This window comes from Maylandia zebra, linkage group LG12 (assembly GCF_041146795.1).
Source record: "Maylandia zebra isolate NMK-2024a linkage group LG12, Mzebra_GT3a, whole genome shotgun sequence".
NCBI classification, from domain to species: Eukaryota; Metazoa; Chordata; class Actinopteri; order Cichliformes; family Cichlidae; genus Maylandia; species Maylandia zebra.
In genome coordinates this window covers 25,903,382-26,046,850 of record NC_135178.1, presented here as the reverse complement: position 1 = coordinate 26,046,850, position 143,469 = coordinate 25,903,382, and the positions used below count along the sequence as shown (strand labels likewise).

Sequence of the window (143,469 nt, the reverse complement as noted above, 5' to 3'; positions counted from 1 at the left end):
GTGTGAGGATCTGCACAGTCTAATATCAATTATTTTCACGTATAAGCAAGCATCTAAGCATTAACATACACAAGTTAAGAAAGGCAGTTTCAGGTGAACATTTGCTCAGGTTTTATCGTGTCAAATGAATAGCTGGAAGTTGCCGTGGAAGTTTCCAATTTTGATTAGGGGGTCGGGTACAAACTACTTCTACACAAAGCAAAACAACATCATGGGCTGTGGTGCCCATGAGGTCTCGCTGCGACAGTAATGTCGAGCAAAGTGGAGTTTCCTTGAGCGGAGGAATCCCCCCAGCGCAGTGACCTGGTTTCTGTCTTTCTCACACATTTCACACAAACACCCACACCCACACATACAACACTACCTAACAGTGCAGCTGTTTAGATTTGCATGTAATCACTTCCCAGTTGAAATTGTAATTGCCTTAAAAATTCGAGTTGTCAGAATTATTTCAGTTTTCTTTTTATATTTACACACTTGTAGATCTAGAATATATTTTTAATGATAAGTTTAATAGGCTTGAATTTTTTTAACTGAAGACTCCAAGGTTGTAGATGTTAGATTTTTTTTAAATTACTATTACTGAGAACAACTGTATAGAAATAATGTCATAATTAGCTGTAACTCACAAGTTACTGTGTCTGAATTACATGTTTTGGTCGTTAGTCCGACTCTGCATGCATGTTGGCGCATGTGATAACAAATTTCAGTCTAAAGCACATAACTGTGTGTGTGTGTGTCATTTAATACATTCATGTAGTCTTGTTGCACTTCAGCTCAGTGTAAGGTCCTCCTTGGCTGTATTGTTGCCATATTCTGTGTGCACGTCATGTGCCTCAATCACTGTGCGTCACATCAGAGCAAACAAAGCGCAGCAGGACAGACAAGTGAAGTATTACTGTTAATGGATAGCTTTTATTGCACTAAGTGTTAATCTAGGACACCAACCCCAAATGTTTGAAACCCAGGCTAAAATACTAATGCTGGTTTTGGGTAAATGAAAGGCCTATGGAGGTTGGAACTTAGGCCAAACTACTTGTTTCATATGAGATGCTAGCATTCACTAAATTTGTTCAGATGATCTGGCAAACATTACTTTTATATTTCCTCTTAAAGGCCCGATTTTTCATTTCACATGAACCAATATCAGCTACAGCTGCTGAAGTCAGATTCAGCATATAGACAGAAAGAGAGCGATTGAGAGACAAATGAGTCAAGTGGCTTTATTGTCTTTTCAACCATGCGCAGTGGTACAGTACACAGTGAAGCAAGACAATGTTCCAAATATGGTGGTCTTGGAAGAAATACATATGGTGCGACATATAACATATAACAAACAATCAACAGTGGACTACATAAAGTGCGAGTGTGCAAAGATTGCAGTTTTTGTATATGTATTTGGGGGTTGGGTAAAATTCATGCTATAACTTACAAAGTTAAAGTTCAATTTAGTTTAGATAATAGTTGCTCTCCATTGTTTCTCTTGCACAGTGTAATGGGTTTCTCTCATTCAGTTCAGCTCAACTCATTTTTATAGCACTAAATCACAACACCAGCCATTCCAAGGTGCTTTATATTGTTAGGTAAAGATCCTACAATAACTCATGTTCTGATCATGAAGTATTAAAGTCTTATTGGAGATTATGTATTTTCAGGATTTCAGGAATTTCAGGAGCAGGACCACACCTCCAAACATGGAGTGATTTATTACTGTTACTGAAGGTCCGCGGCTCCGAACCGTAGTAAAGGAACCTCTGACTAATACGGTGGGTTCCGTGTCGGGCTCGTAGCCGAAAAATAGCTTTACTTTGTTGTGTGGGTCAATTTTGCTTGCGAGAGACAGAGAGAGGCGTTGAAAGGCTGCTCCAACGGAACTTATTGTTTCGAATGAAAACACGAACACAGCATACAGTCGAGTCTTAATAGCGTACTTACACCTGGGCTCGTCAGGCACTCTTCTTGGCTGCAGTGGTTATTATTATATTTACATGCTTCCAGCTCCCGTTTCTGCTCGGTGACAGCTCCGACTTTTCCACTCGCCTTTTTCTCCCTCCTCGCGCTCACAGACACATAAAGGTCGTGTCCAAATTCATGGGCTGCATCCTCCTGAGGACCCGGCCTTCGCGGTCTACGTGGGCCGGGTCCTCAGAAGATCGGGTAGGCCGGAAGTAAACGGCCGTGAAATTGGATGGTCTAGCCTTCTGATTAGCGTCACCGCTGTCTCGGTGGAGTTTAATAAACTCAGCCGTCTGCTCCTTGCTTTCTAAAATATAACAGGACACTGGAGTAAACTCTCGGCCATCTCACACTTCTGTTTAATCAGTTTTCTGTTTGACGTTTAGTCAGCTGTGTAAAAACCAAGGAGGAACCCACCCGGGGGATTAATAAAGTCTTATTTTATCTAATCTAATAACTTTAATCTCAGCCAAACCGATTTACTCACGAACAAACAAAACACTGAAAAAAGCCCAACAATAACATTTTTAGGTTGTCTAAGTGACTTATATATTACGTTTGTCACGGCCGGGCGGGTTACACACAGTAATTCGGCGTGCCCGTGTGGCGTGCTGGCTAGACCCAAGCGCGGCGAAGGCTAGCGGTGGGTTTGGAGCAGGCACGCAGTTATTCTAGTAACGATCAGTGCACGAAGCGTGGCTTCGGAACGGTCGTTACCGACAGAGAGCGAGCGGAGCCGGGAAGAGAAAAAGGATTGAAGGGATAATCACTCACGGTTGCTGAATCAGGCGGAGACTGACGTCGGCAGAGTTTCGGAGCTCCTGACACGAAGAGAATGATGTCTGAGTGGCGAACAGGTGGGTGGCGTCTCTCTTTTAACCCCGGCCCCGTGATCAGCTGATCACAGCTGATCACCGGCTGACAACGTTTAACCCGAGCAGCGAAAGTCCGCGGTGATCTGAAAATGATGTGCCGGGAGTTGTGCCATTCTCGGCCGCATCAGTAACCCTCGAGCTCCCGGCTAGCTATCGAGCTGGTGGGTAGCAGACGTCTCCGAAAACGTCGAAGCACTTTAGCAAAGATGCGATATCTTGATAAACCGAGCAGATATTTGATGTTTACACAGCTACTTTCTCGCCTGAAAATATGTTAAAAGTTTATTTTGTGACCCAGAAAGATTAATAAGAGTAATTTTAAAACTTAGTAGCGGCCGCCATTAGCCGGAAACTGGAGCTTGGCTGGGCCGCGCTATGAATTCTGGGATATGGTGGGCCACGAAAGACACACCCGACCCATCCTTCAAATTCGGAAAAAGGAGCACGCATTTGTCGGCTGCATTCGGAGGGGTCTACGAATTTGGACAGCCTTCGGCGCGTCGCTGTGACGTAATCGGTCTACAAATGCGGCCTCAGGAGAATGCAGCCCATGAATTTGGACACGACAAAAGAGTGTGGCAGTCCATTCTCCCAGCAGCATGGACTACACTGCCCATGAGGCTACATTCTTTAGAGCTATACCTGTAGCATTCTGCCTATTAGCTTAGCACAACAACAACAACAACAACAAGGCCTCTCTCATCCAGGAAACACAGAGAGAGAGAGCGTCACCCTGTAACCATGGCAACCGTAACCGTGCCACCTGGAACGACAGAACGTAGCTGTCAAACAAAACCAAAACAGTCCTGACCTGCGACAATATGAAACAGGAAAGTATCCATTTATTTCAACAAAGTAACTGTATTCTAAATACCACCTTTTTAAATGGTAACTGTAACGGAATACAGTTACTCATATTTTGTATTTTAAATACGTAACGGCGGTACATGTATTCCGTTACTCCCCAACACTGTATTTAGTACATGGGGATCTGCCAGGCCCAGGAGCCGTCGCCAGTCCCCTTCGAGGCCTTCCCCAAACCGCAGCTCAATTCATGTCAAAGCATTTACTTTTACCTACTAAAACGCTGTCAAACCGAAAATGAGGACGTGGGCCCAGCTAGTGAAATGGTTAAGCCTACGCTTAATGAGTTTCAGTTGCCAAGATTTTAGTGACATATTGTCCAGACAGTGGTAAAGGGCCAACTGATATAATAGATCATCACTGGCTTGACCCCTCTAATGGAGTATGATGACCTCTGACCTGCTTTTCCACACAAGACATAGCCCTTGTCAACTCCGCTCACAAATCAGCTTTCACTTAATTGCATCACCTCTGAAGAAAAAGTAAAATCTGGCAATGGATCAGTGCCTCCGACCATGTCAGCCTCTTCCGTCTGCAGTCACTGTTTTTGCCAGAATGGAGGATGAATGTGGTGTCTGATGATTATCTAACTGACAGGAAACACTTTTGTCTCTGGGGTTATCTGGCAGCCTACAGAGAAGATGACGTGAGCAGTAGAGGACAGAAAGGCCAATTCACTGGCACTACTTATAACTCTCACTAGGTTCCTGTAGACACATGCACACAGACACGTACACAGAATAATTTTTTCTTGTTATTCTGATTTTGGAAAATCCATCCAAAGTCAAAACTTCCAATGAACTCGTCAGATTGTTGCAGAAAACTGCTACCATTGAGAAGAGTCGTGCATTTTCTTACTAATAAACTAGGGCTGACATTATCTGCACACATGCTGCTGAATTTTATCTCTAATCCTGCAGGTGAAACTGGAAAACATCACCATCCATCACGAGACAGGATGGCGGTTTGGACATTCCCTCCAATCCTGATCTTCCTGCTCCTCCATTCGCTAAAAGCATTTTTAAAGTTTTTTTTTCCCTTCCTGCTCTTTTGTCCCTCTCCAGTCGCATTCTTCTAGTCATCTATCTTTATGTCGCTTTAGATTCCAGACATCAAATTTCACAGGAGTATTGAGTAATAGGATCCTACAGTGTATACAGAAGCCACTGCGGTGGTCTTGCACATGTTACAGTTGTCTGTATTCACTGTTTACTTTTTAAATCCATGTGAGCTGAGTTTGGTAAGCAAAAGATAGTGTGGGAGCTGAGATAAATATTTTTCACTTCAGCCAGATCACACAAAACTCCTGTATTGGTCTATCTCAGTAGCTAGAAACAGAATAAAACTTCATCACTGTGCACCTGAGCACCTTTTATTTCATATTTTATATGTATAGGCTTACATTTCTTCAGGAATAAAATCTGAGAAATAGGACTTATGAGGTTGCGGTAGAAATTGGCTTTCTGTTGAAGTGCTTCTTTGTTTCAACACATCTACGTCATGTAAGTTGTCACACACATGCAAGATGTTGTTTGTGTGTTGTGTGCAGGTGTTTCTGAGGGGCTTTTATGATGGCCTGTTTGTGATTTGCTGTTGAGCACACAACCACACACCGCTCATGTTTGCGACATGTTTACTGCGGTAATTGTGGTCTTTCTGTTTGCATGTGTGCTGGACAGTCGGGCTTGCAAAACCACAGGGGCACCTTTTGTTTGTGGGCAGAAGCAAGGTTTGTCTGGAACTGTTAGTCTGGTGGTTTATTAAAACATCATGTAGGATTACAGTGTTGTACTCTCCGTGGTTCTCATGCACACGTTGGGAGGTAGGCTGAGTTTCTGGGGTCTGTCTCTTCCCACACAAGCTTGCAGGTGGCTCTGGTGTCAACCAGAAACAGCACCCACATGGACTCAGCGCTAGACAACGCAACCTGTAGGGTGGGCCTGTGTTCAGAAGGATACTTCAGCTCGACGACTGATTAAACCTCTCTTCTTGGCAAGCATCTGTTCTGCTGAAATGTACTTGAGAAAGCATTGAATCCCTGCCAGAGGGAGTTGAGCTGTTTTTGGCCTTTACTTGATGAGATGTGCAAAGACAGCTTTGCTACACCAGATTAATCAAATCTCAATAATTTTCTTTTCGAATTCATCCTCTTGTAATCTCATTGTCACCCACAGGCTAGCATGGATTCACCTCTACGCTGATGTATCTGTCTGAAACATGTGAATAGCATCATTGTCAGCTGCTCCTCTGAGTTAATGAAATGAAGTTTTAAGACTGCTAGAGGAGATTTGCTGACTTTAAAGAGATGCTCTTTTTTACACATAGTACTGTGGCAGGTGGAAGGGCTCACTAATCCTATTAACACAAATTCTTCATCTAATCATCTGAGACAGAAGGTGATAGTAGGATACAAAGAAACAAGGGAGGAAAAAAAAAAGCTTTGTATGGGAGACACGCATGCTTTTGCTTTCAATGAAAGTTGTAACCAGAGCTTGTCTGCATGACAAGGTAAGGGAGATGGGATCAATCTAAATGAGTATTGAGTACGCCATGTATTTTTCTTTTTTTCATGTAGTTCTACTCCCTGCAAGAGAAAGTAGTAGAAGAGATCTTCCTTTGAACGATATCACATTTAGAGGTGTATGTCAGGTAATGCCAGTACTATTTCTTCACATGATGTTACAGGCCAGAGCTTTCCAGAGAGTACAGACTATAAACAAGTGTGGGTTGTGTAAGGTCTGCATGGCTCTATTAAAAAGGTTAGAGCAGGACATAACCCTGAGTGCACAAGCGCTTAAAATAAAGATTTAGCTGTGTGGACGGCTGAGGGCACTTTTTACACTGCAGCTTAGATGTTCAGTTTGCCACGAGAGCTGCATTTTCCCTGCTGGTGTTGTTTGTGAGTGCAGGAATTTGCAGGTTAAATCTGAAGCCAAGCTGTGTATGTCTGCCATGTGGTCACATGTCTGCATGCAAGCTCGTGTTCATCTCTCAGTTCAAGCCTAATTCTTTTGCTGTCAGTAAGTCTGAGTTTATGCAAAAAATAACAAATAAAATTTAAAAAAAATATGTCTTTTGGTGCAGAGCTGCACCCCATCCGGGAGGGGCTTAGAGTAGAGCAGCTGCTGCTCCACATCGAAAGGAGCCAGCTGAGGTGGTTCGGGCATCTGGCAAGGATGCCCCCTGGGCGCCTCCTGGGCGAGGTGTTCCAGGCATGTCCCACCGGGAGGAGGCCCCGGGGCAGACCCAGGACACGCTGGAGAGATTATATCTCTCGGCTGGCCTGGGAACGCCTTGGTATTCCCCCGGACAAGCTGGAGGAGATGGCTGGGGAGAGGGAGGTCTGGACCTCTTTGCTTAGGCTGCTACCCCCGCGACCCGACCTCGGATAAGCGGATGAAGATGGATGGATGGATGGATGGTGCAGAGCTGGTAAATTTTTTTCGTGTGTGTGTGTGTGTGTGTGTGTGTGCGTGTGCGCGTGTGTGTGTGTGTGTGTGTGTGTGTGTGTGTGCGCGTGCGTGCGTGCGTGCGTGTGAGACCCATATACTCGAGTTGTCTGATTTGGTTTCAGGGACTAGCTGATGTTTTTGAGACCTGCTGCTGTAACTGACAATTCAGTCTTCACACACACCCGCAGACAAACTGTTCGCAGGGACTCAGATATAGACAGATGGTTCACACACACACCCTCCACCGAATCTCCATTCACATGCATGTTCTCCGTTTTGCACAAACTGTATGTCTAACCGATACAGTGAACTTAAATCCACAGTTCATATTGACAGACAGGAGTGGCTCTTGTCACAAATTGAAGGGTTTAAATCCAAAATTGTAATGTTTCTGTATCAGTCAGTGCTTCAGAAATGAGTGTCCTTTATTCCCACCATCTTCCACTTTCATTAGCTTTAAGTCTTTCAGTCTGAATCAAACTGATCTCCACCCTGCGAGCACACCTATTCTGTGAGTCAAAGACAGATACCTACTCATAGGAGTATTTGCAAATGACATGCAAATCATATCTTAACATTGCAGCAACACAAAACCAAACTTTTAATGGGAAAGGATGCAGACAGACAGTCATACAGTTAATAAGTAATAACTGCCAGGTCCCTAGCCTATTATTTGAGAAACTGCAGCCACTCAAGCTGACATTTACCCAAACAGCTTCCCTCATGAGTTATAGCACTTGCAGTCATAACTTAAGGTTTCTATTACCATCTGCAGATTACAAGATGTTCTGTCCTGGTACAAAGTTAAACAAGGTTAGCAGAGCAGAATTCAATTCCAAATTTTGACATTACCGATTCCATTCATGTCTTAGAGCATGACTTCTGCTGCGTAACCACAATCACATGAGATTATTTCAAGACCAACGTGGAGATGATTATACTCTGGCTGCTTTAGACATCTCCTGATTTAGAAACATTGACAGCCAGAAATGGAAATAGTTCAATGTGGCCTGCTACAAATAGAAGGCGTATTCACTTTAAAAAGGAACTGGGGCTCCAAAAATAAACCTTTCCAGTCCTGGTAAGGATAAATCCCCCAAGAAAAGCAGATGGATATAAACAAAGAGACATCTTAGGGGATATTTGCTGTGCTGTCATCCACTTAAAGTCGCACACAGTCCTTCTCTGGCTGCCCTACATTTGCCCTGACAGGTAATCTACTATTCAGGTGAAAGGTGGCTCCAGTAGAATCTGGTTCTCTCTGGTCAGTTCTGAGCCAAAGTAGGATCTAATCTTAACCTGTTGCTGGAAAAAGAACAAATGAGTGATCTCGCTGCTAATAATGGTAACACCACCAACATGTACCTGTGTTTGGATGTGTGATTGTGATGTAAGACTGCAGTCAATAAGGTGGGATTTCTGTTTCAGTTTCCAGTGAGAAGCTGCAGAAATTCAGTTACAGCACATGCTCAAATCACATCGAATCAGCAGCGTCTGACCTTATGGCCACTGTACTTCAATCATCCATTTGGTCAAATCAAATGTGATTTAATTTATTCTACATAAATTCCCCAGCTGCTACTGTATTTCTAGATACATGTCAAGTGAATTGAGTTGTTTTTGGTGGTAGCAAGGAAACAATCAGGGTGATCAAAAAGCATAAAAAAAAACAAAACGTTCCCACGCTGGGTTCTAGGGTTTAAAGGACGTATGACAGACATCAGTTGCTTCTGTGCAGAACGTCCCAGTGTTCTTATGGAAAACTGAGTTCACTTTATCCAGTGCACTTCTGCTTTTTAATGTTTTGCTTTAAATGAACAAAAAGTAATAATTCAGGACAAGGAAGAAGAAAAACCAATGCATGCCTCTCTAAATTTGTGCAGAATTGCAGATGAAACTGATTTCAAAGCACTTTTTGTCACTATCTTTACTCTGCTCTTTCATTTCCTCTTGCTTTTTCGTTTTATCTTTGCTTCTTTTTCTCCCGTCAGCCTCTTTTCTTTCTATTTCTGCGATATATACATGTGCATTGTTCACCTTCAGTCGGGCGTATGAGAGGCCTGTTGCTAGTGTCTCTCCTGCATCCTGCTGTTAATCCACTTCCCTCTAAAACATATCCTTTCCCCTTCCACTGATATACTCATACACATGCATGCTTAAACTTCTGCTAATGCACAAAACACACAGAAAGATTATACCCACACACACCCGGGAGACCTGAGTCACTTATCCAAACTTCCTACACATCCAGAATGTGTTTGTGCGTAGGCCTATACATGTGCTCTACGTAGGCGTGCTTTTATAATGGATATATTGTAATATTTTCATTTTCTATCTTGTCTTCTAGTTGTTGGGTTTTTTTTTTATTGGACTTTTTTTAGATATAGTGTGAGTAATAGCTCTACCTGCATTTAGTAGTATCAATTTAGAATCTGCTCTCCTGACGGTTTCGATCAGCATATTTCTGCCAAAAAAAAGAAAGAAAGAAACTATTAACACTGCAAAATGACTCACTATTCGCTCTCGTATTGCATGCTCCGGATGTGTACAAATGCAAGGCATTGCTCGACAGTCTTATTCTAATTTATCAACCTGTTTTGTGGCAAATGTTTATTTTGAGCGGCACACATGCTCACATCTTGGGATCCACAGATCTAGGTCAAACTGAGTGCTTGTATCAAATCGAGTCGAGCTTCAACATGGAAGCAGGTCAGTCGAGCAGTTATATATTGGACCGGATATCTTAACCTACATTTTTTGTTGTGTGTTAATGGTGGGAAAAGTTTGATAAAGCCTGCCAGTGAATTCTGGGATGTCACAACGGTTTATTCTTACATTGAGAAGCTCAGGGGTATATACTATGAAATTCTTTCTTACACAAAATATGTTTCATATTCCTTAATATTGCTTAAAAATGTGCAAACTTCACAAACAAGTTCTTTAGATTAACAGATTAGAAAACTATGCGAGCATCATTTGAAAAGGTAACGAATTAATCTTGCACGAGATTAATTTTAATGAAAGTAATAAAAGCACCAACTATATGTGAAATGTGCAAAGCACGTTGCTAATTTCCATCCACAGCCTTCCCTTCTCCTGCACTCACTCCCCCAACTACTGTCTATACACATAATAAAAATGTTCATGGACAATTAGTATGTTTAAAAGACAGCAGTTTCAGTAGAAGGGTAATTAAGACCAGAGCGAAGAACTCCTTTTTTAAAACCAGCTCAAACTCAAAGCAAAGTGGAATACTAAGAATTCTATGTCTGCCCTATAATACAGAAACACTGTAATTAGAGAGACGTTGGGCTTTTAGATGCTTTAGATGAATTGTCTTTTGAGATAGTTCAAAGGCAAGCCACAGCAGCTGCACTGAGCATTCAAGGCTATTAGATATGAGCCTGAAGGTGCAGTTGTTGTTTGTATGTAACAGATCCTGTTAGACAGCATGTCAGAAAGAAAAGAGTGCATGTTTTCTTAAAGTTATTTCAAAAACCTCCTATAACATTCAACTGAAGATTTGCAGTATATACCAGGATTGCAATGTGTCAGCGACAGAAATTATACTCTATTATCGCTTTATATTCCTATATATTTGCTTATAAACAGCATATAAAAAGCACTATATGGGCAAAAGTACTGAGTCACTTGTACATTACACCTACAGGAGCTGCTCAGTCATGGAAACCCATGCTATGAAGCTCCCAGAGCGCAGTTTCTACGCTGATCTTAATGGCAGAGGAGGTTTGAAGCTCTGCAGTGACTGAATCATCAGAGCGTTGGCAACTTTTGCGCACTATGCGCCTCTCCGCTGCGCTCTTTGACTTTATGTGGTCTGACACTTGGTGGCTAAGTCGTTGTGGTTCATAAACACTTCCACTTTGCAGCAATACCACTTACAGTTGATTGTGCATTATGTAGGAGGCAAGAAATTTCACAAACTGACTTCTTACACTGGTGGCATCCTATTACAGTACCACGCTTAGATTCAGTGCGCTCTTTAGAACGACCTATTCTTTTGCAAACATTTAAAAAGGCAGAATGCATGGCTAGGTGCTTGATTTTACACACCCGTGGCCATGGAACTGAAAACAACTGAAATCAAAGATTAAAGGGTGGCTCAATACTTTTGTCCAAAAAGGCTGTGTGTTTAAGAATTCTAAAAAAAAAAAGATCTAAACCACAAGTATTGAACTCCAGACCTCGAGGGCCGGTTTCCTGCAGGTTTTAGATGTGTCCTTGATCCATCACAGCTGATTTAAATGGCTAAATGGCCTCCTCAACATGTCTTAAAGTTCTCCGTTTGATTCAGGTGTGTTGACCCACGGTGAGATCAAAAACCTGCAGGACTCTGGCCCTCGAGGCCTGGAGTTTGACACCCCTGATCTAAACTTTGTTTTTATACAAGAGTTCTATCTTTGACCTTACTTCTTTGCTAACGAGATCATGCACAGGCATGCGTACATCCTCCATGGCCATTATCTTTATTGACTGTATACGTGCAGAAGCAACATGTGTGCAACTGTTGCTTCTAGCATGCCTCAGATCCACACTTTCTGTGTTTCTCTGTTCCTTTAGAGAGAAAAGAAGCAGAGAAATGTGTCATAGTGAAAGTTCTGTTGTTCAAACGGGAAAATCTTGTTGCTGCTTGAGCAGTTCTGAAAACAGTCCCCTCTCACAACAGTAGCATTTGCAAATCCAGACTGATCAGCTGTTTCTATATATAGATCTGAGCTCCATCGAGCTGGATAACCGCAGAGAGCTGTGAGAGAAACTGCAATTACAGAAAAATACTCTGATAACATGACATTTGTGTGGAGCAGTGAGACTTGGAGCAGTACAGAGTAAAGGTTACACAAGGCCTCACTATTTCTCAGTAATTGTCATGATACAATTGAGACACTGACTAATATGACTCCTCATCATAGTAATTTGCATGTGAGTAATATTCTTACAGAAAGCCCTAGAGCACTCTGACTTTCTTTCATGTGAAATCAGATTTGTGACCTTATGATTTGTTTAACTTCTGGGCTGAGAGTGAAAGTGCTGGTGGGGAGCAGTCACTGTTAAGGCTTTTTTTTTTAAAAAAAAAACAAAACTAGTTCTTGGGTACAGTTCAGCAGGCACCGGTATAATGGCTGGCTTGAACCTGTCAGTGGCCAGCAGGAGTTGCAAGCAAGGGTAAATAAAAAATTAGAAATTAATATATACTTCATTTTTGCATGCATGCTATTGGATACAGTAAATTGTGTCGTTTCCCAGAAAGCTCAGTTCCTAATCTGAAACACCTTCTTCCATATCAACCATTGGTAAGACAATTAAATATAGCGAGACAGAAAGCGAGGTACCTCTTTATTTAAAAGCACAAAGTAGTGTTTAAAACTCTTCTCTTTAAGTGTTATTTAGGCAGTGATGTATTTTTATTACAAATTTAATACTGTCTGTGTTATGCCATCTTGATATTAACCAAGAGTTCAAGGTTGTACCACTTGGGCTTAATTACTAATACAAATTGTACCACAGAGATGAGGTCAAGGAAAATATTAATTACACAGCTGTCTTTCTCTTGAGAACCAAAGTCAACCACAAGCGATGGATTAATGTAAAGCTAAATCGTTTCTTGTTTGATAAGCTGCTTGCTATGTCATGTTAATGACTGACTCTGAAAAAAGGACATCTGAAGCAATATCATTCATGTGACTGGATGAATCTAAATGAGAAGAGTGACTGGCATCCTCAATGACTCCTTCAGATTTAGTATTGTGACATCAGATGTTCCTTCAAACAAACTGTCACCTGCAGGTGCTATAAAGCCATAGCAGAAGTTCAGAAAGGGAATTTACTTTTGCTTATCCATGTGTGATACTGTATCTTGCCAGATTTTTATTTAAGGCCCCAGTCACACACAATATAGCTAAACTGGGGGGGGGGGGGGGGGGGGGGGGGGGGGGGTAGATTAAGACACCTTGTGCAATAAATTTGCTAAATAAGCTTGTTGCCTCAGAAATGTTTGTTTTGAAGACAGGGACCAGGTCTGTAACCACTCACAGTTAGTTGCCATCTTCAGAGTGACTTTGGTGCATTGAGACTGCAATAAAACGACAATAAGATGGAGTCTGTTATTGTATGGGGTCAAGTTCGCAATTACATGCAATCTGTTTGTGATAATACGGCAATTACCTGTGATAAGAAAATAAAATTGTGAATCTGTTGCCATCTGTTGCAGATCTGTTGCACACAGAAATGGACATTAAAAACAATGTAAATTCCTCCATAATCAGCTGCTGCAGGATGGCAGTTCAACTGTAAAATCTCATCACTGCTTTGTAATCTTGTTTTTGTATAACCAGAATACAACCTGCTGGCAATCGGTTAATTCCAGTCTGAGAGTAATTGCAGTGACTCAGAGTTAGATCGCAGTTGAGGATCTTGCATGTTTAGCCTCTTGACCACCAGTTGTTTGCTGCAATTAATGCAATAGTTCATTAAATGTAAAAAGATTTCCAAGCTGCAAAAGTACTCAAGTCTGACTGAGCCATCAGTGACTGCTTTCAACCAGAAGTCACTATGGGAAATGTGTATTCACTAACCAGTTAGCAGGTACTTGCTAGACTTTGCTGGTAGCCCCTGCAAAATTGGTTGCTGAAGTGACTCAGGCTTAGAGAACAGTCGGTGACCGCTTTGTTGCTGGAGAAAAGTTTATATTTCCCAACCAGTTGGCGACGCTTTTTCTGAGTTTTACTTGGAGAGTAATCGGTGAGTGCTAGCAGACAACATAGCATTTTCAATCCCAAAAGGTTGATTCTGTTCATCTGGACGTAGCATCTTATCTGGATTATCTGGAAGGGACTTCTTCAGTCTCAGCTGACTGCAGGTTGGAAAATGCTACGTCTAGATGAACAGAATCCACCTTTTGGGATTTATTTACCTGGATGATTGAGCATGCATCAAGACATAGCATCTTCAATTTAACAGGCAACTGCAGAAATCTGCTAGCAACAAGTACAAAGAGATTTTTGGTGCAGCACTCTCTTTCCCTAGAGAGCAGAGGTTACCAGCAGGTCACTGACTGCTCTGATTACTCTAAACTTGTCTTAAAAATAAATAAAAGTTGTGAAATATAGAATAGGAACATAAAAATGATGTTTTGCTGACTTCATAACAACAGAGGTGTTATGTGTTTGCCTATTACTAAGACAGCACCTTGTGTTTTCTCTGCTTGTATTAAGCGTTCGGGTGAAAAACACAACAATTCAACTGATTCCAAAATACCCACTCTAAGCTGTAGCCAAGTTTACTCACTTGCAGCCACGACACCTCATTCATGACATCACTGGCCTTTTGCTGAAACACAATGAAGACTTTGTGAAGCCTAAGCTATTTGTGTCACAGAGGCTAAAAAAAGAGCTGCTGACATCTAAAAATAGAGAGTGCAAACCATAAACAATAGGACTAGGATTCCTGTTATTACAGAGCTTATTCTCCCTGAGAATTGCTAAGATTACAGGAGTTAGGAACAAGGGGAGACGGCGAGGCATTACTGGTGCTGACGTGGTACTTGCTGTCATAATGATTGTGCAGAAAACGAGACTCGGAAACAAACCAGGTCTGACCTTTACTTCATCGGGAAATCCAGCAACAACTGTGGTGCAAATTTTCTTTTGGAAGCAGCTCAGTTAGGTGGGGGAAATCTTTCTAAACGCAGTCAAACAAGTGCAATATGAGACAGAGCCACCCATCCCACGCCAGAATTTTAACATGAGCCTAATACAAGTGTAATCAAAAAGACCCTTCTATTTATAGACTCTGGGAATTTCTACTCAGTAGCTCAAACTGCACCTTTGTATGTGTCTTGCTCTTATCACTGTGTTTTCTGTGAGAAAGAATTATTGTTCTGTGTGATGCCTTTCATCATTCAACCAATCTCAGTTCATATTGGTCTTTCTTTTAACTGTGTATCTCTTTCTCTCACCACTAATGTGCATACTCCCAAACCACAGGTCTTTGTTATCAGCCTTCTGACCATCGCAACAATACTGTCTTTTGAAGATTAAAGACTAAATTAATACTTTTTAGCAACTGCGCTGCAATAATCCCTTTCAATCCTGTGTTTTTCCCTCTTTTTCTCCCTGTATTCCAGTCCTTGTTTAATGAGTTCAAAGGAGCCAGCATATGGGCACTCAGATCGGGGATTGTCACCCCACACACACACACACACACACACATACACACACACACACATACACACACACAATGACAAACACACAAGCCAGGATTAAAATGCAAAGGGTGGAACAATCATTGTGGTAGCATTATTACTCATTAAAGCATATTTCTAGAAGGATTTTGGGGTTTCTATGCATCCAGGGGGATTTGGGAGGGGTAATGCTCTTCAGATTGATTAGCAGCCTCCAGATGTTCTCAGCATTGTCTGACAAACGACAAAACAATCAGAAGGCCTCTTTATACTGTGACTGTATGCATATGAGAAATAATAAATATTATCTAATGTGCTTTAATAAACTCCCTGTGTTTTTGCATGCTTTGACAAAGATTTACAGATTTGGACCGAAAGCAAGAAAAGATGCCAGGACAGGTTAGGACAGGTGGAAGGTTGAAAATAAAGGAGGGCAAGGAAATCTCTGAAGTGGAAAAAGTGGTATGGGGTGGTCTGTTGACTTTTTAATGCCAGCAGGTTTAAATCACACGACCGATTTAAGATCACCAAGGAGGAAGGCTAACAGTATCTGTTTCAAGCTGTGTCGAATACGTCAGCTTCAAACTATGTATTTTAATCCTAATTGTGCAGGTATGTGGATATTATTGATGCCCTAAAAATAGAACAAACTAACCATGCTTGTGTTGTCTGTGCATCCCAGAGGTGGGACCAAGTCATTGTTTTGCAAGTCTCAAGTAAGTCTTAAGTCTTTATCCTCAAGTCTCAAGTCAAGTCTCAAGTAATGTCAGGCAAGTCAGAGTGGAGTCTCAAGTCACTGGTGTAAAAGTCCAAGTAAAGTCACAAGTCTGAAATTTTGAATTTCAAGTCCTTTCGAGTCTTAAAAAAAAAAAAAAAAACGAAAAAAAGCATGTTGCAGTTATGCTAAATGTAAATATTAGACCATGTAATTTTTAAATCTGTGTTTTTCTCAACACATGACAAAATAGTGAACTTAGAAAATATACACAAATTGTGAAATTGCACCTCTATAAAATGCAGCTCAATTAAACCTAGCTCCAAGAATAATTTTCACCGACAGTTCTGAGATAAGCTGCATGTTATTCTTGGATGCGGTTGTAGGACTGGCTTTAAAATCGCATGACAAAAATATCATACACTAAAAAAAAACTGCATCACCAACGTAGCCTGGACAACATTTGCTAGTTAGATGAATATCTCATCGTAGCATATTTATATGCATATTTATAATTATACGGTTCTTGGAGTGAGTGCATACACTCATGAAGTTTAGTAACTTCCGGTCACTGCTGTAATCGCACTGGACAATTAGTGATACAAAACAACTGTTTTATCCTGTGAATAAAAGTATATGTTTTTGTCAATGTACCATAATAACAGAGGCGAAAAGCAATATTGTGTCAGGACAATTCACTATTTATGCACAATAAACAAAGGAGCATAGCGCGACAATTTCTGTTCAGCGCCAGACTTGCTTGTAACCTATATCACCAATTATGTTAAGAAAAATGACGTATTACCTACTAAAAAACACTGACCTTAGTGTAAATGCTTGGAGCAGACTAACCTGTGAGCTGGAGTGTTCTGGGACGTTATATTTTGTCTTTGAATGGCTGGAATCCAGTCGCCTCTTTGTTACTTCGGAAACATGGCTCGAACAATTTCTCTTCAACAACGTAATCCGATAACAACCGATCTCTTTACCCGTCGGCTTCCCGTGGCTGTCATGTGACCGGCTATTGCAGTTAATAATACAACAGCTTCTTGACATTTTTGTGTTTCTTTTTATCGCTGTATAACTGATTTTAATTGAAAGCCTGCGTGCGCTAGTACCTCTTGCCACGAGTTCCCAGAATCCTTTGCGGTTTACCCCTGAATGACGTCACATTTTCAATCTCTATATAATATGCATGTTAAATTTTATATTTGGGGTGAAATATCAAGTCTTTTCAAGTAAACCGGTTCAAGTCCAATTCAAGTCCCAAGTCATTGGTGTAAAAGTCCAAGTCAAGTCACAAGTCTTAGAACATTTTTTCAAGTCAAGTCTAAAGTCATAAAATTAATGACTCGAGTCTGACTCGAGTCCAAGTCATGTGACTCGAGTCCACACCTCTGGTGCATCCATCCGTCCACCCGTCTGTCAGTGACAAAGGGGGGGACTAGAGCCTATTCCAGCTGTCATAGGGCAAAAAACATAAACAAAAGAACCTTAAATTAAAAAAACAAACAAACACTAATCCATTTTATGAAGATGATTTTTAAATGTGTGTCTAAACAGACTAAAAACTATATTAGCAGCACATTCAAGTGTTTTGACATGAGCAGATTATGGTTGGATAATATTTTAGCAGATCTCCACTGCATGATAACAATTTATGACTGATTTTTAAACAGCAAATTATCACACTGGCGTGAGTTCCCTGAGTGCGTTGTCATCAGCACTAATCCACCCAACCCACATCAAACAGTTTCCTTCGCCTCTCTCTTTTTTATCTCGCAGTATCTTTTGTGTTCTTGTCCCTCCTTTTCTCCTGTTTTGCAATATTCAGAATTTACAGCCTTTATTTCTTTCTTCCTCCTAATTTTCCTGCTTATGCATCCTAAGTCATGTAGCCTACGGGTAAGAACCTGTGTGCACGCCAAAAGAAAAGGAAAAAAAGAGAGTGAGACTAGACCAGGTGTGACATTTTGAAGAACAAAGGTTGTCATTAGCTCCTTTGTAACACGCAGAGGAGCTCAGCAGCTGTGCGGCAATGAATATTTGCAGCAAAGCACAGCCATAGTAAATCTCACCCAGGCATAAACAGTGATAAAAGTATGTTGTAAAGCAGAGTGAGCAAACTTTGCACAGGTCAGTTTCAGATTTCTGTCAGGGCTGTGAATCACCATGCATGCTGTTTTTACTGTGTGTTAATTGTTGACATAGATGCTACTAGGCAATGTACAAAAATCAAAGAGTGTTCCTTTAGAAAGTCCATCAAGCACAAAGTGTTGCAGGCACAAAGGATTACATGTCGCTCAAAGTAATAAATTGTATATATGAAGTAAAAATGGGTCACTGTGCCAAGCAGCATATGGGTCATCCTTTGTCGGGCAGAGCCACACAGATCACTGTGCTGCACGCTAAAAAGGCCTTTCTTTTTAAGCTTGTCAGCTGGTCACATCTCACATCTCGTTAACTCTCACCCAACAGGTGAGGGCACAGCTGCAAAGTGTACACACATCTGTCACAGCAAAATAGTGGTCAGGCAGAGAAAAAGAGCGTGGCAGTATGGAAAGGAATCATAAGTGACACAGCTGTCCTCATAACGAATTAGAATATTTTAAAGAAATGTTAGTTATTGTGATTAGTGTGCTAACATGCAAGTATTTTTACATGCAGCATTGGTGATTTTACGTGACCTCTTCACAATGGGCAAAAACAGACTTAAAGTGACAGTAATTTGAAAGATTTCTGCCTGATTCATAAAATGGGTTAGAAAGAAAAATGATCAAAGTTACATATTTAGAAATGAACTTTATTTGGAGAAAATAAGCAAGCTTTAAATTGAAATGGTCTTCTTGTTTTGTGTTTGATTTTTGACAATGGCCCCTTTTCTTGTGTCCCTTTGAAATCCATGTTTAGCTCAAATATCAAAATATGTCGATTTTTCAGCCGGGAGAATGTGCAAATCTTCAAAGTTGGTCTTCATTACAGTAAGGATTACTGTTGTTTCTCACTTTTTCCTTTTCCGTAAGTATTTTAACATTTTTCATAGTGCTTTGTGACACTTTCACTTTTTTATGTATTTTTTTTAACTAATGTGGTTTCTTGCATTGCAACTTTCACTGTAACGACAGTGACATTACTTCCATTTACACCCTTTTGACACCTTGTCATTAAGGCATATAAAGCACAATGGAAAGAAGATAAAAGAAAAACTGTGAAAGTTCACACACACACACACACACACACACACACACACACACACACACACACACACACACACACACACACACAGACTTTACAATGGTGACATCTCTCCTCAAACCCAACCAGCAGCATCTGTGGGGTTTCCACTGTTGAGGCTGGTCTAATTGTACTTCTTCCTGTTTCCCCTTGATTAATGGTTCTCTATTAGACCGCGCAAGCAACCACAGCTGAACATGTAGGTCATGGATCAAAACAAGAGAGATAGCCACCTGCTGGAGCAGTTTCGTGCCACTGTCCGTCTTTGCATTTTCTATAGGGTGGGAGTATGGCTAAGGGAACGTGTTGACAAGGGTATCAGACATCAGGAAATTCAGTTAAGGTTGTCTTTGTTCTAGTGGTGGAAAACAAGCCACCAGATGTTTCAGTTTAGTATGATAAAGACTAGCTGGTCATTAACAAAAACCATTTAGGAAATATCGCATGGGTTTAAAAATTTGTAAGGAGAAGAATTAACAGTGTATTATCCTTTTATGGTTAATCCAGGAGGTGTAAACAGCACACAATCAGACACTCCTTTAACACGTTGCAGACTCAGTGGCAGTCATTGTGTATTACAGTATATATTCAGCTTGTTTTTACAAAAGCCTGCTTTCATTAGAGATTGCAGACACACTACACACATCTGTGTTAATAAGTACCTCCAACCACACCTTTTGCATTACAGTTGAAGTGACACCTTTTTAACAAAGCCCACCCTGTAAATGCAGGAAGTGGGTGTAACCAAGGAGATGGATGTCTAGAGAATGAGAGGCCGTTCACCGGGAGCCCCTGCGGTGAGCTGATAAAGAGAAGGGCAGCTTCCACCTTGCTAATACAAATGACTAAATGTAAGCCGCTGGGTATATGTAAATAAATAGCTTGAGTGTTAAACTGTTTTACATAATTCAATTTACAAGTCTGGTTCTCTGGGTAGCTGCAGCATGAAACATATTCTTCTTGTTTGTGTGCACCTAAGTGGAGGAATCAGTAAACAGAGAAAGTATTTAAAGTGTCCCAGAGAAGTGCTTGTGCACAGGCAACAAGTCAAGAATTGCAAAAACAAATTGGGGAAATAGAAACTCATTTCACAGTCGTTTCAATCTAAAAGTGGAAGCAAACAGAGCGCTATGACATATATTTCACAATCAAAACTCTGCACCATAAATTTATCCTCCTTTATAAATAATAAAAGATAGATTATTATCTGATTGTTTTTCTGATATGTTCCATATTTTAAATTCTGAACCAACCATACGACCAGAAGGCAAGACTAACCATTTGCATCGCTGTGTGCTCTCATCAGGACTGTGAACAATACTGAAGGTGAGGATGAGTCAACTGCCTGAATAAGAATCTGCTCCGACAGTGGAGATGCATTTAACATGCTTTCACCGACAATACTTTCTCTGCAAAGAGATGAACTCATCGCAAACATTTTTACAAAGGTTATATGGCAGAATTGAGCTATTTCAAAACTCTTGCTCTTCCCTGTACAAGAGAGCAAAAAACCAATCCAGCTATGACTGATCAAAGTTACAGAAGGTCACATGACTTTTCAAAATATTTATCTCCATTGTCTAACTGTGGCTATGTTACCTCATTAACCCTCAAGGGTATCTGTTAACAAAGATAATGAGCTACTTATCGGATGGTTGGTTTGGGGTTTAATTGCCTGGTCAGTTTTATTCAAACAAGACAGCCTGAAGACACCCAGCGGGCTGGCTGTACAACAAAGTCTTCTATAATGCAGGGCAAGCTGCTATGAAGCTCATTACTGTGAGTGGGAGCACAGAGATGGGAGCGCACACACCCACACACAGAGACTACACACTGTGCCTGTAATACACACAAATATTTTAGTCCTCATAGTTAAGGAGATTTACTGGAAGAGCGATTTCATCGTGAACAAGAGAAATGTTGTGGGAATTATTGTAAACGGTGACACTCTGCGAGCTGTTGGTGCTAAAAGCGCAGCCCAAGCCTCTTTTCTCCTGCATTATTAATAAATTCACAGAAAGAGCCAGAGAGTGAGTCACAACACTTTGTGTCCTGACACTTTATCCAGTCTGTTACACAGCTGGTACTGTAGTTAGCTGGTAGGAATCTTCTTAAGAAAAACATGTCAGCGAAACTGAAAATCTGACCGTATTATTCCGATATGTTTCCAAACCCTCAAGTGTTCATTTAAGCTCAGTGTACAAATTAAATGTATGATTCCCACCCACAAGCTTTTTGATTATGAAGGAATCTCCACAGGAATGTTATGCTAAACTCGGCGCTGCAGACGTCAGACGTTTGGGTTCAACACGCATACCGCTGATTCCAATCATTTTGCACCGCACACATGACCAGAGAGAGGGAAAGAGAGAGAGAACGAAAGCAAGAGCAAGAGCGAGAGAGCACCGAGGGAATCCCCAGGGGCCTTCTCTTCTGTCGCTGCGCCCTAAATGCTTACAGCAACAGCTGCAGACACAAGTGTGTGATGTTGGGAAAACCTGCTACTAAACATCAAACCTCCCAAAAGCCCATTAGCTCAGCATTTCAGCAAGGTACAGAGAACTCCCTCTGTACTTCAATAGAGCTTGTGTCGGGCTTTTTTTTTTTCTTTCTTATTTTGCACTTTTGAAGATTTAAATTCCAAACTCTGTTTGATGGCCTTGATCAAACCTGCATGAGATGCTCCAGTGGAGACATTTGAACTGCTTTGAAGACGTTGTCCATGTAAACTTTTTGAGAATTTCTGCATTTCCCCTTAAACTGTCCCGAGTCTTTAGTGAAAGAAACATTTGGCTCAGTTGCCCATATGTTTGTAGCTGGCATTCATCGTTTACTTTAAGCTACTGCGAGCGTTAATCTCCATACATTCATTATCTCGTCTGCTTTGGTTGAGCACGAGATTACAGCTCAAAAAAACAATGGGCTAGCTCAGCTGGTATTACAGCCCAGCCTTGTTAGTAAACGGGATGATTTGGGAAGACAAAAGAATATCTGGAGGATAAAGCATTGTCTATCTAATACAAAGGCACTGGTTCCCTAATGATGTGATTCTTGAATACAGCTGATTTTTATCAAAGTTAAAGATACTTGAAAAAAAAAGTTGTCTGTAAAAACAAAATAAACACAAAACTAATTCTGTTCTTCTGTCTCGTCTATCGTGACATGATCTGTTGCTTCCTTATGGTTATTTATATACGGTGGCTCCCCCCGTAAGAAGGCATCTAATGATTGTAATCCCTCAGTGTCTGATTAGTACGTACCTTAATCTCTTCTGCTACGTATGAATGTGGTATATTCCTTGGTGAAATGTGCAAAAATATATTCAGGGCAATAATAGGGAGCGAATGGGGAATAATAAGTGCAAGTAAGAAAATGAGAAAAAGGAAAAGGATAAATACCAGCTGCGGCATAGAAATGAAATAAAATTGGGAATGTAAAATAGACAGAGGCTATGACAAAGAGGAAGAAAAATGGAGTGCAGAAATAATGAGTTTGAAATGTGCTTGTAAAGGCCTTTATACAGTAGGAAGGTGATGTATGATAAGATTTGCGGCACGAGTGCTGCAGATGCAGATTAATCTTTATTTACCTTTACGTTTTTTTAGGGACAAAATTGAATTGGGTGAAATGAGACAATAATTAAGACAAAGGAGGTACAAAGGGTATGTAAAATAAATGAGTAAAACAAACTCTTCTGGATTGACATAAAGCCCAAAAAGGACAAAACACCCAAACCCTCTGTCAGCGTTGATTATTTAGATCTGCTCATATTTATGCATTATAAAGCTGATCCTTCTAAACACTCTCTTTTCTCATTATCAAACTCATAAATACATTCTCTCTCTCTCACACGCACACACACACACACACACACACACACACACACACACACACACAAACACAGACACGTAAATCCTCAGGGGCTCTGTCAGCTCTTGAGTGAAAAACATCCTAAGGGGATTTTAGACACAGATCCTGCGATTGTGCACGTATGTGTCAATATGTAAACATGTGTATCTGGATGCACTGTTTTTGTTTTCAGGGATGTGCTGTATTCTGACATGTGGCCTTTGATGTGGCGCTCGTGTTGTTGACCTCCACATGGTTACGCTGTGCCCTTTCAGGGACTGAATTAATTAAAGGAGAGTTTGACTATGCAGAGCAGCGCAGGAGGATTATACCTAAGCCTATCTGTAAAAAAAAGAAAAAGAAAAAGGAAGAAAAAGAAAAAAACTACAATAATAGCCATGTGCAATGTTTACAACATGTTTTCTCTGAAGTGTGGCATGTGCCAGATGCACCAGAATCTCAAATTAAAGAGTCCTGTGAAAAAGAGAGTTTTCGGATGGCTGTTCGCACAGTTTTCTGTGCAGTCCTGTTTCCTGCTTCCACAGGAATGATGCAGGTAATTGCATTTGATAAGTAGCAGGGTACCACAATTTAAATACACTTGATTAATTGATCATCAGCCAGTTTAAGCACCTCTATAAAAGTGTAGGCTTTGATATTTCTCGTTCTGAGTCATTCCAGTATGTGTTAACACAATGCCACAATCTTCCCAGGAGTTGATGTCCCAGCAAATCTATTCCAAGGTCAGACTGTGCAATGCTCAAGAACCTGCAGAAAAATCCAGGACCTACATATCAAACTTTGCAGGCCTCATGTCAAATGTTAAAGTTTGTTATAGTACAAAGAGACATAACTGGACAAATATGCATTGTTTAGAAGGGTTGCTAGGAGAAAACCTTTTCAAAAAAGAATGTGGCTGCATGGCTTAGGCTTGCAAAGTTGCATCTGAACAAACCACAAGACTTCTGAAACAAGGTTCTTTGGCAGATGAGACTGAAATTGGTCATAATGCACAGCACCACAAAAAACGAGCACAGCATCTCAGCACAAGCGCTTCAGAGCAACTGACAGGCACAGTGGTGGAGACATGAGGATCTGGCCTTGTTTTGCAGTAATGGACCTGGGCACCTTGTAGCCATTGAGTTGACCAGGAACTCCTCTGTATACCTAAATCAATTGTGAACAGTGTTGGTCAAGTTACTTGAAAAAAGTAATCAGTAATTAATTACTGATTACTCCCCCCAAAAAGTAATCCCGTTACTTTACTGATTACTTATTTTCAAAAGTAATTAATTACTTAGTTACTTAGTTACTTAGTTACTTTTTAAAAACACGATTTACAACCTGAAGAGGTGATAAAGTGATAGATCTTTCAGCCCAATTCTACTTTTTCTACATAATCCATCATACAAAATGTAATCAAATGGAAAAGTCTCTTTTTTTAACTTGTTTTATCAGTTTTAATCTTTTAACTTTATGCATCAAGCAAAACATTTAATTATATGCAACATTCTCTGACTTGAATAAATTAGTTTAACATTTAAACCTATTTTCTACACATTCCAGCACATAAAATAAAATATTTTTTGTGTTTTCACTCACTCTTTCAAACAGATGCAAGTAAAACACAGCAGAAAATAAATAAAGTCAAAGACTCAGCGGTCCTTTTGCTCTATTTTCACCTGTAAAGCAGGAGCAGGGTAGGCGGAGGGTTACCCTGGTGTAGGTGTGCTGCGGTCAGTTGAAGAATCCGCGCGAGTGTCTCTGTGAGTTTCCCATCACGTCGTAGCTACTCGGTGCTTGCTCGGAAGTTTAGGGGTTTTTTTCGCTGTAAAAAGAAGTTTTCTTCCCACGCACGATGGACGCTAATGTTTTTGTCACTTTTTATGGAATCAAACTCAAAGTAAGGTCAGTACTTCCACACTTTAAACGCTGCACGCTCATACTCTCTCCCGCACTCCATATATTATCCATTGTTGATCTGCACACAGCTGCTGTCACCAACGTCGCACTTGCTTACGTCACTGTCATGAGACATTCTCGCAAAAAAAATCACGGTTTTAGTAACGCAGTAACGCAGCGTTCCTACGGGAAAGTAACGGTAATCTAATTACTGATTTTGCAATAGTAATCCCTTACTTTACTCGTTACTTGAAAAAAGTAATCAGATTACAGTAACGCGTTACAAGTAACGCGTTACTGCCCATCTCTGATTGTGAACCAGCTAAAGTTTGTCTGAAATTGGGTCATGCAACAGGACTACGATCCCAAACACAACAGCAAATCGACAAGAGAATAGCTGAAGAAGAAAATAGGTTCTTGTTCCAGACCTCAACCTGATTGAAATGCAGAGAATTATGCATAAACAAATGCTTTCAAACCTCAATGAACTAACGCTATAGATAAGAATGGGCTCAACAATGATGTGAGGGACTAATAAAATCATACAGAAAAGTATTACTTATTATTGCCTTTAAAAGTGCTTTTAAATTATTCTAAAAGAAAATCACTGAAAAAAGTGGGAAGTTTCTCTGAGAATGGATTTTCAGTGATGGAGGAGATGAAATATTGAGCTTAGCCTAACAGCACCTCTGAAGCATATTAACTATCTTGTTATATTTTGCTTAAAACCATAATAACCATAACTGGGTTCTTGACCTTTCATAGACGTGTTCCCTGACTTTTTGGCTGTTCTGCAGAAAGCAGTAACTGGCAGGAGTGGCTGCGTCCTGAGCTCACCTACAGTAATCCTCTCATGTGACCCAGATTGCCTTACCCTACACTGGGCCGTAGTCAGAGACACTGCAGTGCCTACACTCCAGACATTGCTGATACTATGCAGCACAGCACTCCAAGCATACAAAGACAGCCTTGTGCTGATGCAACAAAAGGCAACAGAGAAAATCAAACACATCTGTACAAGGAACACCCCCACTGGAGGCCAGAGGCAGATCCACTCCCCCCCGCCCCACTCAGTGTGCGTACTAACGTTGTTTTTGTCTGCGTGGGACTTCTATTGCACATATCTTTCTACAGTGCTGGACCCGGTGTCCCTGTGTGAGCTCCAAAGAGGGATTGGTTGTTCTCTCTGCACAATCAGCTGGTGAAGGTATTGATTAGCAGTGGAACAGGATAAACTTTGCTCAGCTTCAGCTGCACGTTATGGCCCTTTCTGCGTCAGAGAGCATTAACTCTGGACTCAGAACTGTTGTCATTGCAGTCTTGTCTGCAACGATTCCCCACCGCAGCACTACCACCCCAAAAACAAAACACACACACAGACACGCAAGCCAGTGAGAAAAAATATCCTACGTTGTTTGCATTCAAGGTTTTCACAATTCCACCGACTCTGTTCTCCTCTTCTTACTCCTCCTCCTGTTTTGTACTGATCTGAGTTTCTGCTATTGATGTCATACATTATGGAACCACAAGACCAGGGACAGAATATGAGAGTCATGTTATTCAGGTTCACAGATACTGAGCTGTCCCAGTAGTATCGACTCTGTGGCTCAGTATGACGGCAAGATGAGGCAGCATCAAGTGGGCCTTAGTGAAAACAAATGACAAGAGGAGTGCAGTGGGTGGTTTATAGAGGAGTGAAGTACAAGTAGTACAAGATGTTGTTTTGATGTACTCTGTGATGTTTAAAAGAATTATACATGCAATCAGCAACAGCCAACATATTTTCACAGCAAAGTAAGGAGATCTAGAGTATTAATTGCTTTTCTTTCTTTGCAGACTCATTGTTTTTGTCTTTGCATTCAGTCTCCATATAAGCATATGTTATGCGTAGTACTATTCAGTTGATTTTCCTTTATGGTCGTCAAAAACTTCTTTTATAACACATTTGTTTCCTCTGAGGAAAATCACAGGAAATAGCAAGAAGCAACACTGCCTTTATTCATAGCCCGGGTGCTCAAATAGGGACACAATATTTTGGATGCCGATGAGTCATTGGAATTTTACATGTGACTCTTACATGTGTTTGTCCTCTTTGGAGTTTTATATTTATGTTAAAAAAAATCCCATTTCATTCACAAATCTCCACTGTTTGAAACAACGTTGAGTTGATTGAGTTTCCAGAAAGGAAGTGGACAACGCTATGGAGTAAAAGGGAGTCATGTGACTCCAGAGGTGTTGGGGTTTTTTCTCATAAGTTGTTCATGAAGCAAAGTATTAGTGCAACTTCCACAGCCCTGATACAAATACAGGTTCCCTTTAAGTAAGATCTAGTGAGCTTTGTCTAGACACTTTATGCACTTCTATAAGTTGCTTTAAATTATACTCCATACTCCATTATGGTACATCTCATAAACTTGCAATGCAGTTCAATCACTATTTACGTAATTATTAGTTGAAAACCTTTTTTTCCAAGGCTGGGCATGCTCAGCATGCTCTCTTTTTTTGCAGCACAGTGGTGTGGTGGTTAGCATTACTGCCTCCTGGGTTTGAATCCACAGGTCAGGTAGGGCCTTTTGCATGTTTCATGTGTCTGCATAGGTTTTTGGTTTTTTTTCCAGGTTTTCAACCTGGTTTTCTCCCAAAGTCACGCAAAGACGCGCACCTTTACTTTAACTGGCGATTCTTACTCTATCCCCCCCGACCCCCAACCAACCATGAATTGGATAAGCTGAAGAAGATGGATGGATGGATGGAAAATATTTCTTACCACAGTTAATTTTTTTCTTTTTTTCTGACCTAGATCTGGAACAGTTTGATAGGTTTTTATTTTTGCCCCACATTCTATTTTTAGGCCTAGTGAAAGATTGAACACGATCAACCGAACAAAGAAACCAACCCAGCAAGTTCTTCACGAGATAATCATATATTTCCCAATCCTGTGATGTAGCATATAAATGGTAATAGTTATGATGCAGATAAAAAGCTACAAATTGCAGCTGGAAAAGAAACAAACATGAAAACGTTATGGCTTTGATTTACTTGGTTCGGTAGGTTTTGGGCACAAAAATAATAATATTTAAGGAAAGATCATCTTATTGTCACAGTTACAATAATAAACTGTGGATAAATGCATATTACAAGGTGCAATCAAACGTTTGTTCAACTCTGCCTATAAAAGTGAACAATATATCTGATTTAAATCTCCCCTTCAAGACTGTCTCCTTGTCAACCTTTGGGCTGCTTACAATCTTTTGAGCGCTTCATGGAAGCAACACTCACATACGCGTTGGATGTTCAATCTGGTAAGAAGGTGTCAGGTGATGAAAAATCGTCACAGGGTGTTCAAAAACATATTGGTTGCTTTTACAATGTGTTAAATTAGTGGCATGATGGGACGAGCCACAGCTTTGACATAAGCATTAGTTTAATCAGGAGAGAAAATTTCATTATTAAGAGTGGCTGCTCCCTTCACCGAATGCAACACCTTCATGGTTGGACTCTCTAAAATCTACAACATTTTAATACTAAATTTGACAATTGCATTCTCTGGAAGGTTGAAGTCTATGGTGAGAACATCAACTTCCAGGATTTTGAGCTCAGAAACAGCAACTTTATCAGGAACAATGTGATAACAGAGCTGATGAACACTGGAACTGTAATTTAGAGTTTGAATGTTTCTATAAAGATAATATTTTTTGTGCTGGTGAACACTGCTTTTTATGAGTGCAGGCACACATTCAACACTCAGACATTAATCATTTAGATTATGTAGATCAAGTAGCAGATAAAATATAAAACATTATTTCAGGATGACTACGGTCATAGTTATCATTAAAAACACAAGCAGTTGCTCATTCTATGAACAGCTGATTTTTTTCCACACATGTTGCAGATGCATTTTTCCCTCCCTTTACACAGTTTTATTTCCACGTCAGAGGATGTCATGAATCTTTTATGGTGTAGCTGCCAATTTCAAATCTTTAGAATTCACACTGAGCTTATGGATTATTATTGTTACAGCAGAGCAACAGGCCAAAAGGCAAACAACACGTGTGCATCTAAACCCAGTGCATGCAATGCTCTCTCTGTGCTTCTCCCTCTCTTTCTTCCATCTGATATGAGAATAGACACACCAGGGAAGTTGTTACGTGCAACAATGGAACAGCGTTGGCCAGTGCAGATGCCATGTGACAGTTCAGATTTCCTTGCTGTGCTCTTATAAGAGAGCAAGCACAGGCAGGGATTATATGCAGTGTGATGTATCCCCGTGCTTTCACAAAGTTATACAACCCTGAGCATCAGGGAATCAGAACTAGTGCAATTAGTTGATGTCTTTCGCTATTTAAGGTATAAATCTCCACATGACTATTAGCTAGAATCCAACATGGCTTTGCTGTAATGCACATATATCAGGGTTTGCATTGTTCCCATGTGACAATCGAGACCTTGGTATTCTTATATAAGGGTTAACCTGCTCTTATATATTGTGGAAGGTTTGGTTCAATGACCTTTAGATAAAGTGCCCTGAAAGGTGCACAGCTGTCACACTTGCTCCAGAGCTGTCTTGAGAGTTCATTTCTTCACTGTTGTGCAACCACAGCACTGTGGCTAGGAAAAGTTCTTGGGGTTTCAACTTTTTGAAACATCAAACTTAACCAGACAGCCTTTGAAAGAAGAAAAAAGTACCTTTCCTGGATATTTTCAACTCTACACTTTATCAGTGCAGCATGCCCTATTTAATATTATTTAATAAACCACGCTACATAAAGTGCATACACCACCAACGAGCACTAGGACAAACTGGAAGCAAGAATGTCTCCAGCCTTTTGTCATTTAGGTCACCTAATGATGTTTTTAAAGTTGAATTAATTAGAAATTCAGCAAGCTATTACTCTTTGAATGCCACTTGTTACCTAAGGTGAAAAACTGTTTCACTGATGCATACAGTTGCCTCTTATCGATACTACTGGGATGCACTTTCAGCACTCTCTAAATATATAAAGTGGTGTGACTGATGTGACAGGTAGTAAAACGTTTGCCATTATGCATATGTTTACACTTTATGTCATCCGCAGGAGGGCTGATAAACAGTGAGTCACACAGAAAACACATTCCATTATGATGACTTTGTTTCACATTTGAGTAATCCTGTCATACTCAAAAGAATTTCCCTACAGATGATTATGATCTCCGTGTGCTCATTTCCATTCTGTACACAAGGCGATGTGTGTAAACCATGTTTCAGCAATATAAATGCTGCAGACGCTATCCTGGAGACAAGCATTTGTTTTCCCCTTGGAGATATGCAAACCTTAGATAAAGAGCATAGTATCCTATTCAGACGTGAAAGTATGACATCATCTTCTGCTGGCAGTATCTATAATCTTCCTAACAAACACGTTAAGAGGAGATACAGAGTGTACAGGTCTTGCTGAGGAGATAGGTAGTACAGTACAGCAGTCACAGACAGCATCTGACATCTGACTTCTACTTGCATAAACCCTCACAGCTTGTCATGTCCTCATATGAATCAGCCATTATCTCACAACCACCACAGTATTCTTAGACAAGAGCCTATTCACCATGCATCTTAGAGCTGCCTTGTTGTTAAGAAAAGGCCAGGCACCCACAGTCTGTACGCACTCTCAGCCTGTCTTGTACAGGAGAGGAGATTAAGTTGTCTATGTGTATTGTGCTCATATCAGATGAAAATTGCTGGTGTGCATATATCAGCAGGGCAGCTCACCTTGACCATAGCATTTATATGCCATATATTTTGCGTGGGTGCTTTATGTCTCAGCAGTTCAATGTAAAAACAAGACTTCTGAGTAACTGGGGGTAAAGATATGAAATTAAATGCATTAAAGATAGGATAATGTAGGCATTGCTCTATGGTCATTTTTTTTTTTTAAGTGGCATATATCTTTCTCTCTGCAACGTATGTTGTTGAGTTCAGAGAGCTAAGACAATGCTCCTCCTGTCTCTGGCAGTCAAACTGCCCTTTACTCACTGGTAGGGCTCAGGAGGAGGTTAACGATTCCTGTGTTTTGCTCTGCATCCATCACCAACTGTACAAAAACCACCAGAAACCAGATCCTTTTTCAGGCAGCTGTCGCGTGCAGCTGGTAACCCGAGACTGAGTTATCCAAGAGGCTTTTTATTCCACACATGTGGCACTACCTGTCCATTTGGAGATGGATTTGAAGATTTTATGTGTATGGGGCAGCTGCTGTGGCTTGAAAGCCTGATAAGAAGGAAAAAGGAGCAGGCAGAAACTGTAAAAGTATCCCCGCTTAGATCTCAAACTCATATCTCCATTCATATAGTATATCTATTTATCCTTCTGGTGATTTGCCGCATGTGTCTGGACATGTCAGGAAAAGAAAGAATGCCTTAAGTGTAAATCTGTCACCCCATATGTGTCTGTGTTTATGAAACTTTACCACTGACTGCTGCTCCTGCTCCACAGTAGGCCCTCAAGAGACACTACACATCGGGCTGAGTGAGCTGACGGATGGTCGGAGAGGGGGGTCAATTAAGATAGCTGCACGGTGTTCAAAATTAGCAGGAATTGGTTAGTTTGACTACTTGATTATGTGGAATTATAATGCCATATAAAAACTTCATGTTTATGTGACTCACGTAAGGCCTTCTGCTCCTTCACCTCTCTGAGGTGCCAGACTCGCTGCAGAGGTAGTTTTTGCACATGTATGATTCAGAAGCGTCTCTCAGGTTTCCTGGAAAGAGCTTCTCATCTCAGCAAGACAGAAGATTCTGTGTTGAACGCCGTGGATTCTGTTATAGAAGCTTGTTACATGTCGCTAACATGAAGCATCTTTCCTCTATTAGAGAGCAGCATCTACAGAAAAATAACTTGGAAGAATTTCATTTGACAGCAACACGTTGTGTGTTTTGTTAATTCGCCAGAAGAGCAAGACACAAAGTACTCAGAAAGTAAGAGCCACTTCTTAGAGAGAATGTAACCATATCCTCTGTGAGCCAGTGCTGGGCAGCCAGTTTGTTTCAGTTTACAGGAACGAACGCTGCTGCTTTAGGGGGTTTTGCTGTTGCTTTCTTTTTCCTGGAGGAACTTTAACATTGCATTTACCATCTCTATTTACTCAAAGTAAATGTCCAGTGTGGGAGAGCATGCTCATTAGGTTAGATAACCCGCATTAGCTGAGGGGAGTATAAACACATATAAGGCAATATGATTGGCTGCAGGACAGCTGTGTGAATTTGTGAATTTACGCAATAACAATGTGGTTTTGACTTCCCTTCTCTTTTTCTCTGTCAAATACTCAATCTGCAGCTGGTTGTATGTATCTTTATGTACTCAGCTGGACTTGGCTTCCTTTCTTCCTCAGCCCATTTTACAGGCTGGGTCTCCAGCAGCCACTTCAAACAAGCAGCATACCAGTGAGGAGGGAAATCCATGGGACTGAGAAAAAAAAAAAACAACTTTTGTGATTACAAAAGTGAGATTTTGTATATTTATCTGTTAAATCATTTTTGCCACCCAGTCGGTCACTTGCCTGTCTCATTAGTTAAATCACTCTTAGACTATTTTTTTACTCATTCAACTAATTTAACCCCCCTTAAACCTGAGCGTTTGCTTAGGATGCAACAGAATGAAGAATTAAATCTAATATGTAGAAAAGCCAAAAGTAATGTTGCCATAAGGGGAAGCATCACATCAGAGACAATATTTGAGTCATTCATGAATCGGTTTGCCCATTTGTGGATAATAAGTGTGGCTTTTGGACCAATTTACACACTTTAGACAAACTTCTTTTTTGATCCTTCTTTTAAGAAGGATCAAAAAACTGCTGGAAATACTGCACCCCAACAGATGCACATTGACGCTCAGTCAACCCATTTATTCTGTGTTTGGCTGTTGCAAGCACATTTGCCGTCTTTTCACAAAGCTGCCCAGTGAAGGAGCGCTGGATGTAGGTAAGTTCTGCTCTGCTGAGAAAGGGGATGTCTGGCTCACATTAGATGGTGCTTGGGTTCACATCAAAGTGGCGTTGCATTAGCCAGAGTAATAAAAATCCCACTTCAGTGAGTTGTCTGGTTTTAATGTGTTTGTATTAGGAAGTTATGTTTTTTGGCTAAAACTGAGGGAAGTTTAAAAATAACAGCTAATATGCTGCGTCTTAAAGTCTTTCCTGTTCAAAGGAGGACCTTAATGTATGATGATGTTCTATCAACAGTGACCAAAGGTGTTTAGGGTGTTATAGCTGCACTTTTGGTGTGATTAATGTATCATTTGATAAATGATAACTTTTAGTCCTTTGTTGTCTTTACGTTCAGTGAAGACCAAAAGCATGCACTAATCTGATGCAATAGCGATTCAATGACAACGTTCAGACAAAAACCTTGTATGCTACCCGTGTGGACATGACACCAGATCACTAAAGTTAATTCAACTCACTCATCTCTGCAACAAAAGCTAAAACTCGCTGACACATGATCAAAGAACTTGTTCTTCTTAGGAGCCTTTTTTGTCTTCCAGACTTCAAAGCCCTCGAACATCTTACACTTTTCTGCTTTACAAAGAAAAAAATACAGAAAGAAGAAGAAAAAAGCACTTGCTGTGTGACTCCTCCCTAGAACAGACACAAGGGTGAAACCTGGCAAACAGAACAGTTGCTAATAATACCTCAGACTATGCACTTAAAACAGCTTTCTTTCTTTCTTTCTTTCTTTCTTTTTTTCTTTCTTTCATTCCCTCTCTCCTGTGCATTTTGAGCAGGTGAAAGTTTAGTGAGTCAGCTTGGACTTTCCAGCCTCTCCTCTGAACTCTCTAGAAGTCACCTCACGGTGCCTTTCCTGTTATCTTCTAAAAAAAACCACTCACATGCACAATCTACAAGGGAACCGCTATTTCACATCTCACCTTCTCCTTTCTCATCACTGCTCAATTTTTACCCTGAAAACCCATCTAAAGGTTAAAAGAAAACTGGAATACCCCCTTGGCTGAGGATTAGGGTGCCTCTCGGGCAGCTTCATGTCTCAGAGGAGTGCGAGGCTGATCTTTCACCTTTTCTCTTCACTCTCCCAGTTTTGGCTGTGGGGCTAAGGAGTTAGGGTGGACAAGTTAAGTGTACTGTTACTTGGGTGTGACAGTGTGCCAATGTGGAATCTAGTTTCACAGCCTAACCTGAACCCTATCTGAGAAATACTGAGTCTTTCTTAGATATGGCAGAGTAAACAAAACACTCTGTGCCCGGTCATTCCATCTCTTGGGGTTAAGTGCATGGAGGTCAGTTCTTGGAACTTTTGTGTACCTTTGGACACACAGAGAACCAAAGCAGATTCAAGAAGCATTACACTACACACCTGCTCAATGGTTATCAAAAATTTAAAGCAAATATATTTGACAATGTTTAGCATTTTGGTCAGATGTAAACTTATGCTCTTGCACTTCATACTGTGGCTGCAGGGTGTGGTCTCTGGGCTCAGTCGCAGGATGGAGAGGTGAAGCGGTGTTTTTTTTAGAGAGGAGTGCCGGATGAGGGAAGGTGGCACTCCTGTCAGACATGACTAATTAACTAATTAACCTCTCCAGTAGGTGTGAGGTCAAACACGAGTGGAACAAGAAGCCCAGCAGTGAGCTTAGCACAGAGCTCTCCACAGCTGGACATAAAGAAGTGGAGCACAAGAGTGGCACTTGCTGTGTGACTCCTCTCTGTGGCAAATAAAAATAGGAGGACTCACAGTGGCAGAGGCAACTGCTACCAATACAAATACATTTTGTTGTATATATTCCTAATTCTAATTGTGCAGAACTGTTAACCAAAATGTAACCGTTGCTTTTTACATTCAAGTGACTGCTGTGGTTTATCACCAAGTTTGTGTCCAAGTGCTCGGCAAAGCAAAATGCCTTTTTGTATGTTTTGCAAATTCTTCTTAGATTATATTCCTGCTACATTTCTTAAGACTAATGTTGACTCAAGGCACTGTTAAATGTACTGACTCATGAACTTTGTGGTCATGCATCAGTGTTTTCTTGTTTGACTGAACCACAGCACTCTATGAAGTTTGCCTACTCCATCTCATTTTCTGATGCCAACTACAACTTAATGCTATCCGAAAAGAGGTAAGACTTTGAGGATTCAGTGTGATTTAGGGATTTTGCCCACAAACAAAACGTGAAGACATGCAATAACAAGCGAACATAAGGAACACAGATTTTAATAGACATTTCTAAATACTTTGATCTATACATATTAACAAATCACGTCTGTTTATTTCTTTAGAGTCACATAATCAAGTAGTCTTTAAGTGCTTAGAACAAGCATTGCTCAAACATACATCATGTGATGGGTTTTTATGTATATAACCAAGTAAAATATGAGCTCATAGCATTTTGGAAAGTGGCTTTCCTGTGACTCATGAAAAACACGGATGTTAGACGGCTTAATCACCCCGATTTTATCCAACTGTCAGCCTAAACTATGGGCGCAATAATGGAAGTCGGAAGGCTCTAAAGACAAGTTGTCGCTCCAAGTGTGGATACTCATTCTCTTGGTGCAAATATATATAGGCCCCTAATTAAGTTGTTAGGTTAAAAAATGGTTTTAGGAGGTGCAGACAGATAGTCTGAAGACTGGTCGACAGCAAACAACAGGACTCGACAGGTAGATACAGGTACAATGTCAGATAGCAAGCCAGACAGATTGTTATCAGCCATGCAGTAGTGTGCATTGTTGCAAGTGCAAACAGATGAGAGAGAAGAGCAACACAACACGCATGCATCCATTCTGCATCCAGATGTGTCTGCATAGACAACAGCAGGAGTGTGCAGTTTATTTGTTGTGAACAAGTGAGTGCATGTGTGTGTATTTCTGCAGTACTTTTCCAGTCTAGTTTTCAGACTTTTTGGGGGGTAAAGGTGCATCACTGATGGCCTCAGCAGATGGTGTAGTGTAAAGTATAAGATAGCAAAAGCTTGTCATTGCTTAAACTCTAAGCAATGACAAGTTTATGAGCAAGCTTATGCACCATTAGGTTATGCTCCAATATATATATATATCTATATATTTAGTTTTGTTTAAAAAAAAAAAAAAGGGGTAAAAAGAAAAATCACATTTTAATACATGCATGGAAACATCAACAAATGTAAACCAACAATGTGGTCAGCACCCAGCTATTTATTTAATCTTTTTTTTTTTTTAGCACTGATGAGGATTTCTTTGAGTTTTAAAATGATCTTGAACAAGTTCTTCAGACTTTCTGAACATCTTTCAAAGTTTTTCTTTGAACATTGGCTGCCTTTTCACTCATTTTCAGTCCAGTCCTTGTACCTGACCATTTCAGGTGTGTGAGCGTTTTTTGTCTCTTAAGTAACTTAACACCGACCTTTGAATCATTCAAGCATAAAAAAGGCATGTAAGTCATTGATGAACCAGTAATTTATGTCTACAGAAAAAAAATTAAAATGTACCTGCAGGCATTTTGTTACTAGTAGCCCCATTTCTTTGCACGAAACTATGGAAAATGCCAAAGATAACACAATTTGACAGGCAAACAAAAGCCCCCCAAGAGCTACTAGCTGAAAACTTGGGATATCTTGACATGTTGTGCAGATGAACAGTATCTGAAATTGAAATCCTTAATATATAGGTGGAAAATGCAGCTCACACAAGACTTGAGAAATGTTCAGAGAACAGGCTTCTAGTATGCCGAAGCTTCATCAGAGATGGTCTCAGAGCAAGGGTTTCATAAGAAGCCATTCTTAAGGAAGAAAAGACTGAGGTACACCAAATTGCACAAGAACTGGACTGAAAATCAGTGGACACAGGGTCATATGATAAATCTATATATGAAACTTTTGATTTAAATTGTTGTCAGTATGTATGAAGGTGGTCAGGAGACAGCTCCAGCAAGCCATCTGTAAAACATGGCAGAGGCTCTGTCATGGTTTGGAGATGCATGTGAGCCAGTGGTGTTTGGGATCTTGCCAAAACTGTATTATTACTAAATTATGAACACAGAAAAGTACCGCCAGATTTTGAGCCATATATCATCCAATACCATCTGATAAGCATCTGATTGGCAATGCATTAATTTTTAAGAATGACACGGATCCCAAACCCACTACCAATGGAGTAAAAGAATACTTGAAAAAACACACAGGTGAACACCATCAATCAGAAGATTCAATAACCAGGTCCTCTGAAGCTCAGACATCAAAGTTACTGAAGTAGTGTGGGATCATCTTGACAGAGAACAGAACATGTCCTTCAAGAAGTCTGGAGAACGAGTCCCGAAGACTGTAAAATTACAATTTCCTTTGGGGTCAACCTTCAGGATCAATAAAGTTTTTTTGAATTTAATTTAATTTAATTTAATTTAATTTAATTTAATTTAATTTAATTTAATTTAATAAAACATGCACCCTTGAGTTCAGGTTGTGTTAAAGATGGTGTTCACACCATATATATTGAGTTCCAAGCTCTATAGATAATTGTACAAACTCTGCTTTTGCCTTATATAATGTATTTCCATATATTTTTGAACACGTGTCAGTTAATCACTGCACCAATGTCCCATTATCTTGCAATATCAAAGAAGGTTTCTTGGACTTTTACACAACACTATAGCTCTAGTTCTGTGAAGTTGCTATATTTAATTTGTCTTTTTTAAAATATTGGACTTCCTTGCTTCAGCTAAGTGCATCAAGCTGCTAACTTTAATACATGCTGTGTCCTGTTTACTTAGTAATTACTTACTGAATAGGTTCTGATAATATCTGCCAAATATGCAGAAGGTCCCATGAAGCTTCCTAAAAGCAGAGGATGAGATTAATCTCTGCTTGCTAATGTGCTTTCTGAGAATTACCAGCATCAGATACAACCAGTAACAAAATAATGGGTCATTGCAAATTTTGCTTTCCGCAAGATCTGAACTTTTTCAAAGTGCAATCCATGGTACAGTGCATCTGTTGTCAAACAGTTTTCAATGAGGTCTTCTTAAGACTGCAGCGTAGCACAAAGTATGCGTATTACATGACATGGTGGTAACAACGTGTATTTGTCATTCAGTTCTGGTGTCTATCAAGCTAATATCAGTTAAACTGTACCTCTCACTACAACTGCAGTCTGACCTATGACCTCAGTGATATCTTACTCTAACTTCCTTTTAGTTATTTCCTTGTTGTTTTCTACACCCCTGACAAGAAAACACCTTCAAAGAACACATTCAGTGCTATTCTTTAAATTAGATTCTCAAGCCAGCATTGCCCTGATCTCTTTACACACAGCCATGTGGGGTCAAACATTTTGAAATTTCATAAAAAGACACATTGTCGTATGTTTGCCTTTCTTGTCAAAATTACGCTTTGAGACAAACGACTTTTTCACTGCAGCGAATAACAATGTGCGTAATAAACAAAGACCAGACAAAGGCTTCGTAATTGAATCAACCGTCACTCTCTTTTCTGGAGCATCCCTCGGCCTAATTAAGGATTGCTCACTGGTTGTCATGGGAGACAATGACAACCTGAATAGAGCTGTCACTCTGGATCAGACTGGCATGTTGCCTTGGCAACGAGGGTCAGAGGGTTTGCAGTTCATGTGGAGGATGTAAGATCGGAGGAGGAGGAGGAGAGGAGGAGCAGGAGGAGGACAGAAGTGTAGAGGCTGTAAAGAGAATCTATAGCCAAGAATCTGCTGGGGGTCAGTCTTGCATTAGTATTTCACAAAAGCAGTTTTAAAAAGCACTGAAACAGACTCTCTGAAGGTCAGTGTTGCATTAGGGATGTTTCAAAATGCTATTTGCTAAGTGTTATATACTATGTGTCTGATGGGACTTCATGTCATTTAACCTTTATCTGTGATTTATCTCCATTACAGGGATTTTGCAAACATATGACTCAATGCTCTTTAAGGCTTTTAACCATCTGATCTGTGTACTTTTCACAACGTCTCATGCTTAAGACTGGATCACGCCAGAATGATTTGCATGTGTCTCCATAAGCCGAGTTACTGTGTAAATATCATGTTGTTGTGAAGCTCTGAATGACTCCTCTGTGTCAACAAACTGTGGCTCTGTCCTGGAGATGCCATTGTGTTTTAATAAATCAACATGGATGAAAACATGTCTATAAATGGCTCTTTAGGGGGTGAAAGTCTGTCTCCCTCCCCTCCTTCGTATCAGTCCACTCAGAATGCTCTTTTTATTTGCCGAGACATTCGGGTGAAGCGTGCCACTCTTTATGTCTTGGCAAGAATCCACACCCATCAATTTCAAAAGCTCTTTATTTTTCCTACCACACACACACACACACACACACACACACACACACACACACACACACACACACACACACACACACACACACACACATACACACACACGACAGAAAAGTGGCCCCTCCATTCTTCATAGCAGCCCTGTATTTTTGAAAAGGCCTGGCTCAGATATCCTATAGGCATGAGTAACAGCTGTCCCCATAGCTGGCCCCCACTCAGCACCAAGTGGGGACCCAAAACGCTCTGTGTCTTTCAGTGTCTCCATCCCACTGTCTAGCCCTTCGCCTGGCTGACACTGGCTACTTTCACTGTCTCTCTTTTAGATCCTGTTCATCTCTCTCTGTTTACTTTTCTCTCTCTTTCTGCTCCGTCTTTCCCTCTAATTATATTGCATTCTAATTTTTCATTTAGGAAAAAAAAAGTGCTTCCTTTTGCTTTTGGAGGGAGACGCCACGAAAAAGAAAATGATACAGGAGATGGGACAAAGAAGAGGGCTGGCCCATTCATTTAATGTAAGGCCGCAGACTGGACCACACGTCCCCTTGACACACTCATGCACACAAACACACACTTCACCCCACCCCAGTCAGCCTCTAATCTGCCCTGTTCCACCCTGAGGGCCCGAGGCTGGGGCAGCTGCTACTGATGGAGCCAGAGAGCCAGCTGTCCTCACACACACACACACTTCTCCAACTCATTCATTTGGGACAAAGGAGCCAGGATAGGGGTGAGTGTGTATGTGTGTGGGGGGCTCATGATATTGGAGTGTGCCATGGTCATGAGGAGGGGGGCCCTTCACAGTCAGTAAAGTGGTTTTTATGTTCACTTTGTGTCTCAGCAACAGTTGGCAGCACGTGTGTCAATGACACGCCTCTCTCCTTTATTGTCCATGAAGTCAGAGGGTTTGGGGTGACCTGGGCCAAACACAGTGGCACACTTATACAGAGATCTATGTGCTCAAATAGAGGACAGTAAGGAAGTCAGGTAACCTTTCAAAAACACAACCAGTCAAGAGCAGAAAAAACAAAAACAGATATACTGTTTGCACTGCCTATTTCTGGAATTTCATCATCTTGCAACATCTCCTCCAGATCAACGCCAGTAAAACCAAGGAACTGGTGGTAGACTTCCGCAGGCACAAGCATTCTCCACTGCAACCACTGAACATCCAGGGTATGGACATTGAGGCTGTGGACAGCTACAGGTACCTTGGTGTTCATCTGAACAACAGACTGGACTGGACTCATAACTCAGACGCCCTCTACAGGAAAGGGCAGAGCAGGCTGTACCTGCTGCGGAGACTCAGGTCGTTTGGGGTGGAGGGCCCACTCCTGAAGACCTTCTATGACTCTGTGGTGGCTTCTGCTATCTTTTATGGTGTGGTCTGCTGGGGCGGCAGCATCTCTGCTGGGGACAGGAAGAGACTGAACAGGGTGATCCGAAGGGCCAGCTCTGTTCTAGGATGCCCTCTGGACCCAGTGGAGGTGGTGAGTGACAGGAGAACGGCGGCTAAGCTGTCATCCCTGTTGGACAACGTCTCCCACCCCATGCAGCAGACTGTGACAGCACTGAGCAGCTCCTTCAGTGGGAGACTGCGGCACCCACGGTGTGGGACGGAGAGATTTCGCAGGTCTTTCCTCCCCACTGCTGTCAGACTCCACAACAAAGACTTTAACTGAACAAACACACACATCCACACATGTGCAATAACACTAAGTGCAATAATCTTTTCTGGCATCGTTGTATTTTTACTCAGTTGTATATAGCATTCGTATTCTATTTTTATCTTATTGTATATTTTTATTCTATTTTATTCTGCTGTATATAGTATATTATTTTATTCTATTCTGTACAGCTGTGTACTGTATTTATTCTTATTGTATTCTAATTTTTGCGTCATAACTTTTGCACTGTCCACTTCCTGCTGTGACAAAACAAATTTCCCACGTGTGGGACTAATAAAGGTTATCTTATCTTATCTTATCTGCAGGAGACTTTTTTCTTCTATATAATTGGATTTGCACGTGTTTTAATAGAGAGTTAGCACTGCTGAGAAGGGGCATTAAGTTCTTGTATGTTTTGGTTATAAAGGAAAAGTTCTTAGCAGAAATTCAAAAACATCACATCAGTGGATTCAACCTTTAGGCTCTGATTGGTTTATCTCTATCTCCAACTGCTTCACTTTCTGGCTCCTGCTGGTATTGGTTATCCTCACTCTTTGTTCCTGATTGGCTCAGCTGCAGACTGCACTCAGGCTAAGCTACATGATTGGTGGAGTATCAGCCAAGCAATTGCTGTGATTTGCCCTTGGTTATGTGTTCACCAGTGTTTTCTAGATTCTGCAGCTGCTTTGGAGACACGGTGAAAGCCAGCGTGTTTGTTCGAGTGGGTGCATGAGGTGGGTTAGGTGTGTAGTTAGTCACTAAGGGCCATATGGCCGATGACACATATATACACACGCTTGCTCTTGTGCACACACACCTGACGGCTGCCTCACACCTGCTGCACTGTCTAAGGTTGAGTAAGACCTGGATCAAAGGAAACAAGCCCTTGGGGGCTTTATGCGTGCGTGCATTTATGTGTGTTTGCATGCGTCTGTTTGAAGAGACATTCACTGCTTCTGAATCCATGCCAACAAAGAGGACTCTATTTGAATGAGAGACTCATGTCTGGCTTTGCAAAGAAAGAGAGATTGAAGACAAAAAAAACCCACACTTGGCATATGGAGTTTGACAGGAACAAGAGAAAGATGAGGGATGAGGTAGAAGGAGAGAGTGAAATTTCCCTATAAGAAAATTCATTGTAGGATGCGTGGGTGTATCGATTGTTATCATCTTAAATCCAGCAATGAAATTTATTGTTACGCCTTTATTAACAAGGCTGGGGATACCCTTTCCTTTGGTCTTGGAAATAAAGTTCCATTGCTCTCATATATACACCCACCTACACACAAACGCACACTTACGCAGTCAAAGGGGGATGCTGAAAGGCTAGGTTCTTTCGGTTCACCCACAAAGGCAACAAAGTCCGTCTTTGTCAGTTTCCGAGTCAGACGTCAGTAAGCTGCCTTGCGCTGAGGCTGTGGATAAATATGCCTACACGTAGTCCCCTCGTCTACAAGTGCGACAGTAGCTACCCGCACCCACACTGCAGACAGTACTAGATACTGTACAAGATAATGTTTCTGATATATACCGACATCATATGCAGGACTTCCTAATTCCACCTCCTTGCATGTATGCAGGCATGCATGCATGCAAAGGGGCTTTGATACATAATATCTACAATGACAGCAACAAGATCCTCTTTTGGCTCCAAAGCTAAGCGAGATCTTTTCACTGTGGCCTTGAGTCTGTGTGTCTGTGAGCACACATGCATGTCTGTGTTTGTTTGCGACAGAAACACACCGGCTAAGTATCAGAATGTAATAGTTGCTGGGTAGAGTTGAGGAGTCTGCTGAGGTTGCTGTGGTTGGCTATCCACTTTCTTTGTTTCATAAACTGTGTCTGGCACTCCACTGTTAGACCAGGACAAAGCAGCTATTTTAAATGTATACTGTACTCAAGAAAGCATCCACTGTAACTCCAAGCAGAAATATGCCTACAATTTTATGCTTTTTTGATTTGTATTTCAAGGTTTTATTCCTCTGTTTTTTACACTTTCTCCGCGTTCAGTCCATTCTCATTATTTGGTTTGTTACATCAATTTTTTTTCAGAAAATTTAGTGTGATTTATATTAAATGCAGAGTGTTATTTGGATCCCTTTTTAAACAGATTAAGTTAACATACTTAAATCTCCTTTTATTGGGATTTTGCTGTAAATCCGCTGTTTTCATTGTGAAGTAATTCACGCTTCAAAAATAGCCTTATGCAAGACACTGAAGCCCCAGAAGGCTGATCTCAAACTTATTTCACCTCCCAGCGGGGGGATGAATCAAGCATTACTTTGGTCTGTCCATATTGCAGCTTTAGATGAACCGTCACTCACTTACTACATCCCTGTTTTGCAGTGATTAGGCAAACATGATTGCACTTGCATGCTTTGCGGGTGGTTGGTGCAAAGAAAAAAGAAACAGTAGGTTACTGATTAGATTACCTTCCTTATGCCTTAAGGTTACATCCAGGGTACACATAAGGAAAAGAGGATAGACAGAAATGACAAAGTAGCTCTGTTTTAAGGAACTGATCAGTAAAGTCTCACACACAGAGACATTCACAATCCCACACTGTGAAGAAGCTATTGTTCACTTGCTGCAGCTGCATCCTGTGTGGTAGGTAACACATGGGTTACTCTGTAACAGTTCTCACTCTCACACACATGCACCAGAATTACTCTTTGTTTTCCCTACACCTTTGCAAATACATGAAAATATCCACAGATAAAGGGTAGTCCCTTCTACAGCTAAACAAATTAAGATCTAAATAACAAAATGCATTTTACATATAAATACACACCCGAATCAATCACAAATATTAAAGCTTTTCCCCACTATTGTTCATTGTGTGCACTGCTTGGATGCTCGCTTTAGTCCTTCTGCAGACTAGACCACTGGAACATTGTTATTTACACAGCTATTCTTAGTTTGCGCCCATCTTACTTAAAGACCTACATCTGTCAAAAAATGTGGGCTGTTATTTTATTTTGCTCCCAAGACATATTCCTCCTATGTTTTCCTAAAGCCTGAAATGAACTGGGGGAAAAGGGGAATTTAATTATGCCACTCTCTCCCCTCGGAATCAGCAGCAAAATCAGCTACATCTTGGCGAGCTCATCTCACTTAATGAATTTAGAGTAATTTTGACTGAAGGTAATAAGATCTACTACCATTGTTACCCCGGAAGTGACAGTGATACTGGTTTATTTTCACGTTGCAGGGTTTTATTTCTTTTCCATTTTTTTTCTCCGATTTGCATTTTACAGCATGCATTTGTGTATATTTGCACTCATATTCAGGTAACTTTATTAATCCCAAAAAGTTCATTTTGTTTGCAGCTTACCCAAACAAGCTAATCACACGGTCAAACTCACTCAACCTACAGTCTTTGAACATCAGTCACGATGTGTGCATGTTTTTATGCAACCGCAAGAGAATAAGCTGTAAGAGATGTTAAATATTAAAAGGGATTGGAGTTTTTATCAAAGTGCACATGGCACGAGTTTATGTTTACATACTAGTGTGTGAGTTAATCATATTTTATAACACAGTAGATAGCAAAGCTTCTGTTATTGTGTGTTATTATGGTCCACACTGATAAACTCAGTGCGAACAGGAAGACCGAAACATCCTTATGGTAAAGGACCCTAAACAGGTGCCAGCACAAGCAATTAATCACTCATAACAATAACAGCTGTATAAAATACACATGACCACACGTGCATGTACACATGTCCACAAACAGGGAAAAAAACATGTACTGGGCATGCCACAGTGGCTGTGACAGCTGCTCATTCACAAATATATTCAGCAAGAAATGAAAGTGCAGAAAACTTTGCCTCATACACAAATAGTCTTACGGATACACGGGCAGATACACACACTCCTCATAATTCTCCACTTGCAAATTAAACTGTTGATCTTTAATTGGATTAGTCGCGTGTCTGCTTGAGCCTGGCATTATTGCCCTATGTTTATTCTTTCTTGAAAGACCTGATTAAAAAAAATCTTCCCCTGTCAACACGTTGCCTGATTAATAGCGCTGTTTGATTAATTCACACACACACACACACACACACACACACACACACACACACACACACACACACACACACACACACACAAGTCATAATCCCTCCCCTCCTATTGGCTGCTGTTGGAGCTCTGTTTCCAAAGCAACACTGGAATACTGCTTGTGTGTGTGAGTGTGGCGCCACCCCTTTCAGGAAGGAAGCGCATGTAAACAAAGGTGACATGTGCAGCGCTCTGAGCTCGTCCTCACTCTGTTGTAAACAGCGTGTGACTGTGTGCACACAGTGCAGCTGACCTCTGGGATTACATGTTATTTTCTTGACTTTGAGCACTTTAAGTATTTGAAGGCTCGTACATGGTGTCACGATGCCGGGTTATGAAAATTCACAAAACACGCTGAAAAACAAGTTATGAGAGTTTGGATTAAATTATTTGTCCATATGTATGAGGTCTGGTCCATGTAAACAACTGTCTTACGTCAGTGTGGCAAAGCAGGTGCAGGTGCATCATGCACTAGGACACCAACCTGTCTCCACAACCTGGTGTCACATGTTCCCCTCCCCTTGTGGTGTTTTACGGGATGTCCAGCCTTGCTGTGTGTGTTTACTTCTGCAGTCTAGATAGCATAAAAATGTGTGTCTCTGTGTGTGTGTGTCTGTTTTTTTCTTCAGGCCTGCAAGTAAAGGTAGCCAAAGTTCATCAGATTAGCCCTGATACGTAACACGTCAGATGAAAAAACTCCTCCTTGGTAAGTGAAAACAGAAGGGGGAATAATAACAAGGTTATTAAAGAGCATAACAGCAGATAAACACATTCATAACAGTGATCAAAATACCCCAACACTGAAACACCTATCCCATTGTGCAAGAGCCCTCAACAGCCAATCAGATTTCTGTTACCAACAGCAACAACTCATGTTTATGCCTACCTCCAGCTAATCCTGCTCTCCTATTGGCTTCTTCTTGGGCCCGGGAGCACATCCCCTTCCCCCTTCCCCTTTTCTCCTGTTCTCCCTCTGCCTGCCCATACATCCCCACAGATTAAGTGACACCAGCAAAAACAAAAAGCTTATTTTTGTTTTTCATCAGTAACAGTGCACCCACATAAACACCGGACTTGTTTAGATCTAAAAGTATAGGTTTGACAACTGCTGAAAATAATGTACAGTAGACAGGAGGGTATGGGTGAGGAGGAGGGATAAATTGAACCACTGTTGCCATGCGCCCTCACTGTGTTACCAGGTTAAGTATGATATGTTGCTATGAAAAAAAGCCCTAGTGTAAGGAAGAGGGGCAATTGCATCACTCCCTTGAAAAGTCCTTGAAAAACACATCTTTCTCCTTTTGTGCTCTGTGCAAAATTCTAATTGGACTTTCAAGTCATCCTCTGGGAGGAATTCCAAATTGAAATGCAGCACATGAAGCTACAGCATGCAAACTTTTAAATGCTCTTCATGCATGAAGGAGACTCCAACTTTAACTTCTCTGAGTGCTTTTGCTCATTGGTGTTTAAAAAAAAAAAAGCACTGGTCATTTCTCTTTTTTCCACTTATTTGTTGAGACAAAGAGCATGAACATCCAAGCAGCTACTGTTTATTTTAATCTGGCAGTGAGTGTTCTGAGGCTGTTGGTAAAGCATTTGATAAGATATGTTGCCAAGAACATTGTCGGTCAGGGCAGATCTAATGCTATTATGCAATAGCTCAGTGGTTCAAGGAGCATTTTTTTAACTCCTAAAACAACATCGGAGCCCCACATGCATGTAGGAAATCTGAAAACATGTTGTGGTCAAATTTAATGTTTAACCGTGTGCTTTTCTTGTTATGCATTCCTATGTGTGTACTTCGTTGAAAGAGAGACACTCTTTCAAAGAAAGTCTACTTGTTTGTGCACAAGGAGGAAGGTATCGCGATAGTGAGCGGCTGCATCATCACTCTCCTAATAACCCTGAACCGTAATCGAGTGACGGCACAGCCAAAGCAAACAAGGCTGCCATTAGGGATTCTCCTTTGCCCTTTCCTTTGCTTCTTGGTCTTCTGTCTGTGTCCTCTGTCTTCTGCCATCTTTTCTATTCTTCCCCTTGCAGTCTTGTTCTCTCTGTGTCAGGGCAGGCAGTGTGGCTGGCTCGGGCTCTCTTTTAAGTCCTTTAATTAGCACGTGTGCTAAAAGTAGAGGGGCAGTCTGTCACACTGTTTACTCTGTGCTCTGTGCTTTAACCCATTCCCCAGTATGCCTGCACTAAAACAACATGAACACACTCAAAATAGCAGCATGTCTGTCATTTCATTTTCCTTTTTTTAATGCTTCCACAGAACTGTGATATAACTAAACAATTAATGCTCAGTGGACTATGTCTTCCCGTGCACTCGACTTAAACAATCTCCATGCATGAGAATGTCACACATGACACTGTAAGTCCTGAAATATTCAACATCAGCATAATGGAATTTGAAATCTGTCTATGCTATGTATCCATCTAATTGTTTTTATGCACATTTTTTTATTTATCCTTGAGTCAACCTGATCACCCTGTCTGCCCTTTCTGCATGCCAGGACGGAGCAGAAATTCTATCATGGGATGAGCAAATAGCTTGCAACTTCCCCACATTTTATTTGTGTGTCTGAATGTCTGCCTGTATTTTTGCAGACAGCAGTGTTAGCCCATTTCTCCTCCTCCTGGCTGCACTTCTATGGCCGTGCCTTCCGGCCCGCTGCTCTACTTGAGGATTGTGGGCTCTGAGAGGGGATTCCTGGCATGGCTCGGAGTACATGTGTTTCTGGAACGATAAGCTCAGCAATGTCAGTAATGTGTCAGCCCCGGTGAGGTTACAGTCTTCTCCCCATATTTAGAAAATTACTTAGCATTGCCCCACCTTAGCCAGACTGGCAGCTAGAGTAAACCAGAAAATATGAAAGGAATTTAGAGGCAGAGCAGGGATAAGAGGAAAAAGTTTGAGTGATAAAGAAGATACATTCTTGCATTCATTAAATTCTATTTTCTTGAATGAATAATTAACCTAGAGTCCTTGTTTAATGGCATTTTGTGCTATATTTGTCTCCTTTTGCTTGCTTTCATTTTCTATTCTTCTCTTTTCCTCTTATGTCCCCTGCTTTGTCTGATGAAACCAGATGAGACTATAAGACCGTAAGCTGTTTCAGTTGTCCTGAGATTGCCTTTGTCACTTGTACTTATTGTAGTTTATATAAAGAGGCAAGCCAAAACCCGCAGTCTCATCTGATCAATGGATTTGGCATCATAACGCTTGTTGTATGTTTGGATCTCCTGTATTTGTGTATTTGGAGCTTACATACACTCACCTTAAAGTATTTTCACAAATGTCAAATATTAGTTGTGGAAAAAAAAATCACTTCAGGCACGATCACATTAGAAATTTGGCACTTGGATCATGTGATCTAAATTTAACTGCATGAGGTCACTGGTGTCATGAGTTATATAATATATTTTTTAGGAACCCTGGGAAAACAGCAAAACAAGCAATGAGAGCTAATGTTATAGATATTTCACTCAGAAGTTACAGATTTCATCCAGTCAATCCATTCAGTTGCTACTGAACAAACACCCTGATGCAATCCCAAGGCAATTGCAGACATACCAATTTGAAAACAAACATCCAAACGACTGCATCCTGTGCAAATGGTGGGTAGTGGATGGATTCACTTCTAAATTAAAAAAATAATTATCTCTGCTCAGCTGATATATTAAAAAAGAGAGAGAAAGGTCTCCTTGGCTTTCACCAGAGACTTAAGTGTGGTATTTGATATTAACAGTAGTTAAGTTCGTATCATGAGCTCATCTGCAATGACCTGCTGTATGTGTGTGTGTGTCACTCTACCCCCCAAAGGGACACAGTGGATCTTTAAAGTGTAGGGCAGGTGTGTGTTTGTGTGGGTGTGCTTCTAACCTGGTCACCCTCCCCTTTGCTTACACACAGCTGTTTTGCCCAGTGTGATTATAGGCTCTGCTGAAAGATAAGTGCGATCATTACCGCTCAACTGAGAGGTTTATGTCATGTGATCTCATCCCTGTCGCTGTGGTGCGGTCATCCCACCGGCTCAGGTGTGAGCATGTGAGCGCTTCGACATTTACAGCTACCCCAGCCTGACTGAAACCTCAAAACCACCAGAGTGATATCATACTAACAGACTGATAGTGACTCTTCACAAACAGGAGCCAAAGTGTGTTTACATATTGTTGTTATGGAATCACCTTGGCCACCACAGCAATGTGAAATTCCCTGCGCTGTCAATCTAAGGCCTTCTGAAAGTTGCATGTTGTGCCGGTTCATCACATAACTTCTGTGGAATGAGCTCATGGTGAGAAACAGTGAACTGCAGAAGTAGATAGGGTGCAGCTCATCTCTCCAGTGAGTGACACACACACACCGTACTTAGATTAGAGACACCCAACACCAGCAGTCAGCCTAGCTATCTCTCTCCGCAGCCTGCCAGGGCCAGCTGGGCCGTGATCTCATGGTACCATATCTGGCCAAGCGCGAGCAAGAGAGCTGGAGATGGGTAGGGTGGGGTGAGAGGGGATGCTGCCTGCCGGCTCGCTGCGTAATCTCATCTTGCTGCGGTTACTGTAAGTGGACTGAAGCAGGAATATGAGAGTTAGCCGTTAAAGTAATGACTCTGAGAAGGGCAGAATATTTACAGTTGAACCATAAGCCTGCAAATGTTTGGGGTATCCCAGGATGGCAAAACATTTCCCCAGGCAAAAAAGCAGCATTTAGATATTTTGACATCACAGCACAACACACTGTTCTTCTTTTAGCCAGGTGAAAGCAAGGCCCTGTTAGCATCATCACATTTTCACATTTTCAGCTGAACAGTCATGCAGTGGTTATAACTGTTGCTTTAAAACTAAAAGGTTCTGGGGTCAAATCCACCAGCCAGCTTGGGGCCTTTCCGTGTGGAGTTACTTTCTGGGTAATTCAACCTCCCCCAACCAAAAAACTTACACATTAAATTAACTGTTGATTCTGAATTAGCCTCAGTTGTGAGTGTGAATGGTATTTTGTCTCTATGTGTGATAGATTGGTGACCTGACCAGGATGTACCCAGCCTCTGGCCCCGTGGCAGCTGGGATAGGCTCCAGCCCCACTGTGACCCTGAATTGGATAAGCAGAAGAAAATGGATGGATGAACAAAAGGTTATCACGTTACCAACTGCCAGTCTTGTTCAAGTGGGTCAGTGTCAAATAAAGGAGATTCATCAGCAGTGTTGGTCAAGTTACTTGAAAATAAGTAATCAGTAAAGTAACGGGATTACTTCCCCCAAAAAGTAATCCCATTACTTTACTGATTACTTATTTTCAAAAGTAATTAATTACTTAGTTACTTAGTTACTTTTTAAAAACACGATTTACAACCTGAATAGGTGATAAAGTGATAGATCTTTCAGCCCAATTCTACTTTTTCTGTATAATCCATCATACAAAATGTAATCAAATGGAAAAGTCCCTTTTTAAAACTTGTTTTATTAGTTTGAATCTTTTAACGTTATGCATCAAGCAAAAATTTAATTATATGCAACATTCTCTGATTGGAAGAAATTTGTTTAATATTTAAAGCTATTTTCTGCACATTCCAGCACATAAAATATTTTTTTGTGTGTGTTTACACTCACTTTTTCAAATAGATGCAAGTAAAACACAGCAGAAAATAAATAAAGTCAAAGACTCAGCGGTCCTTTTGCTCTCTTTTCACCTGTAAAGCAGGAGTAGGGTAGGCGGAGGTTTACCCTGGTGCAGGTGTGCCGCAGCGGTCAGTGGAAGAATCCGCGAGTTTCTCTGTGAATTTCCCATTATGTCATAGTGCACTCGGTGCTTGCTCGGAAGTTTAGGGGTTTTTTTCACTGTAAAAATAAGTTTTCTTCCCACGCACAACGGACACTAATGTTTTTGTCACTTTTTACGGAATCAAACTCAAAGTAAGGTCAGTACTTCCACGCTTTAATAAACGCTGCATGCTCATACTCTCTCCCGCACTCGATATATTATCCATTGTTGATCTGCACACAGCTGTTTTCACAAACGTCCCACTTGCTTACGTCACTGTCATGAGACATTCTCGCAAAAAAAATCACGGCTTTAGTAACGCAGTAACGCGGCGTTCCTACGGGAAAGTAACGGTAGTCTAATTACCGTTTTTGCAATAGTAATCCCTTACTTTACTCGTTACTTGAAAAAAGTAATCGGATTACAGTAACGTGTTACAAGTAACGCGTTACTGCCCATCTCTGTTCATCAGTTTAGGAATTGTTTCTAAATTGGAAAGATTATCTCGAAATAATTCTGCTTTCAAATACAGCTCACATTCAAAAACAGTAGCTTTCCATTTTAGCTAGTGCACTGTTTTGCTGAGAGCTGGTTATAAAATCATAGAACTGTTTTATACCTCAATTCAATCTGAAGCTTTATGCTTCATAAAATGCATCTAGAGTTTTGCCATTGTGGGGAATGACCCAGAAAAAGTCCTGTGCATAGCTTTTTGGACAGATTAAACACACATGTGACATTTTTATTCTACTTACAGTGCAAGGTGGAATTTGTAACATTTGGAAAAAGCATTAAAAGTTTCAGGTAGAGAAAATGTCTTTCCTGGCTAAGTGTTGTGCCCTCGTGTAGAATAAGTCCAGTGAATAGTCTCACTGGAGTTAAAATAATTTAAAAAGCAAACTACTACTCAAACTACTCTGTTTACCATTTTCTGTGTCACAGCTGAAAACACTAATATTCCCAAGTTAGACTACATCTGTCTGGTCTCATTGCCTCACTTTCAGTCTATCGTGGCTCTAGATCTCTGGCTCAGACTCTGTGCAGACAGTCGGCTGCCTCAGCAGTCTGGACTGTTGCTCCAGGCTTTTGGCACCCCAGCCAACACAGGGAGAAGATGTTTGTTACTATCGTGCAAATAGCAGCAGGAGAGACAAGAAGTCCTTTCCAGCAGCTAGTTTTTTTGTTCTCTTGTAGCACATATTATACCTGTACCCAAAAGGAATGCAGAATAAATACAAGCATGTTGCTGTTTTCTAGTCTTGCATAGTGCTTGTATGAGTTGAAGGAATTAGGCCTATATTATGCATAATATAGGCATGTTTATTGCTGTATATAGGCCTGAGATAGGCATACTTGCATGTTTTAGAGAGCACAAAGAAAAATCAGATCTATACCAACTTCTATCTAAACTAGGTCAAGGATTTAGTCAACAATGCTCCAAGTGCTTAATTGTGACTGCTATACGAACACAACACTTTGTTTACTCAGGCCAACATTTATATTCTTGATAAAATAGGTCTTATCTGGGGCATTAAATATTGCTTTTTGCAAAAACAGGTCAAGATTAGACACAACTGTGTCTGCTGTTGCTACGGCTTTTTTTTTTTTTTTCATTGCAGAAAACAAAGAGGGCTCCACAAAGAACACTGACCTGTTTGGACAAAAAGCCTCAAATCTTTTGGAGGCTTTTGGAAAGGTGTGCAAAATAAAGAAAAAAATGGAATTATTTTTTCAGGGCTCTGTCATTATTTTCTAAATGTTTTACATGTTTCCTCGTCTGACCTGTGACTTGGCTGGGACTTTTATAGGTAGGGACAATCATTTCTCACTCAGATATGATTAGGTTTCATGTTTAATCACAGAATCCAATGCACACCAACCACAGACAACAAGTGATCACCAACCACATTAGTCTTCATATTGTTGTCCCACAAGCCTGTTAAGTCCCAATCTACAGTTTTGACAGCACATGCAATAAAATGACTAGTTTTTATCATTTAGCATTTATGGTAATTTCTCCCATGTCTCCCATATGCCTACTAGTGCAGATATTAAAGCCCATGGAAAGTCCCCCAGATACAAGCCTGCATTCTTTTTTCTTCTTTAATTCTGACTGAGTGAACCTTCCTCTGTTCTGAGAACACTGAGCAATCACCTGACATCTGTCTAACACAGCATCCTTTGGTTGTGTGTGCATGTGTGCTATGCATGATCTTGAGCACAACTTTGTGCAAGATTGTGCACATGCAGTAGCCTGTTTTGCTTCATGCTTTGTGTGCACCTGTGTGCTCATGCGAGTACACATGCAGAGAATGACCAGCGGTTGGCTGGCGACTGAGTTGCTGCCAAGAAAATCGAAATGAGTTCCTCTGAAGTCTGGTTTCTCTTTGATGTGGGCTACCTTTTACTGTCAGCTTGAGCTCTGAGCTGACCGCAGCACTCACACACTTCCCCATACCTGCCGTTGCTGATCTGCTGACCCTCATTCAGCTGCAGCTCTCATCTCGGTATAATTTTCAATGTGCACATGGCTGTGTGTGCACGTGGCTGCAGGAATAGGAAGACCTTCCCTAGATTTGTTACCGTGTATTATGCATAAGTTCTACGTTGTTGAAAATTGACTTTTTTAAAATCAAAATCAAGCATGAGAAGAGTGATGTTAAATTAATTTGTAACAAATTTGTTTGAATGTACAAAACTACAACTAACTCCACTGTCTACTGACCTATTAGTTAGCCACACACGCACACACAGGCTTCAGTTCCAGCCTAAGTAATTGTGCACTGTGCTATAAGGCAGCTAGTCTATCAGCAGTAAAAGGTCAGTGCCTGCAAAAAACCCACATCTCAATCATCATTACATTATAACTTTTAGCTTCCCTTTTCTTCATTTACTCTCTCCCTCTCAGCCACCTAATCATTTGATCTTTACTTTCCTTCCACCCACATTGTGCGATTAGCTTCTTGTGAAGCAGAGTTGTAACCAGTAGCACCACACTTTCCTGATACCTCTGCATCACTGCAGTCTGCCATGACGCCCCACATTATGTGGCACCCTAGGTGTTAGTTAATGTCTGTGTAGCTAAATGTAAAGGAGAAAATGAGATTTCTGAGAAGATGAGTTTGATTCCAAATGTTTATTCACAAAGCATTTCAAGTCAGTACAACACAAATCAATACTGCATTGCTCTGTCTGCATATGTGAAAGAAAACTGAATAGTCCATTAAAAAAGTGTCAGCTTTACATCAGGATTTGCAAGCAGTTTCTGCTTATTCCAAGAACTTCCTGACAGCTGCACTCATAAAGAAAAGTCCTTTGTTTAGACACTTTCAGACACCTTCTTCTGAATCTGCACCTGACTTGTTCCCCTCTGACGAGTCCAGTCCACTTTCTTAAGTCCATCTCTTGCACAGTATCGCTCTCTGTGACCTTCTCTGCTTAGTCCCGCCAGTCTGTTAAAGGGCAGTCACTGGGTTACCATTTGCCATCTTTAAGGTACTATGCAGTACAGTCCAGCTCCATTCTCAGTGTCCATCAGGCGTTCTGTCCACTCCACATACACCTGAACAAGTTCACACATGAGGTCTGAACCCTTGCACAGGGTAATCCAGAACCAACGGGCTCACCCAGGATGCACTGGAAGAGTGTGCTCTTGCAGAAGGGGGGAGTTACAGCCACAGCCTCTTAATCCAGACATGTGAGGCAGAAAGGCATGAGGCCCCCAGCTGAAGCTCAGCTCCTTGACTTTCTTTTCATCATCATCATAATCATGTGAAGCAACTTCAGGGGGGTGTCACTTCAGCGCTCTGGGAGTGTGATAGTGGGCACCCAGTCATACACACTGCGCCTTTCCTCACAGAATACACTCAGCTTGTCCAGAGCAGGGTCTTTCCATGGGTTTGCACTAGGGCTCTGTAATTGTAAAAGAGGGAGATATTTAGAGTCACAAAAGTGGCAACACCTACAAGACATGCAAAGAAAGTCAGACACGGTAGTGATGCATGTATGATTCACTGGCTACCAGCTCCTAACTGAGTGGGAACGTACCGTGACAAGAATGCAGTGTGCGTCTTTGGGCTCGCCGGTTTCATCGGCACCCACGAGGTCGGCCAGGCGGTCGATATCATTGACACGCACCACGTTGATGTCGTTGTCAAAGCAGAAAGCCTGGATGAGAGTGAAGTGGATCTGAAGAGCAATGTCACACTCGTATTCCTCATCGGTGGCGAGAATGCAGAACGCCACGCTGTCTGGGTCACTGTAGGAAAGACAAGAAAGGTGATTAGCGCATATCCTGCTGTGCGTGTGCTCGACTTTTTTTTTCTTTTCTGTTTTTTAAAGGGCAAATGTAACTGAAAGTGGCACGAAATGCAATACTTACACATTCATGACTTTGGCAGATTCGTAAACTCCAACTGTCAGGTAGTCCTGCTTCTTAGCAGCGATCAGCAGCTCCTCCAGGGCTGCGCCTGCACTTTGCACCCTTAACAAAGAAAAATACATCATCAGCACACTGATCACATTACCCTCCCCAAAAATAACAGCTACAACGCTTTAATCCAGGAGCTTAAATAGCGTTGTATCGATGAGTAAAATATTCACCTATCAGCGTTTTCCATTGTGTTCTCTTGTCCGTGAATCTCTTCCAGAGTCATAGTTATAATCCAAGCGCGATCGGGATGTTGCAGTGTTAAGAAAAGGCTGTGTAGTTGTCTGTGTAGTCTCTTGCGTTATTCTGAGCTCGGAACAGTCTGTGGGTGGCTTTATACCGCACTTGGCGTCGTTTCTCGGCAAGGGGCGGTCTTTCCGATCCTGTCTCCTACCATTGGCTCAGAGAAGCTTTGGTGAGGAAAGCAAAAAAAAAGTCCCCGAGCAGTCGAACTGAGCTTGTTGACAACCCCACGTGGGGCAAGATTACAACCTTTCAAGAAATCCCCCCCACCCACTCCCGATTTCTCCTTTTCTTGTCAACATCCAGCATCACCACTAAGGGCAAAAACTACAAGTGATGTTTACGATGAACTTTCACAGTCATTGCAAACAACATTGTTTTGTTTTGAACCACTGTGGCTTCAGTTTGCCCCTGGACACGATGACATGTTTATGATATTTAGAAAACATATAAGTCACACATACACAGTCAGACATTCTAAGAGATTCTCTTTTATTTATTATTATTATCATAGTTTGCAGAGGCGTTATTTACCATTTCGTAGCAACATCCCCGGTTTTTGGAATTATGTAACTATTACGCCTCGTGTTTTTCCACAGTGGGCATAGAAGAATTCAGACTATCCTACAGGTGACAACAGAACTGAGTGTGCGGATTAGCCGAGGGAAAATTGGCAGATCTTTTTTCTGTGGGTGAGCCGCATTAAAACTGTAGCGACGATTAATTTGATGTGTGATAAACTCTGGAACAATCCTTTATCGGAGTAGCGGATTTCCCCAGTCTGGAGAGTCACTGGGGAAATATTTATATATATCATCTATCCGAACTTTCCTTGTGCAGCTTTCCATTGCTCTTAATAAACAGCCGGTTCCTGGTGCACCTGCTTGGCGCGTCATACCCTACTAACCTGTTACTCAACGTGCTCATGTGTTTACAGTCTGCCCAGCAGTTACCGAAATGTCCCCGGAAGGAAAATCTGCAAGCCTGTCCTGACCCGAATAGGACTAGAATTCTTGGTGGCGATGTGTTTTGTGGGACTGACCAACCAGCTTATGGCCACACGCCAGATTTTGTTCGCCTATTGAAAAAGCAAAGGCTTAAACAGTTTGTCTGGGGCGCGTGGCATTTCTGCACAGAGGTAAAGTGCAGCTCCGCCACACAACATCACTACATCCCTCCACCTGTCTCCGGACTTTCCATGGCGCTGGGGGATGTGGATCAGTATGTGTGTGCGTCCTGCGTGTTTTATTACCCAGATCTATTCAGTGCCCTGCGCCAGATGCCCGACAGATGCGCACGGGCCCTTCCCAAAAAAAGCGCCACGCGTCGCAGCCGCGCCTTTTCTGGTCAGTTTATCTTATCGGTGGGATAAGCACGTGTTTACATTCATCATCAGTCCCTTTTTTCCGACAGATGTTGCGACCACAGCGAGGCCGTGCATGTAACTGGGTTGTTGTCTGAACTTGTCCACGTGTGAGCAGTTAATGAGCACTGAATGTGAATGAATTACCAAAAACCTCACAACTTCACAACTTCTCCTATCTATCTATGAGGTCTAATATCTTCTTAACAAGTGAGACGTGCCCACAAATGGGCCTAATTACAGGAATAACGCGCTCTGTTAAAGGTTGTTTTCATGATCTGTTTCATGTTAAATGGTGAGTCAAATAATAAGCCAAGCTGACATTTGTTTGGACGCAAAAAAATGCCTACATGATAACGGAATGACCTTTAACCTAATCTAGCCTACACAGTCAACTGATGAAAACAAACTTGGCCCGCAGCAAACAGAGGGCTTTGTGTCACAAATCTGGATTTACACCTCCACCTGCTGGCGTGTCCTTTAAACAACTTGTCTCAACATGTTGAATAAGCCACATGACTCATGATTCCAGCCTTACAATGGTGAGTCACCAACCAGTCTCTGTGCTGTTACCCTCCACACAGCTGAGGTCAGACAAATACTGTTTTCCAGTCATGGAGCAGGAATAGCAAGGGGATACAAAAACAAGAGATTTGCAAGTGGGAAAAAAAAGAAAGAAATAATAAAAGGTACATTTACATAATATAAAGTTAGAACAGGATTACCCATGCATAAATTCACATTTTACTCACATATAAATCAATAAAGTGGTCTGTTAAGACAAACAATAAACAGGTCAGACGATTTGGATAAGGTTATACAATAGGGGGAATTCCAGAGTGCCTGTGAAAACCCCACTGGAGAATACATTAGAAATATCTCTCATGTGATCTCGAGGAAAACACCTGACTATGTTAAAAGGTGTGGCAAACAATTCCAGTGAGAGTTTATAACTGTGAGATTGCAAGTCCTCATTTCTCTGCCAATGTGGCTGCAAAATTGCACAGCACACCTGCAGAAAAGTTGGATAGAGTGAGTGGAGAATATTAAATAAATCCATCTCCTGTAAGTGGGTTGACTAGAATTGGTAGCAGGCTTTTTTTCACAACCCTTGTTTACGTCTTAGTCTTACTATCAGGACGTTAAAAAAACCGTCTGGTGCTTACCAGTTTCTAAAAATATTTAAATCCTTCCTCAGACGAACAACACGTCTTATTACGCTATTTAACTGTGTGTGTGTGTGTGTGTGTGTGTGTGTGTCCAAAATCTACATACACCGTATGATTCAGTATTTTTAGTTGCAATGACTTTACATAACTGTTTTCTGTATCAGCCTCTGACATCAATGTGGTCGAATTTAAGCCCAATCTTCTTCACAAACATTGCTTCAGTTTGTTGAGATTTGCAGGCATTTTTTGCGCTTTAGGTTCCCACCACGTCATTGTAGTTGGATCTGGACTGCAACACCTTTATCCTTTTTTCTTTTTCAGCCATTCTTTTGTAGATTTGCTGTTGTGCTTGGGACCATTATTCCTTTGCATGACCCAGTTTCATCCAAGCTATAGCTGTCAGTCAGGTGGCCTCAGATTTGTCTCTAGAGTACTTCAGTATACAAAAGAGTTCACGGCTAACTCAGTGACTTAAAGGTGACTGGTTCTGTGGTTATATCCAAATCATTACCCCTGGCTGTCCTGCCATGTTGTTTCTTAGAGAAGAGGCTTTCAGCAGAGGCAGCAGAAGGTGTTCTTTTAAGATCATTGCTTTTGGTTTTCTTCTTTGATATTGTGTTAAAACACACCTGGATGACCTCAAGTGGTCAAACTTGCTCGTGATCAGTCAATCAACTGCATGCAATTAGCAGCACTTGGCTGCTACCTACCCTCTTATTTCCCATGATTACCTTTCCATCCATTTTCTGCATTTTTGATGTCCCGAGACATAAATCCTTAGACTTCAGAAAGTATACTTTCTTTTTCACATCTGCATCTCTGCATCAACGACATGGATGATGATTTACTCTGACATATAAAAAGTTTATTATAGTTGTTCAGACATGTCTTATACATAAAGTGTTGAAATGTACATAAAGAGCTACAATCACTTTTTTTAATATTTACATGTCATTCTTGGACTACACCAAATGCCAGTGCTTTTTGTTCAAAGTGATTAACATTTAAAATCTCATTGCCTGTCAAGTATAACAAAAAGTAGCCTCGATACCATTTACAATACCAACAGTAACAAAGAAAAAATACACAAAAATAAAAAATGCATCACTGATAAAACAGGTCATAACATTTTGGAGCAATATTTACTGCAAGTTTACTGAGCAAATAAGTCAAACCCCTCATTCTGCTCATCGTGTGCTAACATATTCCAGACAAGTTTACGAAGGTAAGAATTGTGCAGCGAAGTTATAAAAGAGAAGATCGCAGGGGCAGAGTTGGTTAGCCAACAACGGTTAAGTCCAGGATTCAGGTTCTTTTATCACATTTTGCGCCGCTTTACTGTACAACATAAAAACAAAGCATTCACAAATTAAAAGGAGCATGGATACCCTTGTTACAAGGGAGATAATGACAAACTTTACAAGTCTTTAAAATGGCCAAATGTCCTGCAATGGCTTAAGCATTACTGTGGTCAAACAACCACGGTGATCAAGCTTTATGAGAATCAAGCACTCTATCTTCTACTACTTCATAAACGTTGCTGACTAGTTTGCAGCACAAACGACTAGACTACTTTTCATAATAATTTACTATGGCTATGATAAGTATGATTTTTGGGAAGTCACTGATAAGCAGCATTTGTTAGCACTGAGATCTGCTGGACATTTTCAGATAAACTCACTCAAGATTTAGTGACAGTCGGGCCATCAATTCATGTCTGTCTTTAAGTAATCTACTGCCCATTCACTTCAATTATTCCTGTGCTGGTGAATAAATGCACAAATTTAGGCAAAGCTCAACATGTTGTACGATAATTTGACAGCTCTCAGTGCTAACTCAGTAGCATGTGCCCTCTAGTAATGCAGGCATTTGTTTAATCTCTGCAATGTCCTTTTGAAATATGAAAATATCTCCCCAGTTTCTTTTGACCGCTGGAGAAGGGAAACAAGAACAAAGTGCAAATAAAGTAACTAGTAGAAGACTTTCAGAAGGGAAAAGCATGGACGAAAAGATGGATCTTATATCTGGAAGAATAACTGCATTATTCCCTTCTCCCTTTTTTTAATATTAATGTTCCCTCTGGCACCCAAATCATTAGGAATACAGCTCCCTCTGCTGGTTATACTGAACAACATGTCCTTACTACATCTCATCAGAGCGGTGCTGCTGTAATATGACAGACGGAGGATTCCGGTCTATCCAGGCGTCCTTGGAAGCTTTTGCATTATATGCGACAGCAGACGCCACTACACCATTGATGGATCCTTCCTGTAATGCCCCGGCTGGCCCCTGCTTCATCTCTGCTGCCTGAGCAGGACTCGGGAAGTCTGCCGAAGAGTTGCTGTTGACGCCTGTTTCTGAATCAGGTTGTTCCACCCTCTCGTAGTCAGGAGTGTGATTCTTCTGACCGCCCGCAAAGATGGCTTTAACATTATCCACCTCTACTTGGTGAACTAACAAACCTTCTTTGGCCTCAGAGGAGGATACGGCATCTGTGCTTTCAGCTGGCAGTGATCGCAGGCTCCTGGAGACGACTGTTAGTCATGATTGAAAAGATAGTTTACAAAGGTTAGGCGACACTGCCGGAAATTTCATTTATGAAATCAGCTATCTTATTAACTAAAGCATGCATATCTTAAGGTACAGCAAGGATAGCTGAAATATAATAAAAGACAGACTTGATATTTATATACAACTCACTTGAGGAGGGCGTGTAGAGCTCCTTTGTTTGGGTGTTTCCACCAAACGGATTGACTGATGGGAAGATGATCAGACAGAAGGAGAGCAGGAAAACCTGAAAGTCCAATGAAAAAGTGAGAAAAATAGCAGAGCGTGACAAAGACCTTCACACTGAGAAAAAAAAAAAAGCCAATTTACCATAACACAAGTGCTGGTTGTGCTGGCCTTCATGGTTGACATCTTCACTATAGCCTGAAGTTTTCTCAGTTGTTCAATCAACGACCTGTTTATTTACAAAAACCAAACAAAAACAAGAGGACGTGTTCAATGTAACTGATTCAGAAGCTTGACCCGACTATGTAAAAACCCAGAAGCAAAGAAATGGCTTCTTACATGTTCTGTTTCTGAAGCATTTGGACTTTCTTCTGTAGTTCCAGGTTGTGTGCAGTGCAGATGGCCACCCTGTGACAGAAATCAATTCATCATTTAGCATTTATCAAGAATCAGACACACAAGTGTTTGCTCTATATTAAAAATCTTTTCTTCTCTTCTAATTTGATTTTAGTCAATTAGAGAATTTATTGACCATGATTTTATCTGGCCAAGAACAACAACAACACAAACAAGTCCTTGTCTACCATTATCAATAATACCATCCTGTCCTGCCATAAACGAATCAATATATTGATAAAAATCTTGAAGTTTAAAACAAGAGAGCTTAAAATGAAATACAGTGGAACCCCGACTTATGAAATGAATTTGTTCCTGAGGGTTTTTCGTAAGTCGAAAGTTTTCGTAAGTCGAAGTACCCATCGCGCCTTTTGAGTGAACAATAGGCTATAGGCTAATTGCTAACTGCAACAACAATACGTCGTTCAAGTGGAACAGCGAAGCACAAGTACGAAAGCCGAGGGATTGTCACATGATTCGGAAGGCATTCTGGGCATTCTGGGCTCAGCCAATCAGAGCCAGCAGATTTTGTTACGTGGGCATTTTGCCGTAACACGGGCAGAAATATTGCCGTTAAGTGCCTTCGTAACTGGGGTATTCGTAAGTCGGGGTTCCACTGTAGTCAGTCAAAATATTTAGATAATTAAGATATTCTGAAACTGATTACAAAACAATGTAGCCACATCCTTGGAGTCAGTGACTATATAATAATAATAATAATATATATTAAAGATTATATTAAAGATTTTGATTTATCATTTGTATCTCACCTGTTTTCCAGTCCATCAACATACACCTTCTTCTTCTTGCGGCTCTCCTGAGCAGACTGCTTGTTGCGGATCTTCCTTCTGATCCTCTTCAAAGTCCTCTCCTCTGCCTGTTACGCAGAGCAGAGCAGGCTTTCAATCACCACGCTCACAAGACAGATGACGATGTGTATAAAACAGCTTTGAGCAGCTGTGCCACAGAAAGACCAATTTAATATGCACCCAACAAAGTAAGTATGTAACTAAAGAGATATCAAAAACACCTGAAGTGAAAATTACCTTAGTGAGGGGCATGTGTTGGGGAATGGTTACTCCTTCTTTTGCCAAAAGCCGCTTCTCCTCCTCAGTGAGCACAATCTCTTTAAACTGGAACTAAAGAAGGGAAATACAAAGTTTTTCTTTTAGAAATTTTCTGTGTGTTCTTATCTCGTTAACAACATGTGTCAAACATCACTGAAAACATCAAATACAGTCTCTTTGGTCTTCTGGTCTGGCATAAGAATAGCAAAAGAAACTGACCTGGTCTTCTTTGATGGACTCTGTTGTATCTTGTACCGAGTCCTCTATGGCCAAAGTGCAAGGCAGCTCACTGCTGACATCCTCCTCCATCGCCTCAGTCACAAGGTCATCTGTGAGAGGAAGACTAGTCATTTAAATCTTCCATCCCCCACAAATTCCACACAGACCACATCTCATGTTCCTTTTAAGAGATTTGAAATTCTAAGATAAAATAAAATGTTAAAGTTTCAGTAGTTCTTCAATAAATGATAAATACCCAGATCAATGAAGACATCTGTATCTGGCTTCTCTGCCCTCACACTCTGCAGCACGTCCATATCCCTCCCTCCGCTCTGCAGCAGAGAGTAGCTGTGATCTGCTTGGACTGTTAAGGCCTCAAAGCTTTCTGTTTGTGCCTCTGAATAAGTCACGGCAAGGTCGGAGTGCACCGGGCTCGGTTGGGAGTAGCTGGGACTGGGCACAACATCACTATCACTGCTATGAGGACTGGGGCATCCAACATGGTTGTTATTTCCAGCCCCGGAGCTGCTGTCGTCTGAAATGCCACTGTCGCTGCCCAGTGGAGAATGGGAGGGAGAGATGGTCTCCGTGTTGTCCTCTCCATCTAACAAGCTGGATAGAAAATCTTCAGTATCCATGTCTGGCAGCATCTGGGAGACAAAGGTGTGTTAAATTCTAAAGCAAACACACACACATACATATAAGACTGTTAGGCTTTAAGAAGCTGTATTACCATGTAGTACATCTGGTATTAAGACTCAAAGATGTTTATATTACTGCTTCCAAAGCATGACTCATTTTAGCACCTAGTTACTTCAGATAATGCATTAAACCGCCATCTAACCAATTTCACTAACAACATTAACTTCCTCTTACATCTTGTTCAGACAGCCATGACTCAATGAGCCCATTCCCATCAGGAAAGAAGGGCTCAGTGGATCCATTCTCTCCATCATGGAACAGCAGTCCAAACAGGTCTGCTCCATCCATGTCCGGAAGATCTTCTGCTATTGACATCTGCAGATAAACAACAAAATACAGAGGATAGCATATTTAATATCTGGTAATAATAACATTTTAATGTATATAGAAGTTATGCTGCTAAAACAGAAGTATAACATCACTGTCTGGAATATTGAGAACAGCAAAGTTCATAGTGTATTACAGTTCAGTTGTGCGATCACCTAGTTAGGAGTTTGGGTTAGGTTAACTGGTTCTAAATAGGCCACAGGTGTGAATGGTTATGTGTTAGCCCTGTGGCAGATTGGCAGCCTGTCAAGTGTGTACCCTGACCTCACCACTGAACTGGATAAGCAGAAGAAGGGAGTATGGATGGTTGGCTTTAATAGGATAAAATTCTATAGGATTTTATAAGTCTACTGGAATTTCTTTTATGATCCTAAAATGATTTTAAATTGAGGCTCAATTAATTCTACAATTGAATCATTATGTTTTCTAATGGATCAAACCGTTTTTAAATGACCCATGAATCTCTCTGTTATTGGGGGTTTGTAGCCACGTGACTTAGCTTGCTTATTAAAGTTCATGTCATTACTTCCCTTCCCTGATTGCTGTGTAAAAGTGCTGATACCCAACAAAATACTACGATTTTTATAACAGGTCAAAGTGCGCCTGATACATCAGCGTTGGTACATTGCACCGTGACGGTCCAGTAACCATCCACTGGATGCTGCTCTGTACTTTGCCTTAGCCTCCACGCGGAGACTGCAGGTGCATAGCTGTATTGAATGCATGTCAGCCGTGTAAGTATATGAAAAGCAGATGTAGTTCCCTGACAAGGGGCCGGTAACACGTATAGTAGCCTCTTATTGCATCAGCGCCACGGTTTTATCATGACCTCATCCTATAGTAAGCCCCGCCCCCCATGCCTTTGTCACGGGGTCTGAATGCAATATCAAGTGTCAAAATAAATAAGCTGCATAATTTTTAGTTTATCCAATATCGTGAAACGACTGTTTGAACGCTGCAGTTTGCCGAGGTTTTGAAAATGGCTGTGCGCCGAATGCAGGGTGCTGGTATTCAATAATATAAATAATACTACTAATAATTTTTTGATATTTATATTAGCCATTTTATACATGAACGAAATGACTTAGTTAAGCTAGAAGTTTGCGTAGGTGATTTTTTTTTTTTTGCTTATGAATTTAAGAAGCTCAAAAGTGTAATCATCGTCAAAAGGCAGGAAACGTCTTCTTAGGCCAACATCGAGGAATCAGCAGCATTCCGGTCTAGCATTAACATTAGCCTTATAATACTGTTATAATCTTTTTCTGCTGAGGGCGTGGTCCCCTGTATCATTAAAAACACAGGGAAACATCAACAACTGGTAAGATTGGCATTAATTTCCTTACCGTTTGATGGCAAGAGACGAAATACCATTCGAGTGAGTGCGTCCGAGTGTCTTTTGGTTACTCTACTCGTGTTTTTTCAGCTGCCGCTGTATACCGTCAGACCGCTTCCTACTGAAACCACCTTCCAACGAGGCAAAAATTGCGTCATCACGTAAAGGCGGAAATGAGTACGTGGTCTTCTTTGGTGTTTCTGGGAAATAGAGTTAGTTTTGTATCTCCGGTACGTGATAATTGCACTGCTTTCTTTAAGCTAATGTATGGATCATGTTATAAATAGACCAGGAATTATTATATAGAAAAATAAATAAATCTGGTAAATGTAAAATTCGGTGTTAAAAATAAATACAAATACATAACAAATAAATAACAATAAATAATAAATAGGTGTCAAAAGGTAAAAATATATAATTATAAATTAAATAAAAATTAATTAGCCAACAATGCATGTTAGCAACTTATTTTATAATGATATGAATTCACTGCGTATAATGTCTGTTTGGATTTACAGCTATAAAACACACACACACACACACACACACACACACACACTAAATAATTTTAACATCAAGAAGACGAAGCAGCATTTTTAGTTTTAAATTTATTTCATTCAGCACATTTGCATGGACACGGAATCATAAAAAGACAAATAGATTCAAACTCTTACCAGAATCGTTTCATTCAAAACTGAAATTTTATTTTGCCATGTGAACTACTAACTGTTAGTTGGTCTTCATAGCTTAATGTCATCTAGTGGATTTTTTCAGGCCACAGGGAAAATACCGAGGTCAGCCAGTCTAAGAACAGGGACATCTCATAGAGACGTATTATATAAGATGTAAAATCTCTACTTACTATCTCATCACAAGCATTAAGGAGTACAATGAAACCAGGCTGTCTGATTTCATAAACAGATGAAAAAAAAAAACTAAGGCATCGAGGAGAAGTGCAATTAAACATTTAAGACATAAACACATTTTGTGTAGATACTGCATGTTTCGCCACTTTTTCAACAAAATATTGTGGATTTATGTCTCTTCATAAAAAATAAGCTACAGTGATTCTCATAGGGCTTGTTGTTACAACACAACTAAGCGTAGGCCAAGTGTGAATTAGAAATATATGGCCTGCATGACCCAAATAATAAGTTCTGCATGCCATCTAATCATTGCTATGCTGACTTGGATAAATGAGATTTCAGAACATTTCAAATTTCTTGAGATTTCCTGTCCCTGCAAGAAAAAAAACAGACGAGGACAGCAGCAACATAGCTACAGAGACATAAGAAAAGACCAATTTTAGGACTTGAGTGGGGTTATATACCATAATTTCAATTTATACTACTGGACTGAAAATATTCTTGTTTTAATTTTTTATTTGTAATAAATCCATGCATCCAAGTCCATAACTTAATTAAATTTCCAGAGCAAAGAATTTTGTCACAGAATTGCACAGAGTTTAGATGTCTGCCGTAAACTGCGGTACACTTTTAGCCGTTCTTTTTTACTTGTTGCTGTGGGTCTGACTGCCTGTTTTACCACAGGAATGCTTTCGACAACCCGTCTCTTGTGAAAACGGTGTAGCAGAATCCGATAGACACCAGTGATGGAGCTCCTGCAGTCTTTGCCCTGGTTGTTCAGGATGTGCTCCGAGGTGATTCCCAGTGCCTCCAGCGAAGACTTTATCTCCATCTCTTCCTCAGTGAGATCTGATGGATCACTCTCTGCGAGGTAGGATGGATCCAGTTTAAAGGGTTCCATGGCGTGCGGGAGGTCCACGGGGAGCAACCACTCGCAGCCCATCATCTGCTCCACTGTACAGCGGTCAGTTGGTATGGGTTGGAGGAGTCCCCTGGTTAGCTTCTGGCATGCATCTGGCACCCAAGAGGGAATGATGTAGGCCCCATCCATGATGCATCGCTTTAGTTTGGCCACAGTGTCCGCCCTGAATGGCATTGTGCCTGTCACCATAAAAAACAACATCACCCCTAGGGCCCAGATGTCTACATAGATGCCAACATAATGCTCATCCCTAAAGAGTTCAGGTGCAGCGTATGGCGGAGAGCCACAGAATGTGTTGAGTGTCTCATCGCGGCGGCTCAGTGTGCTGAATCCGAAGTCCCCCACCTTCACGCAAGAGCCGTTGGTGTAGAAGACATTTTCTGCCTTCAGGTCACGGTGAATGATGTTATTTTCATGCTGTGGGAGAACAAAAAGAAGATCATATTATATGAGAATCGAAAATCTAACTATAGAGGAAGGACTGAGTGTTTGTCGTTATCTGTACTTCTACTTAAGTAAAGAAAGTCTGTACTTTTGCCACCTCTGTTCATGTAACCTGACACAGTGAAAACAGCAGCAGAAGCATCGCGTCTATCTCGAATTAAAAAAAACATGTTTTGCTCCTTGTTACTTCTTGGATATTTCATCCTGATATCAAGAACAGATCTTTATTAATTATTTTGTCTAGTAGGAATTAGTTATGGCAGCTGCAACTATAGTTCCGTCGATCTGTGTCAGCATGTGAACTGCTCTTCCACATATTAAATATTCTAGTGAAATATTACAATGCAATATTTTTTTTCATCTATTTTTATTCTTTGACAACCTGCAGATGGAGAGAGAATGAATGACTAAAATCTAAATGCGGTGCACATGAAAAGAGTGAAAGTGCTGGTTACAAGTAATGAATCATTACACAGCTATTGTGCAAACATTCAGCCCTGACAGAAATTGTCATATGAGATTTAATAGGTTAGAGGATTAGATGAACACACTGGCTTATTCAGGTCACCGTAGCAGCAGAGAACAGGCAGCACTATAGATGTCAAAGTTATACGACTATCAAGATTTTATATTATCAGACAATTTTAATATAAACGTAAATTCACTGACCATGTGTTTAACAGCAGAAAGAATCTGAGCAAAGACAAACTTGCTGTCAGTGTCAGAAAGCTTTCCTTCTGTAGTAATCTTGGTGTAGAGCTCCCCTCCGCCTGCGTACTCCATCACTAGGTGCAAACGTGACAAAGTCTCCACCACCTAAACACATACAGTGCAACTACATATGTTAGAATACATAAGCAGAAAAGTACTTGATGTCGGATAGATTTAATGATCAAAAAAAGCACAATGGCATTAGAAAGACACTTGAAAGTCCAAAATACCTCATAGAGGCGTATGATGTTGGGATGGTGTAGTTTTTCCATGCTAGAGATCTCCCTGGACAGCAGCCGCTGGGTCTTCTGATCCATCTTGGTCTTATCTAAGATCTTTATGGCCACTTTGTCTAGTGATGCAAAAGGAGACATTTGGTCACTGATTGCTGTACACATAATACATCTCGACACAGGGGAAAAAAAAAAAAAAAAAAAGGTTGAGTTTTTAATCACTTTTCTAATAAATTTTAAATTAGTTGTTACATAAATCTTTTGTAGACTGATGATAGACACTGTAAGCCTGGTTCCACTTAGCAGTTCAAACAACACTCTGGTCTGGATAACTGAGATGAAAGTTTTGCTGATCCTGAACTAAATTTTCATGATTATATTCTTCCAGGGGGTCATATGATTTATTTTCTTAGACAGTCATAAATTACTCCAAGTCTCAGTAGATATGTAGGCTCACACCGAGGATGGCAAAGGGTTAAAAAAAAAAAAAAAAAAAAAAAAGACTGGAATAGAGTGCTACATTAGCTGCGCTGTTAAAAATCAAAATTCAAATTTAAAAATGAATAAATAAATGCAGTTTTACAATGATCAAATGCACTCTGAATTTTGAAAAACTGATATCTTGGCTGTGTTCCGTTAAATGATTCATAGAGATGCATAAAGTAGACCTCAGGTAACTGAATACAGAAAAGTTCTTAAGTGGCAAAATGGTGTTGAGATATCTAATTGTTCTACAGTATGCATTATTAAGGCTGGCATTAGACTCTCTTTCAGCTGTGACATAGCTTTCAATAGGAGCATTTAAAATGCACTGCAGCTCATTTTGTGTTTTGACTAAATGACACCACTGACCTAAACATTGCGCACACACACACAGAACCAGAGCCAGCCACAGAGTAAAAACGCCTTAAAAACCTTAAATGGTAAAAAAAAAAAAAAAAAAAAAAAAAAAAATCCATGCATGAACACGCACACAAACACACACACGCAGACAGACAAACAAAGCTACACTAATTTTCCTCTGTCGTTGTAGCCTTTGATGAGGCATGCGGCAATTTTACCCGTCGCTAAGGAAACTGGAGATCTCTAATCAATCCATCTGTTCAAGGGCAGCAGACAGTCTGTCTCTTTGTGGCTGAATCAGCCCCCTGGCCAGGCACAAATCGCCATGTTAGTAAATTGCTATAAGCACACATTTGGTAGTGTTGCAGCCCATTAATGGAAACAGGTTATCACCCAACTTATTAAGTCTAATAAGAAGCCACCGTAATAAAAGGAAGCTTGTGCGTCGTGTTTTTTTTTTTTTATTCCAATGTGTTTAGGCGATGTTTTTATGTGACGCTGTGCAAATGTCTGTAAATATTGCCATTCGTTTCACAGTGGGGTTTACCTTTGGTGAGAGCATGAATTCCCAGCTTAACATGGGAGAAATTTCCACACCCGAGCTCTCCATGAATTTTGTAGAAGCCGATTCTTCTGCCCACTGTTAGCTCACGGACCAACCTGCCAGCAGTTTAGATAATAAAGCATTTAACACCAATTTTCACAATTTGGCAAGTAAAAAAAAGAAAAAGAAAAAAAAACCCACAATGAAAAATATAACAAGTAACTTACAATCACCATACCTTTCATCCTGGCACATATCCAGGTTCAGCCTTTCCAGGGGAGTGAGGCGGCGGACGGTGGCTCCTTCATCATCTGTGTTTATGTCAGAGCTGTCCTGCCGGCTCCAGCGGGCGTTCCTTTGGCTGCTACTAGTAGAGGCCACCGTGCTTCCAATGGAACCTCGGATCGAGTCTCCATGAGAATCCGCGCTCTTGACCCCAGTTACTGAGCTGGTCCCAGTGGTTCCTCCTGCTCCTGACCCCTTAGAGCCTGCTGTCTGAGTCCCAGCTTCAGCTCCGTCCGGGCTACTCTCAGAGGGGTAGACTGCAGTCATCCTGCAGGTGACACACAAGGCGGTCTGGGCTTAGTTCATAGCAGGAATTGATACAAGACTGGATACAGAATATGAAAGAAAAAAAAAAGTCGTTTTTAAAAAATAAATTTTTCTTAATACATTTTGAATACCCCGTTTTTCTTAACAGAATCACCTTCAAAGTAATTTTTTAAATGCCGATTAAACTCTTATGATAACTATAATGTTTGTGTCTCCAGTCCTAAAACTGTAAAATACATGTAATATATCATAAATGTGATGCCCACTTCAATATGTGCTCTATTTTTATTAGCAGATTAACAATAAATTTTGTTCCACACTTTTACAATATGTTCACAACAGCAATAATATTATTGCAGACATAATCTGCGTGACGTGAAATGAGAACGCGAAACGTATGCACGATAGTATCAATTTTGAATTTATGCTTATAGCCTACTATCCTGGTTCTGCTGTACTATGATGGATTCGATATGAAAACTGATAAAGCAAATTTGCATGCGACAGAAGCCTTGACTTACCTTTGAATGTGTGATCCTTTTCCATTTAGAAAGTAAGTCCTTTAGTGTTCTTGTCGAAATCTACCAAAGTCACATAGACAAGTGAGCCAATAAGCATGGTTTAACTTGGAAGACTGCTTTTCTACTAAATGAGTAAAAAAATCAGTGGGTCCAAGGCTCATGCTTCATCCAGAATTTCCAAAAATCTGCTGTAGCTTAAACTGTCCTTGCAGCTTGTAATCTGAAGGCTAAAGCACTTGTTGATATTTTAGTTTTCCTCACTTACGGATGTTCAGGAAAAGGTGACGAGCACGGAGATAAGATAAACGGGGAATTTAGGCTTACTGGAGTCTTTTTCTGAACAGGTCCGTGGGCTTTAATAGACTGCTTCGAGTCTCCAGGGTATAAATAGGCCACGGGGTGAGGAGGAGGGGAGAGGAGCTGGATAAGAGGGGGCAGGCTGGGGCAGAGGGGATGAACAGATGATAGTGTCAGGGTGCAGCCATGGAGTGGTTACCTGTAATGAAGGAAAAGACAGACATAAAAGTAAGCGTCTTCTATGTTATGTTTTCTGTCTATATCAAAGCTCATGACAGCCTCTTTTACTTTGGTGCCTTTTTTTGCTTAATGTTGGTTTACCTACCTAAGAACATGCATGCAGTATTCTACTCTCTATATGGATCAAGCGTCTCCAGAAAAAACACATTTGTTCTAGATTCCATCTTAAGTTTGTTTTTAAAAGGATAACACAAATGTACCTGTGCAGTATCTTCTTGAGAGCTTGTTAATGTGCGCAGAAGCTCCTACTTCGTCTGCTGTTTGACTCATGCTCCAAATGTGCTGCAGGCTGGGGTTGCTAGGAGAGCCAGAATAAACAAATCTGAGATACTCATTACTCTCTGCGATGAAGAAGACACTCACAACCTGAAATACCTGCATGACTAACCTTGATCATTTCATTGCAGTATGTCACACCTCCTGCTGTTTGTGTTTGATGTGGGGTGTGGGAGTGCAAAAGAGTGTAATTAGGTGATAACTGTGTACTGCTCTGGGAACACACGTCTAACAATGTCCCGTGAGATGGAAAAGAAAAGGCGAATCCGATTGGCAAGGCGCAAGTTAAATAAAATGTCTGTTTTACAGTGATTAATCTGGCAGATAAAATAACTTAATGACAGAATTTGGTGAATAGTAATTGGAGTAAATCTGGAGTTGTTTCAGAACTGCGCTATAAATAAACCTTGATTTCACCAAACTGAGTCCAAAAAATGGTTTTGTCTTAGATACTATATGTTATATCTAACCATGTATTATTTCAAAGCAAACTCAGGTGCATAATTTAGCAGCCCATCCATCCATACATAGAGTGCAGAATTATTAGGCAAATGAGTATTTTGTCCACATCATCCTCTTCATGCATGTTGTCTTACTCCAAGCTGTATAGGCTCGAAAGCCTACTACCAATTAAGCATATTAGGTGATGTGCATCCCTGTAATGAGAAGGGGTGTGGTCTAATGACATCAACACCCTATATCAGGTGTGCATAATTATTAGGCAACGTCCTTTCCTTTGGCAAAATGGGTCAAAAGAAGGACTTGACAGGCTCAGAAAAGTCAAAAATAGTGAGATATCTTGCAGAGGGATGCAGCAGTCTCAAAATTGCAAAGCTTCTGAAGCGTGATCATCGAACAATCAAGCGTTTCATTCAAAATAGTCAACAGGGTCGCAAGAAGCGTGTGGAAAAACCAAGGCGCAAAATAACTGCCCATGAACTGAGAAAAGTCAAGCGTGCAGCTGCCAAGATGCCACTTGCCACCAGTTTGGCCATATTTCAGAGCTGCAACATCACTGGAGTGCCCAAAAGCACAAGGTGTGCAATACTCAGAGACATGGCCAAGGTAAGAAAGGCTGAAAGACGACCACCACTGAACAAGACACACAAGCTGAAACGTCAAGACTGGGCCAAGAAATATCTCAAGACTGGTTTTTCTAAGGTTTTATGGACTGATGAAATGAGAGTGAGTCTTGATGGGCCAGATGGATGGGCCCGTGGCTGGATTGGTAAAGGGCAGAGAGCTCCAGTCCGACTCAGACGCCAGCAAGGTGGAGGTGGAGTACTGGTTTGGGCTGGTATCATCAAAGATGAGCTTGTGGGGCCTTTTCGGGTTGAGGATGGAGTCAAGCTCAACTCCCAGTCCTACTGCCTACTGTCTGGAAGACACCTTCTTCAAGCAGTGGTACAGGAAGAAGTCTGCATCCTTCAAGAAAAATATGATTTTCATGCAGGACAATGCTCCATCACACGCGTCCAAGTACTCCACAGCGTGGCTGGCAAGAAAGGGTATAAAAGAAGAAAAACTAATGACATGGCCTCCTTGTTCACCTGATCTGAACCCCATTGAGAACCTGTGGTCCATCATCAAATGTGAGATTTACAAGGAGGGAAAACAGTACACCTCTCTGAACAGTGTCTGGGAGGCTGTGGTTGCTGCTGCACGCAATGTTGATGGTGAACAGAACAAAACACTGACAGAATCCATGGATGGCAGGCTTTTGAGTGTCCTTGCAAAGAAAGGTGGCTATATTGGTCGCTGATTTGTTTTTGTTTTGTTTTTGAATGTCAGAAATGTATATTTGTGAATGTGGAGATGTTATATTGGTGTCACTGGTAAAAATAAATAATTGAAATGGGTATTTATTTGTTTTTTGTTAAGTTGCCTAATAATTATGCACAGTAATAGTCACCTGCACACACAGATATCCCCCTAAAATAGCTAAAACTAAAAACAAACTAAAAACTACTTCCAAAAACATTCAGCTTTGATATTAATGAGTTTTTGGGGTTCATTGAGAACATGGTTGTTGTTCAGTAATAAAATTATTCCTCAAAAATATAACTTACCTAATAATTCTGCACTCCCTGTATATATCTGAGAGAGACTCCAAACAATCAATTAACCAACAATAATTGATGAGGTTTCTTCCACTGTTAGCCAAAACAATAAAAATATATATATATATGAATGAGCCACAAATTCAAATTGGGTGTTAAATTTCTTTTGTTACAGCAACCATGGGCATAATACTTAGATTCAGTCTCACACACACCGGACTGGTCTCATACACTCACCAAGACTCCAATTATCCAGGTAAATCCACAATTTACACCCGTTTGACTGCTTTGTTTTGTTTTTAACAAAATCCCTGTATATCAACACTACGGCCCGATGGGCTTGGTGCATCTGAACAAACTAATAAACAATAAACTAATTAAACTGTGCCCAAAGAAAACATTTGTGCTGGCATAACAAATAGTAATAAGTCGTACGTAAAGGAAAGAACAGAAACGGTTAGTGTATCATGGAGCTTTCAAAGGCTCTCCATCAACTGTCCATATATTAAAATGAATGAATCTGTGTTGAAGGCTCGCCAGAGAATCAAAGCGGTTCTCTTTTGTGAGGCCTAGAGTCTTCCAGCTTTCAAACACCTTCCTGCCATGGAACCATGAATATCTGCGTATTGATCTAGGGCAGCCTAAAAGGACTTGCTAAGGGAGGAGAGACGCGCTTTATAGCACAAAGCAACATGTGCCGAATACATGCCTTTTATGTGAGTAAATAAAAACACTAAAGGACAGCCATGCATGAGATAAACTGGTTAACAATGAAGGAGAGCATGGAAAGTTTTGGTACCCCAATCACCATTATTACCAGTTTTTTGTCCAGACATTTTCTTTAAGGATATTCCTGAATGAACAGGATTGATTAATATGTCTGAATATATGCAAATACAGACATGTTTCCATTTCTTAACATTACAAACACTATAATAGTCTCAAACGTGATGTAATAATCAGGGAAACATTTGCCATATTGAGTAAAACAACTGGTAAACTACACTGGCTCTACTGATAGCAACTGAGTTTAGAGTATCTTCAGAAAAGGTCCATAAATGGGTATTTACTGAGATTGCTTTGTCCTCGGCTTCCACTGTATAACACATCTAGCAGGTTGCTTAGTGATGAACACTGACCAAACGTGTTTGTGTAGGGTTGAGGATTAGGCATTAACTGGATCTCCTCAAGGAAGAGAGTACACAGTGTCATATTTACAGTTGCACTGAGCCTGCGAGTACCCGTGCTAATCGTGTATATGAGCAGACTGAAAGACATAAACACACCAACACGTGCACAACAGCGGATTCATGAACCGTTCACGGTGGTGAATGCACTGGGATTCCACTCAGATTGCACTGAGGTACTGTTGCTGCAAAAAGTTGTTGAAAAATGAAATATTGCAATAAAAAAATTTATATTTTTGTCCATGTAACAAAGAAAGTTACTGATAATGAGAAAAACTAACAGACCTAAGGTGTTATGAGTTATTTTCATGTTATTTTCCTCATTGAGTTATTTGAGGAAGTAATGCTAAATATTTTAAATTCTAAATTAGTTGCATTCCCCATACAGTTAATGCTATGACTTAATATTGAATGCAATCTTCACTTGTTTGAAGCACCAAATGTAAAAAACAAATAATAGAAATGTATGAAAGTGTATAAGACTGCAAACAGCTGGGCGTTCATAAGCAAACACAATCAGCTCTGCCAAGTGTGAGTCCTTCTTTACTCACCAGACAGCCAGTCACTTGTCTCAAGATCCCTAAAGGGAAGAAGTAGGGTCTGCCGGCTGCTGATCACTCTGCTAGCATCAGCAGCCTCTTCAGACGCTCCAACAACGGAAAACACAAGAGCCCATCCACAGCAGCTGTGGATCAAGATTTACTTGCTCTTTCCATCTGTTATGGTTCCTATTGCAAAAATGCCTGTTTGTGTCTTTACTTAAGAAGGGTACAAAGCTGCTGTATGAAAAAGAGTTCCTCCTCTCTGAAAAACCCCTCACTTTACTTTCCATTCATTCAGTTCACCCGCGCTTGTATCTCATTTTCTCTCATTGAGTGCACATGCACATTAACAGACTCTTTGCTCGGACAGGCACATGCACGTGAAAGCATACACATGTGCAGACAGCGAGCTCACCCCACACAAAGCTCCCCAGTGTGTTAACAGAGGCGCACAGCTGACAAGAGTGAAAAGCTCAACAGTGAAAGAGTTTCAACAATGGGGACCATGGGCCCTAGGAACAGAGAAGCAGGCCTCTCTGGAATCTATGGGGCAAATATTTCACAATTCAAAAAAAAAAAAAAAAAAAAAAAAGAAAGAAAGGAAAAGAAAACCAGAGTGACCTCTAAATCCCTTTCCTCTGACGCACATTTACACACACAGTCCAAAGCACAGTGGCAGAGGCTTCAAAGGATACACAGCAACTTATTACAAGGAAATAACTTTGACAAAGTTGCTTTGCAAAGACGCTGCTTAATTGGTTTCCGCATATACTTTTCTGCTCCTGTGATTAAATGCTAAAAATGTTTTTCTTTTTTCTTGTTATGCAGCATGACTCACCTGAGCTACTATTCCCTAAGCCTGGCAATACACAGCACTGTGCAGATTCAAGTACATCTTGGTGAGCAACAGAGCCTTAACCAAAGTCAACATGACATCATTAGAGGGGAACACAATAACAGGACAATGCTGCGGACAACATATCCTGCATCTGGTGCTTCAAATCTAAATTCTATTCGGTCGTTAATGTTTCTGGCTTTAAAGAGCCGTCTGAGTTTGCATGTTATTCACTGTCAGCACATCAAAGAGGCGTGCATCAAAGAAAGACACATGAAGCACAATGTTTCATGTTCACTGACTGAATGATCATGAAAAGAAATATAATTTTAGAACTTTTTTTGCTTCAAGTGGAGATAAAATTAACTCAAGAAGGCTATTTTCCTCCTTTTGCCTTTATAAGATAGAAAAATGTTTAAGCTTCATGTTTAAGTGTGCAAAACACAGCATAATGCAGTGTAGATTACTTTCTTAACTTTTCACATCTTCCATGTATTTGCTCCTTGGGGCAAACCAAAAAGTCAAAAAGTATTACTTATTAATTTCATATCATTTCCTTATGACATGACAGGAGGGAAGATTTTAAATTATTAATGCAGGAAAACCAGTAGAGCAGGCTATAAGGAAGCAAAGCAGTGCTCCCAAGCCTTTACCACAGAGGGAGATGATGATGTAAAAGGTGAATTTGGGGGAAATGACTGGCATTCGTCATAACACACTGGTAAAAACCAACAGGTGTTAGAGCCAGACTTTATTCATTCCGAGCCCGATGTAATCGAGCCCGGTCAAAAGCGGTATGAGAAGTTGAACAGAGTTTAGGTGGATCTCCAGTTAAGTGTTGCATTTTGTAGGTTTCATGCATAAATGTGCAACCCCCAACAAGCGGGGTTGGTGGCTTTAACTTTGAATGCATGTGCATACGTGACAGAATTAAAAAAAAACAACAACAACAACAAAAAAACAAGTAAAACGAAAAGATTAAAGTCCAGTGCAGTAAAATCTGGGTCCACTGTAGGGGCTCTAGCCAACCACCCTCAGAGAAAACGAGATAAAGCTCTGCTGGGTCGCCAGAACTGAGGTTTCGATGTAGGTTTTTTTTTTTTTTAAATGCATCTTTGTTGGCAACGTTTTCAAACAACACCCACTTATCGAGGAAACATTTTAAACAGCATTAGCTAATGACTGAGTATTTACGTTCAATGATAGCGATATCTACAAGCAGCAGGCCAGTTCTCATTTACCCAAGGCTTATGATCATAAGAATAGCGTAACAAAAACCCAAAAGAACGGATATGCTGCATGTGAGAATCGGTCTTACTTGGGTGAGCATCTTCATGGGCCCGTGGCGACAATGTATACCGACCTTGCTCCCAAATCCATCCTCTCCCGTACCCGGTGACATTGAGCTCACCGGCTCTGCTGCAGCTTTCTCTCTGTTGTGAAGGAAATCCGCTGAACGAGCGGGTGAACCGACGAATCAACGGCGTCTCTAGGAGTCCGCCGTCTATCTCGTAACCAATAAGAGCCGAGAATTAGGACCACTTCACTCAGTACTTCAGGAGCTGTCCCGGGCATGCGGCGATACACAACAGGTAACCTAACCTGCGCGTCACGCCCCGTGCTAGCTGTACAGGCTATTAACGCTGCAGGGGTTCAAGTCAGGGTCAGGAGACCTACGTGGGCTGTCCAGATTAATGAACACGCAAACAGAAATTTAAAAATGTAGATTTAAATGAAAACAAAAATAGAAAATTCTTTAGTTTGTGCAGGAGACAATTAAAATTTCCAATTTCATTGTACTACTGTACTATGTATGACTGTGCAATGACAATAAAGAGTTATCTTATCTTAAAACGTTTTTCATGTCCACAGATACCTACAAACACACACACATATATATATATTTGCCTTCGGGACACACTAGTTGTCGTTCATTTAAAAACGAATGCTTAATTAAAATAAACTAAACATTTGACGTTTTAGAGTCTTCACTTCAGAAGGCCAAAAACTACAATGAAACTGCAGTAACTTTCTTTGCTTAAAACAAATACTTACCAACATCTTTATTGTGCTCTGTGGATAACCTGTGCAAAAGGTACAAGTTAAAAAAAACAAAACAATATATATGGTACAGGTATGTATCCATGATACAAAATAAATAAAAGGATAAATTGGTAAATGGCCTGGCCTGTATTTATATAGCGCTTTACTAGTCCCTAAGGACCCCAAAGCGCTTTACATATCCAGTCATCCACCCATTCACACACATTCACACACTGGTGATGGTAAGCTACATTGTAGCCACAGCTGCCCTGGGGCGCACTGACAGAGGCGAGGCTGCCGGACACTGGCGCCACCGGGCCCTCTGACCACCACCAGTAGGCAACGGGTGAAGTGTCTTGCCCAAGGACACAACAACCGAGACTGTCCAAGCCGGGGCTCGAGCCGGCAACCTTCCGATTACAAGGCGAACTCCCAACTCTTGAGCCATGAATTTTCTAGCACAATCACATCCAGCAGATATGCAACTCCATTATCCTTTTATTTTAATGTTTATTTATTTATTGGGTTTGTCTTGGTGGATAAATCTGATTGGATAAAGGAGCAGCTGTGTTTACCTGCTAATGGATGTATATAAGGCAATATGCATGTATGCACCATACACCTGGTGTGTATTACTGAACTCTTTGAAATTGCACTAATTGAAATGCTTTTTTAATTTTGTGTTTCCGTTGTTGTTGTTTTTTAAAACAGTGTTAATTTTTTAATCTTCAAGATCTAAGTATAAAGCTGGAGAACTAGCCCACTCTTGAAACCGGTTTTATTTCATAGCTGATTTTCCCCCTACAAACCACCAAAAGTTAATAAAATAAACATCATTATTAACAACAAGAGAAATCTGCAGCATATGAGCTGCAGCAACATCTGGGTCAATTTATCATAGAACGTGACCCAAGTAAAAAAAAAAAAAAAAAAAAAACATTTGAAGAAAAACACAAAAATGAATTGATGGAGGACTGCCGACATCGAGAATATGGCATACGATGGCAAACAGCACCTACAGCAAGACAATGGTAACTCTGTCCATAGCAGTGAAGGCGGTGGGAACTGACATTCAACATAACAGACATCAGGACGTACTGAGGTGGCATGCGGCTTCTCACATGCAGAGATGTGTACCAAAAATAAAATGTCCATTGGAGGAGAATAAAGCTGTTAGGGACTAAGAGTGTCCAGCAGTTCATTAAAGACTCTTTTTCACATTCTCATACAACCGCTGCATGTTCTGCTTCCTCAACATTCACCATCTCTCCCTCCATCTGTACTTCCACCTGAGAGTTCACCACGTGCTGCCCGTCAACTTCAGTTGTGGTCACGTGTACAACCTGGATCTGCACTCCAGCCTGTTTTAATCTTTCCATGTCCTCCTCACACATCTCTGCCACCCCTCCATCCTCCATTACAACCGTGGCAGTCTCTTCCATCTCCATCACATCTACAGGCTCCACTGTGACGTGTTCAACCTGAATACCGTCTTCCAACAGGACAGTTTCGGCTCCCTCTATGTTCTGTGCTGCTATGGTGAGAGCAGCGGTTGCAGCAGAGTCAGTAATGACCAGTTCGTCGTTTAACTTATCCTCGATGGAATGGACCTCTTTGAGGTGTGCCTTCAGCTCTTTCGGCTGGGTGAACCACATGTCACACATGGTGCAATGGTTGGGCTTGACTCCGGTGTGGCTCACAAGGTGGTCTTTGAACTGGTCCCAGCTGTTGAACACACTACTGCAGACCTGAAGAAGGTGGAGAGCAAAAGAAGAGGTCATGATCATAGCACAGTAATATAGGGAGTAAAGTGATACAACAAATTACAATACAACAATACAACAGTATGTACCGGGACTTTTACTTTGAAAACTGACACGAGTTTCAGTGCTGCCCCATTGAACAACTTTCCGAATCCCTTCAGTGAGAACCTGATGGCCCTGATTGAGGACAAACTGTACCTGGCATTCATAGAGTTTCTTCCGTCCCTTCTTGGCTCCCGCCCCATTCTGACAGGCTGCCATATGGCACTTCAGTGTGCTATTCCGTGCAAATCGCTCATGACAATCTGGACACTCGTAAGGTTTTTCGCCTAAAAATGGGCACAAAAGACAGACATGTGTCTCAATGTCAGAAACACAAAAACAAATCTACTGGACAACTATGATAACTTATGTTTAGTTGCCATACCTTTGTACTTTTCATTATAAACAAAGTGAGTTCAAACAGTGTGAAATTTTCACCTGTGTGCTTTCGCAAGTGCTCCTTAAAGTGTCCGAAGTGGTCAAAGTGCTTCTTGCAGTATTCACAAACATGCACTTTCTTTTGGGGTTTCTGGTTTCGAGACAGTTCCTCGGCATCAAAGTGAAATGTGCTGATGTGCTGCTTCAAGGCACCCTCTCGTGTGTAAGCTTTACCACAGTGGTTACACACGTGGGGCTTCTCCAGCGAGCCCAAGTGTGTTTTCAAGTGCTGTTTAAGATGGTAGTACAGCTTGAAGCTGCGGTCACACTTGTTGCAACGGAACATGTTGTCTGCTTGAGAAATCTGGACCTCGACAATCTCGACATTCTCCAGCACCTTGGAGGCAGTCACCGTTTCCTCATGATACACAACCTCATGCTAAGAAAAAACACAGAAAGAAAAAAAACAAAACAAAACCTCTGAGTTAATTATTTCATGCGTATCAGTTTAACAGTAGAAATCAGAAAAAATGTGCATTTCAGCTTTTATACCTCTTCTATTCCTCCTTTCTTGATCACCTGTATTGTTGGTTGCCCTTGCTGGTATTTGCTAGTTATGTCAGCAAGAAGAGCCAAAGCAGAATCATCTGATGCAGCTTGAGCATTCTTTGCCGCATCAACCACTTCCTCCAGCCCCGACTCCTCCACCTCAATGGGCCCTTCACCTATAACTTCAATCTGCACCTGCAGAACAGGGAAAATATTCAGCCTTAACAACTAAATATAGGACATCAAGCTGACTATAAAAGTGCACTGCAAGCATGCTGACCTGCTCCCCTTCCACTGAGGGTAGGGTTTCTGTAATCACATTCGACGTCTCAGCAATTTTCCTCTTTTTTCCTTTGCTCCTTGCTGTCAATGAAGAGCTTTCATTCATTCTACAAAAGAGGATCATTAAGAGGTCAAATGTTATTCTATTTATTTTTAAGTGAAATCTGGTCAATTCTAAAGCCAAAAGTGATGAGTTCTCACTTATTGTTGAGCGCTTTGATGGCTTCCTGCATCTGTAAATACTCAGCTGCTTTCCAGACATCATATGCCTCCTCTTCACCAGCTACAGCTAGTGTGGCTGTGTATGTGAACTCCATCAGCTGACGAAAGGCAGTGTTGCTCACACCTGTTAAAATATGACAGTAAAAGCAGTGGTGAGTAAAAGCTGATCGTGTGTAACAAAATATCTGTCTATCAGCAGCAAGTCCCAGCTTGGAAGACAGCAATTCTTACAACAAACTTGGAATACTTACATTAAATATAATGCAAAATCTCTTTCTGACACCAATTTAATTTTTGAATGTCTGCATTTTTCATAGTCAGGGATGTACTTTCATATGTTCCTATCACTTAGAAAAATATTCTACATAGCTCTACTACCAAGAGGTGAGAGTGTAATGGTCAAACTATTAAAAAACAAACAAACTGAAAACTGTAAATCAAGCAAGCAAAGTTAAAGCAAGCAATAAGACTGACTGATAAATCAGCTGTCAAACACTAACCAGTATAATCTATATTAAGGATATATTATAGCCAGTATGCAAAGGAGTTCTTAAATAATGTTTCCAAGTGTTTCCACTATAAAGTTTGCCCACCAGAGAGCTAAACCATAAACTGCAATAAACTGTAATGTGTCCTCTCAGAAGGCATCTAAGTCATGAATTAAAAACAAACAAACTAAAACATAAATCTGACATCAAGCTCAATACTATTATACAATTTGTTAAGTTCTCAAACAGCAATCTTCTCATTTTTCTCATAATCCACTATGGCTCAAGCTATGATCAAGAGTACTTATTTGGATTAAGGAAGGGAAGGAGGGAAAAAAGCTTTAGTAAAAGTTGAGTTAAAATCATTCGGTTTTGTAAAACCACATTTACTCTAAACTACTGTATTAATAGTGACAGCGAAATTCATCTATAGGTGGAACAGTCTCTCTGGACATATTCTTCCTGTTATGACACAATGTAGTGCCGCAAGTATAACTAACACACTACATACCTTCTATCTCCACCAGTGGCTCTTGGGTATAATCCTGAAAAAACTTGTGGAAAAATTGACTGCATGCTGCCAACACTGCTTTATGGGCTCTGAACTGGTGTCCTGGAAAAGACATGAAAAATGGAAATTAGTGTTGCCTCAGAATTTAACGTTAAACTTATAAAGATTACTTACACCAAATGCCTGTTTACCATCCACTATCAAGGTAATATCTGTAAACTGATCCAGCTGTCGCTGTTCGTTAAGTTTGTCCATCATGACTTTGTAATGTGCTGGGTACTCGCTGCCCACAGTGGCCTCCACTTCCACCTCCACCTCCGCTGCCATTATTGTCTGATCTGTCTTCTGTAGGAAGAGAGGAAGATATATATATATATATATATATATATATATATATATATATATATATATATATATATATATATACATATATATATATATATATATATATATACACACAACATGATCAACCTTGCTCGTTGTTACAATTTTACCACACAAATCTTTCTCGCAGCCTTATTTAAATATTATTAATTACATACTGGCATTTAATGAAGGTTCTTTTAAGTTACTTAATGTTATTAGTAACAGCTGTGTTTCCCTACTATTATATAGAAACGACTGCTCATTGTTTATGCATTACAAGACAAAGAAAATATTTTGGGACCACTGCAGCTGACACTAAATCCAAAGCAAAAAAAAAAAAAAAAAAGGAAAGGACTTTTGTAGTAAAGCAGGAAGTTCACCAGTTTGTTCAGATTGTTACTGACTGATATTCGCCAATCATCTCATCTGATGTGTCAATATGAAAATGTTTTAGTGCGTTTTTTAGTTTTGGTTTTTTGGCAGAAAACAATACATATGAAGATGTTTGGCTTATTTTAGAAATTGTGTCAATACACAGTTTGTCCAGCAGGGTGTGCTCCAGCTCAACTGTTTACACTGCTCTCAAAACAGACATTCAGTCAGGTCCAGAAGTATTTGGACAACGATTCAATTTTGCCTCTGCACACAACCAAATAATATTTTAAATGAAACATTCAAGTATAGATTAAAGTGCATTAACTGTTTAGAAGGTCATTTAGGCTTTAAAACAAGTTTGTTTAAAATATAGTTTGCCATGTTCGTGGGCTCAAAAGTAACCACACAACTGAGAAGCAGTTTCATGGCCAGGTGAGGCATGATGCCTTGTGCTTCCATAACAAATTACGCACACAAAAGATTTGGAATCAACTTAGTAGCTTTTCACTGGAACACTCAAGATGAGGTCCACAAAAATACTTATATGAGGGAAGGTGCTGATTAGGCTGAAAATTCAAAACAAACCTATTAGAGAGGTAGAAGAAATTTTAGAATTGGCCAACAATCTGCAAAATTCTTGAAAAGAGCTAGCTCAGCTACAAAAACACCCAAAAAGCACCCACAAAAGAAGAGGACTACAATTTCCTGCTCTAGGGGGAAAAAAAACCTTCCCAACATCTAATAGAATCAGCACTTGAGGTTTGAGGTGTACTATTGTCTACAATCAAGAGCCTTCATAAAAGCAAAAACTGGGTTTACAACAATTTGTCTTTAAGACTATTCCAGGCAAAGTCAAAAACAGGCAAACAGCTCATAAGCTGTAACAGACCACATCTTCACTGGTGATTATTGATCACGCAGAGCAGCAGGATGAATTCTAAAGTGTACAGGGCTCTACACCCTGTTCATATTCAACCAAATGTGGGTGGCGTCATTCCTGCAACCACAGTGAAACTTCTCCGGACTCAGCTCAACAGTTCATGCTTTTTAGATACTGACAATTCCGAAAAGAGAGACTCACAAAGAGACGAGCAGGAACTGAAGGCACGCGTAGTTATGGCCTAGCAGAGCATTTAACAGCAGGAAATGATTAGTTGATTAATCCAGTAAACAACAGTGTTATTAAAAGCTTCGTTGACAGGAAGAAAGTTGCTGCCCTTTGTAACGCTGTACAGTAATGGCACTACGTGATATTTCCCACTTTCTCAAGTTAAACTAATTTTTGTTTCTTTGATTTGTAGTCAGCGATTTACACAATTTGATACGTCCTTATTAATGTGGTACAACATAATGTAAACGTCAAAAGTTTTCCCATTAAGGGAGCATGTTTAGAATTACAGGGCGGTGTCTTAAAAGAAGGGAGACCTGAACGATAAATCGTAAACATTTAATTACTACCGGATATTAAATAATACCGCTGAAAGGTTTGGTGTGCTTCAAATCCTTTTTTGGCACATGTTAGCTGAGCTCCGTGTTAGCTTAACTAGCCAACACATAACCCTCCCCCCAAACCGAGACACAGAATAAGCCATTTCACACACTCGACGGACGCGTCTTACCGCAACCCCGCTTACCATGAATAGACACATCGCCACAACCCTTTTGGTACTGTAACATGACGGAAATAAACATGGTACAGCTCCACAGTGTTGCAGGTAACGGGCCTCTTAGCACGCTCGCCATTTCGCGTTTGACAATCAACATTACGTCATCAAACCGCGCATTAAAAAACACTTTTCCCTGACAGATATTCTAATTGTAACCATAGAGGGTCGAAATACACATTGCAAGCCATCGGCATACATACCTGAAGTTTGGTTATGCTGCTTTAGAAAGTTATTTAGCGATAATATTTCCTTCGACGCATGTACCGATGTCCTACTCTCGTTGCTCCAAAAAGGGCGGTCGTTCAAGCTTCAGGCCTCGGATTCCCAGAAACCCTTGCGAAGTCAAGGACGCCGGGGAGCGTTGCTTGGTGACAATAGAAAAAGACAAACACTTACCTGGCTGGGGGAAATAACGACTACCAAACAAACAAAAATTTAAAAACTTTATTCTCTTGTCACTGAAGTTCCTTTATTTTAATTTATTCAACATATCCACATTCTACATTTTGGGGAAAAAAAACTTAATTCAACTGAACTCTCACTTTCATCATTTACTTTTTATTAAACGCATGTATTAACTTGAACCAATTTTTTCTTGTGTATGACAAATTAAAATAAAAGTATGAGAACAAAAAAATGGCCAAATGGAAACTTTCACCGGATAGTGGCCTGGAAGATCAAAGTTCGGTTAAGTTCATCCTACTGCATAAGGGGGATTAGTGCGCTTGATGATTAACACGAGTTGAGTTAATTATCTTAAGAATTTCCAGCTGAAACTCGGAAGCTCTGTTAAATTGAGGAGATGGGTGCACCAGGACAACTTTGCTCTAAAATAAAACTTACTACACTTTTAACTTGGTAGTCTCACACCACATGTCACATGTTGGCAGTGTAACTGGCAGTTTGTGGACACAAATGCAGGACTCATGAGATGAGAAATAGTTCAAGTTCAAGTTCAAATTTTATTCGCCACATGCAGTGGCAGGTTGCCCTGCAGTGGAATGAACCCGCCCCCCGACCTTACACACACGACACAGACATCACACGGGGATACAAGTCAGAGAATGGTTGCATTCCAGAAAAAACACTGAAATGTACACTACAATGGGAAAGTACAAGAGGAAAAAAAGAGACCTCTACTCATGCTGGGCTATAGGAGGACAGCATGAGAACAGGAAACAAAAAACTCCTCTGCACAGAAAGCACATAAATGTCTACAGTACAACATTATAGAGCACATGACCAGCAACAGGGTTGGGTAGGGGATAAGGAGTAATCCCAGGCAACACAGCAACCATCCTGCCACTGCACCGTCTCTCCAACGTGGGCCCAGACCCGCCTGGTGTTCCCAGGAGGCAACAAGCATCGAAGGCATTGGAAGGGGAAGGGGGATGTGTGAGTGCTTATCAGTGTAAGTGTATGTGTGTGCGTGTCCATAATTCAGCTGAGACAGTGTCCTTCGCCCTACCAGGCTAAGTAAACAATCTACCAGCCAACCCAGGTGGCCTTGCATGGAGTGGGAAGGAACAGACTCAACACAGTCGTAATCAGGGAGTTTTTGTTCGGCTCCAGCCTTGAGCCCACAGCTGGCGCCGAGGGGATATCAGCATTAAATACACTCAAAATCCATCTTTAATTCTGAACCTCACAGGAAGACAACAAGTCCAAAACATTCGCAGGATAGCAGAACACAGGAGACAACAAAAGACAAAAGAATACTGAGACAGTATACACAAGATATTGAAGGGAGATGTAACAGGTGAGGACACAGATGACTCCACTATCAAAGTACTCAGAAGGAAGTTAAATTAAACCATGATGCCCTGGGATGTCCTATCCTGGGTTCAAGTAACGAACGGACTCTCTTTCCAGCGCCCTGGCATAGACTTTATCAGGGAGGCTGAGGAGGAGTGTGATCCCTCAATAGTTGAACACACCTGCTGTCCCCCTTCTTAAAGATGGGAACCACCACAATCCAGAGGTACCACCCCTGATCTCCACGCAACATTACAGAGGTGTGTTGATAAGACAGCCCTACAACATCCAGAGCCTTCAGTAACTCAGGGCAAACCTCTCATCCACCCCAGGGGTGCATAACCAAGGAATTATTTAACTGCCTTAGTTACCTCGACAGTTCCCCACCCAAAGGTGCGGGGAACGAACCCTCTTGTCCTACGTACAGGCAGCAAGTCGATGGGATACTAGGATACCCACCCCAGCACGCCACCTCTCACCACGGGCAACTCCAGACTGAGACAGAGTCCAGCCCCTCTCCAGGACACTGGTTCCAGAGCTCAAGCCATGCGTTGAGGTGAGCCCAACTTTATCTAGTCGTGCCAAATTATGTATCTCCGACAGAAATTGTTTCCCCTGCATCGGGACCTTGGCACAACATCGGACGGGATTATTTCAATAAACCAATAACATTTTGACTGATCATTATTTGTATCCTTCAGTGACTATACAGAACTGTACTGAGCTAAAACCTCCAAAATTTCAGAAGCAATAAGTCTTTGGACAAGGGGAACAAATTGTGTCAGGATCACCCTGATATTATTTGTATCCCACTGTAACTTTACTGTATAAAGAGCTAATATCTCTCAAATTTCTGGAGTAGTTAGTCATTATTAGAAGTGTTTATGAACTAAAAATCATGAATGCGGGATACTGTTTGTCCGTGATTTCAAAAGGCCAGTGCATGCTCCCGACGCAGGGGAAACAAATTCTTTTGGGGATACATAATTTGGCAAGACACCTCCACCACGATAAGATAGCATTTCGTGGAGGGGTCATCAGAATAAAACATCAGAATAAAACAGGAAGATCACCATAACTGAATGAGAACACTAAATTAACATGACACAGGAGACACTGAAAGACAAAACACAGTGAGGATTCTAGAACAGAATGAAACACAAAAGGGAATTCATTAAATGCTACTTAACCTAGGCACACATAGACCTCTGGAATATATAAATCGCATCCAGGAAAAATATCAACAATACAACCTGTGTCCAAGACTGACCACGACACTTAGCTCTTTCATATACACTAGTTTGGTGAATAGTTGTTAGTAGGCTCTGTTGAAAATGTTATGCATTATTGTAATTTGATCAGTGTGGCATTAAAATAGGTTACAGTATATACCACAGCCCCAGGCTCTATAAATCAATAACTTGGCAGGTCAGTCACATCATGTTCTATTTTGTCAGCTGATTGCTACAATGAAATTACGACACCACCTCAATGCACCGATCAGGTGATATTCTTTTAAAGACCTTTAGTCAGGAATCAGAATCCATCATAGAACAGAAACAGTACCAATGAAGGTTATCAGTGATCTTCTTATGGCCTCTAACTGTGGACTCATCTCTGTACTTGAACTGCCAGACCTCAGTGTAGCATCTGATACTGTTGATCATTTACTGCAGAAATCAGAACACATCACTGGCATTAAAAGAAATGTGCTGCACTGGGGAAAATTGAGAATCAAATCTATCTGATAGACTCCAATGTGTTCATGTAAATAGGGGGACTTCACACAGCAAAGTTTGTCATGGAGTTCCCCAGGGTTCTTTTCTGAATCAAGTGCTTTTTACATTAAACATGGTTGCCTTATAGGCAATTTTATAAAAAACCAAAGACATTTCTATTGCTATGCAGATGATACCCAGCTTTGTTTATTCATAAAGTCAAATAACACATATCCTACATAATTTCAGACAGGCTGAGATAACGCTGCTCAGCCATAAAAATCTAATGCTCAACAGGGACTAGAAATCAAAATCACACTTCTTCCTTTTTAGCTTCTCTTCACTAGCTGCCCGTTAAATTCAAAATTGAATTTAAAATATTTTCATATACTAAATGCCTAATAAGAGAAACTCCAGCTTATCTTAAAAATTCAAATAAAGCACTTCACTGTCAGACTGCATGCATACTTTTGGTTCCTAGATTTCTAAAAGTAGAATGGGAGGCAAAGCCTTCAGTTATCAGGCCCTTCTCCTGTGGAACCAACTCCCAGGGAGGGCTGGGTGAGGTGACTGTTTACAATCCATTATGCTGCAATAGGTTTAAGCTGCTGGGACAGGTTTGGCACCAGACCATATTGAACTGGACAGGCAACCAACTTTGCTTGACCAGGCAACGAACAAAATAAGATATTATTAATTACAACCGTATATGCATAATACACTGTTAAATCCTCCCAATTCTTTCGATCTTTGGGCTGAAGGAAGGACAATACTCGGTGTATAAATGCCCAATCAACAATTACTTTATTACATACAATACAACACTTTTGAGCATGAACCATCCGGATGGGGAGACATGCATGAAGAGGGACACAGCAAATCTCAAACTAGGTGGAGGGTTACTCAAACTGGCCCCCACCTAGTTGTAAAAACTTAAACATTCACATTCTTTCTAACTCCTAGCGAGCCTAACTTATGGCCTTGGCTCCCTATTTTGTCTGCCTTCAACAACGGTGCGGGTGAAGCTCCCGTGGAATGTGCTCTGTCTCCTCTACTGTCAGAAAAAGCAAAGTCTTGACTATCTGAAAACAGTATTTCTTATAACTCAGCAGTATAATGCATCATAAACAATATCATTCATTCACACTGAATCAGCAGTCTAATGTAATACAAATCAGTTTAATAACTGTAATAGTTATCACCTTCTAATTCAGGAGAATAATACAAACTAAAACTACAAAATAATTTCACAATCTTTAATTAGGGGCATAACATGGCATAAGATAATATTATAATCCCACAACACTCATAGAGAAATGCAGCTACAGTAATAAATATAGCAGGCATCTCTTAATTGTAGACAACAGTACACCTAAATCATTGGATCAACTGGGTTTTCTTTGTACTAATATAGGGTCTTTACCATACAATATAAAGCACTTTAAACCAATTGTTGTTGTGAATTAGCACTATATATATATGAGGCTAAATTGAATTAAATTCATAGACATTAGTAACCACATTCACTCTATGCACTCCATGTGTGGACTGCAACAGCATAACCTCCTATTAACTCTACAGTATCACTTGTGCTTTTACTTACGTGCTGCAGTGTGCATAACTGCTGGTGTTTTTCCTTACTTCTTATCATTAGCATAATCCTCTGTCATCCCCCGAGGTAAAACTACAACAGATATTGCTACAGTATTTGGCCGTTGTGTTCCTGGCACAGACTCTTTGAATCAGCAGGAAATTTGCTGCTCCATCTGTCATCTGTTTTGTATCAAATATATCAATATGGGAATATGGAAGGATGAACTTGTAGAGACATGAAGGGCGTTGGAACAGTGCAAAAACACAGTCAGTTCCAGATATCACCTTATAGTTACATCACCATGTCTGCTAAGGCTTTTTAATTCCTTGATGAACCCCAAACTCACCAATATTTGCTTACCTGGTTAAAACCAAACTGGACTTTGCGCTTTCTCAATTACATGGCCCACATCTGCAGAAAGATAACACTCTAAGAGTGTTTGTACTTTGAGTCCGTTTACAGCTTTTATATAATCAAACTTTGGATTGCTTGCTTACTTCAATATGGCCCCTAACAAGGTTACCGAATGTACTTTCAAAGTATTTTTTTTCATTAGACTCTTTTGCTGTTCTTAGCCTTACTGGTTCTCTGCACTTTAGCATTTTCCCCTTTGTTGTTTGAGTGATTTAAATTCCTCTTTCAGTGGAAGCATATAAGAACTTGAGTATTATTTACTTGATCTCTAAATTTCTGTACTATTCATTACTCATGAAGCTTTGTTTATCTTATCATGCTTATGCATTAAGCTGCAGCATTCCTCAGTTGTGCCAGATATGCATATATGCATGGGCCTTCCCTACATGTTTTTCTGTGACTTTTCAGAAGCATGCTGGACACCCACCAGAGTCCCGCCCTGTGTGTTCTGCAGAAAGTAAGAAAGAGAATTGCACAATCTTCTTCCATATTTTGGCTTCATGATATACCTATATATGATATGTTACATATTAACAAATCAACAGCTTTGATTTACAAGTCAAATGCACACACTATCTCCAGCACTTACATAAGATAGGCAAAACTTTTTTGTCCTCACACATTCCTTAAGGTCCCTTTAAGGACAAACTACCCTTTGGAAACTGTACATGTGCCATTATAAACATCTGTGTCCTGTCAGCAAGCGGATTTCATGCACTGTGACTTTTTAACTTGATAAAAGTGTGATGATCAGCATACTGCTGTGACTGAACTTTGTCCTCCTTCCTGATAGAAAAACAACAGGGAGGCTATATAAGGAGGGACAGAGGAGGAGGAGGCTTGTTTTTGTTCAGAGAGTTGCAGCCACGCAGAGCTGAACAGAGGGTAGGAAACTTTTTAACCAAAGGGTAAGTAACAACATTTATTATATTCTGTTAACTTACATAAAGTAAAGACCTATAAGTCAATGTTTAACTGCTGCAATAAGTAAACTGTTAAAAAACAAAACCAAAAAAAACCCCATTAGAAACCAGACGTTGGGGTATTTCGCAATATAGAATTTTTTGATGAGTGCGCAGGTTCTCTCTGCATAAACTACAACAAATATTTTGCTTGAACTTTTCTGCTTGTCATATATTGCAGAACATATTTTTTAATATAATATTCAGTCACAAATCCTCTTAAGTTATATTTTTATATTACTTTTTGTATTTACTGCATCACTGGACTAAAATTTGTGTTGCAACACCAGTGAAAACTTCATAAAAGTGCTCTGCTCACTCTTACTAATTGCACAGATTTTGTTATATACCCTATATCAAGTCCAGAAAGATTCCTAGTATGATATGAGGAATGTAAAAATTGAACACCTTCTCTGACCTTTTGTACTAATAGGCTGTGTTTTTCTGCTGAGTTTCATGCATTTCTTTCTGTTCCTTTCTGTTTTTTCTACCCTGTTCCTCTCTGAAACTAAAGTTGGGGCAGTAAGGAGGCGCCACAGAAATGTGGGCAGGCCTCAGTCTGCTCCTCACTCTCTGCCTGCTCCATGGGGGTGGGGCAGAGAGTGAGGGGGGAGGGCCCCGCTGTCAGCCACCTTCAGACTGGAGGATAGGAGACGTGGAGCCTATGAAGGGGTCAGTAGGTCGAGTGACGGTAGTGGCCCTTTTACAGGCCAGCTGACTGTTCTGCTTGGTGCAGGCTTCCAGGTATGTGCCCGTCATATGACAATGGTTGTATATCACACTTCTCATTATTTATAACACAAAAAGTGTCATGACAATGGATCAGCCCTGTGGCAAAGCACAAGAGACTGGTAACTGAGATATTATAGGAGATTTTTAAATTTGTTAAAACTGTCAAAGAAATCTTTCTATTCATATTCATAGAAGACATTTTTACTTTGACATATTGCTTTGATACTGATTCCCAATGCTCTTCTTTTGAGCAGACTAGATGGCCTGCAGCAGAAGCTGGAACGTCAGGGTCTTAAGAATGTGGTCTACATGGTCGTTAACCACCAGGGGGAGCAATCACGACATCTGCACCCTTTGCTGGAGGCCAAACTTTCCAAGAACATCATACTCTACAAGCAGGACGGGCAACAGCCTGATGTTTGGCAGACTCTGGCTGGAGAGAAAGATGACTTTTTCATTTATGACAGGTTTGACATGAAGTGGAAAATTCAGTTACATTTTTCTGGAAAAACCAATAGAACATTGTAATTTTGGACAACATATCTCACCTCCACAAGCCTAATCTTACAATGCTTTTCTGTCCCTTTGCAAACAGGTGTGGCCGTCTAACCCACCGCATTTCACTTCCATACTCCATCATTGGACAGGGCCATATTGCGCAGGCAATCAAAGACACCTACTGCAAACGCCTATGTGGCGACTGCACACATGAGGTATAGATCAAATCTAACAGAGAGTTGTTTTTTAAGTGAGGTAATATGATCATCATATTATAATTGTTTAATCAGAGGCAAGATCTTAAACTGAATCTCTGCTTGTAATTTCAGAGTGCTGAGATCCCAGAGGAGTGCAAAGATAATGCAGAGGTCCAGCCTGATGTCCCAGCTGAACAGGACGACACCAGACATGGTCATCACCATGGTCATGGTCATCAGAATGGTCACGGTGATCAGAATGGTCACGGTCATCAGAATGGTCACGGTCATCAGAATGGTCATGGTCATCAGAATGGTCACGGTCACGGCCACCATGGGGATAATCGCGATGTTCATCCTCGTGGCTTTGGCCATGGCAGTGATCACAACAATGGCCATCATCATAGAAATCACAATGGTGCCGACCAGACACAGCACGGTGTTAGACCACATGGGCATTTCCATGAAGGTGACATGCCTCAGACCCAGCATCATTTTGATTTAGGCCAGATTCCCCAGGACGTGCACAATCAACAGGTGGCACAGGAGGCTCATGCAGTCATTGAAAGGCCTTGATTATCTAGGAAGAACAGGTGAAAGTTAAAGTACAACTGACAGGGTCTGACGGGCTCTGACAATGAAATTAAGAGCAGCTGATGCTGACACTGACGCAGGCTGTTTGGCGAGGCAGGGAGTGAGCAGCCAGTCGGTCTCTGACACTGTGATGAGGCGTTACCCACCTCCTGACGGTGACACGGGCTGATAGGCGATGCAGTCAATGACGTTAGGGAAACCTGACAGTGACGCTTGCCTCACCCTGCCTGACAGGAGCCTCAGCCAGCCCAGTGAGCCTGACCCCCAGGTGTTGTTAGCTGAGGATGAGAGCAGCTGTAAGCTGGTTCTGATGTCAGCTTCATATTAACACCAGTCAGCAACACCGGGGCCAAATGCTCTTTTTACCAACAAGTATTACCCTGAGAGAGGAGGGTGGGCATTCCTGACAGTAGAGCAATGGGTTAAATTAGAGTCAAGCAGCTATTGTGAGCTTATCATTGAAGTAATTTGAATATCATTTAAAGAATATCGCAATTTTAACTATCTCAATGTATCTGTCAGTGGGTTGCCCTCCTCCTTTCTCAGGAGTGTATGTGATTGTCATGTTTTCAAATTAGCCCCCCCATTATGTTTTTTCCATCCTTTATGAAACCAGATGCAGAAACTATGATCTAGTGGCGTCTGTATGATGTCAGGCTGGAGAAAAAGGAGAGGGTAGTTCAAAACATGATAAACGCTTCAAAGTTTTTAAAGTTCAGAAGTAGAAATGACACAAAAAACTGCAAATAAAAGTAAAAGTAATTTAGAGGAAATAGTAAACAAGAGCATCACAGTTTATGAATTAGTTAAAAATATGTCTTAAGGTTGTATTTGCTTTTTTATTAGGGAAGTCCAATAGCACTGATCCATTACTGAGGAAACCCCCTAAAAGACATTTAAATATAAATCTAAAAACTATAGACCAATCATTTTTTTGTGGGGCATTCTATCGATTATCATTCTTAAGTACATATATAACAGCAGTAACTAACACATGTTTTGTGCACAAGCTTTAACATACCTCAGGTGTGACCTTTTTCCATAAGAGAAAATCTTCAAATTTTGAGTACTAACAGTACAATTTATTCTTTCACTTTTCTTTTTACCAAATTTGGTATTTAGCCTTCAGAGTTCACACATTGCTACAAGGCTTTTTTTTTTTTTTTTTTGAAGTTCAGGAAGACAGCAAGGAAAAACGAGAGTAAAGCAATGAATGACTGTTTGAATACGCTCTGTTCTTAGTGATGGTTTCAGTGGGAAGACATCAGTCACCCTGAAAACCTGAAGATCGGACAGAGAACTGTATTGCAATTTTATGCAAGGTGAAAAATGAGAGTTGAATAAAGATGGCTCAATTACTCTTCTAGTTTTCGAGTATCTTCTTTTTTTCTTTCAGTGTATATATTACATGTGAATGAGGGGGATCATATTAGCTGCAATATAGTATCCTGTCCCATTTAATTCAGTAGTCACAGCTGATACTGTTTACATCAAAACAGTCCTCATACATTAAAAAAAAAACAAAAAAAACATTGATCTTCCTTACACCTTCATGTGGGCAATTTACAACATAAGGAAACTATTCTCTCACTAGAAGAATAATTGTAAGTAATGGACTGCTTACTGAAACATGAATAAAAAAGGAAGTCTGCTAAAATGGTGTGATATCTGGCTTTCCTCATTTCCATAGGAAATGGAAATATTCTCACTGCCTTCCTCTCTCAGCTCAAATATGAGTGGTGCTGCCAGGTAGGTTTAAATGTGAGAGTATTTTTATGATTGTATGGTTGTCTGTGTTAATCCTGTAATGGACAGGAGGCCCATCCAGAGGGTACCCACCTTTACAAAGCTCAAGGGAAAATGGAAAAGTGAAGATACTAGATGTCACATAAAACATTACCTAGTAAAAGTAATTTTATTATGGAAATTATGATACAAATAAACATCGCTTTATAAGAAAATATAGGTAAATAATACTATTAAACACATTAGCCTATTAGCTTAAAACAGTTAAAATTCACTGTTGAAATGATTGGGAAATTCTTAAATGTTATCATTCCACAAACAAGTAATAATAATAATAATAATAATGGATTGGATTTATATAGCGCTTTTCAAGGCACCCAAAGCGCTAGTATGAACATACTCTATTAAAGTTTCTTGTTATGTAATAATGTAGTAATGATATTTCTGATGCAGTCATGTTTATCCGTTTATCCCCTGTTACCTGTGGTTACCACTACACACACACACACACACACACACACACACACACACAAATAGTCTCCGACTAGATGAAAACTGTCATAAAGTTGATAAACTGGCTCAGGACACTGAGGAGTTCCTGATTTAGAGAGTGGGATTTAATGTTTCAGCAACTCAGAAAATTTGTGAGTAGATACTTTTTCCCTTTAGATGATCTGGAGATGATTTCTGTAAAAAGTGTTTTCACTGTTTTCCCAAATATGTATCAGCAGGTGGCGATAAAGATCTAGACAATAAACCACCACTACACCACCATTGAGCCATTGAGCTGATGTGTATACTGTTGAAGCCCTTCCATTCATACAGATTTGATAGAGCCTTTAATTGACAAATTCACTGACAAATCCTCCCAAATTAGCATATTTCATACATTTCATACAATGAAATAAAGGGACTTCTTAGGTTGTTGGGTTACTCTCACATTTTCAAGGATCAAGGTGTCTGTTTCTAGTTTCCTGCAACATATCGACAAATGTGCAGAAGCAAAGCACACATCGCACTTCCAGTTTATGTTATACAATTATTTATTTGGCTAAAGGAAAACACTTTGCTTGCACATGCTGATGACACGCTTACATTTCTGGTTTAAAGTGATTGCACTGATGAGTTCTTGTTGGTTTGGCATTGTATGACTGTTTGCTTGTTATTGAAATAGCTTTAGATGCAACAAACATTAACAGAAGTGTCATCTAGAAGAGGGGCACCTTAAGCTCATCTTTCTATACTAACATTGGTGTAATGATGCCAGTGTCCAGCTCCAAAATCTGTGAAATTATTTTAAAGACTTAAAGCACACCAGCTTCTGTTCAGTGTTATAGCTGAATTGCCTGTTGGACTGTGTGTCTGAAAAGGTCAACAAGCAACCGGAGGTAATAAATGAAGCTGAGGTGGACTGCTTGTGTGGGCGTAATTGGGCTGAAGATCCAATACAGAGGAACAGTGACTTATGGGTAATTACCTGCAATGTCCTGAGACAAAGAGCTGTGAGTGGCTGTCTCTCTGATTCAATCAGCCCCACACAGAGCTGGGCAGTACACAGCCTGTCTTAATTGTCCGATATGCTTTCCCCTCGATGCACGGATGCACAACGTTTCCTGCAGCCGTTTTCTCTCCATTTATACCGGCAGCGACAGAGACTCACACGCTTGTGAACTCATTCGCACAAAGTTCCTCTGTGTTTCTCACAAACAAGCTCACATTCTTCCCACTCCAACTGCCACACATACACGGATGCAATTCCAGTGTTCATCTCTGTCAGACACACACACGGAAATCTGTTTGCATTTAAACTCTAAGACCACATTGGGCAGCAAATTTTCTTCATTAACAGCCTTCTTCTGTCACTCAGTGCTGATCTGAGCTGACCTTTACTGTGCAGTATGCACTTTCAATGCTATTATACTTTTAATGACACAGCTGGCAGTGGTTTTGGGAGGTCTTGTGAAGAGCTTGTTGAGCTGCATCTTGAAACGGAATTAGTCATAAACACTGTTGTAAATTATCTATAATAAGTAACATGATCTCGATAACTCTGGGAAATCTAATTTGTCTAGTTTACGTTTGCATTTAAAACGCTAGATTAGTTGAAAATAAAATAACTGGTCCAACACGCAGCGTACAAATTGGAGATGGAGTTAAATGCAGCTTAGAAAGGCGCTTCGTAAACAGCATTAGCAGTTAGATTTGCCTTTGAAAACATCTTTATTTTTTCATTCTTGAAGACAACATGACAAAAATAATGACCAAGATGCTGTATATTTATTTTGTAACTTGTCGAGAGCTTATTGATCACATATACAACATCAGAAAGGCTCAATTGGCAAGAGAACAATATCAAATAAACATCACAAACAAGTTCTTAGCCCCGAGTAAAACAGCAGCCAACAGACAAGGACAGCGGCTCCAAGGACGGAGGGGGTGGGTGTGAGGGGTTTGTGTCAAAATATGAAGAAAACAAGCCAATGCAAACCGAAACGTCATACTTGAGACCACAATGGTGATGGGTCTGATTTTGGCATGCAGAACATTTCCAGCTTTATTAATCAAGATGACAACACGGCAGCGAAAATATTACTCATGCAGCACCATTCACAGTTAATTTGGCTAAGGTGGTGGGGCAGACAAATAAATAGCACATGGAAGGAAAGAGAGTGAAACCACTGAAGGTCATTAAAAATCAGGCTGTATACCGCTGTACTCAAGTCAAGAATGAAAGTGTTTCCTCAACAAGCTGAAAAATGTGTGGCTCGGTGCTCTTTGCTTGATAACGAGCAACAACCAGCACAGATTCCAGCAAAACTACTTCCAGACACTGTAGAACGACAAAAGCCACACTTGGACTGACAGGCTGGGGGCTAAAAGGCATCATTATAAAATATTTTACCCCCGTCAAAAAATGCACTTTCAAATAATGAAATGCTGAAATCACATAGCGGGAGGAAAGTCCGAGCACAGAGTTACAATATACCTATTCACTCTGCCTCTTTTTTGATATGACTTCATTAAAAATCTGCATTTATCTATCTATAAATCTTCTAGCAAATATTAAATACTACATTACAATACATCTTTCTAGTAATCTGTTAAAAGCAATCTGTGTAAAATACGTTCTTTAAACAAAACTGAAGCTTATCGACACTGATACTGTTCCTCACTTTCTGATTACTCTGCTGACTAGAAAATATATAATACTAGTTTATAGCGCTGTTTTTTTTCACTCACTTGATACAAAATATGTCTACATCAGATATATATTGTACGTGTACAAAGTGCTTCTTCTAAAGTGTCTGTAACATTTATAAGCTTGAAATAACATTTGAAATGTAGTAAACATTTGCACAGCTTGAAGAAAAGAAGCACCTCCCAAATATTTCTATCGTACTGTAACCTTTAAAAAACACTTTAACAGATTAAACTTTTTTTTTCTTCCTTTTTTTCCTTTTTCCACATTTCAGTTTGTACACTTTTAAAAATCACCATGGTACAACTGATACAGGATCAAAACAGTGCTTTTCCCATGATCTGATCTTCCTTCATAAAGTCAGAGAGCCTTCTGGGGGTCTTTGGATGAGTGTAAACACTGTGAAAGATTCTCGGGGCGAAACGGTCACGTTACAATGCTACTGATTACGGACGTCGCCTGCAAAACACTTACGTACATGTTATAATGATCGTTGCGCTCTCTCGACTGACACCACAGTAAGGCTCAATGCGGGAAATATACATGCACTGAGCAGCAATATATTGTGGCTACTACTAATGACGCAAAATATAAATGCTTGTAATTTTACAGCAACAGTCAATATATTAAGACTTTTCTGCAACAGCAAGGACTCGCTGGGATCATTCGCGCCAGGCTGCAACGACATAATGCTGAGATATAAAGGCGAGATAGAGAGAAGTGGCACATATTTATCAGATTCCCATAAAAAAAAATCATTTTATGGCTCTTGCATTGCTATGAGAATGTCGGATTAAAAGGCATATATTATCTGACTCATCTATCCACTTATCTGTATTAACGATGTATTTCTATGCTGGATGTGCTTCCTTTGCTCTGTAGAATACATTTGTGTTATGGTGAGAAAAGCTCATTTGGAGGCTGCCAAATGGAGGCTGTTCAGATTCAGATTGATTTCACCCACATTGTGCGCATGCGCCATTAGCGTGCTGCCTGCTGTAACCCTAATTTCCTTCGGGATTAATAAAGTATTCTGATTCTGATAGTATTACAAAAATCCCCCAATTCCCAGGACAAATTTATTGTAAACATTATAAAGATATCTAACTTATTAAGCAACAATATATAACTGAGCTTTTCTTGGGGAGGAATGCTCGCAGCTACATACATGTCAGTTTGCAAGTGGTCAGTACGAACTTTCATAATCACTTTGGATTTGAAAGGTTTTGTGAGCATGATTAGCAGGATGCTTATTGTGGTTTGCAGCTGATAAACTAGGTGAACGAGGCAAAGACTAAAATATGATTAAGGGAAATAGTTTTACGCATTATTGTCTTGTATGCATGCACGCACGTGCGTGTTGCCGTTGCAGTGCTTGTGCAGATTTTTAAAAGCGATATCTCTGCACAGTTCACCTACACTGTCCACTTCTAGATCTTGCCTGCACAAAGCAATGCATAAATGCACAAGTTGTGATTGCATAAACATAGTACCATAGCACAGAACTGGCAAGCCACTTATAATATTATAGGCACAGGCTGTTAACACTTGGCAGTTAATAGGTAGAAAGATTTAGCTAATTACATTTAAAGTATACTTTCACAGTCTTTCAGCTTGCTTCATTTACACCAGAGGAATACAAACCCCAAGAAGAAAGCTTGAGCATTATGGTTTAAGTTAAAAAAATACGCTGCCCTAGTCTCTCTGAATTGCTAGCTGTGTGCATGTGTCCCTTTCTCTCCGGTAAACTACTTAATCAACGTGCCCTTGAGCAAGGCACTTGGTGGTGCTCTGTAACGTATAGCCCAGTTTTCTCCCAGCTGTGAGTGAAACTGATAGAATTCTTCCTCATAATACAAGTGCTGCACTTCAGTGCAACGTATGAACTTGGCGTCAAAATTAAATGTCAATAAATAACCTAAAAAAAAAACCAAACAAACCACACAATTAGATATGTATATCAGCGTGTGATATTCAATTAATTATGGGTACTAGTCCATGAAGTGTTTTAATTTCTCTACTGTGTCTACTTATGTGTAAGTTAGTGGTTTCCTTCATTTCCCAGATTTCCTTTAAACACTTTCCACGAAAAGAAAGAGGTATAACTGTGACTGGACTAACTTTAATTTGCTGTTGGTGTTTGTTGCCCTGACTTTGGTATCTCTTGTGTGTGTATACGCGTGCTGGATGTTTTTTTCTATTTGTTTAAAGCATTAAACATTCTATTGAACTAGAGGTTAAGAGGAACATAGCTTGACATTATACGACCTCAATTCCATTACTTACTCTGAAAATATGAACAGCTACCTTTTAGATAAAATGAAGACTGGAATGCAAGCTAAATCTGGATAGGTATTGAACAGTGTACTTGGTTGTTTTTTTTTATAAAAATATATCTCTAGTGAAGTGCTAATATGATATGATGAGATAAGAACGGTCTATTGATAAACTGATAAAGTACCTCGTGGGGTAAACAGCATCACCGTCAGCAATGACCTTTGTTTGGTGTGAAAACTCACACCATCAGTCATGCACTGAAAGCACTCTGTAAAATTAAGACTGTAACAGTGTCATTGCTCTGGACACAATAAGCCAGAGATACAATGCAACACAAGGCAGTTAAGCATTGATATTATGTTTGCTTGGCTCACTGTAATCATGCATGGATGCATGAGATGCTGACGAAACAGAGCTAACTGTGCATTTGGTTTATGATGTTAATATTTGGCTGCCTCAAAAGAAAGAACTGCTTTAGCAGATGCAAAGAAGTTAAGAGAGTATCTTGTAGCCTTTTATATCTGCCTTTCAGCATCCTCTGAAAATAGACACCCGTACACATCTCAGCCGCCCAGTGTGCTGGGAGTTACTTGGTTTCCAACGGGAATCGGGTAGGACGACTGCGGGTAACTTCCTGGTGAATCAGCCTTACATGTAAAGGTCTGATGTCTTTGTCATTTTATTGTGAGAGGTTTCCCAGCAGGTCTGGGGTAATGTACCCCACAGGCATAGGTGCCTTGAGTGGGTGCTGTGGCAGGCAGGAAGGGGGGGTCTGGTGGCTAGGCAGGTTAAGGAGCAGACTGTGATGACTGTCTAACTCCTGAACCACTGTGTAGTCTGCAACAGGAGCAAAAAACTGGGGGGAGTCAGGAAGAATGTAAGGCGACGGATTAACCTCCATTGTGGCTGCAGGTCTGGGCTCCACTGGCTGAGGATGTATGATGTGGTACCCCTCACCGGGCATGGGAGAGCTAGGGGGAGGAGTGCTGATTTGCTGGATACTGCTCTCTGTACTGTAGGCACTTCCTTCTGGATCCACTACTAGCAGCTGAAACTGTGGCTCTTTTTGCTTCCGTTCCTCAGACTCCTCACTGTCTTCACTCTCTTTCCGCTTCTTTTTTGTCTCCTTCTCAGCGGCTGAGATGCTCTCCTGGATTCTGAGTTGCTGTCCAGGAGACAACACCACACCACCAGAGGGCATAACATTGCTAACCTGAGCGTAGAAGTCTGTGTTGACCCAGGTCTGGGGCCCTCTGGTTTGGGTTTGGATGAGCTGTCTTTCACCTGTCTCAGAGGCTGAGGATCTTTCTACAGTATCAAGGGAGGTTTCCTCTTCATCAGGTTGTCCTGGTAGAAGCGTGGCCATCAGCATTAGTGTTTCTTCTTCAGGGAGATCTGTGTTGTAACAGGTGGCCTGGGCGGACTCAGCATCTGGACCACTTGAGGAGAAGCCAAAAAAACAAGAAAGGCAAAGAAATGAGTATTCACGGAGCTATTTGATTAAACAAATAACACCTTTAAATGTAAATCTTTGCCATACCTGATTGAATTAGAGCAACTTATGTTGATGTGTTGACTGACAGGTTGGGACTGACCCAGGAGTTTCTGGGTGTCTGAGCCCCGGTTATCCTCCTTCTCTCCACTATCTACATCCTCTGTCTCATTGACCTCCATGAGCTCCACCCACAGCTCATCTTGGTAGAAATCTGGTGCATAAATGGGCAGGCCATCCATTCCTCCACCACTCAGCATAAAATTCAGCTCATCCAGCTTCCCCTTCTGCAAGTATACAAACAAGTGTTCTGACATTTAGGCTCCAGAAATTGACAGTTTCCTCTGTAAAACACTCTGACTTTGCAGACTTACGTCTAAAATTTTAAACCCAACAAAAAGTGTATGGCAGCTTGGTCTACTCACAAATTAACAACATAACTTATTTATTAATTTACATCAGGATTTTTTTTTTTTAATTGTTCAGAGGTGAGATTGTTTTGTATGGCTTTTAAATGCACTCTGTGAATAATACACCCACAACACAATCCTGAATCATGATGCTCTTTCTGTCTAATTCCCTCTGAGTGGTCCTTATGTCCATTTTTTCTTGTTATTTATATTCAGTTTTGTTTCACGTTTAATTGGTGGTTGAGTCAGATGATAAACTGGTAGTGAGTGTGAGAGAGAGACGAGGGAGTGATGTGGTGATTTTGTGACCTAACATATCTCTACAATATGAGCCGCACAGACAGACAGGAATCTGTTTTCTATCCAAATTACAATTGAAATATAATTTTAAAAATGTGATTACACAATCCCTTATATAATGGTTTTACTTCCAAACATTGCCTTTTTTAAAATCTGATTAAAATACACAACAATTTTGATCCCCCTCTGACAGTCACGCTACTTGACTGCGGGGGTCTAGCATTTGCTTGAAAAATCACAGACCAGAAATACCTTCAATAGCTCTGAATCGATGCCTTTGATTTTGGGTGCAGGAACAGGCGGCAGCAGAAATATCATTAATCTGCAATGACAGAAGAACGAGAGAGAAAGAGAGAGATGTGCACCTGTGATTTAGCAGATGTCTCATTGTTTCACAGATGTTTTGGACACCACAGATGCATGAAAGAGAGGGAGTGCGTGAGTGCTCGTACCGGTTCTGCTGAGAGATGACTATGAGCATGATGAGTATGAGGATACCCACAGTCCCAAATACAAAAACCAGTGTGAGATGGACAGGAAACTCTAAGAAGCAAAATGAAACAGAACTCGTCATAATAATGATGACAACCAGTCCTCTGGCTTCATCAATCATACTGTGTTAAATGCTCAAAGAAAAAAAAAACAGTTTGCAGTTCACCAAAAATGCATTGCATCATTCTAACACATGCGTTACCTGTGCTAGGAATCTCAGTCACTTGAATGAAGATGGATTCACTGAACTCGCCAAATTTAATGAAAACCTGCATCCTGCAGCGGATGTGTACTTCATATTCTTTTCCTAAGTGCAGACCGTAGATTGTCTGATGAGAGTGTGGCTGAATCTCCAACTGAAAATTGCAAAAACAGACAAACCTTTTGTAAATTAAAAAAAGAAATGATGATGATGTGCTTAAAAAGAATGATGCAGCTATCCTGACAGAAATAGTAACAACACCAATGTTAAAGGCTGAGTAAGAAAAGGAGGGTGTCAAGAGGTCCGTTTTTATTTTTGGCACCTGTAACTACACAATTACTGATGCACTTCAGATAGACTGGATAGATGACATGCTATTATAACAGATGGACGTGAGGTCCCCAACCATCAGGCAAGCCAAGCGGTAATGAATACGAGCCTGTACACAGTCCCATGGCCTCTGACCTACAGATCCCTCCCTTCTCTTCCTTCACAGATGCTAAGGCCTTGCTCTGGCTTCCACAGCCTTGCCAGCAAAGCTCCAACTGCATTTTAACTACAAGTGTTCAGGGGGGAGGGAAAGAGAAACATAACACTCTGCTTCGATGACCTACAATCCATTTTTAAGAGCATGAGATTTGCTTTTTTTATTTGTGTTAATGTGCATGTGCAAAATCTGCTTTTGTCAATGTGAGGAACTGTGTGTAAAAAGAAATAATGGGCAAGATTATTAAAAAGTTAGGAATAAAAGACTTACTGCTTCCCAGTTTGTGGTATTTCCCTCTCTGTACTGCAACTCATACTCCAAACGCATCCATCCCAACCTAACATCAGCAGTAGGTGGGGACTCCCAGTTAACCATGACATCATAATTTAGCCTGGAAGGACTTATAGTCAGCAGGGTCCAGTTTAAAGACACTGGCGGGTCAGGACGTACTGTCAGAGAAAAGGCAAAAGTTCATATTCGAACAGAAGGAAAGGACACTTCTAGTTACTGATTTGGTATGCTAATTTAGGATCACATAAAAAAGGTTAACAGAATACTAAAAAAATACTGCTTATGTTCAAAAAGTCAATATCTGTTCAATCCAGACTGTGTCACTCCCTTTACAAAGATTAAAACATTTAATTCCATTTAACAGATTTAAAACTAAATGATCAACACGTTTTGTTTTTCTCTTTTTTCTTCATTAATTTAACACGATTGATGAGGACATAAGGACAAAGCAAAGAAGTGAAAACCTCCACGAAGTCATAATTATTAAAGAAGGAGTCCTCCCATCACATTACATTTGTGTAAAACATTGATATTTTGAACTGAGACTGGAGCAAATGCAAGCAATATTGATTGAAACTGCACAGGTCTGATTTGATATTATCATGAACACATCACAAATAGATATTTCTTTGGTATAACTGGAAACGTTGGCCATAAAGAAGAGGGGGAGAAGGCATTTTAAACAATGTCAAGAATCATCTGGAGCTGATTCAACAAGTAGTTGCTACGCTCCTTCTATAAACAAAGAGGTTTGGAAGAATAAGCAGCAACTAAAAGCCTGACCCTACTACAGGTCAAGTGTCTAAGACAACATCCACAATTAATTTATACTCATAAAAAGAACAAACAAAGATCTTTCCATGAAGAAGATGTCAGGCAACATATGACGTTGCCATATGATAATATATTGCTTGTCAGCATCTTCTAGACTCAAAGTATTTACCACTTAAGCACTGTTTATCTGACATAAGTCCAAAAACAAGTAGAATTTCCAGGTATCCTTCTGCACGAGTAATTCATTGAACTAGAAATAACCATTTTGTGCTGTGAAATATGAATATATAATTACATATGAATACATTAAGTAACATCTGTAAAGATCTCCTAATGCTATAAAGGATTTTTACATACAACCTGAAAATGAGAAACAGTAGGATGTCAAATTTTCTGATAAATCAAAACTTTTAAAAAAATCTGTAAATATGCACAAATCTTGGCTACTAACCAATATTCTCCACCCTGAAACAGTCATCTTCATTGAAATAGGTGATGTTGTTTTGAGTGCGAAGCTGCATGCAGTAAGTGATCCATATGGATGTGTGATTTGCATCAAAGAAACATTCCCTATTTGAATGGATATACTCGGGACACTCCTTCCACTGGCTGGTAGGAGACCTGAATGAGTGAAACAATGGCAGAAGAAACATAAGAAGAAGTAAAAAACTAAATTCTTGTCAAGTAAAGGTTATACCATCATTAATGGAGCTCACTGATTCACACAAAACAATGTGCCTAAGTGAAGTTTTCTACAAAACAAGCAATTATTAGGATTTCTGAGAGTAAAGCAAGCATTTTGGAGATTACACTTACTCTTTCTTAAGGTAGAAGACTCGGAGTGCTCCAGGGGAGGAGAGGTTGTGGAAGGTGCCAGGACTCCACCAGCAGCGGAACGTCTCCTGGTCCCTTGATATACACTCAGTAAAATGAGGCTCAATGAGAGCTGAAAGACAGAGTTAGAAGAGCAACGATTAGAAAGGAAGTGAGACTGCATTAGGCTAATGAATCACCTTTATTAACATCTATCAGCGTCTGCAGGGGCTTTGCTTTATTCGTCTAACAATACAGAGATACACGGTCTCCTAGGGGCCCACTATCAATTTGAAAATCATTGCTGTGTTTTCAAATCATCAAATGCGCAAGATTTTCAGAAAGCTTACTCTGAACTTGAGGTCAAGCATACTGAGATTCAAAATCATCTGAGATATTTAGTAGATGCACCTTTAGTATCAATTTCATATGGAGCCCTTCAAAGGACATTGGAGAAAAAAGTTTAAGATGTATTTTTGCGAGAGCCTGAGTTACTTGTGCGAGATCCCGCAAAAGTTTTTGATTGAACTCCAAACACTTCCAGGTCAGTAATGAGACCTTGGAAACCACAGTTATGGAGGACACACACCCGTGGGACAGATGAATAGATTTTTAGTTTGAGCTTGGCCTAAACTATGAAATTAGATCAGTGCTTGACAGTAGAGACCGTTTTTATAAGTGAGAGACATCTGAAGAGAGTTCTTAGTGCAAGAGGACACACTCATCCGAAGGAGTACTCTGACCTGGCAGTCTTGGCTGAATTCATTAACAGCCAGCTGCAGTACTCGGGTACTGATAGATGTACGCTAAATGCGCGGAAAAAGTCTTTCTCAGGATCTCGCAAAACTTTTTCGGGACTCTGCAAAAGTAACTTGAATTTTCGCAGAAGTACATCTTCTTTTTTTCCCCCCACCAATATTCCATTCCTTGAAAATCCTACTTCGCCTTGTTCTCTAGTTATAAACTTCACGAGATATTCAGAAACCTTGACCTTGAGGTCACTGAGGTTCTAACTCATCTGAGATTTTTAGTAGATGCACCTATAATATCATTTTGAAGCTCCTATGTCTCCTTGTTCTCGAGTTATAACATTCACAAACTTTGCACCACTTGCCCATCCGCCCTCTTGCCCGGTAGTGTGACACCAATACTGCGTGAGCCTTTTACAGCTCAGTCACCTTTAATTGCACTAATATCATGACTTCTGGTGGTGTCAGACATCACTTTTTCACGGAAAGGCTGAGTAAACTTGCTGAAATCTAATCTTAACCTCAGAATTGCAGAAACTTGCCACAGTTGAAAACAATAAAAACACAACAGATAATAGCACCTTAAGGTTACAATCCACATTTAAAGACTATCAGATGAGCTCTGGGTATTAAGTGTAATCCTGCATTATTTATACTCAAAGAGTTGCTAGACAAATGGAAAATGCTTCCATGGCATGCTTCCACATGATTTCTGAAACAATGCACAAATACAAACTTGCAAATGTGCCAGAAATATTTTATTCCTTTCTTTTAACAACCGCTGCTGCTACCCTGTGAATCCCATGAATATCATTGCGCGCACATACGAGTAGAAAAAAAAAAGAACTTGCTAAAAAAGTATTATGCTGCTAACGTTTCGATGTGTCCAAACATTTCGTAACAACCTAACCCCTCCTCCCTCCCAGCCCCCCCGCTCCTGTCGGAGATCAGTTTCTCGCCCAGCAGAATATAGAGTCCCAGAGTTTGGTGCAACCATAAATAAGCAGCTGAAAGTACCATTGATTTCTGCTCCACTGGCTCTCCGCCAGCTCTCTCTTCTCACTGCCTGCATTATAAATCACACACAGACCTAGAACATAAACATGCATCAAAACACAGGGGAAAGAAATTACAGACCAACTGGAGCTGATAGTTTCTAAACATAAAACCAAAACATATCTCCACACAGACTCGTTAAAGATTGTTCACTTGTAAAAAAAAAAAAAAAAAGAAGAAGAAGAAGAAGAAGAAGAAAGGCACGTTACTGGCATCTGCATACAGACACACCTACCAAGCATGCATCCTGATTCAACTTACACACATCTAACTACAACAAGACAAGCTATCAACAAGACCAACTCAGGCAGGGCAGTCAACGCACACACCATTTATTCACGTGGAATATAAACCTACTTCGTTTCCATGCTATTTGGTGCCAGTATAACCTCATAATTCTCTGCATTCCTGTGCAGTTGTGCCTTTCCCACCTCCCTTCCCTTCACCTTTTGCACGCTGTTGTGCTTCCCCGAGGTTTGCTATTTCAGCTCGGCTTCCCTTCCCCATCCAACAAATTCCAGCTGCAACCATCAAAGAGCTTTCTGCAGACGCTGAATGCAAGAAGGCCTTAGAACTACAGAAGAATAGGATACTACAGAAGCAAAACTTCTAAGGTCCTAGGGTTTTTATATGGGCTGTAAATTTGGGGGGATAATAATTTGTATTGATTGGTACTTACACGTCTGAAAATGTTTGGGGTTACTCACAACTCACAAGACTTTTTATGATCATCAATAATTACGTAATAAGACGTGCTTTTTTTTTTACGCGTTTCATCTTCCAGTTGTTATTCTTGTCTGCGAGAGAAGAAGAATCTTGAGGTCAAAGAGCAATGCCGTATTTTTAAAAAGCTATTTGCATTTTTTGAACTTAAAACCATGTCAAAGGTGAAAGGTTGAGCCGCAACACCTGGAGGGTCACACCCTAATTTTGTCATTCTCTCTCATTTCAATGTTTTGACAGGAGGATGTTGATTACCTGACTACATAGGCTTGTAATATTTTTTTAAGGCTGTGCTCACATTATCAGCATGTAGTCATATATAACTACATATATAACTATACTTGAGTTTCAGTAATGGAAAGCTAAATCCTGCCTGTACCTGCCAGGTACTAAATGAGCTGAAAGCCTGTGGCTGGAAGAAGAAAACTAATTTGAACATGTGTGTGCGTATGTGTGTGTACATGTGTGTGTACATGTGTGTGTGTGGGTGTACTGCCTCATCCTGGCTGTCCATATGTATCTGTCTGTCCACGTGGATGTGCAGCTGAGACTGATAAACAGCTCTTAGCTTCACGTCCTCTCTTCATCAGTCTGTGTAGAGGAGCTAGGAAACCATTTATCTACCTCCATGTCAGCTTTAGCCATTAGGGTTTAAATCCACTAAGAAACCTAAATAAAGCACTCGGCCCTAGGCTCTCACATCGGCTGGCAAACAGAACTGAAAAAGGCGAGAGAAAAAGGTGCAACCAGCATTTACCAGTTACCGCACTGCGAAATGCTCGATTGTAATGAGGAGTGGAATGATCACCTTTTCCAGCTCATTTGCAGATTTAAGTTAATGTTGAGGTTAGTCATGCTCCAAAAGGCTGACTAAAGGAACAGCGAGATGTGATGGAAAACGAAGAAGGAAGAGTGACGCCACTAAAAAACAAACATTAGCCGGTACTACAAATGTCACTTGATGAAAAGAGATGTTTTGAAATTAAATCAGAGCAGCATTTTCTTTTAATCGATATTTCTATTAATAAAGGCAAACTAAGTCAGTGTAGGCGACTGTTTATACGCTGCAGATCATTTATAATCTGTCCCAACTGTCACCCCATGTGACGTTCCCCTGGGTTCAGTTTTGGGTCCATTACTCTTTGCACACTCTTCATGTGTGCAAATATTAGTAGTTACTGACTGATGCATAAGGAACATGAAAATGAAATACATATGGTTAGCTACGATACTTTGATCATGTCATAATGACAGAAATGCCTTAGCATTTTTTTAAAAACTACTTTCTGTATCTTTGTGAAAACGTAAAAGTTTATGATTTTGTTTTATCATGAATTAGATTCGCACTAATAGATTTCCATGTAAATGTTCCATTACATTTGTCAACCGTAAAGCTCTTTAGCCCTGTTTACCCCATATTGTGGGCTACATCTATTACTTGGGACTTTTTGTTCGGGCACATGTTTAGGTATTTTTGTCCACTTCTTACTTATGATCACTATAAACAATGCCAAAAAGACATGTAAATGAGAACTTCTTGATGTCTCTTCATTGTGGTTTTAGTTTAAAAATGATTTGGTTGCCCTGTACTTTAAGAGAACACACAGACCTGCCAACTGAACCTGTTGTCCCCAGTCACATTGTTCACATAACTCAAGAGTCTGCTCTCAGTTGACCACAGAAAAACCCCATAAAATGACATGACACTAAAAGCAGCCTTGTTTCTGGAAGTATTCATTTAAACCATAAATATAAATGATAACATTTATAGGAGTAAAACTATAACTTAAACAGCACAATTTTAAAATAATTTAGCATAAACCCCCATGCTAAAAATGTTGTGACAATGTGAGATATGTAAGTAAAAACAGAATTTAATGATTTGCAAACTGCATAAACCAATATTTATTAACCAAAAAACGAAAAGATATTAAATATCTAAACTGAGAAAATTTGAAAAAAAAAAAAAGGAGGGGGGGATTCTGGCAACAAGTTTCTAAAAAAGTTGGGACAGGAGCAAGTAGAGGCTGGAAAACTAAACGGTATTACAAAGAAACAGCTGGAATAGCATTTTGCAACTAATTAAGTTCACTGGCAACAGTTTATTAACACAACTGGATACAAAAAGAACATCTTAGAAAGACGGAGATTCTCTGGAGTAGAGAAAGCAAGAAATTCACCAGTCTGCAACAAACTGTGTCTACAATGTGAAACTATTTCAGAATAAGGTTTCTCAATGTAAAATTGCAAAGACAGTACATAATGTCATCAAAACAGACAGAGAATCTGGAGAAATCTCTGTGAGCAACAGACATGGATAAAAATCAATAACGGATACCCGGGCTCTCAGGCAGCACTGCACTAAAAGCAGGAATGATCCTGTCATAGAAGTCACTGACTGAGCTCAGGAACACTTCCACAGAAGACCATCTTTGAACACAGTTCGCAGACAGTGATTTCTGTGTTCTATGTGAATAAAACATGTTTATGAGATTTGTAAATCATTTAATTCTTTTTTTATTTACATTTTGCACAGTGTTGCAACAGTTTTGGAATTGGGGTTGTGTTTGAAGGTGCTAGTTTTCCAGTCATTTCACATATGCCTTATTCTACGCTCCCCATGTCTATTACACATCTATTCTTGGCAGGTGTCGAGCCGTAGTACCTGCCTAGCAAACTTGAGACCTTTCTGGCTGTTCAGCACCAACTTCTGCCATATGATCGTTTTTTTCCAACGCCATCATTCTGTTTGTGTTTGTGTGTATTTCTGTTATCCAGATGGAGAAGTTGGCAGCACATGCTGACACTGTGCTAAGAGTAAAAGTGCCTGTCAGTCTGCACATGCCAAGTCCTACATTATATCCCTGCACCAGAGCCCAAAGACACACGCACACATGCACAGGCGCACACACGGTAGAAGTATAACTGTGTGCAGCACACAACGTAATTTTTTTTCCATGGGAACATGTCTTGGATGACGAGGAAAAGAAAGAATCAGAGAGAAAAATTTGAGGACAAAGTCTAGAAGAAATTTATTTCATATTCATAATACTCTCATACATCTTCGTCATCTTCAAATAAAACAGGCAATGAAAATTACAAGCTCCAAACTGGGCTTAATGGTGAAGGTTACATAGTGACTTAGGACATGGTGCAACTCTTGACAGAGCCAGTAAGAGCGAGAAGCAGGCCAGAAGAGAGCGGGAGAAAGGTGAGCGATTGCAACAGGATACAAACAACGGAATGTAAATAGGTGATATAAATAACTCCCAGCTTGCACATGCAGTTCCATACTCAAGTGCACGGACACACACAAATGCATATGCACTAAACTTACACCTTGAAAACAATAAGCGACAAAAAATATGCCATTGTTCTGTTCCTTGAATACATCCTGCCTCTCTGCTCAGTAACACAACAGAACATGCAATGGGGCTTCTTCTCGTTTGAAGCTTGACTGGATGTCAAGTTCTAGATTCATCTGAGCCTCATGACAATGTTCATAGCTTTGAAGTCCCTGAGACACAGCCCGGTGTGTTTAGCCGCGTAGTGACCCAGTCAGCTTATTGTAGTCACAGTGACTAATGATGTTAATCTTCTCTAATGCCATTACAGCTCACAGATTTAGCTTAGTTATGTCATATTATGTCCACGTTCAAGTAAAGAACAAGTGTTGTTCTTGCTCCTAATTTTGTTCTTTGGACTTTGTACTGGAGGGTGTCAGAGATCCTCATATGGGACAAATCAAATCTCTATTACAGTGTGATACATCAACACTGTAGGGAGGTGAAATAAAGACATAATTTCTAGGTTAGCTGGTATTCAATTAGCCTATAGGTTTTTATTTATGTTTTCTGCTATATTCACGATTGTTAGCAAACTTTCTTTAAGGCTTTTCTTACAGTTCTTTGTATCTGGGACTAGGGCTGTGCGATATGACCAAAATCTCATATCCCGATATAAGAATTCTATCGTCCTGATAAGATATAAATCACAAAAATGTAACATTATCTGTTAATTCTGTGAATCTCGGGCAGCTCGACTTGCGGGAAGTCGAGTGTTTTAGCCACAGCTGCCCTGGGGCAGACTGGCAGAAGCCAGGCTGCCATATCGCGCCATCGGCCCCTCTGGCCAACACCAGTAGGCGGTAGGGTAAATTTATTATATCATATTACATTATATCCTCTTTCACATTAGAGCCACGACAGGACCCACTAGAACATGGGAACAAGTAAAAGTGAAATATAAGAATATTCTACAGAATGGTAATATTTATCACCTATATTGCTTTTAGTCTCTTGCAAAGAGACCCTGAAATAATCTGTTTGTTTGTTTATAACAGCAACCAAGAAAAGGACAGAGCAAAAAAAGACAGGTGGTGGTCCTGCACCCCCTCGTCAACAAGTTGGTTAAGTAAATAATACCCTCACGGGAATATCAATATCTCTCTATGAGCACACTGTCGCGCTGAGCTAAAGGATCCTGTCTATCCCGCAATATACGCTGAATTCTGAGAACTCTCCTTGTCAATCTTGCACCTTCCGCAATGGGTGGCTCGCGTATACGGACAGGACATGGCTGTGACAGACTTCCCAAATCCACCTTCGCTTTTATAGCCGTGGTCTCTCATCTTGATTACACGACGTAATTTACAATTACTACTCTAAAATATGAATTACATCTGAAATAATCAAATACATGAAATAGAATGATTAATAGTACATTTCCCTTTTTTTAGGAAATGACCTGTATGTATCTGTATGAAATCAATAAAAGGATCAAGTACTGCATTATCTTTAGTTACATTGATAATATTTATTTATGGACAAACAGTGGTGGAATGTCGCTGTTGCTTTCGTATAAATGAAGCGGACATACCTGAGTGGCCACGATCTAACCTTGTTTACATAAAGTAAACCTGCTCCCGAGCAGGTTTACGCTTACGGATCTGTTGCTATGACAGCAAGTCCCGGATGAGCTTCGGAGAACCGAAGGATCCAGGATCGCGCGAAATCATCAACAATCAAATCCAGCTAACTTACTTAGCGCGGTACGAAGAACGGGCCCCTGGTAACAGTTTCACTCCTACTGTGTGATGAATATTTGTGGTTTTCCAAAAAAAAATCCATCTACTGTATTTGTATGTGAGTAATGCAAAGTGAAACTTGGCTTTGCATTTGGTGTGAACACACCATAGCTGTCATTTTTCTTCTTAATTATTATCTCCCCTGAAAAAACACTTTATTTTCATTTAGTTTTTTTCTTTAATTGGAAGCTTTCTGTCTTAAAGCAACCTTCCCACTTTCACAACTCTCAGTCCTTTATTTGCAGTATGAAGACTCCATATAATGAGCACAATTTCAAAACAACTCTTCTGATTCTTGTGAATCAACAATTTGTCGTGTAAACGTATTTAGTGCGCAAAGTAAGACCATTTCCAATCACATTAGAGAACGAGGCACAGCGACTGCAGTTATCTATGCGAGTGTAGCGGGAGATACACCGCATGAGATGCATTCTCGCCACTGGCAGCACTCCGGTGTAGGAAAGCGTGCTTGCCTGGGTAGTGAGTGCAAAGAGTCGGGTCAGATGGCAACTGCTCATTTGCTGCGCATGCATCGGATTTACCTGCTCTAGTGTCACATGCGCTTAATCAGACCACATGGACCTTGAACTCTGGACATGGCAGAGAAAAGACATTTTAATGTCCAAGCTGTCAGAGTCAGGTATTTGAATTCTTGTCTCTCTGCCAGGAAATGCAGACAACAGTCCAGGACTGTTGCTGATGTGTGAAAATGTTTTTTAATCTATCCTCTGGTATTCCTCCATCCATCCTGCAGCTTATGACACTTTCCTATTCAATGTACAGATATGAAAATCAGGGCAAATTTTCCTGCATGCAAAATGTTAAATTAGTCTTCTTTGCAGCATTGCTTCCATCACACAGCACTTTCCCAACCATGAATTCCCCTCAGCTTCTGCTATCTACAATATGCATGTCTCTCTTCTGCTCTTCCAACTTTGTGTTTAACTTCAGGCACCATTACCCACACAAGGCCCCAACTTTGAAGCTCACACCCACCGCTTGTCGTTGAAGCAGATGTAACTGTGGATTGTGTGTACAAGCCAGATGGACCAAACCTCTGCACGGTTACCACTAGCTACCACCTCTGTGGTAAGGAACACAGCCCTGTTGAACAGAATCAATCTATGCGCTTAAGGAGTGAGGTCCTTTTGAGCCACACAGACAATCAAGGAAGGAAGGTTGTGGAAGAAAATAAAAGAAAAAGGAAAGTGTGTGTGAGTGTATATGTGAGCAAGGATAGATAGAATGAAATGACTAACACAGCCTATAATCACTATGGTAAGCCTTTAACTACATAGGAGCATCTCCAAATGTCTACTCTTGGCTTGTTCTGTGGCTCGCCTAACAACAGACATAAATATGCTGCAGACACAGAATTCCAGGAAGACTCTTTTAAGTCCATAAGCAGAGCAACAAAATGATTTTAAACAACTCCAAAAGCATAATGCTGAGGGTGGCTCACATACTGCACAAGACTGCATTCTTACTGTAAGCGTTATTTTTTAGGTATATAAAAAAGCCCATGCAAAGCATTTTCCATTTAAGCCGTAGTGAGAAGAGCAGCTGTCCAGATTGGAAGTTGTGCAGTGGTGAGCTTGGGAAAGGCACAGGCTGCATGTGTTTGCTCATGCTATCACAGGCTGCTTTGTGTTTACAGATGTTTTAACGGTTGTTGAGGAAGACCAGGACTGAACTACCACAGTGGTCACTGGGGACCATTTCAACATTTGAGGTGAACCAAACAGAATGTTCAATGGTTTTGACATCACCTGGTTATCAGCAGTTTTTCCTGAGAGCTTATCAGAATGGTACTGTAAAAGTGACAGAGATAAAGATATTTGATCCACTTTGTTAACAACGTCAAAAGGCCCAAGGGCAAAGACACAGAGCTCAAAATGTATCCTCAGACATTAGTCTCAGCTACACCAAATTTATTACCTGAACTACGTACCTTTCCCTGCTTCCTCGCCTCCTCCTGCCACATCAGAAAATATATGAAAACAATCACGGGAAGGCATAGAAATTATAACCCGTAACACGAACCTCAACTATAAATAACAATTCAGGCCCGAGGCAAAGAAGATGGACTGATTTACAACAAAAATCTGAGAAAGAACGGTTTCTTTTGCACCAGTACTGGCATCGGGAAGAGAAATAACAATATGTTCAGCACTTGAACTTTCAAACTTGATTCCACTTATTCCTGCTATAAAAATCAACCTAGAGAGCCTGTGTACCATCCTGAACATGTATGACTGAATTGCAACTTGCCATAATTAAATATAAAGTAGTTTTAGAGCAGTGAACAGACCGTTGGAGGGGGCCTGACCCCCGCACACTAAAGAAGTCAAAGGTGGAAAGTTACTTCTAAGACATTTTAAAGTAGGAATCAATTATTTTTATAGGAAAAAAAACTTTAAATGAGGGAAAGAGAAGAACTTTAGCTAGATAAAAGATGGTGAAACGTTAATTTATTGTCACTGTGTTTCAGATTGCTGCAGATTGCATAACAGCAAATGGAAAAAAAAAATAGAAAAGACGCACTAGTGTGGACTTGATCTTAATTTGACCGGAGAAAACACGATGAGTTGGCATTCTTCGGTGGATTCCAGTGGTATTTTTCCATCTGTTTCTCATTAAACCCATACAAAGGAAGATGAAATGTCTTAGTAAATTGGCAAGCTATTTCCCTGTTTAAGAATACCGAAGATATGGCAAAATTACAAAACTAAAACTACTGCTTGATTCCATTTATTGGTTATACGCAATCAATAAAACTGTGTACTGATAAATAAGACAATCAAGTTGTGTTTTCTTGAACATAATGATCTGCAGGCTCTTTGTACTCTCTGCTTACAGCAATCTGAGTTTGCATTCTAAAAGCAGGAAAACACTGCACACTATTAAATGTCACCTACATCAAAAGCACTGTAAAAACGAGAGGGAAATAAATTGTCCAATGCTGTCAACTGCACTATTAATAACTTAAAATAGCATATAAGGCATGCCATACCTTCCATAACCATGCAGACATGATGTGCTGCGATGCTTAGGTGCTCTTTTTCAAAGGCAATCCAAGTATAGAGAGAGATTTTACTAATGCAAATCTAAGGTAATGATAAATAGTTTGCATGTAATACGTGCACGTGCAAGTGCAGGGCCAAAATCAAACAGTTTAAATTCCACTAATGTTTCTCCAGGTAATATGCATGCTTAACATTCTGGCAACAGGTGCTGCAGCAGCCAGCAGGCTGCCCAGAGATGGCCTGGAGATCTCAGGTCACTGACTCATGCTGTCTGGCTCACCTTTTAATGGCAATGAACAGATGCACCTAAGAATATACTCAGAGCACACTACCTTGCCAAAATATAACTGGTTTGCACGCTTTAAGCGTCATTAAATGTATGCAAATGTATTGAGCATCTGATTTCAATTATAGGCCTTTCTCTGGATCAAACAAAAACATTCAATCAACAGATTAAGACAGAATTAAGCTGCCTGCTGATGGTTAAGCTGCTAACTCAATCTTTTTGGACTACAATCCTTCCCATAATAAACTACAGCCAATTAATTTGGATGGAAATAAAGTCTTTTCATCCAAATGTGCACAACTATAATCCCAATAGATGCCTTAAATCCACAATGTACTGATTCATTGCTTGAACAAGAGTCAATTCTGTTTTATCCAAGCTGAACCAGGTCCATCTGCAATAAAAAACTTTGGTCAGAAAATGCCTTCTTATCCGTCTTCCAGAAGTAATCCTCATAAAATACGTCCAGGAATGCAGACACTGCTGCACAAGAGATTTTCCTCTTGACCACCTTCGACTGATCACTTTTTGGGGGTTGCTAGGAATTTCTCAAACCTGTTTGTTGCAGAATAAGCACCATTTTTATTTTCCAGGTTTGACACTTTTACCTTAGTTGTAGTTGTTTCTATCATTGGGCTAAAATGTCAATTCATTATTTCACACTTATTTTGTGGTTGTTTGCAAGTTTTTGGTTTTAAAAGGTAAATTATGGCAACATCAACTCATTCCCTCATCTGCAGTATTCTTTCACCTAATTATTTCAGATAGATCAGTGGCACCTGGGTTAGCTGGCTGAACATCCTGCATCATCCTGTCCCTGGACTTTGACAGAGCAGCCCCAGTCATATATTTACCCCGAGTCTATTGATCACTATCCTGCCTGACAAGCCAGATCAGGAAAATGCAGCGTTTGCTCAACAGTGAACCTTTCCACATGAATCTGAACAAACAGCACTCTGCAACTGATGTCTGACAAAAGACGTGATAACAAGTGTCAACAACATGCTGCACGCAAAACACACTTGTTAATATTTGATGAGGTGAACATAGAAAGAGAGAAGAATTATTTTTTTTCTCACATGTTATTTCTCACTCTAACTGGTTGTGACACAAAGCTGTAAGAACACCAGTAACTTACCTGATGATGTCGTGTGGTCCCAGTCTGTGAGAAATGTAGATCCTGGAGAGGGCAGCCAATCCAGGGAGGAAAGAATGAGAAGAATCAGGAGATTAGAGGCGAGTGAGAGAGCCATGATGCTGTGGAGAGACAGAGGATAGAATAAGAGAGGACAGAGACACTGTGATTATAATTATCAGCTGAACTCCATGGTGACACTCCCATGGGAACTAGCCTCCTTCCCCCACTAACGCCATCTTTTTCTCTCTGGCCTGTGAGCACAATTTGTGACCGCTACTTATTTCAGTTGGTGTACATGAAACCAAACACTGGACAGGATGTAAGGAATTATCACGGGAGTTTGCAGCTACGGCATTTCAAAGCTGAAAATATGAATGGTGGGGTTTACGTGTGTTGTTTCGCTTTGTGTGAACTCTAAAAGAAAACATTTTTTATCATTTCAGAAAAGATCTCAGTAACATTTCTATTAGTTACAGCTACTTAAAATAACTTTTCCATGACGTACACGCTACCTTCTGACTGTTTAGATGGTTAAATCCATTCGTTTCACAGTCGATTACATCATTAGACAGATATATGCTCCTGAAAGCCTGTTATTAGCGCTAGGGCAAGTTTTTAAAACATTACTTAGCTCCATGTTTCTTTGGTTTATTAACGATAAATGTGTCAGTATTGGAAAACTGATGCACTATTACATTTAAAGTTATTAGTGGAAACAGATGTGAGTTAAAACTTCCAACAAATAAAAAGAAAAATTAGCATTTGTTTGGAATAGCTGTCACCATTTGAGTGAATAAAATCATGTTCCGATCCATGCTTAATCATCCAGGTAAGGAAATTCCGGAAACTTGATTCTGTGATTTGCAGTGGGAGAATGTCACATCCGCTTGAACAGAACCAACTTTCTGGGAAAATCATGTTCCTTTTGTATCAGCTGGGAATTATAGATCTTTGCTAAATTAGAGTTATTAGCATTTTCTGTAGGGTCGGTTTCTGGTGGGTAAGCAAAAAGTAGTTATCTAAATCCACAATGATGCCAAGAATGTCAAACCCAACAAACTGGCTTTTCAAGACCAAAATATTTTAGATAGAAACCAACAAGTAGTTTGACTTTGGCACTTTGGATCTAATTATGAAATCCTGTATGGCAATTAATGGCAATTTTAATGTATGACACAAAAAGGGTAAAATATCCTTAAAAGAAAAAGCTGTTGAGGCTTAACTTGTAGAAACTGTATTTCCCAACAAAAGTTCTAACACAAACTCTCCTGCCATCTTTGTAAAACATATATTTTAGTAGTTTATTTATTTGAAAATATGATGGCAGCTAATTCACAAAACGCTCAATAAGTCAGTGTTAGAGACAAACTCTAAATATAGGCCAAATTTTCAGTCCGCACCCTTGGCTATTTACAGCTGTGGCTCCACGACTTTACTGGGCAGCAAACAACCCCATCCCCACAGGATACATTTGCCTAAATTACGTGGTCCAAGTATCTTAAGATTCCTGAATCCAAGCTTATCTCATTTTATCTTATCTTCCACATTATCTTATGCAATCTTGTCTTATCTTATCTTGCAGATCCCACAGGTTACAGGAACTGCTCAAGTCTGGTATCTTAAAAAACCCTAGCGACAAGAAAATGTCTGGATCCAGCTCACTAGCCCATATTTACCACACTAGTCATCCATTTACTTGATTTGGCTTAGATTTATTACACATTAAAACAAAGAGTCTAGATTTAAGGGAAAACAACATCTCAGTTTGACAAAAGAAAAGGTTTTCATTTCAGGCTTTTAGTCCAAGGATAGACTTAATCCATGTCAGTAAATCTGAAACATGAAGCACAACTAAAGCAAGAACAAACGGAAAAAAAACAACAAAAAACTAAACATTGCAACATGGACAAAAAAAACAAGAATCAACATAATTTTGCAACTCTGGTTCGTCACATGTAGCAAATTTTTTAATGAATGTGGCAACAGACAGGTCCACTGTAAGCAGTCAGTCATATTTGTGCTGATGACTTCCAAGGGTCCAGAGGTCATATAAAGCCAAGTTACACAGTGCAAGAATTTATGGCAGAGAACTGTCAAGAGGCAAGCTCATGCAGACTTACTTAAATGTTTCTCAAATGAATTTCATATTTTTGGCTTCCGTTCTGTTGAACAATTATTAACCCGTCCGATAAACACTTTCAGATAAGAAATTTTTTTTTTTTTGCTTGTTTGTTTGTTTTTTCCCCCTTGGAAAAGTTAAGTTCATTGCACTTCTTTTTAGCATAATTTTTTTTTACTTCTTTAACATTCTTCCAGTAAAAGTACTAAATTGGAGCAAAGGTGGCCCCTTTACCCCAAAATATGTCCTGATGTTAATCCGTACTTTAGTCTCACCCTTTCACATCTGGAAGCATCTGTGGACATCCTGGCAAGGCTGGTGCTTCTTCTCCATCTTGTGCAAGCCTGTCCCCCGTTTTTCTTCCTCTCTCACCCAATTACAAACTCACAGGCTGACAGGAAGAGTTGTCTAAGCCAATCAGAAGAGAGGGAGGCTAAACCCAGGCCTCTTGGGGTCCCTTGGTAAACATTTAAGGCCTGCGTCCTCAACCCTCCTCCCACTACCTCTGCCCTAAAGCATACACACACACACACACACACACACACACACACACACACACACACGTGCATACAACATGAACACATCACACATACTAAGGCACACAGATGCAGACCTTGACTTGGCACCCCTCTGCCAGCACCATGCCTCTCCTATGTTTCCTTAAATCTACTATAATCATCTATGTTTGTTCTAAAGAAGCTGACAGGGGAGGCAGAAGCCAAAGAAAAAAAGGTTAGGGGGTGAAAGGACACATCGTTTCTGTTAGTCCCTTCTATAACTGAAGAAGGACAACATGTACACAAACACTCGCAGAGCAATGTTGCAAGCTAGAGTTTAGTTTGAGCTTCCTTTAGTGAGAAAGCAAAAAACAGAAAGACTGTGTAGTTGGCGCTCTGACATTTTGTAGTCAATAAATATTTTCTATGGACACTAATTTCATACTCTAAATTTACTTATGTGCACTGTTGTGTTTTTGAATTGTGTCTTAGGGCAGGGGAGTAAAAGCAAGTCATTCCAAAATACATTTTTTCTTTTATCTTCAGTGTCCACAATAACTTGTTTTTGTATTAAAATGGAAAAAGAACCATACTTTCTTTTTAAGGACTCTACATCCAAACCATAGACTGTATATAGAATATGGGCAACGTAATAGTAATGACATTGTTTTTTGGACTACTGTGCCCTAACGTTTTGTCTTTATCATACTGGCACTCCTCAAGCTCCTTTGCAGACATAAATGTCCAAATTTATTTGGGTAAGAGGATAGAAGAGTGTTAATTTATCGGACAAAACCAGCACCCTGGAAAACTAAAAGCTCAATAACCCCAAGAGGCCCGCTTAGTTTGGTTTCATGTTAATGACATTCGCAATACAACACAGAAGTCAGCAAAACAGTCTGTGCTCATGTCCACATATAATACAACAGGAAATTTGAAATGAGATTTAGCATTTGGTCATTACAAGAAAGAAATTCTGCCATAAGGTCTTCAAGGCCATCATGAAACACTGATTCGGATTACGAAGAAAAGAAGGAAGATTATTTTATTCACTAACAGATCGGGGGGGGAGGCTTTGGGCAATTTGACCTGCATTTTTCATTTTCCCCACTTCAGTGTTTTATTATTTCGTGGGGCATTAAAGAAAAACGAATGTTTATAAGCTCTAAATGGCCTGAGGTGATTCAACTTTGACAGAATGCAAATGAATTAACATTTTCACATTTCCACAACAAAAGTGGAATTTTGAAATCATAGCTACTCTGCTAAATGCTACAAAATATTTATAACAATTGCGTGAGACATTAAAAAGTTTTTGAGCACTGTGATTTAAAGAGTGGATCTGTGTGTATCCTGCCCCAGGATGCAAACACATGCAGTAAATTATGCATAATTTTATTTTTGCAATTGGATTTCTGATGTCCCCTGAGCAGAAAAATACAATCAATCTTAAAAATCTGTGATGTAAACAACGGAATTTTTGTGGAAGAAAAACGTCTACAGGGCATCTTTAACTGCATACAGTTTTAATCATGAAATAATGATAGCATGTCAGTAAAAATCATCACCCTGGGAAGCTTTAAAACAAATATAATTTAGATGCCAGATGCCAGACAACTACATCGTCTTCAAAACAAGACAAAGTAAACATAAACAACCAAGAAAAATGTGGAATATAATGTTATGGAGCCGTGATTTTTTTCTCACCAGCAACCCAACAGGCTTATTATTTATGGTTTCATAGAGCGTGTCACTGTGTCTCAACATGGTTTAGCTATACTTTGTGACTGAAGGACAATAAATAAACATAATTTGGAAAAGGTTGTGGCAGAAATTATAGTCATTTTAACGAAATCTATTCAAACAATGACTGTGTTGTGCGTTTGCCCACTACTGGTTCCTGTAATACGTATCAGCAGGAGTGTACTTCTCCAAAATCATACGTCAGTTTCTGTGCCAAAGCTACGGGGTTTTCTTTAGAGGGGTGGAACAACACAAAATGATTATGGTGGAAAAAATTATTTTTACCACAGGCCTGATCGCTTGACAATCATCATCATGAAAACAAAAAATAAAAGAAAACTAAACTATGCTGTTTTGAGATATTTCCAGTTCACTTAGGCCCTGAAAAATCTTTAAACATTACAGCTTTCACCAAACTAGCATAATTTAACCAGGTATAACAACTCCACAGGAGCATCACGGTGTAGGAAAAATGGAACCACAATGCATTATTGTGGATGATTGCAGTGCAATTTCAGTCTCAGGTTCAGAATTGTTATATCTCTAGATAGCATGCAAACATTTTTCCTTAACTTCAACCCCAGCCTCAACATTTTAGTAAATGTAACACTTCCACATGAGTCTGCACATTACACCAGGTAGTGAGTGAGAGTCTACCTCGGCAGAGCCAATCAGACAAGAGTAAGGACCTGAAAACAGCAGCAACCAGCTCCTCTAAATAAGCCTTGTGCTGCTGGATGTATTTACATACATTTGTCTGGAAATCAGTATATTTGTGAAGAAGCTAGGTACATATAAATATATATGTAATTTTTAACCTATGCACATATATGTTTGTGTGTCCACTTCCCTATATAAATATGGCTACTGGATGGTTCTAACGTCCCCTGCTCTTATTTCATAAGAGAGTGCGGAAAACTCAGTCAGCACATTGGCATGAGAAAAGTCTCTGCTGGAAGCAGATCAGGTCACACATCTGCAAACCCCGCTCATGTCTATGTGTGTGGGAGACCAGCAAGGGAAAGAGTGGGTGTCTGTGTGTATATGCATGCATATGTGTATAAATAAAATCAAGCATGCGTGTCAGAGAGAGAATGACAAAAGTAATGAGCACAAGCACGAGTCCAGCAGAGTCAAATTGCTTTACAAAATTTCCAGTTGTGTTTGTGCGCACGCGGGCATACAGCGGTTTGTCTAAAGCTATCGACTATTAAATGTTTTATGTTTTAAAATCAGGTTTTTCATCTTTTACAGGTGCCTGACGGTGGTAAAGCTGCTACTAGTCAAATTTGGCCATTTCAGAGACAGTTTTTAAAAAAATTAATCAGAACTGGAAAATTAACTGTGCCATTAGGCTTTAATGATTTATTGTGATTTACTGAATAGTTCAAATTTAGTGGTTGAGGTTTTGGAGTTCAATCTAATTTGAAGGAATCAAGTCTCTATCCAGTCTAACCCCTTCCAGCTCTGTTATTTGGACTAATTATATCTGTGCAACATGTACCTTTCCCTTTTGGTCTAAATCTGCTGTTTCTCTCTGTATGTCAGACACACACAAGCACATTCTGAAAACCATGACTGAAGCCCAGGTGTACATGGATGTGTGCAAAATGTAATGGTTTCCAGAGTGCTGTTGAGCTGTCAGAGGTTTTGGAACATAACAGCTGTACTTAATGTTGTGTGTGACGACAGCGAGACACAAACCGATGGCTGTAATGTCTCTTAAAACTACTCGCCTCATGTTTTGAAATTTCTTTTCAGCTGCACAGTAGGGGCTGGTGTGTAATTGTTGTAGTTACACAGCTTCTCACCACATGTCTCATCGTTGCTTTTCTCTGCATTAATGCAGAAGTGATCAAATAAAGCATCCAACTGAAGATGCTTTAGCTACATTAGGATGAATATTAGCAAGTTATGCATCTATAAAAATTGATGTGATGTTTAAGACACACTGCCGACGATTTTTTTATATCTGTATTTATACAGAGAATCGATTATGGGTAAAACTTTAAAGTAAAATACTGTTTTCAAGCAACTGCACAAATGGATTTATGAGATTCTGAAGTGAAAGTAAATATGGTTCTTCTAGAAAATAAAAGGCACAAAACACACCAAAAACACACAACCTGGACTGCTCAAAGTGCAGATGGCCACAAATTTTGGGTGATGAATAAGAAGAAGCAGAGCTGGAACTCTGCCTTCTGTGTATCTCATCAGAGTGCAGTGTGCGTCCTAATCAAAACTGCAAAATGAGAAACATTGTTCTCCTGTGGTTCGTAAAACGATCAAGCGTTCACTGATGAAGAGCAAACAAACTGAGATTAGAAGCTTGCGAAACTGGTAAATGCATGTGCTGTTAATAAAAACGCAATAAGGAGGAAAAACAAAGTCCCAGACTACTCTTTTGGCAGGTGTTTGGATGGTGGTCATTTTTCTGGAATGATATAAACTCGGTTAACCTATTAGTGCAAGGCTAAATCAATTACCATTTCTTAATATATTGTAAACAGTGAAGTCATTTAGTCAGTAAGAAGCTTGATTACATGAATGTTTGCAGTTCCTCTTAATATTATTGTACTGGTTTCATATGATATTGAGTGTCTTTGGATGGTGTTGAATCCAACTGAGCAGTTTAGGTAAATCACAGCTCAATATTGGTGGGATAAAAGAGAAAATATTTAAAAAGAAAACTGCCAATTTCTAGAGAAAATCATAATATTTGTACTCGACATGCAGTACTTCTCAAACTTTAGAAGCCAAAGAAAGCTCACACTCCACAATCATTAACAATAAAAAAGATCCCATCTTAATTTCAGATGAACTAAAAAGTTAAGAATCGCAGCATCAGCTCTTCCTTTTGTTTATTCCCCCTTTAAGTCATATAATTCACTCCACGTTTTCCCCCAGGTGTGCCACCCCCACCACCCACATGCCCACCAATGAAGCCTGTGCAGAACCACTGTCCTAATGTCTTGCGTCTACAATAACAGATATAACTGTACAGATATCATAATCACTCAATTCTGAATTTGATGCATGCAAAGACACCAAAGAAAACAAGCACCTTCTGAGCATTTTAGAATAGCTTGATCACTTTTTAAAGAACCAGCGCTTCTGTCTCATTCCAGATGTTTGTATTTCTCCACTGAGGTTTCGGTATTTGTCAGCATGCTGTTTAACACAGCGGGACTGTACTGTACAAACACCCCGGAGCTGTAATTAACAGGACTTAACGGGTAACAATAGAAAAGTATACATCCGTCACATCCAGCTATGGCTGGCATCCCATCCCAAGCTCTCCAAATTTCTCTTGCAACGCCAATTTGCAGCACAGGAAAAAAAAAATCCCATTCGTTGTTGATTCTGCTGTAAGCTCTTAAAAGTGCGCACCAGAAGAACAAATGAGTTTGTGATGGGTTGGAAAGCTTTTCTTTTTCTTTTTTTTTCTTTTTTGCGTAAAAAAAAGAAGTGCTGCATTTAAGCTAAGCCTCGAGACGTGCATAACATGCTTAAAATGTGGAGCTTTATGGGCACAAACAACGCATTTCACTCTTTAAAAACATAAACTAACTTACTTCATCCGAAGCGTGGAGCTGAAAACTGCAAGCACGGCGCAGATTTACTTTTCAGAAGTTGCTCATCTGATGGCCAGCGCAAGCACTAACGGGTTACAAGTCCTGCTTCTTCTTCACTGCAGACTGCTCGGCCCGACTCAGTCCTCACCGGGACGACTTTTACATATCACTCAATCTCAGGATCGGACGCGTGCTTTCCTGGTGCGGTTTTTGCCTTATTTGCTGCTCATCGTCTAGACCACTTGGAGGGGTAGAGACACGCTACGTCGCTTAAACAGAGAAAGTGGGCAGTGTGTCTCGCGTAGCGATCAAGCGCCCTCATCCGCCAGCAATCCACTCTGCTCTGTTGACCACCACCACAGAGGGGGCAGCTAGGAGAATGACTGCCGGGCCAAACTTCCAAAATAAAACCCCTTTAATACGCTGCCATGCTTTCTGGTGAGAGCAAAAGTGAAGAGAAAGTAGCGACCTGCACGAACAGCTTATTAGAGCAGACGAACTGTACTGTAGTTGAATGGGTGTGTTTAGAATAGTTGTTTATGTTAATTGTTAATGTTTTAGATATTTAGGAATGCGGTGAAATGTAGTTTTCTTTATTATTTAGATGATAAAGTCTTAGAAGAAAAAACGTTTTGCTTTTCTTTTTCACGTGAAATGTATTTAGTATTTAGTATTTATTTATTTATTGTCATTGTCAAGAACAATGAAAATGCGTTTGGGGCTTCCATACAACCCAAAAAAAGAAGAAAATAATAAATACCCCTTAAAACCCAAGTGTACATATTTAACCCAGTGTGACTCCAATGCAATAAGACAATCCTTAGCAATAATGTTCGTAGAAATTCAGACAAAGACCTGAGAAACATGACAAAATACAACAATGCAACCCATTCAATATTATTGTACTGTGAGATATGATATCAGATATGATAGTTATCTATTTAAGAAAGAGGGGGGGGGGGGGGGGGGGGGGGGGGCAGGAGGGGGAAGAGAATAAAGATATGATGCACCAATGTAGACCAGTTCATTGCTATTGAGAAGTTGGATATGGTTATTGTCCGTGAGAGGGGGGCAGAGAGTTCAGGAGCCTCACAGCCTGTGGATACAGGCTGTTGGCCAGTCTGGATGTTCTGGCCTGTATAGACCTGTATATTCTCCCCCCAAAGGTTATATAACCATCAGAATAAGCCACAATGTATCCTGTCCTTGTGTGCGAAAGAGACATCGTTTAACTACAGGACACTTCCATGGTGGGGGGACTCTGTCCTAAACTGTAGCCTGTGTTGGTTCACGTGGAGTGTCCACCAGAGACGTCACGCCAAGAGAGGCTCGGCCAGGATTTCAGCTGTCAATGGGCCTAAACCCCCACACCCATAAGCAACCAGTTAGTAAGGACGACCCGCCCCGACACGTGAATAACGTTTCATGCGCCAGCTGTTGCTGCTGGTTTGCTTTCCCCCCTGAGCACTGCATCCATATACGCTGTCTCATTATCGCCACAGAGCCTTTCATTTTTTCCAACGTGTTCATGATTTCACTTTCCAATCGATGATTACTCAAATGCGATCAATGCAAAAAAAGTTCAACTGTCTCATTAAAACTACCCAAGCCTAATTTTGGAGAGCTGCAGCCTGCAACACACGAGTGTCCACATACCCATTATGAAAGTACGGATCACAGGCTGTGTAATGTATAAAGCTGAGCTAACCCTTGCTCTCTAAAACGGCAAGGAGCTTCAAACTCCAATTACCAATATCATGATTGGAGTTTTATTAACAAAAACTGAATAACCTAGGCAAGAGGGGCATTGAGACAAAGAAAAAGACACGGAGGAGGGCACAGAGGAGAACGAGTGCTTGTATTTCCTTGGTCCCAGTGCTTTTTATCTTTCTGCCAATGCACTGATGCAGTGTTGACATAATTTGTGATGTGATGAGAAAGATATGGAATTGGCCTGTCTTTACAGAGCGGAGCTGGCCTTTTATTTTTATATCCTGTCCTCTTCTTGTTTATGAGGTCCACAACTTATAGCTATGGCTTTTCCATGTCGTTCAACTGCAGTGCGCATAAAAACACTCAGTGAGAGACCAGGGCTGCTCCCATGCAACATAAATACTGTGAATTATAAACTAGCAGAGGAAAAAAGCTCGAACTGAAATAACTTTAATGAGGTTTGCAAGTGTTGTGCGCCATTATTCACTGCTGATCTTTCACTCGACACGTTGTGACATTAATTAAAGAAACAGAAAGAAGAAGAAAAAAACTGGCACTGAGCATGTACTGTATTGGTGAGTTACAGTATATGACAAAGAGCTGTGATTGGAGGAGATCGGGGGTGTTCAGTGAATTACTTGCTTTGTTGCTGAATCATGTGGAGTTACGCTGTAGTGAATGTGACAGGATAACAATGCATCTGTCCCACAGACTGATGCCACTGCAAGGGCACCGGAGGGGGGTAACAGGGCTGGAATTAAGTTCCCACCATGCAACCACCTAAGCTCTGCAGGGTGTTTAGTGAGCAGTTTAGTTTTAGTCATTACAGCAGCAATCGAAGAGATGTTACTCTTTAACAATATATATCATTTGCCACTGGTTGTTAGAATAACACTGTTGAGTTTTGTTTTATTTTAGGTTTGTACTTTACACCCAAATTGCTTTAGCTTTCCTAAAACAGTTAGATACTGAGCTCTATACCAAATTGCATTCAAACTCTGATGAGTCTGTTTCCGTAGCGCACTAATGTCAGTGGCTGCTTTGACATGTCAATAATATTTATAGTAAAAAAAAAAGTAAACGTAAGAAAACAGTGTGCGGTGCAGAAATCCAATATGTCACTTAGTGGAATGACATGGTTCATTTAGTATGTGGAGATTAATACAGCTACAGTATGTTTTGCTTTCTTTTGGATCTCTTTGAATGCCTTTTCTGGCTGTTGCTTTAAAACTGTGTTCGATCTGCGCTGACTGCCTGAAACTACCTTTGTGCAGCATGTCACAGCTGTATTCCTGTGATCGTTTTTCTGCAGTATTGTCTTTCAATAGCCATGTAATGTATGTTTGGCTGTCTGTTTTTATTTTCCCAATAATGGAAGTGTGCCCTTTGTGTCATCCCCTTCAAGTCAACCGTAATGCATTTATAGTTTCACAGCCAACTGTGGCTATATACAACTATGCCAGCTCCTTGTCACCTATTGGATTAGGATAAAAGAGAGGAGATGGCTACAGGGGGAAAACACACACACACACACACACACACACACACACACACACACACACACACACACACACACACACACACACACACACACACACACACACACGCACGTACTAAAAACAACAGAAAATATACAGAAGGATCACACTGTTCCTGGTGCTTTATCTTCTTTAGTACAGAGTGAATGATGATTTGAACAAGCTCAAAATGATTCACAAATAATTCACTATTAATACTTCTACTAACCTGCCATGCATATGACAGCGGGAGGTAGGTGGGATGGACAGTGAAGTAGGAAGGAAATTGAAGTGAATTGGTGAGATTGCATGGGTTTAGTAAAACCCACAGAGTATCAGCATGAGAACCTCACCATGTGCAAAACAACACAATTAAGAGGGACGCTTAGCTTAATCAGTGAATGCATCATGCAAATGATGTTTTTTCTTTTTTCTAAACCTACTTTAATCTTGGCTGTTATCATAGAATACAAATCAGGGACTTAATTCTAATGAAAGGAGAAGAGAGTGAAGAAGAGGGATGATAGAACACAGAGTTGCTGCTATAAAAGAGAAGTTGGAAAAATACAGCGTGTTTAGCCCGGTGATTTGCAGTTTGAGTCAAATTAATAGTAATAATAGATACTTTGTACATTAGTCTGTATGTTTGCACTGGCATGTTTACTTATATTGTTACCTATTGTGCTTATATTAAAATGCATTATTGGTGCTTGTTTTTAAGTTTGATTAAGAAAATACGACAAAAAACCATCTAACATGCAATTCAATAATTACTTGTGCACCACTATATACAGACTGGAAAGTAAATATACAGAAAAGCAAAATATGCAACATTATGATTAATACAATATGTCAGATGTTTATTTTAAAGGTGTTGCTTTTTGTGGGTCCATAGAACCGGTTTATACAACAAATTTTTTCAATTCATAATGAACACCAAATTTTGAAATACTTATTAGCAATCTTGCAGCTCCACCATGTTCTAAACAGGTTTCTCAAACTTCAGTGATTGACTAATGTGTGTGCTATTTCTATCAAATTAAATAATGAAGTTTTCCCCTTTTCTGGTTTTGTTTTTATCTTTGTCAAATTTAGTTTCTGACCATCAAAGAACTTTAAAAATGGACAAAGATGACCCAGTTAAATACAAAATGCAAAATCCAAGCAAGTTTCGACAGTAGATCCAACACATCCTGGCAGCAAAAGCACACCAAACTAAAGTAATGGTTTACTTTCGCCTGCATTCACAGAAAAGTTGTTCATCACCAGAAAGAAGCTTCCCCCCCCCCACCCCCACCCCCCCTTTGTTCATTCAGATTGCAGTGGCAAACTGAGTTATGAACACTGATAGATCTCTCCATAAGGCAACACCAGGATTACTAACAAAGGATTCTGAAAAGTTTTTTCCTGCATACTTGCCCTCAAAACAGATCCCCATGGTGTATGCACGATTTAGATTTAAATTGATGACTTCATTTATTAGAGAAAAAGTTATCGCCCCCTTGTTAAATTGCAAATTAATTGTGATTAACCGCATTTCTTGGAAAGATGAGTTCAATTTCATCAGCCACACCCAGGCTTGATTGCTGCCAGACCTGCTGAATCAAGAAATCACTAAAACAGAATTGTGAAAAAGCAACACATCATGCCATGATCTAAAGAAACACAAGATCAGATGAAAAACAAAGTCACTGACATATATCAATCTTGGAAGGGTTACAGAGTCATTTCTAAAGCTTTGGGAATCCAGCAAACCGCAGTGTTTTGGTGCTTCGGGACCTGGATGGCTTGCTGTAATTGATGGAACAGTGAATTCTGCACTCTACCAGAAAATCCTGAAGGAGAATATCCTGCCAGCATCTCATGTCCTAAAGCTCAACAACACTTGCAATATGCAGTAGCACAAAGATCTGAAACACACCAGCAAGTCCACTACTGAATAGCTTAAAAAATAAAAATAAAAAGGAAGGTTTTGGAGTGGTCTAGTCAAAGTCTGGACTTGAATCTGTTTGAGATGCTTTGGGCTGACATTAAACAGACTATACATGCTCAAAACCCTCAAATGTGGTTGAATGAAAACAATTCTGCAAAGAAAAGTGGTCCACAATTCTGCCACAGTTAACACAGAACACTAAATTGCACTAGGTTACATAAGCTAATTGTCAATTCATGAAATTAAATTACTTCCAACCATTTTTCCTTTTTAAGACTATGATATAATAAAACACTATAAAACTGACACACACTAAGACACACTTCTCTACTTGGCATTTGACCAAGCTTAAATCCCAACTGTGACTCCATTTCTACATGCATGACTTTTCCCCTTTCTCTGTGCACAGTATTTTCAAAACATTCAGCATCTATCTCTCTTCACATCTTACTCTTCACACGTGTAGTATGTCTCAACTGCCCTAGTAGTGTTGCAGAGTCTGTCTTGCATCTGTAAACTGTCTTGGGTCAGTCAATAGAGGCTTCTTCTTCATGACATGGAATCCCCGAGGCCACATGTGCTTGTAGAAGACAAGAGGCAGCTGGAGGTCTGGTACTCATTCACTCTTCCAAAACACTCCCCCACCAACCAACTATTATGCAGAGATGTGTACTAATGGTTCACAGTCTGCAGCTTGAGTAAACAAACCTTGAAAATATCCTTTCCAAGCAAGTTTCGACAGTAGATCCAACACATCTTGGCAGCAAAAGCACAGCAAACTAAAGCAATCGTTTACTTTCGCCTGCATTCACAGAAAAGTTGTTCATCACCAGAAAAAAGCTTCTTCGCCTCTTCGTTCATTCAGATTGCAACGGCAAACTGAGTCATGAACACTGATAGAGCCAGTCTGTGGTAGAGCTCTCCATAAGGCAACACAAGGATCACAGAGCAATAACAAAGGATTGTGGAAAGTTTTTCCCTGCATACCTGCCCTCAGAACAGATCCCCAGGGTTTATGCACTGTCCCCCCCCCCCCCCCCCCCCCCTTGTGCAGACTGTGCAAGCATGAGCACACATATACACAGAGAAGTACAGAGATGTAGGTAAATAAGTGTGGCATGAAGACCAGAACAGCAGAACAAGAGGTATATAAAGATAACATGTCAGGGGTCCGTCTATTACCACCAGAAACAGATGAATTACACGTTTATACAGTGGCTGACTCTTCCATCATCTCCCTAAAAATAGATATCAAAAGAAAAAGAAAAAATAAATAAATCTGCACTTCAACTGCGTTCAGCACGGGTTAATGCACCCAAATTGCACCAATCATAGCCTTATTCTAACACTGCAAGCCTATGAAAATGACTACTGAGACTTTTGACGGAAGGCCTGCAGAAAAGGGTAGGGGGGTGCACTTTTGTCCATGACTTAACTAGAACAAAAGAGCATCAGTGAAGCACATTATCTTGTCAGGCCTTACCTGACAGAAAAATGATCCTATTGTTGCCAGCAGAAGGTGTGAACGTCATCACCAGGTAGACGGAATATGACAGTAATGGTAATTTTCAGAGAAAATACACACACGCGCGCACAACTTAAGCACATTAATGGAGAGACGTGATGATTTAAGTGCTGCAATTCTAAAGGAATTCAGTTTTAGAAATTTCTGCTTAAACCTCAACGTTGTCAATGCAGATTCTATTATATATGCATTTCATGTGTGCCAGACACAAAATAAGCAAAATAAGCAATATGTGTGCTGCCATCGACATTGTAGGAGATGCCCATCTAAACTATTTGTCTGTAATAATACAAACTATCTCTGGGATTGAAAACTTTATGGTAAGAGAAAAAATTTGTCTTGTGTTCTGTATGTCACTAAAAACTGGATCCATTATTAGTTTGTCAGAAATCTTAAAAGTGGCATGATAGCAGGTAAAAGTCAAGATATTTAAAATTCTAACAAAATGAAAATCAAAAGTAGTAAGAAATGCTACAGTAGCACCTCCTAGCTTCCAAAGGGTATTCTGTCATGATTCAATTCAAGAAAGAAATTCAATTTTGCCATCACTTGCATAATATTTAAGGACAAAATGTGACCTAGAGATTAATAAGAATTGTCCCAAAAAAGTTTATTTATCATTTGAAAAAGAAGGATTTTCATCACAACACCGGCAATTCTTATATGTAAAAGAAAAGCAAAATGTGCAATAATAACAAAAAAAGATGTAAACAATTAAAATAATAAATACAGCTTTTATGAAAAAAATATATTGCTGCATTGACAGAAATATTCTTATGAAGTAAGGCTATTGTTAGTGCTCCATTATTCACAAGGAGTCACTTCAAGTGATCTTTCACTAGTTAAGCGAATGTGTAAGCCATTACATTATGGAGAATTAACAAAATTTGAGTCTGAGTAGTAACAAAATAAATGGTATGCCAATATTTGCTGATGTAAATTGGGTGGCTAGAAACCTTTGATCAGTAGGCAAAATATTTTGTATGAAAGTTGCATAAGCAGATTTTCTATAGGACAATTCTATAGGAAGTTAACAGAAATTACCTTTACACCAAAGTCATTTTACTCCATTAAGATCACAAAAAAGCCTTAAAAATACCATTTATCAAATGTTAAAGCATTCAGCCACATGACTAAGTGGTAACTCACTATGCCACTCATGATATGCCTAAATTAAAGCAGCATTTATGGTTTTAAATGATTAAGTGGTAATTAATTTGATTTGAATGTTTTTCCCAATTTTGCAAATAAAGTCTGTCTGCCTGTACATTCCTGTTGCTTTGTTCCTTCATCCACCACAAAACCATTAATGCAACTTCATTTATGCATCGCTCTTAAAATAGTGTTAAATGAAAGTAGTTTGTCGAGTTAGTGCACAGCTCCTTCATATTGATCTTTCTGCAAATAATACCAAAGTGTCTTTTAGGTGTCCAAGATCACTATTTACCCAATATTTTCTTTTGCTTCTAGTCCATATAATTAAACTGCATTGGCAAACCTTCAGTCCTGAACCTGAAGGACTCAGGAAATGTCCTAGTGTGTATTGGTGTCAAAAAAAGAAAAAAAGACCGATGTCTGCAGTTCTGATCCATCGTGCAACAGCAGGTGTTAGTAGAGTTTGACTCCAGAACATCTCAGCAGCCAGGAAATGCCATCCAAAAGCCCAGACAGGGATTCTGCCACTGTATCCTGTACCTGTTTATGAAAGAGAGAAACAGGCTGAAAAGCTCCACAAGCTGAACTCTGGATGGAAAAGCTTTCACCTGATCAAATATCAAGCAATTACCATCCAGGGGTTAGGCAGGTGGGGTAGGCCAAGTCTCTTTGCCATGTCAACACAGGGAGTTCGACACATGGATCTGGTGCTGGGAGTCCGAACTGTTTCTGGTTCCTCTCTTGAGATGCATGAGAGCACCAGCAGAGGTTTGGATGTGGAACCCCTACTGCAGTTTAGCACAGCTCGAATCTGGACTCCTTCAGACTTCTCACCACCTATTCACAACATGAACCATGAACCTACTGCAGATGTTCTGCATTGATCAGTCATTGAGTATGATGTGTCATTGTACTACACTACAAAAAAAGATGTGTTATTTTACCTCTCTCAAGCTCTGCATTGGCAACATAGATGAACCCATCCACCACTTGGCACACCTGCTGAACCTGAGGAGCAGGAACGCACACTGGGTCCCCTGAGTCGTCATTTCCTTCAAAGGTAAAGAGTTTATTGCTGATGCTCTCCTGTTGCACTCTGGCTCTTTCTCGCTCTGCCCTACAGACACAAAAACACAAAGATTAATAACTGCAAAAAGGATGAGAAACAACTGTGACTCATTCAGCAACAAACAAAGTGCTCACCTGTTGGTTGAATACAGAGTGAGGATGTTAAATTTGTGTTGGTTATTGAACATGTAACTTATCCCCGAGCCAATACCTGAAATAAACAAAGGTTTACGTATGTTTGTTTGTATTCTTTGGGTAGATAAGCTGTGTGTATGTAGTGATCTAGTGCCATCTAGTGGTAGACAATACACATAGCAAGTAAACTTATCTGTTGATTAATTCTGTGATTAAAATGCACTGATGTAATTTCTGTAACACATCATTATTACAAGTTACCTTTAAAATAATCACATTTTATCTAATTTTATCTTTTATCTAAAGGACAAACTATGATTTACAATTGATTAAAAGGGAAAATCAGCCACTATATTATGCATTATGATGAGAAAAATACCATGAGAAGCTTATCCTTAGATCAGTGTTATCTTACCATTTATCTGTCTGTGCGGAGTGCCTGACACAGGAAGTATATCTGGAGCATGCATAAGCCTTGTGACTAAAGAGACATCCAGCTGCTCCATGCCAGGACCAAACATGGCGTAACGCGGTTCAGACGAGGGTACCAGGGACTGAAAAAATGAGGTCACCACCTCATATGCTGGTCGTGTAGGAATCCACTGCTGTCTGGAGGATGGGCAACCTTTCAGGTATCTGTTGATACACAAGGTTTGCTCAGAAATTTTTCCAGGAAACTGACGGTAATGCAGGATAACAGGGGGATACTCACTCTGACATGTAGTCAAATTTTAGTTTTATTCCTTCATTTCCCTCTTCTCTATCATCCAGGCTCTCGTCTTCACTTATTAGCGGTGCATCCAGCAAGTCTGGATGGGGTATGGTCACATGATCAATGGAGGGCCAGTATGGCATATCCCGCAATAGGAAGTATCTCCACAGTAATGGATCTCTAACCATGGCCCTCCAGTAACGACTTGTGGCTCCAAGGTGGCAGAGATCCGCAGGAGACAGAAAGGTCATGATCAGAAACTGTACATCCACCTTCGGGAGGAATGGCGGAGCACAATTATTTTGATTTTCCTAGATCAACAATAAATATTTCTAGATTAACCTCCTAGACCAAAATACTCAATTGTGCTCTACAAGGGCCTGATATCCACTTAGGAGGACATTATACTGCTACTGTTCTATCAAAATTTTAAACAAATATCCTCATGTGGCTCTTATTTTTCTTAAAAACAAAAATAAGGTAAAAAGAAAAAAAAATCTGGTAATTCTTTGTTTTTACATTCATCGGGCCCCAATATCTGCCCAATATATGTCCAAATATCAAAGTGAAATTGCAAATGCATGCCGTGGAAGAGTTCGGGTCTTAGGAGGTTAAAATTCCTAGTTAAACCAATTATGTGTATTTGGTTAAGAAGTAGGAAAAATACAGATTGGAAGGGGATAATGGACAATCACTAATACAAGCAATTCTATAATCAGCTGATATACTTCAAAGATAAGTCAAAGGAACTCAAAGTATGGCAGTGTTCCTGCTCAGAATAGTGCAGTCGAGGCATGCCAAATCGGGGACGGGAGGCAATTACGACTACTTTGGAAGCCTACAAGTTGAACGCGACACTTAGACTGAGCATCTATCATTTTTTCTATAAACAGCTTTCAGACTGTGTGTGTAGAACCTGAAGAGAGCAACACTATCCTTTTAGGCTTGTCCTGTCTGAATGAGTGACATATAGGCTACATAGGTAGACGTACACAGAATTCTCCTATGAATGATTCGACTTACCGGTAAGGTATCCAAAGATCCATACTGTTGTTCTTCTTTTCCCGAGTCTCCAACGGTCAAATCGGCTTCAACAACTTTATCAGGGAAATAGCGGTCTCTAAACCGCCTGAGGCTGCGGATCACCAAAGACTCCAGCTGCTGGATCTTTTCAGCCATGTCTTAATTTGTGTCATATGCGAATATTTACTGTGTACAACTAAACACTATGAACCAAGGAAATGCCAACACCGATGTTTTCCTGTCACTTCCTCATAGCAGTGGAGCATTGTGGGTATTGTAGTGCAGTATCATCAAACAAAACAGGAATACGTAGTAAAAGAAAATCTGGAAGGCAAACTAGGAAATTTTTCTTAAAACAAAGCACGTTTATTGTCAACAAGGACATTAAAAAACAAAATGATAGATTTTTTTGCCCAAACAACACAGTTTCTCTATTAATAGTTACACTATCAATGTTATTCAAGTTGCAGAAAAATGGAAGTTGCAATAGATGAAAATACAAGTGGTGCATTACAAAGCTGGTATGAACAAACCTGAACATACTTTGAATTGGTCATTAATACGTCACTGACAAACAGTTCGAACACCTTTCTTTGCCTTCTGTGTGTATACTTTATACACAAATTCAAATAATGCATATGCTATTTTAATATATATTAAAAGCATAACAAAATGGCAACAAAACAATAAATAAATGTTAATGTGCAATGTCTCATTTCCAGCTGTATTATCTTTAAACTTGTTACAATCTTAAAATGAAAAGTCAATTTTTCTTTTTTATTATTCATAACCTCTTTAGTAATATTAATGCTATTGTGACACATTCTTAGAGCAAAACAAATGCCCCAATCAACAGTCTGGAATCAGAGTGGCCACTGCTTTTTCAGCAGGCCAGGGGCAAATAATTATTCAACAGCCTCTTGTGCAGCCCTTCTATTACAATGCTTGTCTTATACTCTAACTTCTCATTCATCTGCTTTGGCCTGGGCTGTTTGGCATAGGATTAGGTTGCCTGTAGACACTGTTCCAGCATCTCCTTTCTTCACATTCACTCTCTCCCTGTGCCTCCCCATAAACTTTCACAAGACTGCACCCCATCCGATGGGCTCCATTTTTATTTGGGATTGACACATTTGAATATTGAACTTTGATCTGTTCCTGAGGGCAATTGTAACAGAGAAGCTATATTTTTCACTGTAAAATACTGAGGATTTCCTTGGCATTCTCTGTGTTCCAGCCCTGCCCTTGGAGAGGGCCCTCACAGGCAAGCACATATTTGTTGAGGATCTGTGTGCCAATGTCCCGAAACTGGAGGCGATCTTCTTTGTGCTCCGTAGTGTCAGCGCTGCAGTCCTCGTACTTGACTGCCCAGAAACACATTTCGCCAATGTACATCATTGTCAACAGGTGTGTGTCTGAGAAAATGCCTGACCCAAAAGATAAACCGGTAGTTAGTAAGACCAGTTGGCGACAAAAGAACAGATTGTTAAAAAAATTTCTGTGTCAGTTTTCAGTTATCCAGGTCATTGTAGTATTAGAAGAAGAAAAACAAAAAGTGATGGATTTCTTTAACTCTGTTGAAGACTTTTCACCTCTCATCCCAGAGGCTTCTTCAGTTTGGCTTCTGTATGTAGAGCCCCAGGTATTTAAACCCTAGTGGGGGTTGTCCCTTAGGAGGTGGTTGCTGACCACTATTAATCATGTGAATCATCAAACAAGCCAAGGTGAGCCATATCCAGTTTTTGGGGCAAGTTTTTTCCGAAGTGTCACCTGAAACTTCTGGTGGTAATGGTCCACGCCTTTTTTCACATCTATACACCTAATTCTGTACCTGTACCCATTATTACGTATGGGACTCTCCACCTTTTGGTTTTAGAATTGAAAAGCCTCTGGGATGAGAGAAAAAGCAGCTGACCTTCAATGAAGGTCAGCTGCTTTTTTTTTTTAAATTCTCCTAAGATTTTCAAAGATGGGTAACAAATTAGAAGTAAAAAACTCCTTTACTAAGGAGTTCAGCCCCCAAACCACATTTAATGATCCCTGCCAATGATTACTCTGGGATGTAATTCTCAGTAACTATATTTATTTGCCAAAACTCTTGTCTCCAAGGACAGAAGAGATTCCAGCGAAGCTGTCAGGTTTCTCCCTACCACAATATAACACAAACATCCGATCACATAACTGTGGAGGTTGTGGGTTCAAGTGTATTCCTTCATTTATCACGTCTATAATAAATAACACATTTACCTTCAGATAAGATGTTTGCTGTAGCAGTGTCATGTAGCACCACACCATCATTGAGCTTTACAGAGTTTCTCACCTGCAGCATCCGCATCAGGTATCGCACACCTTCCTGAATACACTGGGTCAAAAATGTTTTTAATGTTAAAAAAAGAAACATAAAAAAGTGGTAAACTATTGGTTTTAATCAAAGTAAAGTTGTACAGCTAACAATGAATGAAACTCCTTAGATCTCTGCATTGTTTGTTACCTTAAGGAATGTTTCCTTGTTTTTCTTGATCCACTGCTTTCGCTGATGAAGGGTATGACAGTACATATACAGCAGAGCTCCACGTCTCCAGTAGAGACATTCTAACAGCTCTAAACCCAACACAGACTGCACCTAACATAAACCAAAAGACACGAATATCAATATCAGACACTCCATGATGCCTCATCCATATTTATTTCATAAGCACTTTAAAAGCATGTGTCCAAGTGTGAGTAGCGAAACCACAAATCAAAGGGAAAATTAAAGTTGAACTGACGTCCAACTGAAAGTAGGATAATTACTGGATAGTTAACCAGACCAAGAAAGAAACACATGGACACAAAAAAAAAAAAAAAAAAAAAAAAAAAAAAAGAGTGTCTGCTCCTCTTTTATATCCTTTGGGTTGTGGGTTTGTGTCCTAGTAACCTATATAGTCTTATATTGTAATAACCAGACTACATGACAGTTTGTGATTTGATACAAAGTACACTATTCATAAAATGGAGTAGAAGACAACACCAAAATCGGTTTGAGACAAACACAAACCTCTTGTGCTGGTGCAAGCCGTGCGGCCAAAACTTCAGGTTCAGTCAGATCTTGAAGAAGCTGCTGAATTTTAAATGGTGAACAGTCCTCAGGGAACTCCTGGTCCACCAGTTTATTCTCTTCATAAAAAGTGATGTCTAGAATCACCTAAATGATGAAAAATAAAATAATTTACAAAAAAAAGTAAAACTGAATGATGTGTTAAAATTGTCTTAAACATTTTGCCTGCACCATGTATAACTTTGCAAAATAGGATAAAGGCCTATAATAAACCTGCCAGCTGTTGCTCCTTCTTTAAACCAATTAAGAAAACTATTTAGGGGGGGGACGACAACAACAACGGTTAGAGATATCTGTATCTAATCTGGAGCTGTAATACAACATAAGCACGCACAACATAAATGAAACTGAATTGAATTTAGATCACGTAAAGCAATTTCCAATAATGCAGTCACTGATTTTACTGTCCCATCAGATCAGCTGCCTACTCAAAAATATTTTTTCTGTCTTTCAAAAAGCTTTAGTATGATGGTTCTTGAACCTCCTCAGAGATACATTTAGGGGAAAATATAGGCTAAAGGCTGAAGGATAGAGTGATGAGAATGGCAGGAAGTACAGTACGCAGAATGGAAAGCACCCCAAAATCACATTGATACAACTGTAACAAATGTAAAACAAAACCACCATCTTCAACATTTCTTCTTCCCTAACTGAACCATCTCTTGTGGGTTGGTATGGAGTTAGAGGTTTTGTTTTACAGTTTATGGCAAACATTTTACTCCTAAATTTTTAAAGCAATACGCTTCAGAATATCTTTAGTAAAGTTAATCTAGACCAGTTTGCATTAGACATTATTACAATGTCACACAGAGGCTGTAAATCGTTAAAGGAACAGAACTAAAACACTCATAATTAGAGGGTTTTCATTTCAGACAAAGTTTCCATGTTTTCCTGATATGAGCTCTGTAATTATGTCAAAATTTAGATAAGAGCTAAACAGAAGACAGCAGCAACTGCAAAGACGGCCCTTTCAATGAACTCATTATAGAAGACACTATGTTAGCAACATTAGTTGCTAAATAACAATTATTTTGATAGCAGACTAATGTGCCTCATTTTTCTTTGATTAGTCAACGATTATTTCAGTAACTCTTATCTACACTTCCTGTAGGCAAACCTCTTATTCTAGGCTCCAGTACCTTACCTGCTCAAGTCTGCCCACCTATGAATACCCTGTTGTCTTGTCCCACAGCAAAAATAATGACATATGAATTTGAAAATAATCAAATGGTTCTTTTAACATTACTCAATAGAACCATCAGAATAAAAATGAAATAAATCAAAATATTAGGTAATATAAATTAATTTGCTAGTAGCATTTAAACAAAGAAAAAATGTGCAAGTAGGAAACTAAAAATAGTTTCTATCCATAAGTTCAAATAAAGCTTTGAGATCTTTGAGATGATGTTCCCAGCTGTTAATAACCATGCTGAAGATGTTCTCTGTCCTGACTTTAGCCATTTGACAGGTGCATGAGCCTCTTTATTGGACAAAGTCACCCGTATGCCTGTGCTCAACAGTTAAGAAAATACAATTCTGCGTCAACAAATTTTTATAGTCGATGGCAATGATTATGGTGATGAATTGTTGCAGCCCTAAAATTCACAGGAAATTATTTTCAGAGAGTATAGAAAATTTCTTAGCGTTTATTACTGAATAGACGGTGAATTTTGTGATTATGTCTGTGACACAACATTTATGTTACACTACTTTACAAACTTAGCTACAATTCTTGACATGTAACTAGCCTTTGCCTGCTCCATGTTCACTTACTCAAGCCAGAGTCAATATAGATGTGCAGACAGATTTACTTTTTTTTATATAAACTCCCTTATAGTACAGCTGCATTTTATAACTTGCTTCTAGCTATACATGACAATTTAGTCTGTTACACAGACACTAAACCAACAAATATGGGTATTCAATCCCCTGGACATGTGTGTACAATGCTAAACTTAAACTGTAAAAGTAAAGAGACTGGAATGTGTTCAGTTTTTACTTTGTAGAGATGATCGTTTTTTAGTGGCTGCATAGTGTAGTGGTTTACACATCCATCTAACAAATAAAAGATCCCTGGTTTGATTTTGGGAGGAGACACAAATCCCCTTGGGGTTGCAAAAAAGTAAAAACTATATGTGTGAGCAACCAACTGTGGTGACCCCTTGTGAAAATGGGAACAACTGAAAGCATCTTTAAGATATGCAGGGTTTTTATTAAAATGTAGATACAACAGTAACCTACTGCAAACCTGTCACTTTCTGCTTCCACCTTCTAAGATGATTTAGACATTTTATATTTGCGTTTAATACTGCTAAGCAGTGTAAGTAAGAAAAATTTCCTTGTGTTCAGAGCACCTTAGTTGGGTATTTTATCCTGTTTTCTGTGGTTTTGGGGACAAAAATCACTAGTAGTTTAAAAAAAACCCTCATGTTACTGACTACTTAATAAAATAACTTACTGAAACGCAAGAGAGTAAATACAATTTGATGGAAGGAAGTACCTGTGTGTAATCCTGCAGCAGCTTGGATAGGTTGCTACTCTCTCCTCCTTGTCTGTAAAAGCTTTTCAACTTGTCTAGTATGGCAGATGCATTCTGTAAATAGTCATCATCTACGGAAGAACCATATGTTAACATATTACCAAAGTACAAATCTAAACTCATGAAAAATCCCGAGTTATCGCGATTGTTGATCGGGACTTTATAATCATCCACAATTCGACTCATGACAGGAAAAAAAATATTTTAGCATAAAACATAAGCTGACTAGCCCATGCGAGCATTCACAGATAAACATAAGGCCAAAAATGCGCACTAACACGGTGGCGTTTGAGGTTCAGATACAAGTTAAAGTAAAAAAGTTAACGACACCATTTAACATGCAATAAGGACAAGGTAGATGCTTCGTTGCTTTATTGATGACAGTCGTTTAGCTAGCATTACCAGCCATCATGTGTCATACCTTCACATATGTCAACAATACTGCATTTTAGCTAACGTTAGCAGTTAACTCAAAAACCCTAGTGAAATACAAACATAACTCCGCGAGTTATGTACATTCTCCTGCAACGTTGCTAACCACTAATTATAATTAACTAACTGCATATGCACTGATGTGTTCAGAAAGGTTGTTTTGTTTTGTTTTTTGCCAAAATGCAATATTTCATTAGACAGCAGCTGTTGTCATGGTTGCAAGCTAACGTACGCTGGAAGTTAGCTTGATTGCTTGCTTGCTAGTCGATTCCTTAACCAAGACTGTTTGCCACGTACTAAATGAATTGCCGAAAGGCAAACAAATAAACAGTGTAATCGGTACCTTGCTTTTCAGCTCTGAGACTCGAACACTTGATGTCTAACTCAAATATTCTTCTCTCCAACTCGAAACCTTGTCGTCTGTAGTCGTCGGCCATGACTAAAAGTACCAGTCACGGGAGCCACGGATTTTACTCACGTGTTCAAAGAATTTTCAATTTCCGTTTCTGTGCATGCACGCGCACGGCCATAGGATTATATCAGTAAGTCGTCCCTGCGTTTGCAAAAACGTTAACTTTAACCTGTAAACATACGTGTACTTTTAGATAGTGTGGTGGTGCTGACAGCTGAAGGGAGCGTGCGTGCTATAAAGTTAGACGTCAGCTGAGGCGACTTTGGAAAATAATAACTCAGACAGTAGGAAACAAACTGTTGGTAGCCGGTTAGAATAAAAAAAAAAAAAAAAAGGGGGGGGGGGGGGGGGGGTAGTGAGTTTTTAGTTATTTAGTCCAGTGCAATGAGTCCTATGCCAGAAACCGTTTCTACACAAAGCGGAAAGATAAATTTCAAAGGACGGATGAAAAAAATGATCTGTGGGTTTTTGCTTGAAATGTCAGGGATGCATGCAGAGGAAAGATATGAGAAATGTAGGGATGAGCTACAGATTTCTGTTTGTTGGAGGGGGCATATTGCTGGAACCTGTGGATACAAATTAAATGAGGAAAATAGAAGGGGAAATTCTGTGCAACATGAGGCAGACTGGGAAAAATTCAGGTATTGCAAGAAGTGTGTTGCAAACTGGTGTAGGACATCTGCCTTGTGCCTCCTCAACATTGTGTTTTCATGGGGCAGAAGGGGAAA

General features: G+C 40.1%; 8 protein-coding genes and 1 long non-coding RNA gene across 25 annotated transcripts; 2 read left to right on the top strand and 7 right to left on the bottom strand.

The window, feature by feature from the left end:
• Nucleotides 1-53,916: 53,916 nt before the first annotated feature.
• gadd45ga (growth arrest and DNA-damage-inducible, gamma a) lies at nt 53,917-55,554 on the bottom strand. Its single transcript, XM_004547167.4, has 4 exons — nt 55,398-55,554; nt 55,177-55,278; nt 54,843-55,053; nt 53,917-54,707 (listed from the first exon to the last, which is right to left on the bottom strand). The coding sequence occupies exons 1-4, from the start codon at nt 55,448-55,450 to the stop codon at nt 54,594-54,596; spliced, it is 480 nt and encodes a 159-aa protein (XP_004547224.1). The 5' UTR covers nt 55,451-55,554; the 3' UTR covers nt 53,917-54,593.
• Nucleotides 55,555-58,842: 3,288 nt separating this feature from the next.
• Nucleotides 58,843-64,921, bottom strand: creb3l3l (cAMP responsive element binding protein 3-like 3 like). The gene is made up of 10 exons (XM_004547168.6): nt 64,787-64,921; nt 63,291-63,431; nt 62,671-63,064; nt 62,415-62,524; nt 62,175-62,267; nt 61,899-62,005; nt 61,072-61,140; nt 60,877-60,961; nt 60,700-60,793; nt 58,843-60,533 (listed from the first exon to the last, which is right to left on the bottom strand). Exons 2-10 carry the CDS (start codon nt 63,429-63,431, stop codon nt 60,142-60,144), a joined length of 1,485 nt encoding a protein of 494 aa, XP_004547225.1. The 5' UTR covers nt 64,787-64,921; the 3' UTR covers nt 58,843-60,141.
• LOC143421497 (uncharacterized) lies at nt 64,372-66,467 on the top strand. The gene is made up of 3 exons (XR_013101165.1): nt 64,372-64,761; nt 64,867-64,953; nt 66,327-66,467. It is a non-coding gene; the product is annotated as an uncharacterized LOC143421497 (long non-coding RNA).
• Nucleotides 65,365-77,553, bottom strand: nim1ka (NIM1 serine/threonine protein kinase a). Of its 10 annotated transcripts, none has more exons than XM_004547172.5 (9): nt 77,168-77,552; nt 75,024-75,157; nt 71,150-71,247; nt 70,413-70,908; nt 69,578-69,892; nt 69,343-69,455; nt 67,950-68,071; nt 67,678-67,824; nt 65,365-66,981 (listed from the first exon to the last, which is right to left on the bottom strand). In XM_004547172.5, the coding sequence occupies exons 5-9, from the start codon at nt 69,889-69,891 to the stop codon at nt 66,223-66,225; spliced, it is 1,455 nt and encodes a 484-aa protein (XP_004547229.1). In that variant the 5' UTR covers nt 69,892; nt 70,413-70,908; nt 71,150-71,247; nt 75,024-75,157; nt 77,168-77,552; the 3' UTR covers nt 65,365-66,222. The 10 variants fall into 10 exon arrangements, with proteins under 10 accessions (XP_004547229.1, XP_076747068.1, XP_012773540.1 ...); XM_076890953.1 differs by having other exon boundaries at nt 70,413-70,472; XM_012918086.4 differs by lacking the exon at nt 75,024-75,157 and having other exon boundaries at nt 70,413-70,472; nt 70,737-70,908.
• Nucleotides 77,554-78,653: 1,100 nt separating this feature from the next.
• znf131 (zinc finger protein 131) lies at nt 78,654-84,881 on the bottom strand. 5 transcript variants are annotated; one of them, XM_004547179.6, is made up of 9 exons: nt 84,736-84,881; nt 82,319-82,472; nt 82,128-82,229; nt 81,108-81,252; nt 80,905-81,013; nt 80,628-80,819; nt 80,136-80,514; nt 79,854-79,984; nt 78,654-79,640 (listed from the first exon to the last, which is right to left on the bottom strand). In XM_004547179.6, exons 2-9 carry the CDS (start codon nt 82,452-82,454, stop codon nt 79,116-79,118), a joined length of 1,719 nt encoding a protein of 572 aa, XP_004547236.1. In that variant the 5' UTR covers nt 82,455-82,472; nt 84,736-84,881; the 3' UTR covers nt 78,654-79,115. The 5 variants fall into 5 exon arrangements, with proteins under 5 accessions (XP_004547236.1, XP_004547237.1, XP_004547234.1 ...); XM_004547180.6 differs by having other exon boundaries at nt 82,319-82,469; nt 84,736-84,855; XM_004547177.6 differs by lacking the exon at nt 84,736-84,881 and adding an exon at nt 84,503-84,690.
• Nucleotides 84,882-90,809: 5,928 nt separating this feature from the next.
• On the top strand, nt 90,810-94,365 carry selenop (selenoprotein P). The gene is made up of 5 exons (XM_012918061.4): nt 90,810-90,924; nt 91,493-91,722; nt 91,965-92,177; nt 92,306-92,423; nt 92,538-94,365. Exons 2-5 carry the CDS (start codon nt 91,520-91,522, stop codon nt 93,279-93,281), a joined length of 1,278 nt encoding a protein of 425 aa, XP_012773515.2. The 5' UTR covers nt 90,810-90,924; nt 91,493-91,519; the 3' UTR covers nt 93,282-94,365.
• Nucleotides 94,366-97,003: 2,638 nt separating this feature from the next.
• ghra (growth hormone receptor a) lies at nt 97,004-125,887 on the bottom strand. Of its 3 annotated transcripts, none has more exons than XM_004547183.5 (10): nt 125,481-125,887; nt 117,547-117,665; nt 105,486-105,615; nt 105,121-105,290; nt 103,875-104,053; nt 103,118-103,271; nt 102,876-102,966; nt 102,676-102,745; nt 101,762-102,000; nt 97,004-101,660 (listed from the first exon to the last, which is right to left on the bottom strand). In XM_004547183.5, exons 1-10 carry the CDS (start codon nt 125,483-125,485, stop codon nt 100,901-100,903), a joined length of 1,917 nt encoding a protein of 638 aa, XP_004547240.2. In that variant the 5' UTR covers nt 125,486-125,887; the 3' UTR covers nt 97,004-100,900. The 3 variants fall into 3 exon arrangements, with proteins under 3 accessions (XP_004547240.2, XP_004547238.2, XP_004547239.2); XM_004547181.5 differs by lacking the exon at nt 125,481-125,887 and adding an exon at nt 119,930-120,115; XM_004547182.5 differs by lacking the exon at nt 125,481-125,887 and adding an exon at nt 119,941-120,114.
• A 6,870-nt stretch (nt 125,888-132,757) lies between these two features.
• On the bottom strand, nt 132,758-136,503 carry fbxo4 (F-box protein 4). Its single transcript, XM_004547184.3, has 7 exons — nt 136,262-136,503; nt 135,239-135,510; nt 134,942-135,162; nt 134,527-134,602; nt 134,268-134,440; nt 133,955-134,160; nt 132,758-133,863 (listed from the first exon to the last, which is right to left on the bottom strand). The coding sequence occupies exons 1-7, from the start codon at nt 136,415-136,417 to the stop codon at nt 133,777-133,779; spliced, it is 1,191 nt and encodes a 396-aa protein (XP_004547241.1). The 5' UTR covers nt 136,418-136,503; the 3' UTR covers nt 132,758-133,776.
• Nucleotides 136,504-136,605: 102 nt separating this feature from the next.
• On the bottom strand, nt 136,606-142,994 carry rimoc1 (rab7a interacting mon1-ccz1 complex subunit 1). Of its 2 annotated transcripts, none has more exons than XM_004547185.5 (6): nt 142,673-142,990; nt 141,859-141,968; nt 139,299-139,445; nt 138,753-138,884; nt 138,509-138,623; nt 136,606-137,688 (listed from the first exon to the last, which is right to left on the bottom strand). In XM_004547185.5, exons 1-6 carry the CDS (start codon nt 142,764-142,766, stop codon nt 137,453-137,455), a joined length of 834 nt encoding a protein of 277 aa, XP_004547242.1. In that variant the 5' UTR covers nt 142,767-142,990; the 3' UTR covers nt 136,606-137,452. The 2 variants fall into 2 exon arrangements, with proteins under 2 accessions (XP_004547242.1, XP_004547243.2); XM_004547186.5 differs by lacking the exon at nt 136,606-137,688 and adding an exon at nt 138,328-138,407 and having other exon boundaries at nt 142,673-142,994.
• Nucleotides 142,995-143,469: the final 475 nt, after the last annotated feature.

Excerpts from the sequence above, each read along its gene's own strand:
- gadd45ga (XM_004547167.4), bottom strand. The coding sequence starts at position 55,450 with ATGACTCTGGAAGAGATTCACGGACAAGAGAACACAATGGAAAACGCT. Across the intron at positions 55,054-55,176 it reads TCTGCCAAAGTCATGAATGT|TGACCCAGACAGCGTGGCGT; the intron begins GTAAGTATTGCA and ends TCTTTCCTACAG. Across the intron at positions 54,708-54,842 it reads CACACTGCATTCTTGTCACG|AGCCCTAGTGCAAACCCATG; the intron begins GTACGTTCCCAC and ends TTACAATTACAG.
- creb3l3l (XM_004547168.6), bottom strand. The coding sequence starts at position 63,431 with ATGTCAATAGCAGAAGATCTTCCGGACATGGATGGAGCAGACCTGTTT. Across the intron at positions 60,794-60,876 it reads CAACCAGCACTTGTGTTATG|GTTTTCCTGCTCTCCTTCTG; the intron begins GTAAATTGGCTT and ends TTGGACTTTCAG. Across the intron at positions 60,534-60,699 it reads GCTCTACACGCCCTCCTCAA|TCGTCTCCAGGAGCCTGCGA; the intron begins GTGAGTTGTATA and ends CATGACTAACAG.
- nim1ka (XM_076890954.1), bottom strand. The coding sequence starts at position 69,891 with ATGACTGCAGTCTACCCCTCTGAGAGTAGCCCGGACGGAGCTGAAGCT. Across the intron at positions 68,072-69,342 it reads AATTCATGCTCTCACCAAAG|ACAAAGTGGCCATAAAGATC; the intron begins GTAAACCCCACT and ends TTGCATCACTAG. Across the intron at positions 67,825-67,949 it reads ACATCATACGCCTCTATGAG|GTGGTGGAGACTTTGTCACG; the intron begins GTATTTTGGACT and ends GTATGTGTTTAG.
- znf131 (XM_004547177.6), bottom strand. Across the intron at positions 80,515-80,627 it reads AGAAAGGAGGAATAGAAGAG|CATGAGGTTGTGTATCATGA; the intron begins GTATAAAAGCTG and ends GTTTTTTCTTAG. Across the intron at positions 79,985-80,135 it reads GCACTTGCGAAAGCACACAG|GCGAAAAACCTTACGAGTGT; the intron begins GTGAAAATTTCA and ends GCCCATTTTTAG.
- ghra (XM_004547181.5), bottom strand. The coding sequence starts at position 119,970 with ATGTCCACAGATGCTTCCAGATGTGAAAGGGTGAGACTAAA. Across the intron at positions 117,666-119,929 it reads TGTGAAAGGGTGAGACTAAA|CATCATGGCTCTCTCACTCG; the intron begins GTACGGATTAAC and ends GTCTCTCCACAG. Across the intron at positions 102,001-102,675 it reads TCGATTCAGAGCTATTGAAG|AAGGGGAAGCTGGATGAGCT; the intron begins GTATTTCTGGTC and ends GTATACTTGCAG.
- fbxo4 (XM_004547184.3), bottom strand. The coding sequence starts at position 136,417 with ATGGCTGAAAAGATCCAGCAGCTGGAGTCTTTGGTGATCCGCAGCCTC. Across the intron at positions 135,511-136,261 it reads GATCTTTGGATACCTTACCG|GTGGATGTACAGTTTCTGAT; the intron begins GTAAGTCGAATC and ends TTCCTCCCGAAG. Across the intron at positions 134,441-134,526 it reads ACTCTGTATTCAACCAACAG|GGCAGAGCGAGAAAGAGCCA; the intron begins GTGAGCACTTTG and ends TTGTGTCTGTAG.
- rimoc1 (XM_004547185.5), bottom strand. The coding sequence starts at position 142,766 with ATGGCCGACGACTACAGACGACAAGGTTTCGAGTTGGAGAGAAGAATA. Across the intron at positions 138,885-139,298 it reads GGCTTGCACCAGCACAAGAG|GTGCAGTCTGTGTTGGGTTT; the intron begins GTTTGTGTTTGT and ends GGTTTATGTTAG. Across the intron at positions 137,689-138,508 it reads AGCAAACATCTTATCTGAAG|GCATTTTCTCAGACACACAC; the intron begins GTAAATGTGTTA and ends CTTTTGGGTCAG.